Source organism: Pelecanus crispus, chromosome 2, assembly GCF_030463565.1.
Source record: "Pelecanus crispus isolate bPelCri1 chromosome 2, bPelCri1.pri, whole genome shotgun sequence".
Lineage (NCBI taxonomy): Eukaryota > Metazoa > Chordata > Aves > Pelecaniformes > Pelecanidae > Pelecanus > Pelecanus crispus.
Genome location: NC_134644.1, coordinates 10,330,807 through 10,467,673, shown reverse-complemented (window position 1 = coordinate 10,467,673; position 136,867 = coordinate 10,330,807). Strand labels below are relative to the sequence as shown.

The window sequence follows — 136,867 nt, the reverse complement described above, 5'->3', positions numbered from 1 at the left end:
AGAGGGAATTAAATGTCCCATGGCAGCTTGCTGCTGTCAGCAGGAAGACCAAGTGGTTGGTCTTATTTTTCGTTTCTTTGCTGTACTCTAGGCTTATACAGCCTGCTGGGTTTGTGTGTCTGGCCCTGTGTCTTTGTCTGCATCCTCTCCTCCCACCAACTTCAAAATCTGGTGCCAGTTTCAGTCATGTCTGGCAGATGCCTGGAGTTCCCTGAAACACTGAATTTCCCCAAGTTTCATCAAAATAGGTGGCTGGGTAGAGGAAAGAATTTCTCAGCTGAACAGAGTGCTACAAGATGAGCTTAGACCTTAGCAGGCTACACCAGCAAACAAACGAAAGCCAGCACACATGAGCCAGTTTCAGAAAATGGGACAGTCTTGAATCTCCTGTGGGGGCCAAATCCGTAGGATGTCAGGCTTCATTATTTTGTTCTTTGGCGTTGCACCCCTGACCTCTCTTGAATAATGAAGTACTGCACATGATTTCTGTTTTATCTGAAAATTTAATATGGCTTTATTATTCAGAAGATTATTTTTGTCTTTCTATGCATGTTTCCATATTCTCTCATTACATCATATGTCCTAGATGACCCATGCTTCAGAAATCCAGCTTTCTCAAGGCTGATCATAATGAATCTTTCACCCTCAGTGACAAAATATGTTGCACTGATTTGTCAAGGCATTCCTTTTGCTACATTTTAAACTATATATTATGCTATAATTTATTGCTGAGCCGCTCTTTATTCACGCATAGACAGCTCACATGCATTTTGCATCCTATTTATAGATTTATTGATAAGAGTAATCCAGCAGCATGCCAGAATGCTAGATAAATACAGCTGAATATAATTTGAGGAAATATTAGATGCTTTTAAAACTCCAAGATTTGCATCTTCCTTCTGTCTCATCGTGTAATTTGTCATTCAGGGCAGCAGACCTTTCCAATAATGGGAAATTTCATGTATCTTCGAAGAGAGAAAACATCAATATTTGCCTTCTTCAGTACTTCATGTCACAAAGGAAAATGTGGAAAGCATGTATTTTGCTGAACTCCATAATCCCAAATTTGGGTAAAAATGGGCATGCTACTTTTGCAAAAAAAGAACACGAACAGGATTATTATCACTGTTTGTGACGTAAAAATACTTTCTAAGAATTAAAGTGGTGTTTCAGACAAAATATAATCATCAAGAAAATGTAAGACTGAAAGAAATACCCATCTGCTTAATAGACTAATTCAGCATTCAAATCTAGCATGCCATATCTAAACAAATACATTACAACAAATATTTCAGATACTATCCTACAATATTGTGGTGTATTATTTTACATTTACCACTTTGGCTTCAAGTACCTGGTAAATACAGTCTTTTTAAAACCTGAAGTGTGAATAATTAGAAACTCCTGTCAACTACGCTTCCAACTTTCCTGTGTTGTCTAAATAGCAGAAAAGGGGAGAAAAACAGTTTCCATTTTATGATCTTCACATTTAGCTCTCTGCATCATATGCATGTCACTTACCAAATAGGAATTCTGAACTGAGGGAACATTTTGTAATTGTTCTTTGTTTTGACAGTGATCCTGCAGCAGAGAACAAGCTGCAAGGGCAGGTTTCGCATTTAGAATGAAATTGAACATAATGGCATGATTCACTGGAAATGGAAGTTCATATAGAATTGTTGCTTCAGTAAATTTTTGCTTCCTGCTGAGATAATCTTTGTTAACAGATTTCCTTTGCTATTAAATTCTATTCAGAGATTATTTTTTTTTCCCCTCTGCAGAATGAGCAGGATACAATTCCTTTAGCTGTCTGTCTGCTATTGTCTCCTGGTCACCTCCCATGTGCCGTGAAAATGTGATTTAGTGATTATATAACACACATAGGTAGATTCTGGCTCTCTTGTAATTTGCAACTATTGAGAATATTGTGCTATTTATCACCACATGAAATAGCAAAGCAGCACCAGAAAGACTTTTAGACTGAGCTCATAAGGTCATTCTTTGTTCTTGTCAATGGAGAAAACAGCCTGATTCATCTAAGAATATTGCTTTACAGCCAAAGCCTTTTTTGACTATGCAGACTACAAGCTTCGTGCCAGAATAAATTTATTCTAAGCAGTGAGAGCCCCAGAACAGTGCAAGTTGCTTGAAGACTCTGCTGTGAGTCTCTAGCACAGCATCCATCTACTTGAGGTATTGTTTCCCCCCCATGTCGTACTGTCCCCACTGGGATCAGCAGAACTGAAATTTGGTCTGCTGGGAGAGGTTGTCTGTGGAAGGATACTTTTCCTCTGGAAAACGTTTTCCAAAGTTTCAAGGCAGTGCAAAGTTGTTGGCTCTTCAAATGTGCTTTAGTTCCATCTATTTCAGAAGGAATTGGTAGGCGAGGAAAGTGTTTTCCTTAGTGTTTTAAAGATACATCCTGTTGCTCAGAATCTTGTTGTTTTTTGGGTTGGTTCCCCCCCCCCCCCCCCCAAGGGTATGTGCTAAGCAATTTCTGAAAGCTCAGTCCTTAGACAGCTTAAGACAGGCCTGGTGAAAACTGAACTACACAAATCTCTGTCCTGGCACTTACTCCCACAATTTCCACAATCTTTGTACCTGACCTTCATAGAATCATAGAATGCTTTGGGTTGGAAGGGACCTTTAGAGCTCATCCAGCCCAACCCCCTGCAGTGAGCAGGGACAGCTTTAACCAGATCAGGGTGCTCAGAGCCCCGTCCAACCTGACCTTGAATGTTTCTAGGGATGGGGCCTCTACCACCTGTCTGGGCAACCTGTTCCAGTGCTTCACCACCCTCATTGTAAAAAATTTCTTTCTTATGTCTAGTCTAAATCTATTCTTCTTCAGTTTAAATCCATTATTCCTTGTTCTGTCACAACAGGCCTTGCTAAAAAGATTGCCCCCATCTTTCCTATAGGCCCCCTTTAAGTACTGAAAGGCCGCAATAAGGTCTCCTCGCAGCCTTCTCTTCTCCAGGCTGAACAACCCCAACTCTCTCAGCCTGTCCTCGTAGGAGAGGTGCTCCAGCCCTCGCATCATTTTTGTGTCCCTCCTCTGGACCCGCTCCAACAGGTCCATGTCCTTCTTGTGCTGAGGGCCCCAGAGCTGGACGCAGTGCTCCAGGTGGGGTCTCACCAGAGCAGAGCAGAGGGGCAGAATCCCCTCCCTCGACCTGCTGGCCACGCTGCTGGGGATGCAGCCCAGGATACGGTTGGCCTTCTGGGCTGCAAGCGCACATTGCCGGCTCACGTCCAGCTTTTCATCTACCAGTACCCCCAAGTCCTTCTCCGCAGGGCTGCTCTCCATCCCTTCATCCCCCAGCCTGTGCTGATATCGGGGGTTGCCCCGTCCCAGGTGCAGGACCTTGCACTTGGCCTTGTTGAACCTCATGAGGGTCACACAGGCCCACCTCTCCACCTTGGGCTGGTCATTTATCTTCTCCATGCTGTTTTTGTACAAAATGACTTATCTTCCATCATTCTGAGACTAAGGCCATGCAAATACATCCTCCTGTATCTCCAGGTTTGCCTGCTGAAGAAATTACCACCCACAGCACCTTCCCTTGACGGGGCTTAATACTGCCTCTTTTTTGGGGCTGCCCCAACAGATTTGCTGACTGAAAGCTGTTTGCTGAGTTTTTCATATAATTGCTTTCTTTTGGTCACTGAGATCAATGTCCTTTCAGCCAGTGCTGACTGGTGATACTCATTAGAAGAGATCTGCAGCTAGTTAAAGCTAACTTAGGCTGTTTTGATCGAGACAAATTAGGAAGTAACCATATGAGTAGCTCTGCAAGGGGATGTCTGTAGCTCCTCCCCTCCCCAAAAAAGAAGCAGCTGAAAGTGGTAACCTCAGCTGGCAAAACTAGAGTAGGGAGAAGACATGTATTCACTGACTTTAATCATTAATATCTTTTAGTTCACTGGAAGGAAGGAGTGGGTACTAAGGGTTATTATTTAGATAAATGATCCAAAAGACAAGCATAAAAAAGACAGATATGCTGGGTGAAAGCAGAAACCCATTTCCCCAATCCATTAGCATTTTTAGTTTTAAACTATAAGGAGATTATCTAATACGTGACACAAGGATGACTGAAAAAATGTAATCAGATGGCTTTCTTGTTATTGAAAGAAAGAGGTAGGTTGCAACTAAAATGAACTTTTAAATTAGTTCTTTGTGCACATCACAGTTAAAAAAAAAACAATTATAAATCAGAATAGCATCATTGATCAAAGTCCTACATTATGGCACTTTGCATTTCCTATATGAAATTTATATAATCAAAGTTTCTGTGCCAAGAAATGTAAGTCTGTATAAGAGACTTAACTCTATGCTGAACGCTGACCTTATCTAAGGAACACTTGTATTATATTGTCATTTATAAGGTAGCTTTCATCAAAAAAACCCTATAAATATTTAACAAGGGACATTTCCTTTTCCCTCTGTTCTTTTTCCTTTGTTGTTAATTGCTTAGCTTTAACATACCAATTGTAATTCTATTCCCTGAAGATCAGTCTTTATTTTTATTAGCTATTTCTTTAATTCTGACAAGACAACTTTAAAAAAAGACTACTTGGAAGTAGGAGTGACACTTTGGAATAAATACCTACTACTGCGTGAATTCAACAAACAAAACCCCTAAAATTAACAGTTAGTGTTACTTTGTTAAAATCACCTTTTACCTGTTTGCTTATCTATAAAAAGTGAAAACACTGGCAAGAATAAGTATTGTGCTACTGACACAGGAGCAATTGCACCAGTAGTAGCGTGCAGTGTTACTGTTCATCCCACTGCTAACGCTGTCTTTTTTTATATGTGATGTAAGGTAATTGTTTTCAGGGACAATTAATTTCCAGCAGCTTTTTCTAGCTCAGTGGGGTGCTTCTGACTATTAACAAAAGTCTTATCGCATTTTTCCTGAGGCTTTGTTAAACATGCAAAATATGATATGTATCTGAGCCAAACACAAAGAATTTGGAGGTCTTTCCGGGATGACAGCAAACTTTGGATCTGGTAACTTGTACTGTAACAACGGTATCAATTTATAGGTGTTGGTTGCCATGCTACATCTTAATCTCAGTTCCTATAATTTATTATTTATTATAATGTATCTTATTTATGTATATTTATTTAGTAATGTGTTATTTATTATAATGTACAATACCATTTGTAATATAACATTAATTTAATATACAGTTCCTGTTCAGGAACTCTACTTACCTGACCATAACCAGAGTGCAGCAGTGGACTGTACATACCACATCTCTAGTTAAAGACCATTCTCTGAAAGTACTTTGAAATAGCAGCACTGATTGAACCCTGACAGACAAGATAGAGTTGTTCTTCAGTTTAGACATCTACAGCAGAGCCAGTCACCCCGCTCTCTGTTTATAGTCAAATGGAGAGAAATTGTCACTTTTAGAGAAAAGTCTCATCTAATCCATCTTAGGCTTCTGCTTCAGGACGAGATGGACAGTGCCTTAGACTCCATTAACCCAATAGTTAGACCTCCACTGATTTAAAAAGCAGCCTTGCACAACTGGCTTAGATGCAGGTAACTGCATTGTAGATACCTAGTTAGGTGACTTGTATGCAAATGACAAGGCAGCAAACCAAAACGATAGGCACGTGAACTTGAACAGCCTCTTAATGATTCCTGGTTTTTACCTCCATTATAAATAATCCAGCCACCAAGCCAGGAAACCTGAAATTGCTAGTCTGCCCTTAATTGGTTTAGTGGTGGACTTGGTAATGTTAGGTTAATAGTTGGACTGGATGATCTTAAAGGTCTTTTCCAACCTAAACAATTCTATGTTTACACAGTTTGTGTCTGGCACATACCTGACACTAGTAACCACCCTAATCCACTCCTACACCTGCTAACATCTCTTTCAAGCAATCACCAGCTTTCAAGACTGCAGTTTTTCTGCTACTTTTGGACAACCTCAATCTGCCATGCACTTCTCCAGGTAATGCATTTCCTCATCCTTCTTCATGTTAGCACCAGACTTGTGGCATAATCCACCAAATCCAAGATTTGATCCAAATGAAACTAATAAGCTTTTCAATTGGGCTGGATTAATCTTCCGATTCAGCTACAGAAAGAGATAGTAATGGGAAGAGAACGGCACCTTCCAGTGGCAGCACAGGCTAAGATCACCCTAAATCAGTTATGAAACTACACCATTAGCAGATTACAAAAATTACTGTGTCAGAGTAGCCTGCTGGTAGGACAGTTATTTCCCATGCTGCTTTAAAGGAGAATTCATTACTCTAACAACTACAGCTGGTCCTTCTGTTGCCCAATCTGTAAGCATTTGCACTTGTGCCCAATATGAAATAGGTTTTGAAACACAGGTGAAAACAGGAACAATTACAAAAGCTCTTTTTGGGTAATTACATTGTTTATTATGAAAGGGCTTGTCTTTTTTTTTGTTCTGCTGAATAATTTTGTGAAAAATAGCATACTAACAAATAAGGTAACATTAAGAACAAAGCTCTACACAACTGGATATGTATGTGTATGTTTAGGGAGCTGGCTGGTTTTGTACAGCTTGAATTTTCTTTTTCTCAGTGGAAATTTCCTCCTTGCTTACTGGTGGCAAAGGTAAGATACCTATTTTTAGGACAACCCATGTTTGTCTGGATGCACTTTCAGAGTGGTAGTGTTAAGCTTACTGCAGCCCATTCCTGTATATAATCATGGGAAAACACACACTTAAAATGAGGTACATGTTAGGATCATTTAGAATATTATGATTACAGAAATCAACTGAAGAGACAGTTTTATTCTTCATCTTATGATTGCAGTTGTAAATTTTTAACTGCAGGTGCCATATTTTCATTAAGTGTTTAAATAAATCCTCACAATATGGGGCCCTGATCCCTGATGGGGGACTCCTGCAGCACTGTAATGAACAAGAATAAATAACTGTGCCCTTGCTTATAAGCCATGCCAAGATGTTTGTTTGAATTCCTAGCTCTTTAATTAATCCTGAATCCTTCATGTGAGTGGTTCCAGTTCTAAGACCTGTTACCTAGGTGGTGATATTACTGCCTAGTTTTGAGGTCTGCAGGTGAAAGAGTAAGCTTGAAAGGGAGAGAAGCATACCCGCAATTTGACCATGTATTTTTAAATTTTTTTTTTCAGTAGAGAGGATAGTTAAATGTATAGTAATACATGGCAATAATGATGATGTTACCTGTCTGCAGATGAGCTGCCTACATGGAGGAACTCATTTCCTTCTTTGGCATTCACAGAAGCAGAACAACACAGGCTATGTGATCCTACTGTTGCTTTGTAAATTGATCGCAGCTTCTTTCAATTTCGGCATTGAAAGAAGCTTGATCTAATGTGTTCAAACACAGGACCAAAGACCAGATGCAACTGTGTTCCAATCCTGACGCAGTAACATTCTCTTTGTAGCCTTGGGTAAGTCACTTAATCTTTGAATTTTGAAGCTTTGAATTTTGTTATGTAAAATAATTATGAAGATGTTATGGTGTTAAGCTGAGCCATATTAGTGGTGGGAGAACTTTGTTTAGATGTTCTTTGTAAAGGGTGGTGAAAAGGAAGGGTGCTAGGCAAAAAGTGTTATTAGAGATATATCCAAGCAGCAAAATTCACATACTGAACCTAACCTGGGTGTCCCTAAAGATGAAAGAGCATTGGGATTTAGGGTTCAATATTATCCTGATTTTTTTTTTTTATTATTCACAGAAGCAAGCAGTTGACCTGTTTTGTTAGAGATTCAGAATTTCTTATTCTTCCATAACTTTCACATGCCCAAGTTGAATTGCTTTTTCCCATCAGCAGAAAAGGTCATTCTCATTAGGAGACAAATAACGCAAATTGGATGCATCCAATTTGCATATTTGAATATGCATATGATCACACTTCTCATTTTTCTTCCCAAGTACTGACCTCCGAGTCAAATGGAATTTATTCTACTCTAAGCTGAAAGTGAACTTCTATACAATAAAGATGATTGGGTGTCACAGGGCATCTGACATATTTTATCTAATTGTGATTCCAGATATTTGATGGCAGACAGAAAGCCTGTGGCTGGATTTCACAAGAATGAAAAATTAGAAGTCAGCCTCGATTCCAGTTTTTGTGTAGAAACAGAGGTGATTAAGCAAAATTATTAGACCTGTTCAAGGCCAACATCAAAAATTGTTTTAAAGACCAGTGTTTAAGATTGATGTTACCAGCAGCCCCTTGATGCAGACTGGGAAGGTAGCCATGGAACAATCCCAACCTCCAGCAATAAGGAAGCAGAGATTCAAGGTCACTTGCGAGCTGAGATGCTTTATATAGCACATTTCAATGCTTGCTTACATTTTGGACTGACCATAGGTTCTTATAGTACCAAGCATTGTCCTTTTATTAGGTAATCACTATGAGTGATTATCAGATGAGAAAAATCTTGCCATCATTATCCGTGATGGACAATACACTATTATTCTGCAATAGAATTTAAAAACATTGTCGCATTTTATTCTTTAGTAACTAGGCTGAATAAGGGTGTGATCCAATATTACTCTCCAGTTCCTTCAAAAATAATTACATACTACAAATTGTAATACATCAAAAATTTAATTACATTAAAAGTGCTTACTAATGTTTTGTTATTACTCTGTTTAATCTTGGCATCTGCATGCCATCCATTAATTTATTTCAGTAAAAACTATAGGTCACATTGTGAAGTTCTTATTACATTTCTATGTAGTCAAAACTCCCTTTTTTTTTTTTTTTTTTTTCTCCAGAGTGTAGCTTCAGTGAAGACATTGATTTGGGGTACATGGCTTTGTGCATACAGTGATGTATCTAACAGAGGAAGACAACTAAGATAATACTTTAGCTTATGTATATTTCAGATTTGTATATAATAATATTTTTTGAGTTTATATTTAAAATTACTAGTTCTTGTATTTAATTCAAGCAGCCATCTAAATATTTCCTGCATGTTAAAATAAAGTGTTTATTTAAAATTTATTTAAAATAAAGTGTGATAGAGGAGCCAATGGGGAGAGGTGCTACGCCAGACCTCGTTCTCACCAACAAGGAGGGGCTGGTGGGGAATGTGAAGCCAAGTGGCAGCCTTGGCTGCAGTGACCATGAAATGGTGGAGTTCAAGATCCTTAGGGCACCGAGGAGAGCACACAGCAGGCTCACTACCCTGGGCTTTAGGGGAGCAGACTTTGGCCTTTTCAGGGATCTGCTTGGTAGAGTACCATGGGATAAAGCCCCAGAGGGAAGAGGGGCCCAAGAAAGCTAGTTACTATTCAAGGATCACCGCCTCCAAGCTCAGGAGCGATGCATCCCAACAAAGAGAAGTCAGGCAAAAATGCCAGGAGGCCTGCATGGATGAATTAATTTTGGCAAATTAACCAATACAAAAAATATTGTTTCTGTAAAAGCAAGTAAGCTTTGAGGTATCAACACACGGGATGCAAACCAATATGAATGTATCCTATGAAACCTTGTTACTTTATACTATCCTTACAGTTTAAATAAGTGATTAGTCGCAGAATGACATGATTTAGAAACAAAAACCCATCTGTCTCAAACAGATGACATCTTTTTAACCTTATCAGTACTGAAAATAGAAAAACTAGATTGTGCAAGTTTATCAGTAACCAGTTTGTAGGGAATATGCTTCAAAGAAGAATGAATGAATGGTGTACCTGCTTTTACATTGAAGAAACTCCTTGCCTCTGTGCTTCTCTAAAAACTCCGCAGCCTTCAATCTCCCATGTATGATACAGAGCCAGAATATTGTGGTGAGCTAAGGTCATCAGCAGCTCTGAACTTGTCATGTGATGGGCCATATGGAGCTCTATGCTTTTTTTCCTCTATAAGGTGGGACCAGAATTTTGGGAAAGCCTGACTGCAACAGCCATGTCAATGTGGAACATGTGGAAAGTAGGGGCAATTGGCTAGAGGTAATAAAGCCAAAGGACACCTCTAGCAAGGCCAAAGGTATGATTATCTCCTTGGGCCAGGGAGAAGATGCACTCCTATGTCAAGTAGTAGTTATTGCAGGTTGAGCCATGCATGACCACATCTTTGATGAGAAATGGGGTCAGTGACCATTATCATACACTGGAGATGAAAGGATGAATATTGACACTTTCAACCGTATGTGGAGAAGGCTGGGAGTTGTCCCACTCCTCTCATATCAGCCATTAGCAGCACATAGGAGAGCAGGGCACACCTGGGCAGGCAAAGAAGACATCTTAGGCAGTTCAACAAGTTCAAGGTGCAAACTGAAAGCCAGTAATGTAGGCAGACCTTCTCCTCTGCTGCTCCTCTGTTGAAAGACCAGAAGACGTGCCTTTTCTCTGTGTAGGATTCATCTGACAGTGAGAGGGCTTGGGATGACTTCATCCAGGCCGTGGATGAGATTTATTGAGGCAATGGCAAACAGACAGGTCAGGGAATAATGGCATTGTCATGAAGAACTTTTGACCCTGACTGCACACCTCTATTTGGAGCATAGGAAAACCTGAGACAGAGTAAGATGGTGGCATCGCATATCCATGGTGGCATATGCTAAACCCATGTGACCGGGGGAATTGACAGGGTCTGCTTCTATAGTTGACCTATCCTGGATTCAGGTGCCTCCATGCATCCTCCAATGTAGGAAGCAGCCTCAGACATCAGCCTGTTAAGAGGCTTTCAGGTATCAATGCTATTTGCCTAGACAATCCAGGCAGAAGATGGGGCAGACAGAGCATCTGCAACATTTTTAACATAGTTGGTGGCATCCCCAGCTTTATGAGATCAGGGGAAAGGGATACGCCAGGGCATCATAGCAGCATGACTGATGCCCATGCCCCACAACTCTTAAACTGTGATATTGGACTTTTTTTTTTTAATGAGGATGTAGACTGGCATCATTAGAACCAAAGGCCTGGAACAGTAGGCCCCTCATTTAGAGTTACAGTACCTATAGACGTGTATGCACAGGAACTTTTCCACAGGGTTGCCCACAGCTCCAGGTTAACTTCTGAATCCTGGTGGATACTAAGCCCAGCCACAGAGGCAGATCACAGCCCTGAAGGCTTCTGCAACACCCCCATACCCAGAGTAATTCCTGTTCCCCAGCACCTTCAGCAGGGACCAGGCAGGGTTAGGTTTTTTTTTAGTTGGATGTGGCTAATCTCTGCCACCTACCCAGAGGTCAGTGGGTAGATGTGGCGTAGGTGGAGGTTCCTGGTGGAGCTGGTCAGGGGCCTATTGGGACATTCAGGACCCTGACAGCCTGCCCCAGGGAACAGGCTAAGTACGGTCTCTGCTACTTAGTCTGAATGTACTTCGAGAGATTCCAGGTGTTCCAAGGAACACAGGAAGATAGAACTATGTCTTTTGGTGTTTGGTGAGTGTCTGCCTAGTTTAAGCTGGCTTCAGGAAGAAGGGCTGACCTTTATGCGGTATTTTTCTCTTGTGGTTTTTTTAGTCTTCTTTTTAAGTGTGGCCTGGCATTCAAGGCACAGTCCTTGGCAACAACCTCTCTATGACAGTACGAATAGGTGGAAGTGAAGAAAGCGGATGACAGATGAGAAGTGTGTGGACAGCAGTCTCTCGACTTGGATTTGGAGGGTTTGTAGGACAGCTGCATGCTTCACTGTATGTTGTGTAGATTGACCTTTCCTCTTACCGAGGCCAAGGGCTACGGCTCAATAAAATTGAAAAAAACTGAAGCAGGTGCAGCGTGATTGTGACTTTCAAAGGGGTGCCTTATGGAATGGCATGAAGCTGTGTCAGGGGAATTTCAGATTGGACATTAGGAAAAGGTTCTTCACTGAGAGGGTGGTCGGTCACTGGAACAGGCTCCCCAGGGAAGCAGTCACAGCACCAAGCCTGTCAGAGTTCAAGGAGCATCTGGATGATGCTCTTAGTCATATCGTTTAGTTTTAGGTAGTCCTGCAAGGAGCAGGGAGTTGGACTCGATGATCCTTACAGATCTCTTCCAACTCAAGATATTCTATGTGACACACCACATGTAAAATATGGTCAAATAGCATATATGTGCCTTGTAGCATAGACATATATGGAACATTCAGCATAGGGTATCTCTGCAGTTGCAGTCACTGGCAGGGTGGGTATAATTTGAATCTAATGTATGGCTTACAGGACCTAAAATTAGGAAGATGATAATATTTTAAGGAGTTGGATGAATCACAACCTATTCCTTGTTCTATCCTCCCACCTTCAAGACAGTATGAAATCTCTGGAGTCCTCCATTCAAATACCTAGATATACCCAAATGTTTAAAGTCACTAGAGATGGCTTTTGCTTTTATATGAGGGCCAGAGGACTATATATCATCCCAGGAGTTGAGGATCCTGCCATGTTTTCATTACTTGGAGGTGTAATTACTGTAATGTAATATGTACTTGAGAAAGGAAGTTAAACTCTCAAGAACAAATTAGCTAATCTCATGTGATTTTTGTTAAAAGGTCTGCTAGATCTGAGTCCAGTTTCTGAAAATAAGTATTGTCTTATGTTATAAAATAATCTGTTCTCATGATGTCAGCATTTCTGATAGACCACTGGGAGAATGGATGAGTGCTATATGTTCTGTGGATCAAATATTGATCATCAGAGCTCTACTTAGAGTGTAGTCTTTGATGGGATAACTGCATAAAGTTCTCCTGGTCAGGAGATCAGACTTGACAGTTGTAGTGGCCCTTTTTGGCCTCCCAGCCTTTGATGCTAGCAATAAGCTTATACAGCAAAGAGACACTTTAGCGTGGCAACTATCAGATATTGTAAAATTGCATTTTATATATGACTGTTGCATGAAGGAATACCTGCCGAAATTTATTTGCAATGTCCTTGAACAACATTGAATTCTCCATATTAGGTGGTGCCTGTGGAGCAAACCTATTCATTTTGCTAATGAGACAGAGGAGGAAGATAAAGATTTAAAAAATGCCTGGCATCATATTTTATTAGTCACCTAATATAATTATTGACAGGGATCGAGGATGTTAAGTTCCAGAAGAGGACTACTTATTATCTTAACACTCCTGAGATGCATTAAACACATTTGAATTTAATTAGAAAGGAGTATCCATGATTTAAGAATAAATCTTGCACCTATTAATTTTAGAAATTAAGATGATTTATTTCCTTTAAAATTTCTAGCATTTTGGATAAAAGTCCTTCATAAAAGGTGCATGGCTTACTTTCAAAGACTAAATTTATACAATATGATATTGTGAACCAGACTGAAAAACGGTTATAGTTTAATACTGGATAGATTTTTGAAATGCCTTCTGTGTGGTATTTGACAGTACAGTCATCTTAGTCACGATGAGTCAGATACTGAATTTAAGACAGAAAAATAAAATTATTTAACTAATACCAAAAATGTTTTTTTTATTGTTTGATTTGGCAGTGCAACCCATCTTCTCCAAAAATTGTAAAATTTCATTTCTCAAAACTATGTAACTAACAAAAAATAACTTGTGGATAGTTTAGAATGAGCACAGATGGTCCAGCACATTAATGATTTCTTTTTTTTTTTTTTTTAAGGACAATGAGTACAGCCATGTGAAGTAGTCAGGAACTAGTAATATGGGCAGATATTTGCATTTTCATAATTTATAATACAGCTAATGCATGGTCACGTGTTTTAGAATCAATAGTAAATTGGCAGACTAAGATGTCTAATGAAAGATGTTGAATGGCCCACAAATCAAAGGAGAATATTCAAAAAGGAGAGAGGAACAACAGAAGGTAAACAATCAGCAAAACTTGCAGAGAAAGCACAGACATAGTGATGGGTGAGACGCTATAGCCTGTGCAGCATGTTGTGTAGATGTGATGCTATAGTGCTACGTACGCAACAAACCAAAGCGGAGCAGGGGCTGGAGTAATTTTAGGTGGTGCTATGTAAGCACTTCAAGCATGGGAACTAAACATAGGCTGAAGAGAAAGCACAGGAGTGAAGAAAGCATCTGTTCTGTAGGAACATAAAAATTATTTGTGACTCTCTGGTTTCGGAGACATATGCTAGTGCTATTATTCAACCAGTGGTAAAACAACATTAAAGCTTCTAATGGTTATTTGCTAACACAAAAAATATTGGCTTCACTCTCAAATAACTCTTTGGATCCCATTATGATGTTGCCATGGAACCAACCCATGATATTGGCAAGCTCATATTCCATATGGGCAAACATAACACTCGTGACCAGTATTATATGTACTTAGTACATCAGGAAGCTCCCAAAAATGAGGAAAATTATAGGAAAAATTGATTTGGATAAAAAAACGGGGATGGAAATGATTTTTTCTTAAAGGATGTATTTATTCTGGTCGACAAATCACTGCTAATACTACTGGCAGATGACACAAAAAAAGTTGGCAAATACTGGAAATAACAGAGTGGTAAATTAGAAAGATGAGCTAATCATACAGAGCAATCCGAAATGTTTGGGAAGCAGAAAACAGAAGAGGCTTGAATTCAGTCAGATGTCCATGGATGCACCAGGAACAAGGAATCAAGGGCTGGACAGAACCAGGGCTGTATCTGGAGGACAATGATTCAGAATAGAAATCATGGATTGCTGCTGGCTGATATGAACAAAGTTCAGAGGTAGCCGCTATTTTCTACCTCAAGGAAATGATTGCTATAGCATTTGGATTAAAATGTCCCTAAAGCTGGCTTTACTCTATATAAGCAAATAAGTGGACATAGCAACCTGAAACAAAGATAAAAGAGCCATTAATCTTACTTTAGGTCTGCCACAAGGAAGCTTTTACCTACAGCCAGACCTCTGATAGCAGGAAGACAGGAGTAGACACAAGTTTCTTCAATTGCACATCCCATTTGCTGCTGGGAAGTAATTGTGTTTTTCACCTCTGAAGCTGTGTGCTGTTTTCCTCTGTAATGGCTAAAATGATCTGTAATAGCGTAAAATAAGGAGGTGATTTTACATCTGTTCATAAAATTGCTGAAGCCGAGCCTAGAATACTGCTTTCAGTTCTTTTGCCTGTGTTTTAATAACTATGTTAAAAGTTTCATGGTTGGGAAAAATATTTAGAGTAAATTTACTTAGAGTAAATCTTTTTAACTGACTGAAAAGGAGATTTTGAGGTGAATTGTGATTAGCAGGAAATACAAAATATTAAAGTTCTCAGCTGTAGCTGGGAAGGACAGAACCAGAACCATGGTTAGAAGCTGAAGGCAGTAAAAGTCAAATCAGAAATAAGGCATGATTTTTAATACAGATGGTAATTAAGTATTGAACACACCATAAAGAGAAGTAGGGAGTTTTCACTTGTTTGATCCGTCCACTCTAGCTGAACTCTTTTCAGAGGCTGACTGAATCCAACACTAATTTCTGGGCTCAAAACAGACATAGGCTGGTGAAAGGGAGGTGGTTTTTGTTGTGGGTTTTTGTTTGGTTGGTTGGTTTGGTTTGGTTTGGTTTGGTTTGGTTTGGTTTTTGATTCTTCGACTCTGTAACAATACTGACCCTGGCAGGAGTTTAGGAGTTCTACCAGTAAGTACCTACTTGAAGAATCAGCCAAATCAGCCATGGATAGACAGCATGGAGCAGATGTCCCTGGGCTTGTTCATCTCTCTATAGCAGGTGAACTTTGACTTTCACATGCAGCCACATATCCTTGAATATTTCCTTTTATCTCATTCCTAACCAAGTTTAAGCTGCAATGTGGTGGGGGTTTTGTTGTTGTTTTGGTTTTGGCTTTTTTTGTTGTTTTGTTTTGAGGAGTTTTTTGAATCCTCACAGTGGGACATGAAAGACACAGTAAAGGTGAATGGAAGCAAAACAAGCGTTCAGTCACTTCATGCTGCCTAGATACAGAATGGAAACTGTTCTAGCTTCATGACATGACTTACGCTTCCTTTACCTAACACCACCAAGCTCCTGCAGAGTTTATGCCTCTGACTATAAACTCTGCAGAGGTCTTCTGTCTCTAGGCTCCTGTCAGCGACGCACACCTAAGGACTAGGAGGGGTTTTGTTCATCACTGAATCCACTTCCTTGGTTATTGAAAGGAATCTCACTACACTTTTATAAATGGACCCAGCTCTAAGTCAAAAGTAGCGGAGATATTTTACACAAATGTTCATTTCAAAAGCTTGCTCGAAACTATTACTTTGATGATGCATTTTTTCCTTCTGGTTTTGGGGCTATAGATTCATCAATATATTGATGTGTATATATATATAAAATCCAGCACATACCTATGTGGGTCTATACTGAACTAGTTTATATCCATTTTTTTTGTGCCAACATTCTCATTTTTAATTTAAATTTCTTTCCCTTGGCTGTTTCAAAAAATACATATATTATGCCATAATATAGCATTTAGCTGGGGAGTTAGTGTTATTGGGTTGACACAATGAAGATAAAGGCTGGAAACATTTGGAACAAAAAATAATGCTTTTTTATTTTAAAAAAAGCAAACAAATAGAAAATAGAAAGAAGGTATGAATAAAAACGAAGTACCAGTCTGCAATATTTCAAGTTGAATCCAAATCCAAGACTGGTTGATCTGGCTTTCTCAAGTTCTAATGCAATTTTTGCTATGCTTTAGCTTACAAAATATAAGACATTGAAATGACCACCCAATACATAATCTTAATGTACATAATTATGATAGCGTGAAATTTCTTTTATACCATGATCAAGTTATTTTAACTTTTCAGTCTTCTTTTCCCTCTTCCGTAATTGGGTTTTGAGTATGTAAAGTGCTGGGTAACATCTGTGGTGTGTGTTTAGTTTACCCCGAGTTCTCTTTCAAATCAATGGCCACTCTCAGCAACATACTCAATTGAGCTTCAGGCTTCAATCTGGCCAATTCTTAGGCAATACCTTGAATGTAATCATGCAACTAGTCATATTAGCTGAGAGAATAACTTTCTATTTTCTGTTTAGTCCAAGCTGCATTTGGCTGAATGATGACTGGAAAAGAAGGCATCACCTATTCAAATGCTGCTAGATAAATTTAGATTTAAAGGCCTGGTGCCAATTTCACATTTACAGTTAAAGAGGGCGATCTAAAATCCATTAACAAATTTTGTGGGAACCTTCCCAGTGAAACAGTTTGAACTTTAGCAACTTCAATTTTAGCCAATTCAACTGATTTTATTAGCTTGAATATCCCAGTGATTTTTCTGGAGAATCTCAGAGTTAACCCAGTGCACTCCCTGGGAGGAAAACCCTCCTTGGGGATTCAGGATACCAGACACTTACTGGGTTACCCTGAAGCTGAAAAACTGTTCATTTAAAACTAGGCTGAAAAAGAATAAACTGAGCAAAATCTATTAAATCCGCTCAACTTTTACGCGGAGGGGTTAGGCACCACTAAATGTAAGTTTCATAGAGGTCTGTTTCTCATTACTCCCTTTGTTCATGTATATCTGTACATTAGCAACTTGAGAAAATGTGCTATTTACACCTAAATCATGTCTACATTAAATCTCGACCAAGCTCCTTAGGGTTACTGAGGAAGTCCTCAGAATTGCTGAGGACAGCCCCTCCAGCACTGTCTTTGTTATGTCTAAAGTATGGAGGAAAAACATTTAGAGGTCTTTTAACCGCTCTCTGGTGCAAGGTACCTCAGGCTTAATTTTTGAGGTTTTTCTTTTGGTATGCTTCAAAATACCACTTTTGCACTCCCATCAAAAATCAATGGGTTCATCAGTCAGCCTGCTTGCCAGTTTGCAACAGCTGCCTACTGTAGACTGCATTTCCTTCGACATAAATAGATTTTGCTGTGGTGGCTACCGTGACCTTCCTTCATGATGTAGATACCTCAGAACTGAGCAATAACTTCTGCTGAAGAAAGGATTGAAGCTGGGGTTTTTTCCTGTCTTCTTAGCAAATATGAATGTATATCATGTTTCTGATGATTCATCTGCTAGAAATGGAAGAAAGAACTTGCCAGTCTGTAGTATGAGACAAATTATGTATCTACTCCTCAGGTATATTTCAAATTCAGTATATGAAAAAGAGAACATACAGCCCAAGTGGAAGCAGAAGGTTCAATTCTGCTAAATCTTAAACCTAATTTTATTTCTATAATAGCTACAAAAGTACAGCTCATTTTCCTTACAACCTATTTCAGAGCAGTGTTTACTATGTCTGCACATAAAGATAGAAATGTATGAAATCCTTGGCACCTAGATACAACTCTCAGACCTCCTTAATAAAATAAACTTAGTTTCAGATTCAGTGAGCTGTTCTTTAGCAGTGGGTGAATCATTTCCCAGGTAGCTCAGGAACTAAATCTCACCTCAGGCCTAGATTCCTACCCAACTGGCAGTAGGTGTTGGCATTTACTGGCAGAGATTCCCCAAGAGCCTGTAGATTGCCCTGCCCTGAGCTTGGTTCCTTCTCTTGACTCCTAACCGTGTCTTTCACTGTCTCTTCTTCCCCAAACTGCTTCACTCTTCCATCTGCTTGTTTTGGGTCATCCTTGTTGCCTTGATCAACTTGCTGCTTGACTGTGGCCTGAAGTCCAGTCATGGTCCCCCTTTGTCTTGGTATTAATATGTATATTTTAACCTACTGATTGCTGGCCTAATCTCTGATTCTTCCCATTTTCCCCCTTTGACTGGACCTTCTGGTCTCCCCAGTTTTTAGATCTGGTTTGTTCTGGCTACACCACTTCTGTCTTCATCGCAAATCTAGTGAAGGCCTAAATGCTACGTTCCTCACACCCTGGTTATAATACCATTGCAATTCATTGCGTAGGTCTTTTATACAAGATGATGAAAGCTGGGAACCTATCTGTTCTGTACAAACGTTAATCATGACACTTTGTAAGAGCAGGGTTTGTCTTTGAGTCCACTGACATCATTTCTATAGGCAGCTCTGAGAGACTTCGATTTCTCTGGGGACAGGTTCTTGCATACCAAACAGTTGTTTACTTTTTTCCAGTTGTGTTTGTTGTTATAATAAAATATATTAGTTCTACCTATAAACCTCACCTTCAGCTATACTGTTCTCTCTGCACCAGCTCCTGAGAGGGGAACAGCACTAGCCACTCTCACAAGCCAAAGTCTCATGTAATGTTCCTCTTGGCAGCTATGGATGCTTTCACTACTTTCAGCATCCCAAGAAGAAAAGGTGATTGAACGTAAGTGGGAATAGTTGAAGAAAAAACCCAAGTGAGTAACAGTATTGTCTATCAGACACAGCCTAGTGCTGTGCAGGTAATAGCTGTAAAGTAGGACAACTTTTCCCAAGAAGCATCTCAAAGGCTCTGTGCTCCCTGCTCCTTCAGGTCTGATTTTAATGGTCCTCTCCTGTTCCTACAGCCTCAACGAATACCTAGAAAGTCTCCCTCCTCAAGTAGTGGACTTCAGGAGGAGAGAGAGCGGGGACAGTTCTGACCTCTCACACCCATGGTGTGATTCTGCCTGCAAATACCCCGTCTGTATCTTCACGAGCATCAAAAGAACATGGGTGAAACTGTGGCAATACTGAAGCTGAAGGAAGTTCTGCATTCAAAACTGCAAGAAATACATTAGACAGTCAATGATCACTTTTGCTAACTCTAAAATTTAATAAATACTTCACCATCTGCTTTTAAGCAAAAAAATGGGCCGGAGGCTGGGTAGTAAATATAATCTGAATTGTAATTGGCACAGGTATCATGTATAATGTATCAATAGACGTAAGTAGGCAGAAAGTGATGATCCTTATTTTTGAAACTTCCTTGGAATAACGCTACATATTTGGATAGAAGTGTTTGATTTACTACATCACCATCTATAATTTATAGTGTGTCCTAGATTAACAGGGTTTTGTGTATATTTAGACAATTGATCTACTTGCAAACTCAGAACAAAGAAAACTGCCTGGGCGTATAGAGGGAATAGGGAACAACTGGGAGACTGTGCCTTCGTGCTACAGCACTCGGCCAAAAACCGGCACAGCAATGTCAGCAGAAACCAAAGACACAAAGCTGCTCCAGACGAGTGGGACACCAGTTGTAACTGAAGTCTGAAGCACAATCTATCAAACTAGACATTCTGATGCATTTGCAAGGAGGGTCAGCTAGGCCAGAACACCCCCAGGCGCCCTCACGCTGCCCGCGTTCAGTGCGGGTCCGCGGCCAGCCTGCTCCCCGCGCGGGGAGCGCGGCCCCGCTTCGCACCCAGCTCCCGAGGCGCCGCCCGGGGTGGGCCCGCGGTGGGCCCGGCTGAGTCTCGCCGGCGGCCCCAGGACCAGGCCGGCTCTGGCGACTTCCCTCGGCGGAAGCGGGCTCCCCGCCGCCCGCAGCTCTCCCCCTTCCCCGCCGCTCCCCTTCCTTCCCCCGCTGCTCCCAGGCCCCGGCACGCCGCTCCCCAGCCAAACCCGCCCACCCCGCCTCGCGCCTCCAGCCCCGCCCCTTTCTCGCGCCGGCCCGCCCCTCTGGCTCCGCCCCCGCCTCGGCCACGCCCCTTCCCAGCCTCGCTCCCGCCTTCCCTCGCGCCACACCCCTGGGCGCCGGTTCGCCCTCCCTCCGCGTAGCGCTAAACCCCGCCCCTCGCCCCTCCCCCGCCTCGCGGCGGTTTGGCCACGCCCCCTGCCCGTCAGCCCCGCCTCTCCCCCGGGCGATTGGGGGCGGGGCCGTGGTGTGCGCGGGGACGCTGCGTGGTGACGCAGCAGGAGGAGTCGAGGCGGCGCTGTCGCCCTTCCTCCTCCTCCTCCTCCTCCTCCTCCTCCTCCTCCTCCTCCTCCGCGCCCCGCCGGACGCTGACAGAGCGGCGGAGCCAGCCGCCAGCGCCGCCGCCGGGGCCCCTCAGCCGCCGCCGGGGCCCGGGGGAGCAGCCGGCGCTGCCGCTGGCCATGGTGGCCCGCCTGCCGCCGGGGGGGCAGGAGCAGGCGCGGCGGCGGCGGCCGCCATTGCGCGCGGGGGCCGCGGGACTATGAAGGATGGAAGCGGACGAGGTGACGATCCGCGAGCAGAACTTCCACAGCCAAGTGCGGGAGTACACGGTAGGCGACGCCGGCCTGGCACCGCCGGGCCCCCGCGGCCGCCAGCCCTCGCCGCTCCCCGGCTGCGCCGTCGCCCCCGCCGCCTTCCTCCCTGACCTGTCATTGCGGTGCCCCGGAGGCCGCGCTGCCGCGGGACCCCCCGCCCCGCCTTGCTGTACGCCCGGCCCCCGTCGCCGTGGGCTTGTCCCGCTCTTTCCCTCTTTCGTTGCCTGCCCCTCGCCCCAGCCCCCGTGTCCGGGCTGCCTCGGTGGCCCGTCCCGCGTGGGCATAGCTGCGCGTGCATCTCCCGCTCCGGGCTGGGGGGGCGAGGGCCGGCGGGGGAGGGTCCCAGCTCTTACTCCGCTGCGGGGTCTTCCTCCCCGTGTGCCGTCAGCGAGGGGGGAGGTGCACCGCGTAGACCCGCAGGACGTGGCTGTGCCTCTGGACGCGCCCCTGTGCGCGGTGCTGGCTGTTCCACGCCTCGGGCTCCAGGTGCAGCCTTCTTGCTGTAAGGCACGCGTGGCATTTGGGTTACCCCTTGTGACGCTAAGATCCTCCTGCCTTTTGCCGCGCTGTTTGCGACGGATGTGTGCAACCTTCGCGTTTTCCCTGTCCCCTCGTGTCGTTCTCGGCGCTGCTGCGTGCCCCGTGCGGAGCAGCCCAGAGCACCCAAGCGGTGCCTGTGCTCTCCCATCTCCCTCAACCTTCTGTAGCCAAGTGCAACGCTACACCTTACGTGCAGATGGAGAGAGCTGGTGTGGTTTCCTCTCCAACTGCCTCATAATTGTTTTGTGGACTATTCAAAGCCGATGGAGGTGTCGTGATGGCGCTTGTCTCTCTTCTGCTTCAGTTCAAGGAAGGAAATACGCACTGCACATTGGAGACACGCCGTGTTGTCTTCTATGCACATGCTATCCTAACTCAGCTGGGTAATTGCATTCTCTTTGCAGTTAGTGCTGTCTTGATTTCTGGAATAAAAATATGATTTCATAATTTAGCTTTAAATACTTTTCAGTTGTATTGGGAGGCAATATTAAATATCACTGTTAACTGATTTATGTAGGCCTATGGCTAGGTTATTTGATAAGAGACTTGCTTGGAACCCTGGTGTGTTAATTTCTTCTATATTCCAAGAATCCATATGTTAAGACCTTCTTTCTTTTGGTGAAGTATTATATTTCTGGGATATGTTTTTCTGAAGAGTGCAAAACAAGTCCATATGAAGAGAACTGTTACTTTAGGAGATTTTCTGGACCTTCACTTTTCAGTGAGTTGATGTAGCGTATGAGAGCTGTGATCAGTGGAGGGGTGTAAAAAGAAAAATACTCTTTTGTAAAGAAGTCTTTAAGCATTATCTTAATCTTATTTGTGCTGTGAAAACACAGGTGTATGCACAAATTGCGCATCTCTTCTGGCTGCTACCATCAATCTTTTCCCTAGTGTCCATTTTGCTATTTGTATTTCTTTAGGTGCTAATTATCTCCTACTTATGTCCACCAGAGTCTTGTTCTGATACGTCATATGCTATGTATTGTGCTTTTATACCTAGTAGGATGCACAGATTTTGAATCTGAAGGAATGGCTGAGTGCAGCCTCTCCAGGTACTGTTACAAATGGTGAAGGTCTAGTAAGTTCTTAAAGAACTAGCTCATCTGTACTGCTGCTACTTCTCTAAAGCTTTTGCAGCCCCTCTAGAGCAATTCGTAACTCTTCCTATTGGTGTAATCGTGTAAGAAATCACATAAGATGTCAAGAACACATATTTTAGAGGTGCAGTGTTGCTTGTTCAGCCTGGAGAAGAGCAGGCTGTGAGGAGACCTTATTGGGGCCTTTCAGTACTTAAAGGGGGCCTACAGGAAGATGGGGGCAATCTTTCTAGCAAGGCCTGTTGTGACAGGCCAAGGAATAATGGATTTAAACTAAAGTAGAATAGATTTAGACTAGACATAAGGAAGAAATTTTTTACAATGAGGGTAGTCAAGCACTGGAACAGGTTGCCCAGAGAGGTGGTAGAGGCCCCATCCCTGGCAACATTCCAGGTCAGGTTGGACGGGGCTCTGAGCACCCTGATCTGGTTAAAGCTGTCCCTGCTCACTGCAGGGGGTTGGGCTGGATGAGCTCTAAAGGTCCCTTCCAACCCAAAGCATTCTATGATTTGTTTGGACAGTGGAGGCAGAATATTCAGTGAATGACTTCGTGCTCTTGAAACTGATCTTTAATATTGATGACAGGCCATCTATGTTATTGTTTAATCAGCGGGGATAATAATAACAATTTTGCCTTTTAAATCCTGCATTGGTACAGTTGTGATCTTGTCTTTAATTTATGTTGGAAGACCACAGGGTTTTATGAGTGCATAAACTGCTGCCATCCACAGCTGAGTATACAACCTTCTTGTGGCTCTCACATAGCTGCAGAAGCATATTGCAAGTATGATTGCACTTGTGGTTAGTTTAAGCATAACGAAGTACATGGAGTATGTTGCTTACATGTACCATTATGTTACATCCCCTCCTAATCATTCCTGCCCTTGCCCGTCATGAAGTTACATGGTGAATGTAATTTCGTAAAATATGCAAATAGACAGTTGTTGTGTGGGTAGTGGGTATAATCATTGGCCCCTCAGCTGGAGGAGGGAACACAGTCTACCTTCTGACACATGCACGAGACTTTTATTTTTCATTCCAGCTGCAGGTGGGCTGGGGGCAGTGCAGCAGTTAATAGAAGGGTTTTGCGTTTGTTTTGTAATATTACAGTGGAGGAAACCTCTGTATGCCCGTAAGAAGTCAGATTCCATAAATTTGACTGTTAGTATTATCTTTAGAGACCTAGCTGTGTGGCCCGATCTTTACTGGAAGCTAAAATGATACACATTCATGAGAGAAGAGACATCAGAATAAGTTGATGTAGTTGAAAGGAAAACCCTTTTCACTTGTCTTTCTCATTCTCTTAATTTTCTTTGAATAGATACAGAATTTCTAGATTGTGCTTTCTGATGGAGTCCTAAGGGCATGCTAAACTTAACTTCAGTGTAATACTTCATTCCTGTTTCATCTATTCTCTGAACTGGCAAGCTACAAAGTTTTCCATAAAGTTGTGTTACATAACAAAAATTAAAGGCTTGTTATCCTTCTGCTGGGGGTGCCTGTCTCTGTAGGTGCCAACTTGTGCTAATTCCACCTTGAAAAGAGAAATGTTTCTGACACATGTTTATAGATTGAGCAAGGGTAGTAAAAGATTATTTTTTTTAAAAAAAAACCCTTCATCTGCTTTTGAGGTGACTGTCTCTGTGATTTAATGCTTAATTTAATTCGGGCCCATTCAATCTTGACCTCGTTTCGAGTGTCTTTATGGTACCTGTTTTTTTCAAGAGGGTGCCTGTTTGCAAGAAAATAATCTGCCTTGTGTTTTGTTGCTTCATGAGGATGATCTTTTACTCATACGAGGTTAACTCCCTAGTCTTGTTTCGGCATGGCTCTTCAAATGTGAATCTGCTGTGTTGAGGATCTGTTGTTTGGAATAGCTATTGAAAACATCCAGACCATTTCAGACTCGTACGAACTTTAAAATTCAGATTCAGCAAAGTAAGCGTGGAGATTGAGAACTGATGACCCAGTATAAGAGATGTGGCACAGCCATGAGTTTGCTTTAAGTCAGTGAAAGCCTTCAATAACGCTGGAGTTGTACTCGGTTCTAACTGAAAGGGGCGTCTCTCTGAAAAACAGCTTTAGTTGGTTACAAAATACAGAAGACAGTCCGTGTTCTGTACTTGATCAGCATTCCTGTGAAAGAGTTACAAAGGCCAGACAATGTTCTGTGCTGGTCTGATACTACCTGTTAGTTTTGTACACTTAATTAGTTTGCCTTTCTTGATCCTTTAGATTAATTTATAGTTTGCTGAGATCTTGCACATCCGTGGAAGATATTTAAGCTTTTAGGGAACTGCTTTTCCCTTGTGTCCTGTTATGACTGTTTATGTAACATAAAGTGTTGTTTTCCACTAGTACTGTTGTGAAGTGTTTATTTCAAACGTGAATCAAGTGCATGCAATGGTTCAGTCCCTGTGTTCCCCTGGGTCTACTTTTTAGAATACTCTTACGCTCCTTTTTTTTTTTCAGTTTGAGTCTTCTATTCTGCAATATTGGTTTGTATTTTTAAAATTTAGATCTACTTTTTGATGTTATTTTTCCATTTACAAAATGTAGGATTTTGAGTTTGTAAAAATAGACACATACATTTGGTTATGAGATTTCCTTGGCAAAATAAATATACTGTGCTTGCATTTGTAGTGTGGGGAAAACTGTGGAGGAAAACAATTTGGTGACCATAGAATTATTAGTTAGAAAGCTTAAGGATGAACATAGTATATATGGAAATGACTTATTCTACCAGAACTGATATTCATGACTTATTTAATATAAGTTCAAATACAAAAGTGCTGTTATAACTCTGCTTCATGCAAGTCTAGGCGGACGTTGAAACTGGTGTAATATGTAGTTTTATGATTCATGTCAAACGCTTCCATTTGAAGGACTAAATGTTTTCAGGTGTGTAGGCTTCAGATTCTAGGTATTTGGAGAAACATAGTTTCTCTGCTGCTTAATGCAATTCCCTCTACAAGAAGGCTTTTTTTGTTAAGAAAAAACCCCCATACCTCTTTAATATTAAGGTGGATTTTTTTTTTTGTTACAGGTAGTACACTGGTTATTTAGTGTGTGTGTGTAAATCTGAATCTAAAAATCATTTCCAGCAGTTTAGGAAGGCCTTTTTAGGTGGCTGCAACTGTGTCGCTTCTTTGGTGGCTTTTTTTTTGTTTGTTTGTTTGCAACTTCACGCTAATACCACTGCCTTTGGTTTTTTCTCTGGTTTCTTTTTGTACCTTTTGTCCTCTCATGCTATTTTGGGGTAGAAAGGTGTTCAGGATTCTTCTGTATGAACTAGTGCAGTTTGGTTACTGCTGGCATTTGTCCCCTCTAGGGTTGAAAATGAGAAAGCTGATTTGAGCACTGTACTCCTGTGGGTAGTGTGCTCTTGCTCCTGACCAGTTCTGCTTGCTTAAATTTATGCCCCAGACAAAAATTGTAGTCTTCATAGATCCATTTTTATGCCAGAAGTGATGGTACTCTGATAGCGGGCCAGGAAGAAAATGCTGATTAGAAGCGTGGTTGATTTTTAAGCACAAACAGATTACAAATACTGAAATGTTTTTGTTTGAATGTTTATGCAAGTTTATCTTCTATTCAATAAAATTGATGCGTTTCAATTTTTTTATCCATATGCTGAAAACTTGAGGAATAATTTATATCTTGAATGGCTTCTTATATCTCAGGTAACTGCCAAGGTTTCTAAGTATTGCTTCTTTTTTTTTAAAATGCTTTGTAAGAGAATTGCAACTGAATAAAGGAGTATTTGTGGTACTGACATGAGATACAAGGCTGAAAGATTGGTGCACATTTAACGTAATTACATATATAAAATGTTGGCATCATTCTGCCATCTCAAATATAGCTTTACTTGTAAACACGGGTGCTGAACTGAACTTTAAGAAGTGATGAATCATCTTCTGGCTGCTGGTCCTGAGGATCACCACTGGTGGATCCATCTGGAATCAATAGGCATCTCCAAATACTTGGCATAGACAGATGGATAGAGATGCTTATTCCCCAAACAGGAACAACTTCTGGAGAGTTCCACTTTTTGTGTTTACATAAAATAAGCATGAAAGGCTGAAGTGTAAAAGTTGCTCTTAGTTACAGTTCAAAAGAATTCCCTTTGAACACTGATGTGTTTCTTTGTGGTAGCAGTTGACCAAAAGGGCGACACGCTTCATGGAAGGTACGGGCATCTGTTTAAGAAAATTTAGATTAAGGTGCAAATTAGATTTGAGAAAATGTAATGAGAAGTAAAAGAACTGACAGCAAACAAAACCAGTTGCTGATTACAAGACCACAGAAAAGCGTATCCATCTTGGGTTTTGTTTGGATAGCTGGTCATGTAGTAGAGGGACTGGATAAGGTGGCAGGATGTAACTGGGAGATTGTAGACTTGTAGTGAACGTCTCAATCTTTGCCGTGGTGTAGGGATGCTGAGTGTGATTGAATTTATAAGTCCAAGACCCTCTGGAAAGAAGTGTTTTTCAGAGATGTTGAGGGGTGGGTGAAGCAGAGAGCAGAGGAGATGGTTGTAATGTCAGAGTGGAGAGAGAATCTGAAGCATGTTGCCCGTGAAGTTATGATAAGAAAGTGAGAGTTCAGTTCTGGTGATATAGATCGGAATTTGGATTAAGGAAGACTCTCTGAAGAAAACATTTCATTCAATCTAAGCTTATTGCTTTTATTTGAAGGTTATGTAAGGGATAAACTGCGGTGCTTTCTCCTTCTCTGTCTTTTACCCTCCCCTATTTCATTTGGGTTTTACCCTCATTTAGGAGGGCAGCGATAACTCTTGCTGAGGAAGTCTTAACTTCTGCGGTACTCTCTATTTTCTCTATGCCCACCCTCTTACCTCAAAAACCACTGAAGGTTTCCTGTAAACATGTACTTCCCTCAAAAGAGTAGCGACACTGAGTTCTTGGTAACATTAATGTGCAAGAATTGACACAACTTATAACACAGGAACAGGAGAGACGTTGAAAGTCATGACTGTAGTTTATGTATATAATAATTAACAGCCTTGGTTAGAGCGATGCAACAAAAGGTAAGCATACAGCTAGGTAGGGATGAGCTGGAGTAAGTCACTGCTCTAACCCCCTTATTAGTCATTCACATGACAAATGAAATTGTTTCATACTTTCAGCAGCTTTGATCTGTTGCTCTTTGGGGCCCAAATTATTCTCATAAAGATGGTGACAAAACCCACACTGACGTTTCATCAGCTTGGTGTTGAATATGTAATGTAGTGTTGTTGAGCTGCTTCCCACACAGAGGTTTCTAGTTCCTTGATTAACTGAGTATATTAAAAGTTGTTTCTAACTACCATCAGCATGGTTCCAAGAAAGACCTCAGTGCTTTGTAGTGTTTTAATATTTGAGAGTGTTGGTAATAATTTGGCTTTGAAAAATTTAACTGGAAAATATTTTTCTATGGAATTCTGTTTCAGTTCCTCTATTTCTGTATCATGTGTCCTCTCCACAGCAAGTCGTATGTGTATAGATGGCATTGAAGTCTGTGTATGGCTGAGTTTAATATACAGGGGATAGAAGCAGTATATGTGCGTGGTGGTCCCCCCCTTACTCCCCCTTTACCTTCTTGGCTTCCAGTGCTCGGCTCCATGTTTGTCATTGGAACGTGGTGCTTCAGTTTTACTGTTGATTTTAAGTGCCTGTTTATACCTTGAGTATCCCATTTTTCCATTACCTAGTTGTACTTTCTATTTTTAACATATTTAGCTGATGGGAAGAATTGGTGCTGATGAGTTGGTGTTGAATTTGACAATAGCAATGTGTCTAAAATGTTTGCCGAGTTTAAGACTGTCATAACTTATGTCCAGTAGAGAGTCTGCATAATTGGTGAGAATTACGAAAACATAAAAGTATTGCAGTTTAAATACGTCTTTGTTTTGGGAGTGGGGGTGAAAAAGAAAAAAAAAAAAAGATGTGCTACTTAAAAAATCTACAGTATGTATGTGTGAGAAGACAAGAAGATTTTTATGAGTTAGGAGAGAAAATGAATTCTCTCTGTCTTCTAAGATAGTTATGCATATTGCCCTGGAAACTAATATTAGCCAAAGAAGCTGTCTTAACACAAATAAATTGTTTTCCAAGTCTGTATTAATGAGACTTTTGAGTTTATTTTGTCAGAAACAAATTTTTAATGGAATGGCTCTGAAGTTTTGATATAACCAATTATTATAGCCTGGCTGTAAAATGTTGAATAATACCTTCATTCAGTGGCAGAATGTTAGCGTGATCTAGGTTGGTGCTATTGGTGTTAATTCTAGAGGGTGTTTTTAAATCTTCCACTAATTCTGAAAAATATTCTTGAATCCGATTTTAATGGCATTGCTGTAGCCCATACAGGTCAAAGAAAAATGATTTGTAGTCATACTTTGAGTGGTTTTGAGTGTATTACTGGGTATATAATACAGTACCCTGAACAAGGGTATCTTGGGCCTATTACTAAAGGTCGTGGAGTGTCACAACATTCCCCCCCCCCCCTTTACCTAGCAACATAAATACATTCCCATTAAATATATAAAAGGGAATGTAAAAGCTAACATATTCATTGATTTGAACTCCTTTATTAGTTTGAAGTGGGGCTCTGCTGCTGGTGAAGGTAGTTTAACTGAATGACATATGGAACCTACCTTCTGAAGGGCTGTAGAGGCTGGTTTTTTTATCTTCGTCTGAGTAGTATTTCTAGCACAGGGGATATGCTTTTGGATTTTTCATGCTTTCTGTTAGACCCTGGAATTTCTTCCTAGATATGCAAGTCTAGGCACCCAGCCTCTGAAACACATATGACTTCTTCATGACTTAGGAACCAACAAAAAAAAGTGGGTCAGCCTCTTGCACAGGTCCTAAGCTGGGGAGGAGTTCTGAGAAGAGACCATACATGTGGGGGAAATCATAGGTGTGGAGGGCTGTGTTAACGAGTAAAATTAATCTGTAGTAATAAGACGTATTTGACATTTCCTCATAAGCTTGAATTTAGTGTGTCATGCTAAGTATATAAGGCTGGCTGGGTTAGAGTGAACTTAATCTAAGCACAGTGCACAGAGTTTTTAAGAACAAAGAGTTAATGTTTCATTTTGAGAAAAATGACATGTCCAAAGCAGATGATATTATGAATGCCAAGGTCAAACTTGGAGAGGAGCTAAAAATTTTAGTTTTCTTTAGTGTACATAGTTTGTTATAGGCAACTTACTGTTGATACATCCAAACCAGGTGGAAGACCTTGTTTGCCTTTTAGATGTCAGTGGGATAATGGAGTTATTAGAAATAGACTGAGGAGAACTGCTTGTTTCCACCTGTATTTTCTTGCTGTTTGTTCCTGCTATCCTTTCCGTGAGTCAACAAAAGTAGTTGCTAAGTGGGACAGTAGGAGGAAACTTTTTAGTTGTTGTGTGGCATTTTAATCACATTAAAATACTTTTAACAGCATGAGAGCAGTAAAAGGTGGGTGTACAATACTATGTTTGGTTGTTTTCTATTATAGAAATTAAAACCCAGAAGTACAACACTGCTACTTTTCTGTAGATAGTAATCACAGTCAAGCAAAACACTGACAGTTCCGTTTTCAACTCTTAAATGTGTTCTTAGACGTATTCTACAGGGTGGTGTTACCCAGGGTGACTTCTGCCTTCTCTCTTCTGTGTGCTGTTTTTTCTATTTAGGGAAAAGGACATGTTCTGTAAAGTAACGTCAAGGAGTGGAGATACTCTTCGTTATATTCTTCATTATGTCTGTAGCTTTTTTTGCCTATCCTTTGCATAGGAATGCTGGTGGGTGTAATAGCAGTAACTTTTTTGTTTTAATACTGACACAGCCACTTTAAAGCTATTTCCTTCATTCCCTTATTCCTTAGTCTTTTGGAGCTTCTTGATCTTTCATTTCATATGTAGCATAGTAAAATACTGTTCACTTTTTGTCTGTGTTGCTCCTCCAGATTTACTCTCCCCGTTGTAAATGCAGTCAAGTGGGAGGAGATGATCACTTGTCCGCTTTGATGCTTTTCAAATGGAAATCATGAACCTGTGTTTCATGCTTGGAAGTGTGTTAAATCAAAGAACGTTACTAAGGTCTGTGACTTCTTTCTGCAGAGGAGTTCTGTGGTGGTTCCTTACTGCTAAAAGTTGTTGTTCTGTAAGATGTCTGGCTTTTTCATAGTGGGAGGACATCCCTGATGCAGTGCTACAGGGGTTGTGCTTACACTAATACTTCTAAACACATTCATAAATGACCTGGAGAAGGGTGTAAATTATGAGGTGACAAAGTTTCTAATGCTAACTTATGCAGGATAGTAGAAAAGAAGGCTGATTGGACCCCAGCCTCCTGCTCAGAGGAGGGTCAGCTATGACTTCAAACTTGGCTACTTAGGGCTTGAAGACCTCCAGCAATGGAGACTGTACAACCTTGCTGGGCAACTGGTTCCACTGCTTGGCTCTCCTCGTGGAGGGGATATCTCCTTACCCCCAGTCTCATCCTCCCACCGTGCACCACTGTCAAGAGCCCAGCTCTGCCTTCTTGATGACCTCCTCATAGGTACTGGCAAGCTGCTGTCAGGTCCTGCTGAAGCCTTGCTGTCCTCAGGCTGAACAAGCTGAGGTCCTTCAGCCTGTCTGCACCACGCAAGCGTTCCAGCCTCCTCACCATCTTGGTGATCTTCCTTGCTGCAATAACCAATGTCTTTCCTATATTGGAGGCTCAAAACTGGATACAGCAACTACATGTGACCTGATGAATGCTGACTGGAGAGAGATAATTACTTCCCATGATTATTGGCTTTGCTTCTGGTAATACAGCCCAGGATGCTCTTGGGAGGGTTTAGCTGCCAGGGCATGCTGATTGACAGGTATTGAACAATTACTGGATGACGCAGCTGTATGCTTTTTCCTGGTATAAACTACACCTGTTTCCTGTACAACAGTTGGGAAGAATATCATGCTATATAAATATAAGCTGTTGATCTTTCTATACGCAAAAGTTCAGCTTTTAATGCACCCCCCCCATGAATTACAATTGTGAACGATGGTTGTATCTTGTGCATCAGGGGGAAAAAAAAAAGTGAATCATGTGCATTTTGAGCCTATTCTTTCTTAGCATGAAAGTGTAGCTCTAGCACTTGCAATGGAAGATGATGCTTTGCCAATCCAGGGCATGAATTTCAGTGCCAAAGTTTTAAAGATCATCCACCCAGACAAATCATGTCAGCTGATTTTTTGTAACTGTCAGTGGGATAAATACAATGTAATTTGAGTTAGTTCAGACCTTTATTGCTTGTGTTTAATGCTAGACTCTTCAGTGCCAGCCCTTTAGACGCACATAGTTACGAACTAAGACGCATGCAGTTTATCTCCCACTCTGTTCTCACAGGAGCTGAGAGCTGTCTGGTACAGATCCAAAAGTATGACTTGTATCATACTTGGATGACTTTGGATGACAGATCGAAAAGTATGACTCTATGATAAAGAGTTGGATATAAGATACCTAAGAATGTAGTGCAGTGCATCCCCAGAAGTAGCCCCTCTTGGCGGGCATAGTGTGTAGTCTAAGCAGGAGCATAAAGCACTTCCTTTCCCAAATGAAGGTTAAGAACTCTAGAGGAAGACAAGTTTCTTTTGCTTGTCCTACCGGAGGTTGTATTTAGTCCACGCAAAGAGATGTGAATGGATTATATGCTCGAGGTTTGAAGACTTGTTAACATGCCACCTGTTAAAATGGAGCCACTGGATGTAGTGTAGAATCCATGCATTTTGTTTTCAGTTACCGTGTGGAGGGGGGAACACAAAAAACCCATTAAAAATTATTAAGAATTACTTTGCTTGACTCTTTGACTATAAGGATATAAAATTCTCAGGTTCCTCTTAATTTCCTTTACGTTTTGATGCAGCTGGTCAAACATGGACTGGAGTGTGTTTCCCCTATAATGTGAGAACATACCATGGCTGGGTTTAAAGTAGCTTCCCAGGAGCAGTCTAACTATGGCAACAGATCCACAACTACTTTCCCCCTTTGTAAAGTTGGAATGAATTTAAGGAAATAAATTTTAAGATTGGAAGTTATTTATTTGTGTGGATGTGGGTTTTTTTTTTAAGTTGACACTACCGGGGAATGCCAGAAATCCTTATTCATCACAGTTGTATACATTCTCTGCACAGTGTTTTCACTGTCTTCTCAAGTCAAACCTGGAAGAGCTTCCTTTGAGCGCCAGTGAAAAAATCCTTGCAGAGAACTTGGGGATATGAGGAATATAGCTTGTCCTAGATTTGATGCATTTGCAGCATCCTTAACTTTTGTCAGGTCTTACTGTAGAGATGAGTGATGGCATAAGATACTGCTTTTTGGTTGAAAACATGGCTTGCAGTGTGATTTGGATTTACCATTGTATTCCAGTATTGACTCCAGTACTGTCAGATACAACAGTTTTCTGAAGAAAAGATGGAATTTAACGAAAGTAGGCTTTTCTTTCACTGAAGATACCAATGTAGGTTTATGTATGGTGTTCTTTTTTGATTAGTGCCTTATTTCAGTATGACTAGCTATGCTTTTTGATAAGTGATTAGAAATGAAAACTGACAGATGATTTAGGGTACATGTAAATTTGCCCTCTTCTAAGTTTTGGGTTTTAAGTCAAATTAGGAGTTGTTAACAACTGTATTTTCTGAAGCCATGTGAATATTGGCAGGGTGTTTCTTTTGCATATGCCAAGGGCTATATCCAAGAAATGCATTGAGATGTATTTCTTAAACTAGAGTCAGTACGCCTTAGTAGAAGAGCTGTAAAGTGAGTAAGAAACTGGCTGTAGTGTATGTGACAATAGGTGTTGCGTTTTTTTGGGGGGGGGGAAGCTACTATTCAGTTTCCTCAGGTATCAGTATTAAGAGCAACCTTGCTCAACTTAGATGAAAATGAAGTAAAACATTCTGTTAGCACAAAACCAATTCTTCAGGAGATGTCAATACAAAGGAAGGTTAGAATGTGGTGCAGAAAGGACTCAATTTCCCCCAAATAATAGACGTAGTGTGAAATTAAGGTGTGTTTTTTAAAAGGGGGGGGGGAGTCATGGTGATGAACCCTAAAACCAAGTTTCTACTATAACTTGAGAGCTGCTCTGCTGGAAACAACTGGGGAGAACAGTGTGGATGGGTTCAGCAATCAGAGGGTAATGCTGAGTTACTATTGTGATTCTCAGGTGAATGTGTTGAAGTAATTTCAGTACAGACAGGATAATTTCAGTACAGAAAGGAAGGCTTAGTGCTGTTATATTTAGCCATAAGACCTTACCTGGGGTATGGCATACAGGCTCGGTCATTCATAATTGACAAACATGAACTGAAGCTAGAACAAGTACAAACAAGGGCTGTATTTTTTTTTTGGGTACAAAAATATCCTGAAACAATGAACAGTATGAGGAGTAAGAACACAGGATTGCAGTGTGACAGGACAGTGGAGTCTGTTCTTTGGCTATCATGGGCAATGCATTCCTTTTCCTCAACTTAACTGAGTTCAACTCTAAAAATAGTTAGGATGCTGGCTTTTGCTACTCCCTTTAGAAAGCTATTCAGAATACATGGCTAGAAACACTTCAGTATCATAGGTTTCACTAAGTATAAGTTGAGACTGAAGTAATATTTCTGAGTTTGCTTATTGACTTGCTTTGTATGAAGAAATTTAACTTACAAATACTCTTTTGTTAAGATCCTAAAGCTTTTGCTGATTGTAATTTACTCAGTTCTTGTTGATAATTTTAAAATTATGTGTATTTTCAGTAATAACTTTATTAAATATTTCCAAAATTGTTCTCAAATCTGACAGAAGTAGAGTGATAATTGCACTAAGATACGTAGTTACGCCTTATTGCTGACTTGCAAAGTAGCTGTCATCTAAAACTGGAAATACAGCGTTTGACAGTTCATGTTACTGGTCAGCTTTCTCCTGCTGTGCCCTCAAAATACCTCAGTGGTACCTTATAAGAACAGACCCACATTTTCATTGTAACCTTGCTATCACAGATAGAATAAAGGTCATCTGTTTTATTTGAAGTTACAAACAAGATTGCTGTCATTTTTATTCTTGTTTTAAATAAAATTGAACAAAAAATAAGCTTAACTATAGCTCTAAGTTTATTTTACACAGGAGTAGTGTTATTTGGGTCTTACAGACTTTTAAAAAGAATTTTACTGACCTTGTGTATGTGATACCTAATTTTCAAAAGTGGATGCCTAAAATTAGATGTCTCTATCTGTAGCCTTGGTCTAGTTTTCCGAGGAACTGGAAACCTAGAGAAGGACTCTTCTTTCAGCACTGGCATTGCGTTTTCCGATACTGACAGGACAAGCTGTGTCAGAGTACTCTGAAAACCCAAAGGCTGTTCTTGCTTTCTTTTGTTCTTCCTGATTCAAAAATATACCAGCTTTTTTTTTTATTAAATCTTAATAAAATTATTTATTAATAGAATTCTCTATTTAAAGAATTATTCTTTATCAAAACCCTTTCCTCTTTGAAGCATCCTCTGGAAAGTTGGAATGGTGAACTCTGTTCAGACTAAATATTTGAATTCAGAGATCTAGTTAAGAAATCTAATTTTCAGCATCTGTATTTCAGATATCACCGTTGTGTTGTTGCCTGCACAGAAAATGAGCTCAGTTGCCACTTTCAGACCTATGGCACTGTAATACTTGTGGGGGACATCCGTAGGGCAGTTGCAGGCACCCATGTGTCATGCTCAGACACTTGGCTATGCTTTGGGGTTTTTTTGTCTAAAATGTCTGACTACATAAACTGGGAGAGCTATTTCTTTCATTTTTATTAGTATTTCTTAAAGTCTGTCTTTCCTGATTGAGCGATACATTCTTTCCCCCTCTGATTCTGCTGACTTGGATGCAATATGTTTATTTAGAGGTAAATTTTTAAGGGATATCACCACTACCCTAGCTTTCACTTTTTCCTTTCACTTAGGGTACCTTTTCTGCTCCTGGCTTAATCTTGAGACAGTAAGTTCTTAAAGGCAACAAATCGTTAAAAGACTGATTAAAGAAATAGTTCAGCTGTTGCCCAGTGAAGTAATTTTGCAATTTCAGATCACAAAGGAGATTAAAGCTCAGACTGAAGTAGAACACATTTAGGGTGCCAATATTATGAATTACAGATCCAGGCAGGGCCAATTAAACAAAACACCTTGTACAGGTAATAGGGCAAACTCAATTAATGGTAAAAACTGGTACAACAGTTTTGCCTGTTTCAGTTGGTTAACTGCTGTGTGCTAAGGCTTATTTGGTGGCTACTAGTGTTGTGCACAAGCAAAAGAAATCTTAAGTTTGTAGTACTTCAAGTAGCTTCTCAGCCTGTGGCATGTAGGTAATCTGTTTCCTGCAAGCTAATAAAAAGCAAAATACGCTGTGTTGGTGTACAGCACTGTTCACGATGACTGCTCGGGTACTCGTGAAGGCTAAGGGCCACAGCGTCACGGATTGGCATGCTTGGTTCTTGTTTCATTTATGACTGACTCATGGTTTTAATAGGTATCAACAAACAAGATTAAGGAAGCAGTGTTGAGCCACTGATGCCTCATTCAGGAGCAAATAAAGTGGTGGGGTGTTTCTTCTTTCCCACAGAGGTGTGGAGGGTTAACCTTGCTGTTCGATTCCTTTCCTCCAAGATTTCCAACATATTTGTAGGTGTTTTGGTCTTACCTCGTTGTATTGAGATTCTAGGGCTAAATCTTAGAAACAACTTGATGCAAGTCACCCTGGGATCAAGGTACATCTGACCTAAATAAGCTACTTGCCTTATGAGGAGGGAAATTGTGCTGTTGGCTCCTGGCTGTAAAGGAACTGTTGTGTTTGACTAGTTCATGCTTGGCCATCTACTGTAGACAGATGAGTCTCTTGTGTGTATTGTCTTGAATCAGACAAATTCCAGGCGACATGATGGAAATACTAAGTGCAAATGCTTTCTTCTTTCCACATATGCTGACAGCTTACTTGAAAATAGATCTTCAAGAGCCCATCGTATAAAATATGATTACCTTTAGGTTATATGTGAAGGGGATGCAAAACGTGATAACTTTTACAACTCAAGTGGATTCAAACTTTAAAAAAAACAACACAACCCAATCCACCCCACCCACCACTCCCCCAAACAAAAAAATTGCACAGTAAATAAGGCTTTTTTTCTTAATTTTAGAATAAAACTTGCTGGCCATATAATTAATTCAATGCGTGTTACTCTAGTTAAACTGTTCTTATTGGTTCAACTTTCTTTCAATAAGATATAAAACATGAGCGTTGACATGTACATAGAATACACTTTTGTTGATCTGAATTCAATTTTAACTTGTTGATACTGGATTCCCTGTTTATTCTTATTATAATCCAGGCATTTCTTCACAACCTAATAAATGCAATGTTTTTTTTCCCAGATCTGTTTTCTCCTATTTGCTGTTCTCTACATAGTTTCCTACTTCATAATCACAAGATACAAAAGGAAAGCAGGTAAGCATAGACTTTTTAATATATTAAAAAAATAATTTTGTTTTTCAAATGAATAAGTGATTCTTTTTCTCTCCGCCTCCACAAAGAAAGCAGAAGAACCCAATGTCTGACCAAAAGTGTTTCTCAGGCTGCTGGTCTATGGCAGCCTGGACTGCTCTGATTGTACATGCTGCTGTCCTGCCCTCTCTTTGCTCCCTTTTGCCCCTGAGCCACAAGTTTCCTTCCCCTCCCTTGTGCCCGCTCTGGCACTTCTCAAGCCCTTCAACGTGCCTTCTAATGCCGCTAACCGAGGGAGGGAGTGCGCTTGAAGCATCTCAGAAGGGTCAGTGAGTGCTGTAGCTGGCACTCCAAGTGAGAACGGGTGGCTGTTATGAAGGTGGTGTGGATGGCCACAATCAGTTGTTCTGCTGTGGCTCAGTGGCAGCCTAAATTTTAACTGTTTTGAGAGGGAAGAAAGGGGAGAATTTCAAGTAGTTGCTTCTGCCTCCCTTGCCTTTAGATCCTGTTGTTCTCCTTTCATGTCAGCTTTTCCAGAATAAGTATCTCCAGGCTGTGTTCTAGTACCAAAATCGAGTTCAAATCTTTAGCTGCTAAAGTGAAAAGGTTGCCAGTAATACAGAAGGGAAGTAGCGGATTTCTTCTAGAAATCCTGCTTTGCTCAGGTACAGTTATTTTGGTGTTCTTAACCAGTTCCTTATGATATCACCACTGAAATCTTTATTCCTTGAGATAGTCCTGTATTTTTTTTCCTTTAGAAACATTGTCTGAAACAAGTCTGTAGGGACCCCTGTAATTTTCTTCTATATTTCTTCTAAAGACAAATAGCATAAAAATCTGTATAAAATGGCAAAATCTTTGACTCTTGACAGCTTATCTGGGACCTTGGTGCTCAGTCAGTCATGTTGGAGAAGCATTCTTATGCATCATGATCTTGGCACTTTGAACTTTTATTGAGCTTTAGTGACCTGTGTTATGACAGAACTGTTCTGACAGATGGATTGATGTTTAAAAAAAATAAACTCTTCAGGAAATTTAATACCTTTAAAAAAAAAAAAAAGCACCTCTTTAAATACAGAGAATAGTTAAACAAGTGAGTAAGACGGATACTATCTTCTGATCCTGATACGTGTTTTGGATACTACAAAGCTGCTACTGTGTGGAGATACGGAAGACCAGGGAGGGGGAACTGGTTTGGCAAATACTGTTGGATGTAAAGACACTTTCATTACCTTTTTGGCAGTTAATCTCATCAGCTAGTGAGAGGAACTGCTCTGCAGCTGTCTTGACTTTATGAAAGCTTTATGAACATTTAGTTAGGCAAACTTTGTAGCCTGCTAGGATCTTCCTGATGAGACACATTTGAAGATTTAGCACTTCTGGAATTCTTTCAGGACAAATTGTTTGCTGTTTCTACAAGAAGCTCTTTAGCCAAAATGATTCATAAGAGGCCTTGACTTAGTCTCTCAAAACACTATGAGATTCCCATCAAAAACCAGAACAATAACCCAATGTACTTTCACAGAAGAATTTCAAAATAGCATGATGTTAGTGGCTACATGTTTATTTCAAGTGTGTGCATGACTCTTAAGAACTTGAAACATCTGGCTTTATTTATTCTTAGATCTTAAAATGAATTTGAGTTACCTCTCATGGAAAACCCAGGAGAATTAAAAGACGACGACTGACTCGAAAATTATTTCAGATGTAGAAATGCATACCTTTGAATACAGACATGTGTAGAGAAGTATATAAAGAATAAATGAAGGCTATGTTAGTGATTGACCTCTGAGTTAAATGTTGATAATATTTTAAAAAGTTGGAATATTAATTGAGGAATAAGTGAACAGAAAATGCGTAATACCAGAAGGGAAGCCGTGGTATCTTAAATGTAACACAAGCAACAACAACAACAACTCCTCTCCTCCCACTCCATACCCCGCCACCCCAAATCCCCAGGAGTGGCTGGGGAGGGATGAGCAAGGGGAAGTAAGTGTGCGGTCATCACTGCTGTTCTGGGTATGCTTTCATGTCTTAAAAAATACAGCAATACTGAAAATGAAACATCTATTTAGGGATTTATAGTAGTAGTTAGTATGGACCCTAAGACTTTCCTGTAGCTTGCCTGCTCTCTGTAGTTTGAGAGATGCCCAAAGGGACAGTTCCTAGCAGCAGCCGTAGTAGTAGTCTGAAAGCTTGTTTGCTGTAGAGCCCTCTGGAAGATGTTTCCAAGAAGTTCTCATCTGCATATTTAAATAAAATCAAACAACTTCGTTGTTACATTGATTGAAAAGAGTTTAAGGCTAGCAAAAAAAAGGTATTAATTTTTCATAGGAACGTTCTTACAATATCAATGCTAATAAATTGTTTTAGTAATTCTAAATTTCAGTTGTTAATTAAAATTATTCCTATGTGTATACATTTTAGCCTGAGGAAATGTGACTAAGTATTGCATATAACGTGCTGTGATTTAATTTTCAGATGAGCAAGAGGATGAAGATGCCATTGTTAACAGAATATCGTATGTATAGCTCTTTTTTGCAGAACTTTTTTTCCTGAATATGTTGTTAGGATAGGAGTCTTGTATGCTTCCAAATAAATAACAGTCCATTTTATATGTAATGGCATATTGATTACTAGAGGGCAGAGAAAAAAGACTTGATCAAGTGGAGCCTTCTATTGTGAAGGCGTGACAAGAGGCAAGGCAGTTTGGTCTGGGGCTTTTTTCACCTGTGGTTTTCCTGGTAGGCATGAAGCTGCCCAGAATATTGCATGAGGACCTGATGCAAGAGGTAGAATTCAGTGCAAGACCTGCATCTAAGTTTAGGTCTCTAAAATGTAGGCGTTTATATGGGAGGTAGGTGTTTAAGTTCCCACTACAGTCAGTGGAAGTCCTGTCAAGGGAGGCAGTGGATCCTGGAAAGTAAGTCAGCTCACCCTGAAGTAAGACATCTGTATCTGATCATCTTAAAAATGCTTAAAAAAGAATAACAAATGGAAGAAAAACACTTGCCAGACCTGCTGGTCTGCCAGTAACTCTTTCTCTTCTTCCTGTTCCTTTTGTAAAGCTAGATATTAATCTCTCCTATTTAAATATGTCTGAAGATTTACAGAACATCTGTGAGCTGTTGCTGCCCTCTCATTTACGTGATTTGCTAAACTATGTGGTCTTCCTACTTGCTTATTACAATGTTCTTAGCTCTTCCATGGTGGTACTGTCATCCTCGTGGAAGGAGGGCTCACTGAGTATTTTATTGATTTGTCTTGTACCCTGGGAAAGTGCTGCATACACTGCAAGCTGTTCACTTCTAGTTGTGCATTTGTGGCAAGCTTGAAATATGTACATAAGGTGATGTAAGTCTAGGCACGCTTCTCCCAGTAGTGTCTGATACCAATACTTTTTTATGAATTCGAAATGCTTATTTGCCACAAGGTCTACTTCAGATCTAGAGAGAGAAAAATACATACTTTTAAATGCTATGAAGCTCTTCCCTCTCAAGTAGATGAGCATCCCTCCTGTCCTTTTAAGACTACAGCAAAGGCTCTTCTAACAATGAAGGCTCTTCTAGATTGAGTTATTTTCATAGCAGCTGTGGTCTTAGCCTGGTTCTGAGTTTTTCAACATTCAAAGAGTAAAATTCTTGTTAACTGTTACCTCCTCTGCATCTATTTTCTAGTTTAGCTCTAAAATACAACAAATAATGAATTGTGAATACTGTGTTTTTATGCAAAAACAGTGTAAGACAAGATTAGCACTTCCATCAGAGTAATAGCCTTTCACTAAGTGTTGTTATAAATATAAAATGCTTCTTGCTCTTTTAGCCTAGGCTTTCTTGTTCCTTAAGTGTGCATGTCAATTGTGGCTTATAATACTTAAACATCCTTAAATAAAAGAAAGAAGAAGAACCCTCAGAAACCAACAACAAAAACATACAACAATGTATTTTACAAATAAATCTAGTCACCCAGACTTCATTCTGTAAGTTCAGTATTGTGTGAATGAGGAATTTGTAGATTGTTAAGGAAAAGTAAGATCTTCGTAAGCAGCTTAATGATGTTCCTGTTGTAGGAATGATCTATTTAAGTTCATCTTTTGTCATGCAATTTTAAGAATGATTTCTGATTTTATTCTAGCCTTGGATTAGTTCTGTAAGAATGTTTTTGCTGGTCTTTTTTCTTTTTTTGAAGAACACAGTTCTTTCTAATGCCCTCGGATGGCATTTGATATAAGTTGTATTTGGGATCTGAAAATAAGAAGCTTAAACCTTTTAAATAATTCTGACAATTTCTCTGTATTGACGTTACAGCTGTCGGAAAACCCCAAGCTATGAGATGATACTCGAATAACTACTTTGTTAAAGAAAAGCAATATTTTTTCAGTTTGGTGTTAAAATATTTGTTTATGTATAATTATACTCACTTTCCAGACATTAAAAAGCTGCTCTGCTTTTAAAAATTGTAGTAAGAATATAGAAATGGAATTTTTTTCTTTTCATTCTGAGTGTGTATGTGGGAAATGAAAACTAAAATTGGAGACTTACAAAAAGATAATCCACGAACTCTGATTTATCCTGTGTATGACATTGGAATTAAATACATGTAAGTCCCAAGAGGATAATTGTGGTAGCTGGTAAAAACTAATTATTTTTATTTGATTCTGTAAGCTAATTGGTATTTGAAGTTTGCTTTTTGGAAGTGAAATATTGTGGAGATCACAGTTGCTCCTGCCCCTTTGTAAGAATGGGTTGCCTTCAGACACTGAATAATAGGTAGGCTAACTACTTTTTTTTTTTTTCCCCCTGTTCAGAGCATGTTGGTGGTAACAGTGGTACATTTCTTTAAATTTCAGGCTGTTCTTGAGCACCTTCACTCTAGCAGTTTCAGCTGGTGCAGTCCTGCTTCTACCTTTCTCAATAATCAGCAATGAGATCCTGCTTTCTTTTCCACAAAACTACTATATTCAGTGGTTAAATGGCTCACTAATTCATGGTTAGTACTCAGCATAATGTAATTAAAATGGATGTCTTCATTATACGTGCATAGATATGTTCTTATTTTCAAAGTGATAGCTCCATTTTAATTTGAGATGCTAGTTGAATTGTTAATATGTTACTGGCTAGTTGTTTTTGCTGCTGTGTGATATATCACAAAAGTCTGTCTTAACTGTTGTGTTGGATTTTTTAAAGAATTATGCAGACTTGATGGAATTAAACCAAATTCACTGCTTTGAATATTAATGTAGAATAAGAGCTACTAGAAGCTAACTTGAAAACGCACTGTTCAAACTTCTTCCTCATGTCTTAATGCAAGATTCATAAGCCTATCTGTTTATGATGATACATATAAATTTATTCTCAAAATAAAAAGTTTAAGAAACTTGCTAGCTATGAGTAGTTGGGATTAGATAGTGAAATTCAACTGTTAGTGATTTATTTGTAAACAAGGAAAATTAGAGAATATAAGTATATTGAGTGTGGTAAAGAGGCACAATAAAAATGAACTATTTCAAGCAAAACAAGATCTAAGAAAAGAGTATTACTTGTACGTGCAGCGATGATGCCTTGATGTCTGGCAGAGTGAGTTTTGTATGCTTTCCAGTATCGGTTCATATGCTTACAACTATGATGTGTATAACGGATACTAATATTTGGAAATAATTTGGACACTTCTGTGTGTCTAAGGGAAATAACAGGTGGAAACAGGACATTCTTTAGTAGATTTGGCTGGAGAAACAAGGTAGTACCTTCACTATGTGAAAAGATTTATTTAATCTGGAACAAATAATTTACAGTATAACTGTGCTGTCCTTTTTCTCTTCTTGTGAAGAGATAGTAATGGGGCTTTGGAGGATTTTTCTCTGAAAAATGTACTCTTTTTGCTAACTGTCTAATAATACTCACAGGTAGCGAATTCACAAATTCCAGATTCAAATTTTTTTAATAGGTGAAGACAGGATATAGTGCTTATTGTCTGTCATCTTTCTGAAACTAGTTGAGTACGTTTTGTGTTACCTGGACAGTAAAAGAATTTTTTTTAAACCCTTGAATAAAGAGGAGCTGACTGTAGTGTGCTGGTCAATGATGACCCTGACTGTGGTGACAGAGTAGTTCAAGACCTGAGAAAAGTGTGGAAGGAAAATAGTAGAATAAAGACATTAGATTTTACCAGAGTAGACTTTTTACTCTTCAGGAAATGTCTCTGTGGGACCTTACTGGAGAATGCCCTGAAGGCAAAGGAAGCCAGGAGAGATGCTTACTTCCAAGGATAACCTTCAAACACCATATTGTGCCCCTCGGTGTGCAAGAGAATGAGCAGGTGTAATAGGAGTTAATTTGGCTTAATGGGGAACTCCTGAGCTCAAAACCAAAAAAGAAGTGTACAGAAGGTAGAAGTAGGGATGAACTGCCCAAGGAGGGGATTTAGAAATATCACCAGGGTTAATATCCTCGGGTGAAATTAAGAAAGCCAGGGCACGGCTGGAGGGGTTTGTAAAGAACCAGCTGCTTCTCTGGAGCGTGCAATGAGAGGCAACAAGCAATGTTTGCAGGACATAAGGCGACAGTTCTTCACAGTGGGGATGGTTGAACACTGGAAAAGGCTGTCCAGAGAGACCCGGGGATCTAAGTCCTTGGAAGATTTCCAAAACTCAGCTGGCTAAAGCCCTGGGCAACCTGATTGCACCTGCAGTTTAGCTGTTTTAAGCAGCAGATCAGGCTACATGACTTCAGTGTTATTTTCTAGCTGAGTTATTCTGTGATCTGTTTTGTCACGCATCATGGGGGATTGCTAATTTGGTATGTCTCCTACTTAGAACAAAAAACCCAGCTAATTTTCATTTTTCACACTGATTTAGCTGCTCAGGCAGTTTTATATTCTTTACTCCCAAACAAGAAAGAAAAGTACTTAATGGAAAATAATTCTTCCTGCTGTGTCTGAATTGACTTTGGAAAAATGGCAATAAAATATTTCAGAGAGTGAAAATTATGCAGTAATTAATTCAGAAATTTTCCCTCTGTCAGAGTTGCTACGGTACTTGGGAAAAGTTGGGTTAATTAGAAATCTGCTGGAAAAAGTAGCTGTCACATAGGAGGGCCTTTGAATTTTCCACTGACCATCTTCTTTTGATTTTTAATGTGATAATCTTTTGAAAGTACTGCTCTACGCATGTACAGTATAATTTGTATTTTGTAAATCCGATAGTAATGGCTAGCAAGGAAGTAAATTCAGCATCTTGTTGTTTCCAAGTTTGACTGTGCATTGCAAAGCTTATGCTAGGGGTAGACGTGCCAGAACTAAACCACAGTTGGTGTGAAGACTTCAGAAACATCAGTAGATTTTGGATCAGACCACGGGCTTCTGTTAGTGCAACTTGACAAAAGCCACTGTACTTTATGTCAAACCATTGCCTTGGGGAAGGGCTCCCTCTCGTGGTGCTCACTAGGTTTGCACAATAGCATTGCACTGCTCTAAAAACCTATTCTGTGTAGTGGCAATACCTTTTTGAAGTTCGTTATGAAATACCTGTGCGAGTTTTGAGAGCCGATGGTGCTATCACAAGCACTCAAGTTCAGAAAATGTCCATATCTCCTTAACACTCTAGTATGGTATAGCCTTTATGTATGCTTTGCTTACTGCTTTGCAAATGTTATCAAATGGGAAAAATTGTACTAATTTAAAACATTTCGGTTTTACTAGATTTGTCAATTACAGCTATAGTCTGAGGTACTTGGATGTAACATGAAGGGGTTTTGTACTGTAGACTGTTGCATTAGTTGTGGTGCATAGAAAAATAGAAAAGATACGCTTCTAATTTCTGAAACTAGGCAGAAAGCCCATACCTGGATCCAGTATAAACACTCTTACCTAATGCATGTTGAACTAAACCCAGAAATACTGGCAACTGATGTTCCCTTGTGCTGTTGTTGGGTACAGCCACCAGGTGGGGATAAAAGGTAGTGAAACTGCCATGAATAGGAAAGGCAAAAAATTGCTCAGGGTCTAATCTGTTTGCCAAAGACCGAGAGACTTTTAATTTTTATGTTTTATTAACTTGTTTTATGGGGATATTCTTAGGTTGCTACAAATGCAAAAGAAAATTAAAATATTTCAATAGACTGCTTAAAGCTTTTATATATGTTGATATCTGCAGGTGTCTCATGCAGCTTGGTGATGCAGTCAATGTAGTAAGAAATATTTATTTTTCTGAGTCTATTTTAATTTGAATTCTGAACTATCAGATCAGGATAAGAAATACAGTAGGGGAAGAAGAAGGCCCTGTATGTTCCTTACTTTGAGGGAAATGTATATGTATGTCTGCAGCAGTACAGCACTGTCCTTACCTCTCATAACTTTACATGCATGTTGTAGCTCTGTAGTTTAATATTCTGTAAATGTGGTTCCTATCAGCTGCTAATGTGTAAATGTTTGGATTTTAACTTCTTAAAAAATAACCCCAGATGTGCACCACTGCCCTCCCTTAAAATGCTCTGTCCATACTATGCAGCTCCTAAGCACTGTTCTACATTGTAGCTATACATGTTATGGAGCTGCTGAAACCAGGACAACCAGGTATTCAGCTTTACATCACGTAACTGAGTGCACTGCCTGTCTTCAGTTAGAGAAAAAACTCTGAAATAAGACCCCTACCCTGATGTAGTGGTATTTCTACTCTAACACTGGTGTTGTCTTTTTCTGGGAAAAAAAGAGGGGGGGAGGAAAAAAAAAAAGTACACAGACTGCTTGAGTTAATGTACTTCTAGTAAGGGCTGTTAATGACATTCTTGCTGATGTTGCTATGTGTGAATGTTCCTTGAATGGTAACAGGAGCTTCCTGGCTAAGCAAATTCAAAAGGAAAAATCCCCCTCTTTGTTAACTGGAGTTTAGCCACCTTTAGGCGGTCTGTTTTCTTTAGCAATTGAGTATTATATTTCACGCATCTTTTGGAATTTTCTTGTTTTGTTTTCCATAGCTTATTTGGCTAAGTTTGGTTCTTGGTGTCCTGGTGCCATCAATTGCTGAAGAAGTAGATTTCTTGCCCCCCTCCCCCCCCCCCCCCCCCCCGTCTCCCTCCTCCCACCCTGTTATTATTTCTCTTTGAAATTTAATTTCATTTAAAGAAAAGTATATATGGTGAAAGCTTTTTTTTTTTTAAAGGGGGTGTAAGTGACGCTAACTGCTAATTATTTTACATTTGGAACTAAATACAGGAATTTCTCTTAATAATGAAATCCTCAGACATGCAGTAAATGTCTCTTTTCTTCCCTATTCTTTCCAAAATGGAAATTTCAAAGAAGAAAACAAACAAGCCTGTACGTGAGAAGAAAGAGATAAACAAAGCTGTTAGTTCAAATTTTCTTATCATGGGGGATGTTCTTTTTTGGATTTCAGGTGAAATAGTCCTTCAGAATTGTGGAAATGTGTGTGTTTTGGGGAATGTGGGGGACTAAGCCTGTCTTTCTCAACTACAAAATAAAAGCTGTGTTTTCAGGATGCGGAACATGTGATGCTAGTTAAACCTGTTAGCTACACTAGTACTAAATTGGAGGTAAGCTCCTGCTTTTGTAAAGAAGAGACACTGCATCCTGTACAGCTTTTGATAGGATGATGATGGGTTCATGTTTATGCACCAGAAACTGGCTGTTCAGAAAGTGTTCAGCTTAGAAAATCTTAATAGAGCAGATACCCTTAATGGAGATCAGTTATCACAGGTTGTTTTCTAAACCTTTTCCCTTCCTGTGTGTCACATGTGTCTTACAGATGTTCTAGTTTTAGTCAGTTGTTGATTTTTCACCTAGATCACATGGTTGAGGTTGGAAGGGAGCTCTGAAAATCATCTAGTCTGACTCCCCTGCTCAGAGCAGGGTCAGTTAGAGAAGGCTGCTCAAGGCAGTGCCCAGTCGGGTTTTGAATATGTCAAAGGATGGAGATTACAAAACCTCTCTGGACAGCCTGTTGCAGCATTTGACTGCGCTCACAGTAGGAAAAGTGTGGGTTTTTTGGTGAGTGTGGGTTGGGGTTTTTTTCCCCTCTTACATGGAAGTTGGGTTTTTTGTTTTCAATTTGTGCTCATTGCCTCTTCTCCATTCATTGGATGATACCACTGAGAAGAGTTCAACTCCATTTCCCTTTCCCCCTCCTTCATCAGATATTTATATACATTGATGAAGCCCGCTCTTCTCAAGGCCAAACAGTTCCAGCTTTCATAGCCTCTGCTTGTGTGACACATGCTCCAGTCCATTAATCATCTTTGTGGTCCTTTGCTGGACTCGCTCCAGTGTGGCCATGTCTGTCTTGTATGGAGGAGCCCACAGCTGGATGCAGTGCTCCAGATGTGTGCCACCAGTGCCGAGCAGAGAGGAAGGGTCACCTCCCTCAACCTGCTGGCAACACTATTAATGCTGCCCAGGATGCTCTTGGCCTTCTTTGTTGCAGGGACACATTGATGGCTTGTATTTAGCTTGGTGTCCGACAGAACCTCTAAGGCCTTTTTGATAAAGCTGCTTTTGGGACAGTTGGTCCCCAGTGTGCGCTCTGCCCATTTGTCCAGCCTGTTGAGGTTTATCTGAATGACAGGCCACTGCTCCTTCCCATTTTGTGTCACGGGTGAACATGCTCAGGATGCATTCTCTCCCATTATCCAGGTCATTAATGAAGATGTAAACACAATATTAACCCCCTGGGGTGCACCACTGGTGACTGGCTTCCAGCCTGACTTTGTACTGCTGGTCACAACCCTTTGAGCCTGGAAGCTCAGCCAGTTTTCATCAGAGTCCACTTACCTAGCCCATACTTCATTAATTAGTCTGAGGAGATTATGGGAGATGATGTTGAAAGCCTTAATGAAGTTGAGATAAACAACATCCATTGCTTTCCTCTTGCTCACTGATCCTGTCATCTCATTGTGGAAGGTTGCTGTCGCTGTTACCATGGTATTATAGAATCATTTAGGTTGGAAAAGATGTTTAAGATCATTGAGTCCAACCATTAACCTAGCACTACCAAGTCCACCACTAAACCATGTCCCCCAAGCACCACATCTACACATCTTTTAAACACCTCCAGGGTTGGGGACTCTACCCCCTCCCTGGGCAGCCTGTTGCAGTGCTTGATAACGCTTTTGGTGAAGAAATTTTTCCTACTATGCAATCTAAACTTCCCCTTGTACAACTTGAGGCTGTTTCCTCTTGTCCTGTGACTTTTTACTTGGGTGAAGAGACCAACACCCACCTCACTACAACCTCCTTTCAGGCTGTTGTAGAGAGCCATAAGGTCTCCCCTCAGCCTCCTCTTCTCCAGGCTAAACCACCCCAGTTCCCTCAGCCGATCCTTGCCAGACTTGCTCTCCAGACCCTTCACCAGCTTTGTTGCCCTTCTCTGGACATGCTCCAGCACCTCAATGTCTTCCTTGTAGTGAGGGGCCCAAAACTGGACACAGTATTCCAGGTGCGGCCTCACCAGCACCAGGTACGGGGGACGATCACTTCCCTGCTCCTGCTGGCCACACTATTCCTGACACAAGCCAGGATGCTGTTGGCCTTCTTGGCCACCTGGGCACACTGCTAGCTCATTCAGCTGTCTGTCGACCAACACCCCCAGGTCCTTTTCGGCCAGGCAGCTTTCCAGCCACTCTTCCCCAAGCCTAATAGCATTGCATGGGGTGGTTGTGACCAAAATGCAGGACCCAGCACTGAGCCTTGTTGAATGTTATACAGTTGGCCTTGGCCCATTGATCCAGCCTCTCCAGATCCCTCTGCAGAGCCTTCCTACCCTTGAGCAGATCAACACTCCTGCCCAACATGGTGTGGTCTGCAAGCTTACTGAGGGTGCACTTGATCCCCTCATACAAATCATTGATAAAGATATTAAACAGAACTGGCCCCAGTACTGAGCCCTGGGGAACACCACTTGTGACCGGCTGCCAACTGGATTTAACTCCGTTCACCACAACTCTTTGGGCCCGGCCATTCAGAGAGATACTTTCTTTTAATTTGGAGGTGATGATGGTATTTGTGTATTGCTGATGTTAAAATCCATTGTGTTGAAGTTTCTCTTGAGGAAAAAATATGGGAGGAAGTGAGTACACAGAACTGAATTTTGTGAGATTCACTGATGGTAGTAAAATACTCTTGTCCTGAAAATTTTTTAAACAGTTTATCTAAAGAGCCTTGAGTGGGATATTATGGAAGTAGTCCACCTGAGTTTGCAGTCTGTCTTCCAAGATTTCTGACAGTTGCTCCTGTTTAAGTTGGTATCCACTTTTTATTTAAAGATTGTTACACAGAGAAACGGGTGTTTTTCAGCAGTGACCTGTAAATAACTATGTATCCATAAAAATGGGTCTTCTGTTAGCACTTGTGTGTATACTACATTGTTACATGTAAGGGAGGAAAATGTAGCGTCTTTAACTTTTAAAGCTGAGAAACTTAATAATGTAAACTTTTTCTTGTTTGTTGCAGGTTTATGGAATCTTGCTTCTCTTTTCTCAAATTTATGTTTGTTTGTGTTGATGCCCTTTGCCTTTTTCTTCCTGGAATCGGAAGGATTTGCTGGCTTAAAAAAGGTAGGAAAGTGCTGTTAAATACAGAGTAATTACACTATGTGTTCCATTTTCAGCCTTCGTTTCTGATGAAACTGAAATTACAAATTTGGGAGGATTTGGCGCTGGGATGTGTATTCTTATGTGAATATTTATGTACAGATGTGCACTCTTGCACAAGCAGGTGAAGTGAGTATACAGTGTGTGGCTGTGAGTAAGCTTGAGGGGAAAAAAAAGTCCTTGAAAAGCCATGTATGCTGAGATCAAGAAATCTACTTAACTTGTTTTTTTTTTTTCTTTTAATAATGAAATGTTTTAATCGAGATTTTATTTTTTGGAAAATGATTTTGTTGGGATGCTAAAAGGAGAGAAGGTTCAATAACTACACTAGAAATAAAGTAACAAGGGAAAGAAGTACCAGGCTTCTTACTAATGGGAAGGGTGATTAAATAACAGATGACCCAGGGAAAATAAGCTTGATTTCTGAATTTTAAAGATTACAAACATCCCCAAAAAGGTTCAGGTGTGGTCAGTATTAACAATAATATATTAAGAAAACTGTCTTAAATGGGTAGAAAATAACTAAAAATGTTCAACTTAGTTGAATATATTGAAGTTAAAAGGGCTGAATAGTTCAGTGAAGTATGGAATTTGGCAAAGCAATTTCTGAAGAATAAGATGATAATGATCATATTAATATGTGAACTAAAGAAATGTAATGAAAAATTACTATAATGGGAGGCACAGCAAAAGGAATTTCAAATCGTAAATATCAAATTAAACTGGAATGACTGTCTGGGGACCAATTGTAGCACGTTTTCATTAATCTTTATCATCCAAATGATTACACTTTTGTTTTTAATGATACTACACTTGAGGGAATTCTGCGCCCTTTGGATGACAGTTACTAGATAGCAAAGGATCTTGAAAAGTGGTCTGAAATCAGGAAAGTGAAATGCGTTAAAAGATGGATGCAAAAAGACTGAGTCATTGGTGGATTGCATGTAACATAAATCGACATGGGGATGATCGTGGTGGGAAGGAAAACATAATTCCTGGTTGTATTGACACGAATGTGGCATGGAGGCAATGAAGTTGCCATTTTTGTTCTTGGGGAAAACTCAACTGAAGTACTGCATCCAATTTGTGATTTTAGGGTTCATGTAGACACTTAAGAGAAAACAGAGGACAGCAAAGAAAATAAGATACTTGGAAAGTACAGCATGAAGGAAAAATTTAATTCAGAGAGAATAATGTGAAGAAATGGAGATTTTATTCTATAGCTGAAGCTACCGGGAGATTACATAGACGGAGCATTATAGCTGTGTCAAAGGACCTGTGGGACCCAATCAAGACAGTGTGTAAATACTTGTTTGGTGTAGCCTGTTCTGAGCTCATTGATGCTCCTGCAGCGTTACTTTGTATTGACCAAACTGTAGATGCGTCCAAGTCACTTCAGTTACAAGTTTGGATGACCAAGCTAATGAGTTCAACTTCAAAGGAGTTTGGTGATGGGCTAAGTATTGTTCATACTACTATGTTTAACTGTGCTTATCCAACTTGGCTGGAGAACACTCTCCTCCCCTCTTCTTCCTTCACTTCAGGTATCTATAGGGCTAAGAAAACTTTCAGCAGCTCAGTCTGTCCTTTCACTTTTCAGGTGGAGGCCACTCCATTCTCCTTTTGATTCTATAGTATCTAGCCACATATATGTTTTCTTCTAAAAAAGAAATGATAACTGATTTTAGTGGGGTTTGTGTCTCCTGCAGTCCAGCCAAACCCAAGGATTCTCTCCATTAGCGTATCATGTACAGTACTGCTGGTACTTGACTTGTAGAATTGCGTTGGTTCTAACAGAAGCATTATGTATCCTTGCTGCATTGAACTTGCACTTTACATAAAACATTAATAGTTACAGCATAACTTTTAAACTTGGATACTGGCTATCAATAAATCCCATTCAGGATAAATAGGATCACCAGTGCATGTTTACACTTGGAAGCATGTGTAACTCCAGATGATATAGAACCATCATCTGTCTGCAGATGTTAAGAAAAAGATGGTTGTTGGTGCTTTAGAGTAGTTTTGCTTCTTCATGGGAGTAGATGAGATCAGATTTTATTATCAAACCCCACCTATTGAGGGGGGGAACCCAATTTTTGGGATGCTTTGTTACTTTGACTTGTCCTGGGTGTTTTTGGTACATCCCAGAAGCCAAGTGTGATTCCTAGTACAGGTACTGAGTGCCTTTGTCCAATGTCTGTTCTACCTGGCTGATCTATTTAAAAGTATCCAAAATGGATGCAGGCATATATGGAATTGTTTTACTAGCTTTGAGTGAGCCCTAAAGCTATTGGTGAAGATGTAGGAGTTGTAGTCAATTTTTATATGAACATACCTTGTCTTTAGAATTTTCTTAGAAAGTAAGTGGCAAATGTCACTTTTGGACTGAGTTGATAGTTAAAATTGAGTGTGCTGTTCTGTTCAAATTCTGATGCAGATAAATGTTTCTGCTTGCGATAAGTACTCTCTCTGTATAAAAGAATTACATCGCATGATAGGATGATTGGAATCTGGGAAGATTTATGCTTAATTGAACGCAGGATTACATGTGAGCTTTTCAGTTCTAGAATCCATGAAGGGTACTTCCCATCTTTCTTACTTGCCTTAGATTTTGGCACATTGCTTATCTCTTTTCAGAGAAGATTTTGAGACTCTGATCACCTTGTAGAATTCTGGTACTTTAACAAATTATTTTGGTTTTGATTATACTTGTGCAAGTTTAAAAAAAAAAAAGGTCATATTTTGTCATTCATCACATCAGACTAATGGGCCATAGACATAAAACATCGTTCAAATGCTATTACTGTTAACTGGCAAAATCAGATTTTAGTGATCTCAGTTTAAAAGATCATTTCATACATTTGGCAAAACTTGCAGCATTTAAGAGAAGAGCGATCTACTGTAAATGTAAAGACATTGAATAAGGAAGTTTGGCACAGGATATGTAATCTTTAATCTTTCAGCTGGGAGTTGGATACAAGGAGTAGGGAAAGCAGTTGATTCTAGATATCCAGCTCAGCTCAAAACCTGGATAAAAAGACAGTTCCAGTGGAAGCTTTTATGCAGATCATCTTGAATTTGTCATAGATTTATCTTCATTATAATGAATAGATAGGTCACTTAAGATTCAGATGTGCACAGTCAAGATACCTATTTGAAGGTGTTCATGTAAGAATTACATTGATGGATTTAATAGAAGTTCTGAAAATTAATGATTAGAAGAGAATCAGTTCTGAAATTGAATGGATTTTTAAATTTTTTAATGGGTTTCTTTGTTCGTCTTAAATTGCAACAGTAACATTAGTCATTATCACATATGGGTCTAAGCCCCAAAGTTTTTAGCCATCTGTTTGAGTGTTTATTATAGATTATGCCATAAAAGTTGATTTTATCTATTCATTGTAATGTGAACTTTTTGCAAGCTATGATATTTCACTTAGCTCTTAGGTTACTATTACAAGCTTTGGATAACTTTTCTTTCCATGTTCTTGTAAGGAAGTATTGCCCCCTTAACCGTTCAAGTTTCATGAATCAGAATGGGTTTGATTAAACATCTTCCAATTTACTATGGCTTTTTTGCTTAGTTGCTAGTATACTTTCTAAAGGGCACATGGCCCCTCTTATAGACTCTTTTCGATTCCCCAGGGCAACAGTTTAAAAAAACCAAGGACTTGCATATTGTGCAGAGGAGAGAAATACGGAAATTAGGCACTCACCATGGACGGATGCAGTGTTGTACTGAAAATCAAACTGATTCTTTGCCTAGCTTTTAATTAAAACCACTATGTTAATGCAAAAAGAGCATTTTGGGCCTAAGGGGGTTGACCATGCCCTTTTAAAGAGCTTAAGTGCTCTTCCTTGCTATAGTTTATTTCCATTTAATGGCAGTTGCAGACTTCTGTTACCAGGAAAATAATTATAAAAGCAATATTGGAGGTGTATAATATATGTATGTGTATATGTATATCTTTGTGTATATGTGTATACATGCCATATATGTATTTATGCGCACACATGTATTTTCATGCACAGGTGTGAATTAGGTTTTTCAAGACTATTGAAGTAGTTGGAGGTCATTGTGATATATTACACCTCAGCCGGTGCTATTAACTGAGCTGTTGGAGTACCTGAACTAATTTTAATCTCCTGCATAGGTATTAAAAACTTTTTCTTATCTTTCTATATTATTCTTGTCTTCCTTCCTGTAGAGTCTGTGCATAAAGTTACATTTCTTGTTTAGATACTCTTTCCGTTCTTTGTCACTGGCCTTCTCAAATTCTGTAGTACAGTTATGAAACAAAAGTGTCAACCATGTTTCTTAATGTCAGAATTAACCTCATTCTTTATTATTCTCTCCAAAAAATGTAAGTTGTGGTATTTGCAGCTGAGCATCTGTAGTTCACAGTGCTGATGTTTCCCTGTGTGATAACAGCCTGCACAGAAAACTGCATGTGTGCTGCTGTGTGAAGGAGGCAAGCATTTTTGAGGCGGTAATTGCTGTACCTTTTCTTGACCTTTAAAATATGCTTTCTCTTGATGTAACTTCAACTGAAATTTGTATTTGTTTGAAGTTGACAAAGATAAAGATGTTTAGGAGTAATTTCGTTGTAAGAAAATACAAATAGTGCAATTTACCGCCATGAGAAACTGGAATAACTAGGTATTGCGTAATCACGAGTGTAGAGTTTTAAAAAAGCTTTATGAAGTATTTTACCTTAATACTGATCTTTGAACTTGAAGTCATGGCATAAAGTTTAACATGAGCGACAGCAACATCCTGACCAATTATCCAAATTATCCAGACATCCCAAAATGTTCAGAACACAACACACAGAGTCTGTGGATTAAGAGGTTAACTCCTGGAACATCAAAAGAAGTGCATGATAATAAAAACAAATAGTACAAAAATTTGAGGTAACTTCCTTGCTTAATTAATTAGGTAGACCAGGTGGAAGCGAAGAGGCCAGAGCTGGTGCTCAGAATGTCTATAAAGCTGAGCAACATGACAGCACAATGGAGGAGGAACAAAGATTTTTTTAATATACTTCTATCCTGTGTCACAGTTTGAAATTGTCCTGGTTTATGTCCCTTTTGGCAAACTTACATAAAAGTGACCCTGTACTGTATTTTATGACCAGATGACTTTTTTCCCAGTGGCTAATTTGTATCAGACCCCCATCTTAAAGAGACACAGAAATGAGTAGGAAGTCCAAGCCGGTTTGTCTCAATGAGCTTTCATTGCATGCTTTCATTATTTTTGCTCGTTTTTGCCACTGATCATCCATAAATTGTTGGAAATGAGTGATTAAGGAAGTGCTGCTTAGTGTTAGTGGCACATGCACATTCTTGGTATGTTTTTTGTGGGTGAGAGGAAATCGCGTACTGCACAAACAAAAAGGAAAACTCCTGCTGGGAACCTTTCAAGGAAATTTAACTTGCATAATGTTTTGATCTTGGTGTTTATTACAGAAAATAAAAGTAATATTTCACCAGCTATTGTTATGTGTCAGCTAGTCTCTCCATCTGCTTGCCTTTCCTTGATATCTCTTCCCAAATTCTCATTGAGTTTATTTTAATAAAAACACCACTTAAAAATGTAGGAGTTTATTCATACACTTAAGGCAGGTGAGACGGGCCAGTGTTCAGAACAGTTTATTGCGTAGGGCTTGCTACTGTAGAAAGATTCGGCTGTCCTGACTGCGAAGTCCTGTCTGTGTTAGCAGTTGCAGCTTAGCCCGTGAAAGTAAAATCTGGTGTGTGTAAGTTCCCTTCCAAATAGTGAAATACAGTGGTTTCTGCTGTTAAAGGCAGATTTCTTCCCTTCCTCTCTTTCATTGGAGCATGGCATTTAAAAATGTGTTTTGTAAATAAAATTACTTATTTGGGGAGGGAGTGAAACGTTGAAGCTTTGCAAAAATACAGTAACTAGCATTTTTTGAAACTGCTCCCTTTGCTGAAAGGTAAGCTATTGTTACATTGCTGTGCAGCCACAATGTGTACATCTTCCATCTCCTCAATATTTGAGTTGATTTGATACACTCTATACTTATCAATAGCAATGACTTTTCCTAGTCATGGTACTATACAGTAAGACTGAACTAAGCTTAGGTTTCTAATTTATTGCGTTGTAGTGCATTGTATTTGCAGACTCTAGGTAACTGAATGTAGTAATAAACATAAGTGAAAAGTAAACCTGCTGCTTTTTCCATTCTTGGTGGGTATGGAAAGTCTAATTTCTGTATTTTTCCACATAGGAAAGCGGTATTCCCCAGTTTTGCTGTGTGTACCAGTGGAACTCCGGTACCCTATAGATGTAGAGCACTGTAAAATACTTTTTCAAAATGTGATGAAGCTAATGTAGGAAGCATGTTCAAAGTTAGTTTTGAAGTATTTACTTTTAGAAACTTTTTTGCTAATCTGAAGCAGTATTCCATGGAAAGCGATTGTTCCTGTAATACAAAATACTGGGGAAAGTGGCTTGGAAATCCTTTCCAATATGAGATTACCTCTAATTAAAACCAGTCTATTTTCTAAATTTTTCTTGATTCTTCTGGAAAAGTGATTTGGAGAGTGCAAGTCTTGAACCTTGTTTGGAAACAGCATTTGACTTCGTGTGTTATGTTTGCATGTAGCTCCAACAGCAATACCCATGGGCCACTGTGTGTAATGGCTCACCAAATAGTCTTGAGGTACCCTGTTAACAGTGTATGTTTATTCAGCATTTAAGCTCATATTTATTTGTCTATAAAATCATTCAGCATGAACTGAGACTTTAGTGCTCTGATCTCCATGAAATGTTTACTAGTATGTAACTGTATTACTGTACATTATATTACAACCCATTTACTCATTCCATTAGTAATACCAGAGACAAAAGTTGTTTAATCAGTCACATCAAAGGCAGCTGTTTGGGTTTGTATTTTTGACGTAAGCTAACATCTTAAGTTCAGATATGAAATCCAGTTCTTCAGTCATTTAAAATGACACCACTTAAAATTTATTAGACTCTTTTTGTTGTTGTTTAGAAGCAGATCGTGATTATTCTGGGATTCTGATTGGGCAGGTAGCTTGATCAGGGTTATTCCTCCTCCCTATTAAAATAAAAGCATACTTAACTGACAGTTATACAAACCCATAACATAATCTGTAAGATGTAAGGTGGATAGTTAAGGACTATATTTAATGGTAAATCTTGCATTAAGAATGGTGCATGGGTATGCTTCCTGCTTCCAACTGAAATCTCGGAAGTGGAGTGTACACAGCTAATGTAGACCGTGTTTTTATAATGTAGAGGATGGGCACATCTAATATTAAATTTGAGAAGAGCTTATAAAATGGCAGGAAATGGAAGATGAGAAGGTTTAGCGTACTTGTTAGCATGTCACATTGACAAGTGTCTACACTAAAGTCTGAAAACATGTTAAAATTACAGCTTTGTGCTACCAGGTCCTTTATTTGCAGTTCTGCAGAGGTTAAAAAAAAAAAATAAAAAAAACTTACTTTACAGGTATATTTCAGCAAATTAGTTTGAAAAGAGTTATGTGAGTGTATGGCCTGCTTTTGAGGACCTGTGATGGGAATATGTAACTATACTGTAGATTAGTATGAGATGAGAATACCTTTGTAAAAGTATTGCAGGGATGTCTGTTTTTCTGTCCTTTCACAATGACTGTAAGACAAAGCTAAGTTACAGACAGTAAGAATGTGAAAATTACTACAGGTAGGTCAAGAAGAGGTTGGGAATGTTGGTTGTGTTAATTTTTCTATTACAAAGCCTGGGCTTCAGCATGCTTTTTTTTCGGTGTGTGTATTTAGACATTTAGGAACAAAAGCTGTGCAGGATAGGTAAATAGCACAGAGGTGTTCTTCAGCGTAGGGCCGCGTCGCATTTCAATGAGGGCAAGACAAAAATTCAGGAATCAGTGGCTAGGAGAGAGAAACTTGTGACTGTTGAGGATTAATGTCTTAATGTGAATTTGTTTTTGTAGATATAAGAAACATTTTATAAGGTTTTATAACACATCTTGCTTAAGTTAGTTGGGGACGTTATATGTAAAATCTGTCCTTTTTATTTTACCATAAGGAGATCTGTGGTTTGTTGAATATATGTAACAGTTCTGTATCTGCGGACAGCTGAGGGGGAAGTAAGTGGATGTTGGTTGTTGCACACATTGGATCAAGATGTGATGAGATGTGATCTCTGCTCCATTTCATTGAAGTAGTTAAATGTCAGTTGGTTGCTTCCATAAATTAGAATGTACTTCTTTTAAAGAGGCCTCAGTGTAAGTTACAAAAAAAATAGGCTAGGAGGAGATAAGCTAACAGTCGAGTTTATTCGGCATAGCTTTTCTGCACTACCTGCCTCGCTGCGACTTCATTAGCTGAGCAGTGATTCAGCCTTTCTGCAGTAGTTCATGCTGTTGATTATAATTACTTCTTTTTTTGACCAACTCTTTCATGTAGATAGAAAAGCACAATGTGTCAGGTTAGTCTGTGTTCTTGCAACATTTTCATGTATTTGCGCTATGGAAATTAGTAGAGTAACAAGATGAAACAAGGATTGTTAGAAATATTGGGGTAAAAATACTGTGCAAAGAAAATCCCAAACACGCTTAGTGTCATTTCAAAATGTGGTTTTCTGACCATTATTTCTCTAGTATACTGTGAGAAACTGTATTAGATGACTGATCCATTACGAGTAGGTAGAGTCATCTGTAAAATTAATTAGTTTTAGAAGCTAGCACTGGAGCATTAGTTATTCCACCTCATCTGAGCCAGGAACGGAATGTATTGCTGAACTTTTGTGCCTTCCCCACTCCTACGTTGTTCTGAACTTGTTCATTTCCGCTGTATTTAGCGTGCTTATGTTTTGTGGAATTTCCATAGTTCTTTGCTAAAAGCTTTAGCATGTAGCTGGAAGCCTGCAAATGGAATAAGATATGAATTATTTTTCTCTGTTGCTCTCTTAGTGAATAAATTGAGTGGTTTTTTATGTTACAGTTTTTATTTGGTTTTAGGATAACTTATGGAGTTCTGCATGAGTAAAAATAGACATGCTAAATACTTCTACTACTTGTAAAGCGTACAGATGGTACAGCTACCAATAGTAAGCTTGAATCTCTTCATTTATAATTGATGTAAACTGAAGCACTGGGTTCTAAAATACTTTTTTTTTTTTCTTAAGATATTTTATTAGGCAGAAACGAGTAGTTTTCGAATTTTGTTTGGATGGAGCCTTCTTAATGCCCTCTATACACCCTTCTGTTTGTGGTAGATGATAGCTGTATACCTAAAAACCCTGAGATGTATTTCTTAATTTTTTTTTTATTGTCAGTTTATAGTGAAAATCATGTAATTATTTCATTTAAACTAGAAAATGTTGCCATCTTTTGGGAAGGAAGTCAGTATTCACACATGTAGGATCCCTGAAATGGCTCTGATTCAGGGGATCTAGAAGCCCCTTGTATTAGTCAATGGGAAAAGGCAGTTGCCTCTAAGAATTTGGCATGTCTGAGTTAGATGCTTCAAGAAGGCAATGTGAGCACCTTTCCATCTCAGTATTTGGGTTTCTTTTATTAAATGGTAAGAAACATTAAATTAATCTGCTGCTGTCTTTATTCGAGCATGGTGATTTGTATGCATGAGGAATATTTTATTAAGATTTGAATATTTTCACATTAGTCTGTGTTTTCATTTGAGTCTTCATTGATATCAAATAGTCACCTTTCAGGGCAGGCAAAAACCTTGTATCTATTTTAAGTGTCTATGCACTTTTGTTACTTTATATAAAAACTAAAAAAAGTTACAGATATAATAGAAATGCCATTTTAATTCAGAGAGGAAAATTACCATAGGAATTTATTTTGATAGTGGCAAGTTTTAATATAAATTTCTTAATCGTTGAAAGGCATGAAACAACTTTCTAATAAGCTTCCTTTTATTAAATGAGGCTTCACTAGGTAAACACCACTTCTGATTCCCTCTCTAAAAGCCATGTTTTTTTAAATTAATTCTGATAACCAGCAATGTGATATTTAGACCTTTAGTCTATATCACTTATTTAGTATTACTAGAAATACTCAATATTTAAGGATTGCTCTATATTAAAAATTACTTATTCTGAATTGACAATGGAAGGAAGGAGCTACTGCATCTGTAGTGAAGACTTGTAAGGCAGCCAACAACTTTATTTACAAAGGAGGGGAGGAAGAAGGACCAATAAGTTTGTCTCCCATCCCTGGCCTTTTTTTTTTAAACTTTTTTTTTTTGGGATGTAGCTTTTAGAAGGATTTCCCAGCTTATTAAAAGGAACTTCCAGCAGTCTGGTGCTTTGGCCAATTCCTGGAAGTGTGCTTTCTTCTTGATCTTATTCACCATTGCAGGGGCTTAGTAATAGACACTGACACCAAAAAAACTTCAGGTTTCTCTTTATTTTAAAACTTTACTAGTGACCTGTGTGCTTCTATGTGTCATTTGCTTTTGGGAACTGTCTTCATGGTTTCTTTCTGCCAGAAACACAATCACAAATTCCAAGTCTTTCTTTATACTTTCGCGTTACTGATCTTAATCCTCTGCCAAGCTACAAAGAAGTTGGAAAATATCTATCTTCCTATCACTCCAGTCTAGCAGGAAAGATTCTTTCTGATCCAAAAGTAAATGATTAGAGGGAGACTCATAATGTCAGAAATCCCACAGCTCCCATGTTGTTGTTGCAGGTGGCTTTGGAAAGTCTGGGAAACTTGGTAGGTGGAGGGAGTGGAGCATCTAAGAGCTAATTAGTGAGGGCTGGGCTAGCGAATGGAACAACAGAGGAAACTTGGGGGGGAAAGGGGTAGCGCTGGGACGGTCACCATTCTACTGTGTGTATCCTTTCATTTCTTCCTTTCTCCCCAAAAGGTTTGGCTTGTATGCTTTTACTGTAGTGTCAATAGATCTGCATCTGTCCTTCTTAATAAGAGCTTAGACATAATCCTGTTTGGTGTTTTTTCCCTGATAGTTTCTTTCTGCAAAGGAGGGAAAGGGCAGGCTGCAGCAGGGTAGTTGCAAACATCTGACAGCTGTAGGCTGTAATTATTTTATTCCAGCTAGTAGGTGTTTGCATTTTCTCTGATATTCTCTCTAGCTTTTCCTCATTTTAAGAAATTGGTATTTCTCCTGTTACAAAATTTGGAAGGAATGTTTTTCTAATATGCTATTTCTTCCTTAAATATGCAAGAATGATACCTAGATGTGAAAGAGCGGGGTGTATGCTCTTTCCTTAAGTGATTTGAATCCATGTATTTGAAACAATGCCTTAATTGCTAGGCAATAAATGAATCTTGTGTTATCATTCTCACTGGAGTCCATCTTGTATTGAATAATTAAATAGATCCTAGGAAAACAATGAGAACTTTTTTTAACCCCAATTGCAAGGGTGCAAGTGTGTAAGGAGTCCATCTTGGTTCTTAGGCTATTTCAATGAGTTATTTGCATGCAGTGATGTCAACAGGAAAGTTTGACAGATATGGACCCCAAAATATACTATAACACTGTGGTTTGGATGCTCTTCTGGGACACTGGAGAAGAGGACCTAAGTTTTCTTTGGCAGAGAAGTCACTCCAGTGGGTGTACTGCATCCTGGATAGATGTCCTTTTTACCATTCACCAGTCTACTAAAGAAAGACTTTTTTTTTTTTACCTCTAGTTGAGTGATTTTGGTCCTTCATTTCCAATTTGGCAGGCATAGCTCTAATGCTTATTGGTACATGTCTTTAGCCAATACCCAAAGAATTCATCATGTTTTTTTTCCATCAAGTTCCTTTATTTTTTTTCTCTCTCCAGTTCTTAGTTTCTCTTTGAAACTTCTGGATTTTGTTATTTAAACTGTGTAACTATTAAATTCTGTATAGCTAAATGATTTTAGGTGCCTCCTGTTGCTCCATTGACAGAATGGTAACCACTGTGAAATCATTTGGGAAAAGATACTACACAAAAATCAGCTGAAAGTTGCTGGGAATGTTTTGTGACTATGGATTTTTAAGATTTGTATTGTGTGGAAAATAAATATAAAAAATAAATATAAACTTTAAAATGCACTCGTTCTGTTGTGATAAAAAGTATTTATTTTAATCTTAAAAATCCCCACAGGGTGGAAGGATTCTGTGGGGGAAGAGGTGATGTGGGAGAAGACTCAGTCAGCACTCGTTACAGTCTGAAGTCTTTGGTTCTTGCATGGGCAAGGAAACTTTTTTCCCTGATTGCTTGAATCTGATGCCTGAATATATTATTCCTTGATTAAAATTTTTTAGCTTTCCCTGTGAGAGTTCTGAGTCATTGGCTTCTACATTTTTAAAATGAACTGAGTTTTCCTAAAAATACAGCTTCTGGTTTTGACTTAGTAATTTGTGGTAGTCTCCTAAGGTAATGACCCCTTGACTAAATAGCAGTGTGCTAAATGTAGTACGTATTTCCATGTTACCTGATGGAAAATGCATCTCCTTTACTTATTAAAAAAAATTGTTTCTGCACTGCCTTGAATAGGTTAGAATGCGGATAGCTCAATGTACGGTTTCTAACCATGGTTAGAATGCTTGAAGCTGCTCGCTGATGCTCACAAATTGAGAAAGAGGGGGTGTCATGTGCTAAAAAAGTAATTGATGTTAATAATAACATTCCAAACCTCACACCTGCTGTAATTCTTGTTCTTTTTTTAGTGCCTCCATTTATTTTCTGCAGATGTTAGCATGCGTGTTTGTTGCAGTCAGCCTCTCGCTGAACAAATCTTAAGGTTACTAAGACTCCTTTTTGTCACGTGAAAACAATGGGCTTCGTGTGTACTTTAAATGTGCCATGATTGCAGAAATGTTTCCCAGGCTTTCCCTGTGGGTCAGGGCATGGTGTAAAAAGTGATGTTTACCTCCCTTGCAAGAGGTCAAGATGTCCAAGCAGAACTGTGTTCAAATATTCAGCACCATAGAAACTTTGTTAGGACTCTGGTTTTGTGTGTAACACACTGTAATTTTTACTACATTGATAATAGTTGTTTTGATTATTTTTTTCTGCACAATTTGCAACCAAATTAAAATGTAGAATTAACTAGAATTAACAAAAGCCATACCATGTTGTACATTGGTGATGTAGTTCCAAAAATGTCCATCTTACTGGAGCTAATAATGTGTTCATCAAAACCACTATAGCCAGGTAATGTTCCAGCAAAGAGATGCTTTTTCTTGAGATAGGGGTGGGGCTGTAGTTCTTTGGTTTTACCAGCAGTTTTCCATCTTACAGAAAGAGAAAATAACATGTTGCAAGTTACTCCTTCATCAGTATTAAAACACAAGAACTCTTGGTAAATATTACCTGTACCTATACGTTGAAATCCTTATAGCATTAGAAAGCATTAAAAATCATGCTTAAATTGCTGGAAAATAGTATTTGTGTTACTAATCACAACTAGCAGAGCAAAAATTGTTGGAAGATGGCTTGATTGCTTTCATTTATGTAATTATTCTTTCCCAAAAAGTAACATCTTGTGAGTTTCTGGCACAGGGTTGTGTCACTGCTTGGAAGATGACTATCTTCCACAGTGTGTTTCCTGGATATATGGTACGTGTTGTACCTTAGCTTTGCACGAATGGCAGTCGTCAGAGACTTCCTTTTAAGTCTTTCCAGTTTTTCCATGTGACTCTTATTGGAGAGAGGAGCAGTCAGCAGGTTTCTTGCCTATGCACTCTCCTTGTGAGTCGGTGTAGTCAGGAGGGTCCCTGTGCTAACTGCTACTTCTGCAAGACACCTGAAACCTGGTGGGCAGCCAGTGAGCAGAGCATGGTCTTCACTTGCTACCTGTGCTGGCTTAATGGCAAAGCGTTTTGTATTGTTACATTTATATCATTCAAAATAGTTACAGAATTTCAAACGGGGGGGGGGGGGGGGGGGGGGGAAACCCAGCAGTTCTTACTGTCTCCATTTATCAAGAAATCTCCATTTTCCGTATTGAAAAGCTGTAAGAAACTATCACCAAACATATGTTCTCTTACAAAGTAAAAACCAGCCTCTGGGTGTCACGTGTGAACACACATAGTAGGAAAAGCCTTACTATGCAACTAGCATAATAGTCATCCTGCTTAACACAAATGCACTGGGGAGAAGTGGTTTCTTTAGTAATTATACTTTTTGACTTTCTTGTATAACATCCGTCATCCCTTCGGGACTGTTGTTGCCATTTGTACTTCACTGGGCTTTTCAGCTGAAGAATTACCTTTTTTTGACTATGTACTGTTTTTTAATAAGTTTTGGATATTTATCATCCAGGATGACTTATCTGTGTTAATCGTAATAGGAAAGAAACGTGGTAAGATTTTGATGATGCTTTCCAGAGTAGCAAATAAAAATGTGTCAGAACACTTCTAGAATAACTAAAACCTTTCTTGCTAAAATTAGGCTTTTATGGAAACATGAGCCCCTAGGCCTGCTGCTCCAGGCAGCGTAAGTAGCTCAGGATTAAACAATATAAAAACTTCTGAATGTCTCAGCAATTGAATTTTAAAGAAGTAGAAGTCTGAGAGTCAGATATCTCTAAGGCTGTGCAAACCACAAGATCCTTAGAATGTGTTTGTAGGACAGTTTTTTATTTGTAGGCATGCCTTGAGAGCTTCAAATGCTCTTTTTGTTCATCTTTTTATTTTTTGTGTTCTCCTCTCCATTAGTGTACAGAGAAGGTGACGGATATTATTAGGCTTCTGGCAAGTTCCAGGCTGCCTGGATTGATGTGTTAAACATCTTTCCTTTAGAAAAATATTTCACTTGGTTAAGTGCTCACAGTAAAGAACTAGGTGGATTTTGAAAATGTGCTGTGAGTAAAAATGTAGGTGAGCTGTTGAGTCTGAACTGTGAAACTTTGAAGTTTTTTTTTTTTAAAAAAAAGGTGAGGGGTTAGAGGGTATAGTCTGCTGTCTTTTTTCCCCAATTTTCTTGATAAACAGTTCAGTTGTAATTTCTATCAGATTATAGTAATTAGCTTCCAAAAGTTTTAGTTGGCCGTATTTTTTTTTCCATCCTCCACAAGAGACTCCTTTTATGTGTCAAGTTAGCCTGTATGATGCCAAGCTTCTGCTTCCCTGACAATAGGGAACCACGCAGGTAATTCACTTTCAGAAGTCCGTTTTGCCTTTTATGGATAATCTGAAACTCGCTTGAGGAAATTGCAAGCTGTTGGATGTGTTTTGTTTTCCTGTTTAGCAGTTACCAAAGATCATCTTACGTGCTTGTAGTGCTGGAAGCAATGACAGTTGATGTTTTGTTCTAGCTACCTTCATGGAAAAAGGCTTTAAAACTGGGCTACTAAAATCACTGTCCAGTAAGAGAAGTGCCACCTTACTTCAAATTGTGGTTCATGCTTCCCAAAGGATGACCCTAACTGAGTCCATTCCAGGAACAACATTCCTCTCATTTTCGGACTTACAGAGAAATTGATGTACAAATTGAAGACTAAAGATCAGGTCCTTGTTCTCAACACTTCTGCCTTTCTTTTAGCTTGCATTACTGTTGTCCCTTTCCCTTTTGCTTTTTCTGTTTCACTTCCAGTTCATCTCTTTCTCCTTCTTCGTAGTGTTTTATAGCTTTCCCTCTTCTCTGTGTATCCCTGGGGAGTAGGAGCAACTCCAACACCTACAAAAGTGAGGATGCTTTCCAAGCCCTTTCTCTATAATAAAAAAAAAAAATCTGTTCATGTCATGCTTGTTTTTTGAGATCTTCTGGGAGTGTCTGAAGAAGTAACCATGGTCTACACTGCCTCATCCCTTTCCTTTGAGGACTATGTGTCCTGGTTACAGATTCAGATTTTCTGATCTTCCTGACTAGTAACTACAGGCTTTATTCTGGACAACTTTTTTGAAAGGAATATTTTTTCCTAGGTCCTTCTACTTACCTTCCTCACTGTGTCAGTATTCTGGAGGTATCCTTCTGGTGCTTTACTGTGCAATCTATGCTTGGTTTGGAGATAAGTAAGTCCCTCCTCCTTTAAAGCAGGTTAAACTGCAAGTGGAATTGCATTAAAATAATTCATAAGACAGTGAATTAATTGTGGTATATGCATTCCTCTAATGAAAGACACCTTAAGAATGAAGTAGTATTTGTGTTATCAAATGCAGGTTTGAAAGTTGAGACCTAGAACAACTTTCTGAAAAACCTGATGCAAGCTGGCTGGTTGTATAGTGCTTACTTTCCTTGTTCTTACCTGTCAGAACCATTAGGAAAAGACGACTAGATGAAGACTTGGACAACTTAATTTTCCTTCTTGAATACAATATGGAAAGCTAAAAATACAAAGTATTTTCCCATTTCTCTTTCTTATAATCAGTTTAGTTTCCATAGGAATGTTAAGCAGTGATCATAGGAGCTCATGAGGCAATTATTCCCGATTAAACAATTGAACTGAAAAACTCTGATGTAAAAGGTGACTGTTCCCCCCCACTTCTTTCTTTAGCTGCCCCGTGTGTGTACATACATACGTGCATGCACACACACTTAACTTTCTGGGTAGGCCGCCTCCTTCATTTGTGTGGTAAGGGCTTCCTTTGTTTCCAGTTGCACACTGACAATGAAGAGTCAAAGAACTCTTCCAATTGATTCAAATGCAGTCACTTTCTTGACACTAGGATTTAGTGCTGTACAACTGTTTTTCCTTGCCTAGTTAGAATGCGAATTTGAAGTAGTCCTCTGTACCTACACTACATGTTTTTTCGTATTGCACTCATTTGTTAATTCTATAGTCAAGACAGATATGATAGTGTAGGCTGAACAGGAACAATACATGTACTGTTACAAGCTGGCTTGAAATCTCCAGTTTTAGATGGGATTGTTGCTGGTTTTGAAGATGGCAGACCCTAATGCACCTCTTCACACAAAAACATGTGAGGAGTAAATGGATTCGAAAAGTGCAACAAGTATTATGTGAAATAGAAGTGGCAATATCTTCTGTGCCATGAAGATATGCCGTGACACTTGGCTCATCTGAGAAATCTGAGTAATATAATGGGGCTGTGGGAGAGAAATGAAATGACTCAAAGAAGAATTGTTATGCCAAAACCAAAATGTCAGGGAACAGGTTTTTGCTCAAAAAAAAAAAAATACTCGGTGTTGAATTTCAAGGTTTACTTGCATAGTTTTGCTTTCATTGAAATAAAATGAAATGTTGCTTGTATTTACCTGTTTTTTCTCTCTGTTCCCAAAGTCAGGAGTATAGATTTTTGCCCAGCTCTTAAATTAGTGATGTTACTAATGATAATCTTCAAGCTTTACGTTTTTCACCTGAAACAAAACTATCTTCAGCAAAAATAAGAAACAGTAAGGGTGTCTAAGGCTCACTTCTTACTCCTTTTTTTACTGCGAGGGTTCCTGAGCACTGGCACAGGTTGCCCTGGCAGGTTGTGGAGCCTCCATCCTTGGAGGTACCCAAAAGCTGCCTGGATGTGGTCCTGGGCCACTGACTGTAGGTGGCCCTGCTTGAGCAGGGGGGTTGGACCAGATGACCTCCAGAGGTGCCTGCCAACCTCAGACATTGTGTGATTCTGTGATTCTCCAGAAGTTTTCTCTGTGTGTGTGCACGTCGGGGGAAATTCTGTACCTTGCATCCTTACAAATAGCAGCTATTTGACAGGTACACTAAGGTATGTAAGTATGAACTAATGCGCCTGGAACATTAATGTTTTAATAGGGCACAGTCGTATGGGTGCCTAATTAAGATTAAGTATTTACCTATGTGCTTTAAGCATCTTAATTTTTTTTTTTTATCCTGGACTGTTACCAGGTATTCATTAGTGCCTATGACAGAATGTTTCTATCTAGTCACTTCACTGAAGTTCTTCAAAATATCACTATTTTACTATTTTTAAATGATCATCAGTGTGTGAATCCTATTGTGTGTGTGCTGTGTAATATAAAAATTATTCTGCCCTTGGAGTGAACTGTCAGTCCTGCTTTTCAATACGTACATGAAACTGCAGTATTGTTGATGCATTATAGGTGCGGAGGTAGGTGCAAGTAGTGAGAACAGAAGGAGATGATCCAGTTTTCGGAGAATCAAAGATTATTCAAACTAGCATGGAAACAAAAAAAACAGGGAAGGCTCATTAGGCTGCTAACTGGCTTTTTCTAGAGTTTGTGCCAGTGGTACTTTTGGCCAAAAGCAATGGTTACCTCTGAGTACTTGCTGTGGTCATCTCTCTTTTTTTGAGAGCAAGTGTTACTTGTCTTGTCCTAATCTTACCTGTCTTCAGAGAACACTTGCAGTAAATATGAAAAAATGTTATTTAAAGTTACTGTCTCCATTACAGTGTATTTCTTGTTTATCTGTTTTGACAACTGTGCTACTCCATCCAAGGGAGGAGGATTTGGTGTTCAGGTCGCCATGTAAAAGGAAATATTTTCCAGGTTTGTCCAGAAGAATCTGTTGCTGTGAAACGTTGAGTCCAAGAGGCTGATATTTGTGCATGTGTCTCATAGTAGGGAAGTAAGGAATCCACTGTCTGTGGCTAAAGGCTTTCAGAAACCCAGAAGGTAGCTTTCTATTTTCTTCTGCCTAGGAGAGGAAAGGAGTCTTGAAGGTTTTTGGAAAGCTTGAAGCAGTTCTCTGTGCATGTATCCTTGAATGTTTTGGGTTTTCTCCTAATTCTGTGACTTTCTTCTGTTGTAAAGTGAAGGCTCTATATAAGTCCTCAGTACTTAGACTGTAATCTGTTTCCTGGTAACTTATTGATCAAGTTCAAACCTTAAATAATAAACATGTGGCTATTTAATCTTCAAATACATAGATTTGGCTTAGATGCTTATCTTCAAAATAACCCATGGAAGACTGAAAGCTAGTTTCTGAGCACTACAAAAATAACATTGTAATAACTTTTAACAACCTTAAAGCTACTTTTATTATGCACAATATAAATTCTAGGAGTAAATCCATATCCTATGCGTACTACCTTTAATTTGAAATTTGGTGTTTGAGATCCCTTATGGAGTTGGACTTAATCTGCTCACTTAAGCCTTAAGGGGAATTTTGTGAAGGTTTCTTTTCGTCTGGTTTTTCCTTCATGCTACCTTAGCTGTTCTGGAGAGGAATTGGTGTGCTAGAAGAGATGAGTGCTCACGGTTAGGATGCCTGAGGTCGTCATTCATGGCTGGATGCAGTGGTTACGTAGAGAGTGTAATTTTCAGGGTAAATAGGATGTGAAGATTACTGTCTTGTGTTAAGCAAGAGGGAAGAGGTGATAAAAGTAGATGAACAATAAAGTAAAACAAACTTTCTGCTATTAACTGTAGAGTAGACTTTTCAGTGGAATATGCCCAAGTTGGGATGAACCTGTGTGAGAAACAAGAGGTTGGGTTTGCTTGTGGAGATGTATACTGGCAAATGAAGGAAAATAAAAGTAAGATTGTTATGTGAACAGTGATCTGACAGTCCCTTAATGGCAAGGATGTCTGAAGAAAGTGTCCCAATAGCTCTACTGCTTGAAGTTTAGCAAAATCAGTGTTAAAAACACCAGTGTAAGAAAAACAAACCAACCAACCCAAAAAACCCCAACAAAAACAAACCAAAGGAAAAAAAAAAATCAAAATCCAAGCCCCTAAATATGATTTTGTCTATTATTTGGTATATTTCCATTTGCAAATCTAACACTCGGCTACTAGAGCGTTGTTACCTTTTTAGACTCAAGAGCAAATGCTATGGCACAAGCTTGCAGACCTGCAATTTGTGTGTGTGTAAGCGGGATGCAGGTGTTTCATGCAGCGCAGAGCAGGCAAAGCTGGGAGGTAATGGCTGCAGCAGCAGCAGTGCGCAGGCTAAGAGCGAGCAGTACTGCGACGGTACGCTTGAGGGCTCTGAAGACTGTGAGGAATGGTGCAGAAGCAATTGCAGTTGAAGAATGTATTTTAACTAAATTAGTACGTTGTACCTGCGCAGGGTTTAATGCTTGCTGGGCCATTTGGCTATTTGCCATAATTGGCTTTCCATTCCCTTGATTGGAATCATAGATAAAAATTTGCTAATCCACTTTCTTTGCTGAAAGTATTAGAAAAGTAATCCATCTTTCAAAAATGCTCGAACAAAATCATATGGTATAAAGAATACTTTATGGAATAATGAGATTAATGAGAACTGTAAGGCATACACAATTTAAAACATTTTTCTATGGTTTTAAGGGGAAAAACGCAATCTGGGCACTATAAAGCCATAAGTACTTCCTTTTTTATGCACTGCCTTCTAAATGTGCATTACGTATTATGCTTTTGTCTACATGGTAAAATGTGAGTATATATTTAGGAAGAAGGAACATTTATTTATATATTTCTTATGTTTCAAAATACCTGATTCAAAGTTCTTGGCTGTGTTTTCCTCCCTCTCCCCTCTTCTGCCCACAGGGCATCAGAGCACGCATTTTGGAAACCCTTGTAATGCTTATTCTTCTGGCACTGCTTATCCTTGGAATCGTATGGGTGGCTTCAGCACTCATAGACAATGATGCTGCCAGTATGGAGTCTTTGTATGGTACGGAATTTAAAAAAACCACCACACTAGTTTAATTTTAATTATGGAAATAGATGTTTTCAAATAAATGTATTTCCAGTAAATGCTGTGTGAGTATTGCACAGGTTGTGAAGCAGCTGTATTAATTTAGTCAATACCATTTTTCTGTTAAATCCGGTTTTAGCATGCTGAGAAGGTCCATGCTCATGTGGACACGAGGTATGTTAAAAACAAGTGACTTCAGTGGTAAAACCTGAAGATACTTTTCAAGCTAAAGTACTTGGGGATTTAGTTGCCTGCAGGATTATTAACTGACTAATTCTCAGTTTATACTTGCAAATACAATTGTTCAATCCTGAACGCTTAAGAAAAGAAGTTAATTCAGTTGTGTTTGTGACATAAGTAGCCTATTTGTAATAAGCTAAGGCTGTACTAAATATTTTCTTTACAGACCTCTGGGAATTCTACCTCCCGTATTTATATTCCTGTATATCGCTGATGGGATGCTTGTTACTTCTGTGTAAGTATTTTCCTGATTATTCCAAAAAACAAATGATTTTTTTTTTTTAAGATTAAAGGAAACTGGTTTTCATTGTGAAAGTTAAGAGTGTAAAAAACATTTTTTTGGTGGGTTTTTTTATTCTTCAAATTTACATCTAGATGTAAATTTGTTAGGTTTGGGTTCTGAAGTTTGTGAACAAATACTACCTTACACTTTCAGGTTTTGAGGACCTTTACACCTCACCCAGAATAATTTTAATTTTTAACTTTTTAAAGCAGGTATTTGAAAAACAAGGACTGCATTCTGCAAAGGAAAGCACAATTTTTGTTAATAAAAAATGTCTGCAGGAGGTCAGTAGTATGGAGAGAAAGTTATTTTAGAACACTTAGTTTGTCCTATATTCACTAAACGATCCTGCTTTCTTTTTTAATTGGAAATCTTCCTGTATAGACAGAAGTTGGAACACAGTGCAATTAGCTTTCATAATCACAAAACTGGTATTTGGCCAGCCTGGAGGTCAGTTGTACAGCTGCATATAAAACAAATGCAGTAAAAACCCCTCCCCAACCTCATACTAACTGGTCCTAGCCAGAATTCAGTCACCCATGTTTAGGGGAGCAAGAAAGATGATGGAAGGCTCCAAAGTTAAAATTTCAGTGGGCCCCTGGGCCCTCCCCAAATAATTTCTAGAAAATTGCTAAGAGGGTAACAGAACATCTCCCTTTCTAGATTGTCATGGTTTCACCTGTTCTCCAGGCTTTATAGGTTTACAGCTCACACTTAGAGGGCTGTCACTGTGAAAAGGGGGGGAATGACAATTTGAAACTTCCTTAAAACTAAGCAGATCTGTCTCTGAAAGGTGTTGCTCGCAGAGACCTCGGTGGGTCTCCTTACATTCTCTGTATGTGGAGATTCTTAAATCCACTTTAATGGAGGGAGAGGGGGAAGCAGGAAAAAAAACCAAACCCCAAACCAAACCCCCATGGTTCTGAATGTCTCATGTAGGCTGTTCAAGAGTGAGATTCACAACAGTTGCTGAATGTTTTAATGGGGAAGTTGGCTTACAAACTTCCTACATCTCTCTTGCAGTTTGTTTCAGCAGAGCTGAAAACACAGAGTGTGTTCTGGGGCTATTGTGAACCAGTTCACCAAAATAATTGGGGTTAAATGCCAATTTCTGGAAAAGTTATTTGTAATTTATACAACCAAATCACTGAAGTTATTTAAGGCGCTCCAAGCTGTTATATCTGTGTAGCTGAAAGGGCAGCATACAGCAGTGGGAAAGTGGTAGGTGCTGGGGTAGAGCTTCATTAGATCTTCAGCTGGCTTAATTGCTGAAGCAGTGTATGAGTAAGGCTTATTGCAGTGGGGATTCAGAGCATTTCTTCCTTTCTCTGTTCTCCTTTTCCTGCAGACTTCCTCTGCAGTGAAGGAAGACTAGCTTAAGTTAGCCTTTTTTGAATACTCTTGGTTTTTTTCCCTTTAATACATAGTAGTCATAGTGAAACACTAGTTAATAAAAATAAATGTAATACTATAAAATCTTGTGTACTACTTTTTTTGACAACACGGTTTTATTATAATGGAAATTCTAAATGTATATCCTCATCCATACTGTTAAGAATTCCTTCCATCTCTTTCCATCTCCTACACACTTCAGTATTTGAAGGCTGTTTTCCCTAAACTATTGATTTTTTACTAATAATTTTCTATTATCATGGTTTGAGCCTTTCTCCCAACAAACGTACATGCACCATACCTGGAAACCATCACAGGCTATGATCAAAAAGGGCCAATTGTTATTTCATAGAAAAGTAGCTTAAAATCTGGTAGGCGAGCCTACTGCCAACTGAAGTTGCAGTATAATGCTCAGAACAAAGCAGCTTCATGATCTCTTTGACCGTACGGCTACACCTGTGCTAATAGATTAAATGTGCTTGAGATGTTCCCCAGTGCTGTGGCCAACTAGTGTCGTTCCATCCATGATACTGCAGTTTGCAGAAGGGGGCCGTGTATGTATTGCCTCATGATAATGGTTCCTGGACTGCATGCTCTCCAGAACTGCACCTGGGAATTGTTTGGGAAAGTGCTAACTGGCCCAGGGCAAATCATGCCAGGGATAGTTCTAGTAATTTACTGGTGTAGACAATCAAGTCTTAATGCCCAGGAATGTATCCTGGCGCTGCTGAATTTACTAGTGTAGACATAGCCTCTGGTGCCACATGCTTTGAATAAATAATTACTTGAGCAAGTTTAAGATATCTGATTATATGGTGTTCCTTGTTGACAAAAAAATCACAGTTATGCTCTTGGAGGGGAGAGATGCTTGTCTTGTTCATAATTCATATGATAGCAATGGGTTTTAAAGTTTGTACTGGAGTTTGAAGCTCTTGCAGTTCTCTTCAAAACCATACTTGGTTATATGTGGAACAGCACATTGAACATCCAAATAAAAATTGGTCTTTGACTTACAAATCACTGTTTTGCATAACCTTTCTTCCTCTCCAGTATGCACGCCAGTGGGACTTTCACGGATGTTTACAGTAATGGGTCAGTTGCTGGTGAAGCCAACAGTAAGTGTTACAGAAATCTGTCCTTGCGTGCTATCTGTTAGAAGGTAGAATGGCATTAGGGTACTTTCTTCTAGAATGGTTGGCACTTCTACGTAATTCTTTCTTCAGTTCATCAGAGTTTCTATAGTCAACATTTATCTATTATTTTATTTATTTTATTCTACAGTCAATATTTATCTTTAAAATTTTTTGTATAGCACAAAAGCCTGTTTTTTTTCCACAGAAAAAAAATTAATAGTATAGTCTTCTCCTGATTTTCCAATTTATGTAGCTGCTACTAGTATTAATATTTATTGCCAGTATTGCCTACTATGTCTGTTTTGCAAATGCCTGAAAAGTGTGGGCTTGTTCTGAGTTCAGGAGCAAAGGATACAAGACCAAATCAAGGCTGGATGACAAGAAGGGTACCTGGGGGTACACTTAGGTGGGTGAAATGTAGGTAGTAGGCATCTGTAAGGACTTGTTATAGATAGATACTCTACTGTTCTTGTACCAAGTCCTGTGAGGGAGGGGAGAAGTTTGTACTGTGTGCAGGTGCTCTAGTGACTTTGTCATGTTTCCTAGTTTGTATTTACTGAAATTTGGATGCACTTAGGTCTTGCATTCCTTTTCAGTAGTCAGTTCAACCCTGAAAATACAAAGCAAATATATAGTGTTTTGCTATCTGTAAGCTCTAAACTCAAAGCAGCTGATAGTAAGGTAGATGGACTTCATTGATTTGGTTTTAGCTTCCAATAGGAATTTATATTTCCTTGAAATATTGGCTTAGGTGAAAAGTCACTTTTTAATGCACTTTTTCAAAATCTGCAGTTATTTTTGTTTAAATCACATTGAGTGTGAAGGTTGATAGGTTGTTAATTTTTTCCCTAGGAATGATTTGAATGATTTGAATATAGGTCAGAGGTACTGTCCCTTCCCCTGTTCCCTAAGTCTCTTTACATTGAAAATGAACATAAGAGCTTTAACCTGAAATGAAAACTTAACAGAAAGTTTGCTTACAGTAAAGAAATAGATCTGTAACAATGGAATGATCTTTCATGGAGTTCATATATTTAAAATACAGGTTACTAGAACAAAACAAACCTGCCTAGATTGGTGCAGTCAGAAAAACAAGTGACGCTGATACTCAGTTAGTTCATGTTTCTGTTTCCAAATACAGATCCTTGAAGACCTAGATGAGCAGATGTATATCATCACTTTAGAGGAAGAAGCAATTCAGAGGAGGCTTAATGGTATGCTTGTTCTGATACTGCTTCAGATACAGTATTTAGAGTAGAGTGGTTCTGGCCATGAGTATTGATCTCACTGTTATGTAGCCTCTTCTCTTAAAATAGAAAATTTCAGCATCTTAGTATGTAACAAGAATTACAGGCTTACATTTCATTGCTCACTGTGTTGTTCAAGATTGGTGCGTGCATGTGTGTGTGGTTTACTTGGATTTGGTTTTTAACATGTTCATCAGCTCTAATATGTGAGTAATCTGAGACGGAGAAAGCAAACTGGTTGACCAGACCCACCACCCTTACTGCAAAATAGTTTGGATTGGTAAATGACTGTATTTTAGCCTTGTATGAAGAACAATGAGCCTATATTAGCAAGAAGCTCAACTTCCTGCATTATGAGTTTTGTTTCTTATATGGAGGATTTTTTCTGTTTCAGTTCATTATTATTTAGAATCTTAGGTAATAATTCATTAAATATTAGAGTAGGCTTATATTCGAGGAGCTATTTGGTGAATTTAATAATTTTAATAATTCTATTAATGAATAACTACAGTGAATAATTATACAAATGTTTTAGACTTCTTGTATTTACTATTACAACTTTGCACTTCTTGATAAGGTGTTTCTGTTTTGAAGTATTTCAAAAGCAGTATGAAGCTTTGGCTTCTAAGAGTAAGAGTATTGTAGCATGGCAGGCACCAATTACAGAAAATATATCAATTTCCTAAACCTGGAAATCCTGTTGTACAAATTCTCATCTGAATTGCTTTTAACTGCATGAATAAGCCATCCATCCACAATTTATACAATTGCTTCAGGTTGAAAAACCAAAGAATATTCATGTCATGACACATCCATTGCTGTGTTGTCTTACGACTTATTTTAGCCTTAATTTTCTTCATTTCTTGCCTTTCTCTTACTCTTCAGTCTTCTGTCATGCATCTCAATCTCTTCTTCTTTCAAGTCTCAGTAAGTCTCCTTTCGAAGTTGCGTGGTCAGGGAAAGTACCTTTGATAACAGTAGATCGTGGTGGTCGTCTTTATTCCAGCTTTTAAAATTTGTGGAGAAGTAGTGACTTCTTTGTGCTAAAATCAGCCATGGTTTCAGTTTAAAAGTAACATTCACCTTTGCTGTTTTGGAAGCTTAGGTTTTTATGCTGACATGCGTATATATACGCATACAGACATGGAAAAAGTTGCATGCAGTGAATGTCTTTTGAAGCTGTGACGGGCTAATTATAATTGGTCTGTGTGTTTGATGCTAGCTAGCAACTGTGTAATATTTGTTGCTGAATATTTTATGTTGTCATGGTGATTGTGCTTATGTACAAGAAAAGCAATACAGAAAAATGACCTGACAATTATTCAAGTAGCTATTAGAAGTAGCGTAGAGTGGTTTCCACTACTGGGGTGGAGAATGTGGTTGATTAGGTGATGATTGTCTGCTGTTTTTCTGCATAGAAGTCTATGCAACAGTTGTTTACATTACAATTTAGTAATACCACTCGTGAGGTGGACCTAGTCTGTTTGTAGGCATCTATTAATTGGATCTGGATTTAGGACATGGGCTGGCCTAACCACTAGCTGAAAGACTGGGTTCTGTTTCAGCGAATCGGTTAGTATTCAACATAAAGTGGAACTGCAACCCAGCCATGTTCCACAGAGCTCTTGCCAGCCTGCTCTTGCGATGTGAAAGATGTGGGGCTTAAATGTCCTTTTGACAAGCGAGGGAACTGAATTCTTCTGTTTCACATGCTGAGGGAATGGTATTGGCACCCCCATGTGAAGGAATGCTTGAAAACCCATAGTTTGGTGTACAGAGAAAGTTAATGGACTTAAGCTGAAAAGTAAATAAAAATCTAAACTTGGATAGAGCATGTAGATGGAGGGCAGTTTGTTATATGCACAAGAATATACTCTGCAAGATTTCTGTGAGTAATTATTTAAGTAATTTTAGGTATGGTTCTCATTTATGTGGCAAGCATGGAACGCTTCATCTTCTCTGCCAGCAGTCTTTCTAATACATACGAATTATGCCAGAAAAAGAGATACCATTTTTGCCAGAACTATGAAGACTCACGCTTATAATGTTTGTTGCATTTTTAAAAAACACGTACAAACGGAGGTGCGGTGCTAATTGCATTAGCAAGAGTAGTGCTGTGATGTTAGAAGCCATAATCTGTGATTTAACACACAGATTGTGTAAGCGTTTTTGTTGCTGTATCAGAGCAGATATATTAGGCTGCGTACTTCCTGTGCCTTGGCTATTGCAACTCTTCTGCAGTTGTGGTAGTGGAAATATATGTGCTTAAGTAACCCTGCTGGACAGTTCTGCAGTAAAGTGTTCTGAAATATGTACTCCATTTATATTTATAACCAGAGAGTTGAATTTTTATTAAAACTGAAGAGGACCAGAGCACAGGCTTAAGCAAGACTTGGCGATTGTCAATGCTGATTTTTCTTTTTTCTTGGTGGAATAATTGCTATCACGCTCCTAGCACTGCTTTGCCCTGTCCTTCTTAATGTTTCCTCAGACAATGCCTGGTCGTAGGAAGGGTGTAGCATAATCACTGTTCCCACTGAATAGGCTGGGTAAAGCCTCTGTTTTCAGAGGAGGGAAAAAGTTTAGCTGTGTCAGCTGGTGCCCTTCTTGATTCATATAGATGTAACTATTGCGGCAGTGATGCCATTGATAGAGTATTCTGTAAAGCTCTTCATATTTGAAAATGAATCTAACTGTGAAACTCCATATCTTCTTTGCGGAAACTAATTTTCTTCCTTCTCAGGTGTCTACAGTGTATAACTGAAAATCTGAGGAGGAGAGAGGGGAAAGTTTGATCGTGTTATCTACCCTAGTATTTTTATCTATTGAAGAGATACTGGGCTTTGGGAAAATGTTTGTTTCCAGTGTATTATATTTCAGTACCCACATCACTCCTACAGTCGAAGACTAAAGCTGGGACTTTTTTATATTAAAAGAAAAAAGTTGCCTTCAGCTATTAGTTTTCCTGAATCCAAAGAGACGGGTGGGGTAGGATCAAAAATACTTACTTGATCAAAGTTATTGGCTCTGAAGGTATCCTTACATAGGTAAGAAAGATGAAAGGTGTTGTTTTTATTGCACGCTAGTAACAGTGTAATTTTGAACTAATTGGTGTTGAACTGCCAATCACCTAGGGGGAATGCAAATAGATACTCTTACAATTTCCTTTGAGGTACTGAAATCTTATGTCTGGGCTGGAAGAAAAACAGAATAATACCGTTAAATTGACCTTAAATGAGCTGCTTTGTGGCTTTCTTGGAGAATCCCTTCTAACTTTTCATTGCTAGTCCAAACAAGTCTTGTCTACCAATTTGATTTATTGGCTAGACAGCGCTGACATTGAACTTTGTGCGTGTTTGAAATAAAGCTAATGTTATAGAGCTTTTAAGAATTTAGCTGCATCCTTTTCAAATACTCTTTTGACTGATCTGAAACTTTGCCTTCCCCTCTCGTAAAATATCCTTTTGTATAGCAACCTGTTGTTTGCTACTATTTTTAAGGAGGAACTACAACAGCACTTAAATATGATTTGGAATTTCTACTGAAGTGTCTCTTAGGGACTTAATGTGATCACACTGACTTTGCTGGAAAGACTCCCATGAATATCAGTGTTTTGAGCTCTGGGTTTTTATATTGAGGGGAGGAAAAAACATAAATCTGGAATAAAGCTTTTTCTCACAGACCCCTAAATCAATTATGGAGAAGAAAATGTCAGACACTAACTTGAGTTTTCTTACTTTTTCAACTGCTTCTATTAAAGTTCTTGAGACTTTTTCCACTGAGATCTATAGCTATCCTTTTTCTCAACTCATAGTAACTAGTCATTCCATAAAACGGATGTTTTAGACTTTTTTCAGAGGGAATGCATCAGCACAAAAGCTTATTTTTATACTGATAGTGAGATTTGTTTTGTTTTTTTTTTTTTTTAAAGAAACTTTTTCTAAAAAAATCCCCGTAGTATGCTTACTTATTTAAAACTGAGACACTGACAAATTAAACTGACATTCCTATTGCAGGTACTTCAGGTGAGTAGAAGTTGTTACAAAACAGCATTTGTAGGTTTTACTGGTTATTCCTGGGATTCAAGATACTTATATATTTGAAGCCACCGTAAATATTACCACATACACATTATATTACTGATAGTCAAAGATAAATGTTTAGGCATAGCACAGAGGTTATGTGCTATATGCAAAAATGTGTGTGAAAGAAGCAGGTAATTAAACATTTGAAAACTAATTTTTGAAACAGTTGGATGCCCCATTGATAATTTGACTGCATTGAACAAATCAGTATTACTACTCTGAAATAAAAAGAGTAACAGTTTAAAAAAAAAAAAAAGTCCAAGAAACACTCTTGTGTATCTTGGTTTTCAGGTAGGACCTCACTGTGCTGGAATATGGAGAATGTGGGGGCTGGATGGGATGAGAAATTTACCTTCTTATCTTGTACTGAGATTGCTGGACGGATGAGCAGACAACAGAAAATAAGGAAATAATGGGACTGGACTATAAAGTAGTGTGAGTGTGCCAGCAACCTAAGTGCTATTTAGTTTTTGTAGGCAAATGATCAAGATATGAGATAAAAGCCTGGACAAGACTATTAATCTCATAGAAATTTATTAGAGAGTGTTTAAATAAAGTATCTGGAGCATGGTGCTATTACAGCTTAGCCTGCAATCAAAGGTGAGGCTGAGGGTAGGGAATGGCCAACAGGTGAAGAGTGTCAATGTATATCGAGAAAGAAGATAACAGAGAGGACTTAAGGTGTATTAAGAACTTGAACTGTCACTGCCATAGAGTGAGATTGGCCTGGAACAGGCCTTACAGGGAAAATATGAGCCCTCTCAACTTATCTTCAGGTGAGATTATTCAGAAATAAAAGGGATGAACGTGGGGCAAAGATGAGTGGGGAGTGTTTCTAAGTTATCTTGGGAAGAATATTTCCAGTTTGTGTTTGCAAAGAGCAAAAGCTAAAGTAGAAACAGTGAGATCAGAACTGAAATAGATCTCTAGTCAGCATTTCAGAGCTGTATCGTTGCTTGAACACTGGGCAGTGTTTGTAGAGGAACTGGAATCAAGGAGAGAAACCACAGTGTGCTTGCACTGGAAAAGTTGGGTGGTTGGAACAGAATGGGAGGTTGAAGAGAAAAAGGATGGAGAAGGAGAATGGGCTGGGTTTCCTAGAGACCATGAAGGGATAGGAGGAAATGTTGCTGAGCAACTTTTAGGCAGAAAATTAGCAAGGGAGAGCGGAATTAATATTACGGTTGTCAGTTTTCAGCTGGTGTAGAGGAGAGCATTTGAGGAGTTGCACAGCAGTGACGTGCACATGCTGTCAACTGTAAAAAGGAAAGTGAACAAATACGGTCTCATGGGTGGTCATGAGGAAGATCTGATCGTGGTTGTTGGAGGGAGCTCTGTGGCACAGAGACACTGACCAAATCAGCCAAACTGGTATGAGCAGAAGATACGTCAACAAGCAGGTCAGCAGTATGGAAACTGAGCGTGCTGGGTGAAAAGGGCTGGGAAGGGGAGCGAGGGGCAGAAGCTGTAAGTGGAGGTCCAGCCACCAGCTTGCTTAGTTTGAAGGCAAAGGTCCGCTTTGTCTTTAAGTTGCTAGATAATAATGCCCGTGAAGGTATTCTTTACACCTTAATATACGAATTGTATAGAGATACAAGAATGAGGCATTTGAGACATCCTGTGTCAGGCTGCCACACCATAACTGGTTTTTGGACCTGTGCAACAGTTCAGCAGTAGCTCTTAGCTCTTGCAGCAGCTGGTCAACAGAACAGGCAGGGATCACAGAAGGTCACACTGTGAAACCTCTGATGTGTTGAACTCTTCTGCTTAGACGGAATTAGAGGATTCTTAACTAAACCGCTGTTTTTTGAAAAGTAGTTGAAGAGTCTCAAAGAAACACCTGCAGTTTAAAGCCACAAGTGTTAATGCGATGCTTCTTAAATCTGAATTGTCACAGGGTGTCTTACAGTACTATAGTTAGTCTCATCCAAAAGCAAATACCGTCTTCTGTTTTAAAAGGTATATCTTCCATGGTGGAATACCAGACAGTAGAGTTGGAACGGGAGCTTGAAAAAGTGAAAAGCAAGAAAACTAATCTAGGTAATAAACTTTTTTCTACTGTTTCATGTGGATTGCAGTTTAATGAACGGCCTTAAGATGCTGTGTTCAGCTTGTAGCAGTCACTTGATTGATTCCAGTTTGTTCTTAACCAAATTTGTGCGTTTGCAGTCCTTTCAAATTGTCATAGCTCCTACAAATACGTTACATGGAATCATTGTGCCCCTCTAACAAATTTAAGTAGGGAGTCTGATTTGGATCTTATTTTTAACCTAATTTCAGAGAAATTGTAACACTCTTGACTTCCTTGTATGGAGCTCAGTAGCAAGTCTTTTCATATATAATGATAAGCTTATGATTGTTTGGGATAATCTAAGACAGTACTTTCCTCTCTGTTTTTGAATTATTTCTATAGAAGTCAAATTGTGTTTAAGAACAGTAAAATAATTCTTAGCAGGTTTGTGTCTTTTAAAAATGAAAAGTGATGCTTCTGGTAATGGCAGCCATTCAACAGGAATCTCCTTACTTATTCAGAGGCTTGCAGGATTTTGCATTTATCAGTGTGTTATGTGCAAAACTAAGATTGTGGTAAGAAAAAGCTGTTGGGTTTTCTTTTTAGACATACTAGTGATGTCCAATGAGTTAGTCTTGTCTTTCTTGCCTTATGTTATAAGAGGAAAATACTGTTTAAATATTTGAAATTCCCTTCTGTCCCTTTAGGTTGTACTAAAATATACATGTAAACAGCATATTTTTAAATTCAGTATATTTTAAACTTTGCAGAAGTGCTGTATGCCAGGGAAAAAAATGTTATGGTGAAACATGCCTGTAAACAAGAAAGAAAAATCTGCTTCTCTCTGTCTCCCCAGCCTTTCTCTAAAGAGGCTTCATATTTGGGATTGCTTCATACAGCTCTTCAGGGTGGATATTTTTATGAACTGGTTGGTGTAGGTTCAAGATAAGATTACTTTTGTTACCTACAGTTATAACAAGAGCTTAGAGATAGCTGAATGATTTTTACGTGTTTTATTCTAAGGTGATCTACGGTGTTAAGCTTCTGTTTTTCTCTTCTGAACAGAACGGCGGAAAAAAGCTTCTGCTTGGGAAAGGAATTTAGTCTATCCAGCTGTTATGATATTGCTACTGATTGAGACGGTAAGAATTTTGTTCTTTCTTCCCCCTTCCCTTCCCCCCAACAAAAAGTATGAAGAATTGTTGGGTCATTTGGGGGAATAGTTTTAAAATTTTTGAGTGACGTGTGTTTAAGCAACAAAATTGATATTCTTTTCTTGACCATTTTAAAAGAACTTAACATTATGAAATCTGATGAGGATACATGTATACATTTTAAAAATGTGGAATACTTTTAAATAACAAGACTGTTTCTACTTCTTTGTAGGCCATCTCGGTCTTCTTAGTTGCTCTCAACATTCTTTACCTGTTGGTTGATGAGACTGCAATGCCAAAGGGATCAGGGGTAAAGTAAAATTCTCTTATGATTTTTATAACTTTAGTGAAGCTTTGGAGCCGTTACAGAAGTGCAAGTGAGAACTTCTGCTTTAATAACATTGAAACTAATGAGCCTCAACCTTGACTTTGCTTCTAGGTTTTGGTCCTGTGCACACATAAACATTTATTACATGTCATGTTGTAGTGAGTTCTTAGTAAAACTAGTCCAGAATCTTTATGAAGATACATGGATTCAGTAAAGTAAATCAGTAATCTGGAGTTTGCATTTTACTCACGTCGCCTACTTTTATATGGACTAGACATCTTCAACTTAAGAAACTCTGTTAAAAACCAATACGAAAAACCTGTCTTGGTTTGTGTTCCTCTTAGAAAGCATGATGTTTTTTCCTCCTTTATTACAAAAATACTTCAAGAAAGTAAAGAGCAGCACATGGAGTAGTAGCGTCTTTAATCATGAGGGGTTTTTTTATTAACTTGGTAATGCTTTCCCCCACATATAGCTGTATACAAGCTTGCAAAGCTGTAAAAGGTGTTTAGCGGTGATGGCCACTCTGCCTGTGCAATTGTGAACAACTAGAAGTGTCATCTTTTGAGACCCCTTATTTTAGTTTCCAAAGTAATGGAGTGCATATAAAAGGCAGCATGGCGGGTAGATGCCGCGTGCATAAAATGTGAATCATTGTACCTTCGGTCTTAGTAATACGTTTCACTCAAGTTTGAAAGCTAGCTGATGCAATTGCATAGGATGGGAGACTTGCAGGTTAGAACATTAGAATGCTCCTTAAATACTGAACTGAAAAAAGGCTGTATTTCATGTAACTTGTTAGGGGTTTTGGTGCTGGTAGAAGTTAACTTCATGAACGGTTGCATGTATGTTATTCAATTATGCAAAGTATTTTTCTCCTTGTAGGGGCCTGGAATAGGAAATGCCTCCCTATCCACCTTTGGTTTTGTGGGAGCAGCACTTGAAATCATTTTGATTTTGTATCCTTTCTTAAAGAATTCTGTCTGTTAACAAGTATTCTGTCTAGTTTTCTGGGACACTGGTAATTTACTAAGACACTTGCCTGGAAAGAAGAAAGAGACAGGTCAGTCCTTCTCAAGCACTCGAAGTGTTTTTGTTTTTTTTCTTTGGTTCTTAAGACTTTTAGGAGACTGCTGAGAACTTGAGTGAAACTTGCATTCCTTGGAGATTCCTTTTTCCTTGATTCTCACAGCTATCTTATGGTATCCTCTGTCGTCGGCTTCTACAGTCTTCGTTTTTTTGAAAATTTCACTCCCAGGAAGGATGACACGACTATGACAAAGGTAAGGTAAAGTCTGTGATGGGGATGGCCCCCTCCTCTCTTTCTTGCCACCCAAGACAAACTGACTCTTTTAGTTAGTAATTGCCCTGAATGGCTCATTTGCAGTGATCAGTATTTGTTTGTAAGCTGCGTAAACACAAACTGGAAGATTTTCGAAATGCTGAATGAGTGGGAAAAAGGATGTGCTCTGTTTAGTTTGGATGGCATCCATTCACTTGTAAAAAGCCGGGAATAGCAGAGCTTGTTAACTAGCTATAGAAAAGCTAGTGAAAGAACTTTTTTCAAAGGAAACGTATTGCTAATGAGTAACTTTGATTGTGCTAACTGTACTTCAGGGAGCTTGTTTGAAATCTGAAGAACTTGGTTGCTAGAAGTAATACAAAGTAATTCAAATTTGAATAATTAAACTAAGACTGAGGAGGTCTATTCAGCAACATTTTGCAGTCTGAGGCTAATTTGACTTTCTACAATTTAGCACTGGCTTCAGAATAACAAATGCTGTTACCTAATGCAGAGGAACATGCTTTGTTTTTTTGGCAAAATATTCCCACAGCTGACAAGGGGAGGTGATCAGTAACTGAGGAACAGATGTTGAATTTAATTATTTTTTTCAATGTGTTTCATTGTTTGTGGTGGTTTTTTTTTAAGTAATGGATAAAGACATTTTTACCATAAATTGTTGGGAGTGAGAAAGTAGGTAAACACACAGAATGGTTATAGTAGATAGGTAGTAGGGAGTTGGAATGTTCTTAATGTTTTCTGTTGATTACAGTACACCAGGAACAGTGAATGCACAAATGTCTACCTACTTTCAAGAAGTTTTCTGGGTTTTTTTCTTTTGGATTCTGATAGAATTAGAGCTGAAGAAAGTGATCCCTTGTGAGAAAAAGTTTCAATTACTCTTTATAAAGGCTTCACAAAAACTAGAGTAAAATCTAACAGCTGTGAATTTTTTCATACTATTTAAAGTAGTCAACAGGCATTCAATTGAAAGGAAGCTCTTTGTTGTAATTTTTTAAATAATGCTAATCCTGCAAGCAGTTACATACAAAGCTTAAGCTGATGTATCAGTCATCTATGCTAAGCCCATGGAACGGTTCTTTTAGAAAAAGTTTGCAGGAATTAAGTAAACAGTAGACGCTTTGCAACATGGTAGTTTTGAATTATTTTGAATCTAAGCATGCGTAACACTGATTAAAAGCAAATGATTACATATTTGATTTTTTTTTAAACTTGGATCATCTTCATCTTGTGTAGTCCCATGTGGAGAAGTGTGACAGGAGTAAGCAAGAGTAACAATATGTTATTGTAAATTGCTTTAGGTTCAGTTGGAAGAATGTAACTTTTAAGAATTATTCTTTTTCATCTTGACCGCTGTTTTTCTTCTCTTTTTTTTTTTCTTTTCCCTTCAGCAATCCTATTTATAATTGAAATGCTGTTTGTCATTTTCAAACAGATCATTGGAAACTGTGTGTCAATCTTGGTGCTGAGCTCTGCTTTGCCAGTGATGTCAAGGACACTGGGTAAGTGAAATGGAAGTATAAAACATTGTAATAAAGAATATTTAATTGAGTTTAAAAAAAAACAAAAGGAAAAAAGAACAGCCTGTAGCTGTACCTTTCATAGTATGTATTTAATTTGCCATCACTTTCAATAGAAAGAGCATGTCTATGTGGCCTTCTTCTCTACACCAACATGAGCTGTTGAACGTACATTCTACATACATGTACTGCAGAACATACATTCTAAAAAAAGATGCTAAGCATTTTCTAGAGAATATATTCTTTTAAAAAGGCAGGTCAGATTTTAAACTTCTTAAAACAAGATGGTGAGAATAGATATAGAGACTGCTTGTTCAGGGCAGTATAAAATAGTTTCATGTTCACTGTGAAATTACAGTGCTCAGGTTTTGTGAAAAATACATTTGGGAATTTCAGGTATAAAATTTAAGATAACGTTGAGTGCAAATATATTTTTAAAAACAGTTAAGGACTTTTCATTTATTTTTTTTTTATCAGCAATGATACCAGGCTACTTTCATTTTCCCTAAAATAATCTGCTTGTGTTCTTTGTTACTTCGGTTTTCAAATATAAAAATTTGGAATCCAGCATAGTGGAACTGAAGAAGTTCTGATTTTATTGTTAAGAACTGGCAGTAGCATTTGAAGCGGAACAGTTGGAACTACAAGATGTTTTGTGTCTTCACTTTGTTTAATTAGGTAATCTGCAACTTGAATTCTTGAAGTTAGATTGCAAGGCTATCACATATTTAAGTAGTGCAGGATACTTGCAGCTAATGTGCATTTCACTGGGAACATTAAATGGAACAAAACAAAAATCTTCACCTTGGGCTGTACGAATCTTAAGTACAAGCTTCAGAGTTTAAGCTCAGGCCTGCAGACCAGTAAGGTGTACCCAATACTGTTGTAGCTGGTTTTCTTTTCAACCAGGATACTGTCAAATCAAGAGTAGTTATTACTTTCCGGTAAACTATACTGTATATTTTCATGCGGTGTATATCTACAGATGATGAGTTTCATTAGATTTACTAGATCATTTCTGTAACAAACCAAAAGACCCTGTAATGCATTTTGGAGGGTTGAATCTTAAAATACACCTTCTGGAGCTCATGTTTTAAAAATCTGTGATAAAACTGCACAAAAATGCAAAAGAATAATTCAGGTATTTACAGTAGTGCAGTTTTAACATATAGCTAGTACAATAAAGATCTAAGTAGTGAAACAGTTCTAGCACTTAGAGCAAGATGTTATGTTGAAAAATTAGTGTTTTAGAATAGAATTTTAACATTAGTATTGTGTCCACTAATTTACTGCATTCATCATTTGTTTAAAAAAAAAAAATCATTGTTAATGATCTATGAGATTAACAGGTGATAATAAACGGATTCTGTGGAAGTAAGTATACATGCTGGGTGCATTGTTGTCTCACAGGAAACAGATTAATGGTAAAACTCAGTTTAAAAAAAAAAAAAGACTAACAAATGAAATTCCTGAATAGTTTGCCATAGAGATAAAAAAAAGAAGAAAAAAGATGGAACAATTAACACACAGCTAACAAATGCACAGTCACAGCTGTCCAAACAGGATTAATAGAGTGTATTAGAGTACAGTGAGTCATGTGGTGCTTTGCAAAAATATCAACATGTGCTGCACTACATGCTACTGCCCTGCGGCACTGAATAGATGAAAAGAAATAAATGTTAAGCAGATTCATAGTCTTCTCACTTTATTAAAAAAGCGAGTTTCTAGACTATTTAGAGAGGAGACTAGACTTTATCATTATGGGAAAGGTAAAAAGCAAAAGTTATCTAATACATGTACTGACCTTCACGTTTTAAAAATGGAAATAGGAGAAATTTTTTGTTTCCTAGCATTCCCATTAAATATCTAGGTGGTGGATGTCTCTAATCTGTCATTCTTTTAGAACTCCAGGAAAGTTTTTACTAAAATAAGGGGTTTTTTTTACTAAAATAAGTTAACTTATCTTTTCCAGAACGTTTCAGCCTTTTAGTAGTCCTTCTTGAAAAAAAGTTTCCCACCAGCACCATATTGCTAACCACTGTGAAACAAATTGGGAACAGAGAACTTAATAGCCAGGAATATAGAAACAAGGAACTACAAACAAAATTGAGTTTTCTAATGTACAACAGCATTCCTAGAATTCTTCTCTGGATTATTATGGTTAAGTTAATAGTGATTTAAAACTTATTTGTATGTACAGACTAAGAACATAGTATTTTTTTTTTTTTAACCTGAACAATTCTTTAATATTTTGTTTGGTAAATTGTCACCAACTTTATTGGATATATATTTGTGTCCACTAGAGATGTAGCTTTCTGTTCAGTTACTGAGTAGTCTTTCAAATTGCAGTCTTGGGAATTTTCTTCTGTGGGCTGAGTAGATACTTCTCTAAAAGTCAGCAAAAGCTGTTTAATCCTTTTCTACCACAAACTTACAAAATGATACTGTGTCAGATGTTTTTTTTTCTGATGAGCATCAACTTTTTTTTATTCATATGAGGAAAATGAATGTAACTTGTGGACAATATTTTTTCCCACCTGCTCGAACAGCACTGTCAGGCTTCATTTTTGTTTGTCCTCCATTGCTAGCTATTCTTCTGAACCCCTTTGTGTCAAGGAATATTTTTGCTTTTTCAAAGAACTCTTTACTCAGTGCTCTACCTGTTTTGTTTCTTTTCCTTTAAAGGTCTGAAAACCTATATGTTCAAACTCAACTTTCTCAGTTTTCTTGTAGCTCTGCAGTCTGACTAAAACACTCTGCTTCTTTGGAAGTATTCTTAAGGACACTGTCTGCTTTGGCTTTGTGTGAAAGCAACTCTGTGTTTATTATCCTTCACCTGTTTACCAGCTGATTCAGTCAGCCAGTTTCTTCTTCTTGTGCTAAGACCTTCTGTGCTTTTTTGATATTTCTCCCTGCCTCTTTTGCTATTTTGATGAGCTTCAGTCTTTTTTTGGCTTTATTCTTTGAAAATTCTCCTTCTTTTAATTGTCTCCATTTTGGCATGTTTTTCTTAGATACTAAATTTGATTCCCCTATTTTTTTTTATTGACTGATGCTGAGTACCAGAAGCATGCGTATCTTTTAACATTGTGATAGCCAGCTCTAAGTCTTGGATATTGAGGTACAATGAGATTCGTAAGTGCCAGGTTTACCCTTGAAGGGAAGGTAACTGACCCTTAATTCTGCCTCTCTTCATTTATTATCGCTGTTGAAGTCACAGTTCTTAAAAGCCCCCAAACCCTTTCAAAATAAGATGATAGAAGACTCGCTTCCAGGAACTTCAGAGCCAGGGTTATTTTCTGATTGCCTAGTTTGCTGCTGCCATTTCAGTTGGGGGCGAGGTAAGCTTCCTTCCTTCGCACTGTTGGTCTCAACTGTGAGAGCGCACATCAGTGTGGCATCATCTGTGTCAAAAGTTTTTGGGAATATAATGGCTCTTCAATCCTAGACAACTGTTATTTGGGTATCATCTCAGTATTTTGCCCTTTATTTGGTGCAGTCCTTGATGTAGACCTGGCAAAGGAACAACCTATGGTCCTTCCTCTTCTGCCTTCTGGGATGGACCCTATGGCTCGTAGACGCTTCCACATTTCGGAAAAATTTTGCTCACTTAGCTTTAGTGATTGACTAGCCTTTGATCAGCACAAAGCCCAAGTGTCAGTGTTGTGAGGTCCACTGTGAAGACAACCTGTCAGCACTATCTTTCAGCCAAACTCTTTTCATTCTGTGCAAATGCTCTGTGGCTGTAGTGGCGGGTAGATCCAGGCATAAAACGGCAGCTGGAAAGATGTCTTTAAACTTTGGTTTCAAAAGAGTGGCTCAAAAGTTACAAAGGCTTAGTGTTTACTGTAAGATGTTGTGGCTTTAGTGGAAAGGCTTTTTGCTACCTGTATTTTTTAATAAGAAAGCCCATGGTGCATTTCATCCTTCTCTGGAATAGAAACGTTTCACAGGAACGGAGATTTCAAGCAGTTTTCATAGTAATACTGATTTTTTTCCTAGTTATATTTATCAAAATCATAAAAGCAGAATTCTTATCTAAAATAGACAATTTACTTCAACTCACATTATTCAAGCATTTTACTAGGAAACTTAAGAAACATTTTGATTGATAAATGTGTCTTACAGTTTTATAGTGGTCAGTGAAGGGGAAAAAGACCTTGAGAACATTGTCTTGTGTGTTTAACCGTGTGTCTTATAGTGTGTTGTCTGAAAGAATTTTGCTTCCATGTATAGAAAGGAATAGAATTAAATTTTTGTGTTTCCTAAAAAATGTAGTCAAGATTTTGATGTAAATCTTAAATGCAATTTTAACAGGAATCACCAGATTTGATCTGCTTGGAGACTTCGGAAGGTTTAACTGGCTGGGAAACTTCTATATTGTATTGTCTTACAACTTCCTCTTTGCTATCATGACAACATTATGTCTGGTCAGAAAGTTCACTTCCGCTGTGCGAGAAGAGCTCCTGAAGGCATTAGGTAATATAGCACTGAAAATTTAGTTTGTACTCAAATGTTTCCTTTCTCCAGCATCAATACCCGATGTGCTGCTGTTAAAGTTCTGTTACAACTCACAGAAAGCTTTTTTTTTTTCGTGGAAGTTTCTGTAAGTTAAGGTGAGAATGCATAGCTCTGTGTTACTTTTTTGAAGAGTTGAGAGCTAAGGTACAGTGTTGATCTTAACGATACATCTGTGTACTTAATGATCCGCAGTTAGATTTTCAGCCTTTAGAGAGCACAGAAACATTCTGATTGCTACTGAGCAATTATTCCAAAATAAAACTGCAACTTGTGTGTGGGTTGGCTTTTTTCTTTTTTGTTTAAAGCAACTCATTAATTCCCTAAAAGTAGTTTAGTGGAAGTCTTAGCTGCTTTGTTGTGATCCTTTTTTTTTTTGAGCACTACATGTTCAGAAAATCTTTGTACAAAATATACAGATTCTTAGTAACTGGCTGAGTAAAACCTGTAGTTGATATAATCAAAATTTTGACCAAACTCTGCATTCATGTTTCTTGGCCATAGAAGAAAGGTTTGAAACATATTTGATACTAAGAGGATAAAATGTACATATTTAGTAATTGTGTTGTCACTACATCTTATCTTTACTAATTAATGAAGCTCCTACTGCTTTAGAACCCTAGAGTAGTATTTGCTTAAATTGAGAGGACTAATGGTGAAACTTCAGTGTTTGTTTGTAACTGCAGATTCAGTTTGCAGTCTACTAAAAGGTACTTAACGTTAGTTTTCACCGGTTACTGCTTTCCGCAGTTGTCACCCTGGTAAACAAAATCCAAGCACCTCCTAGAGTGCAACTCCACTGGTGGCAATTAAGTTAAAATCAGACCTACTAGGTAGCGGAAATACAAAATGACTGACAGGGTAGGATTAAAACAAGCCATTCTGTGATTTTTGATGTTGAGTTTTGAAGTGCCAGGGGAACAGATTGGTGGGCCTGGAGTGTGTAAATCTGTCCATTGATTTTTAAATATTTTCAGAGAAGTTCCATTGTTGATTGGGACGGATACATGATGCGAGTATGATGTATTTGACATTATCCCCCAGCTTTTAGTTAAGGTCATTTTATGAGAAGACCTTGATTCATCTCTTTCAGTTGACTTGCATAATGCTGTTCTTTTTGTGCAACCATTTTGACTGTAAAGGGATTACTTTGTATAATGTAATGGCTGTTGCAGCGCTCTGAAGAAATAAATTATCATCAGTCAGCATGGGCTTATAGCAACAGGTCTGGTAAAACTTTAAAGTTTCTGTCTTAAAGTAAATTATGTAAAAATTTGTCTTAATTCATGGCACTTCACTGTATTAAACATGGTGTTTAATAAAAAATTATATATGTTGAAAGCAGATTAACAAGCTTCAAAATGCAGGCATAGTAGGATGGTCATTGGATGGCATCATTCTAGAGGATTTTTTATGGATTTTTTTCAGTCTAGTGCTATCACGTCTTGTGTGATTTTGTGTAAATATTTCAACACTATGCATAACAAACAGTGTCTGTTAAAAACTGTCACATGGAATTCAGAGAATGAGAACCAGAATTTGTGTGCTCATTTTTCCCCTGTGCTGAAAACTGTGACACTAAGAACCTAGAGGTTGGTGGGGCATCATGGCTAATTAGTGGAAGGTAAAGTCCTGCCGCAGGCCTGTGACGAAAAGAATTTATGTCATATTGGGACTTAGAAATAATACAATATTGAGTAGATGTTTTTTTAGTAGTGCAGTCAATTTTGGAATTCCAGTGATGTAAGAAAATTAACCTGGTACATCATGGAACTTCAGTAAAATCTTCAATATAGTCTACGCTAAATGAATAAGAAGATCTTTCAATTTTTGATCCTTAATTTTAGAGGCTTGATAGGACACTTCAGAGAGAAACTGTAGCAAGCAAGGAAGGACTGGCACCATGCCTCTTGTGAATAAAATACGGTTAAATTTACCATCCTTCTACACCTCCCCCAAAAAAGTGGTTTAACTACTTGCCTGGGACAGGATGGGAGACTTTAATTAGTGCTCATGGTAGAGAACTGTGCAATAAGAACAAATGGCTGGAAATGCAGGTAAACAGATTAGTAATAACGTAGGCCTAAAAATATTATTAGACATATAAACAGTTTAGAGAGGTGATGTGGTCATCACCAATGATCTTAAGATCAGCGATGGATGCTTTTCAGAAAGGTGCTATAGTTTAAAGGAAATATTTTGGTTAATTATTTTGGTCTTTGTAGGTTGACAGAGTAAAGGATTGCAAGTCTTCCTCTGTTCTTAATATCTAAGTCTGTGATTTAAGCAATGTGAAGCAAGGCTTCTCTTGCTTCCACGCTTGTCCATTGTAGTGGACTTGTCTCGCATGAAACACAACTGAGGGAATTTCCCAGAAGTAGTTCTTACCTGAGCTAGAATGTCAATTCTGGTCTGCAGCAAATGCCAAAGTGCATAATCACAAAGTAGAATTTGGTTTGTATGTATTCTTTTGAATAGCTGTGTGCATGAAACGTGTGGGTGAATCTCAGTTTTTCCTTACTGTGTAATGTTTTGCAGGGTTAGATAAACTTCATCTGTCAAACAATCCAAGAGACTCAGAGACAAAGCCGTCTGCAAATGGACATCAGAAAACACTGTGATTAACAATCACCTGCAATCAACAGAGCTGAAAACATCAACCTCATGACATTCCTGTCATCTCAGCAGCATTTTTATGTCGATTTTATTTGTTGATAATTTGGGTCCAACCTTGTCTCATTTTTTGATGCTGTGAGCTTCTGAGGAAGTCGGGTATATCAGATTCTTCTCTTTCCAGCGAACTTTTGGTCTGCTTGTTTATTTCCCAGTAAGTTAATGCAGGAGGTGCCTTGAAGACTGGAAGCTGAAGAGAATAATGCATTCCTTTTTATTTGTTGACAGTCTCATATCTTTAGATAGAAACCTGCTACCATTTGAATGCACAGTACCTCCTGTGTTATATAGACACAGCTACAAGGAATAACTTTGGGATTTGGTTTTAAAAAAAAAAAAAAATACACTTGAAGCCCTATATGACCCTTACTGGAAATGTAAACTACCTGGAGTAGGTATCCTTGACAGTAGATAAACAGTTCCACTAAGAATGTGTTAAAAATGAAGTAACTGGTAGAGATCACAGTTCCTTTCATGCCGGATACAGTAGGCTGTTCATAGTCTAAAGTCACGGAGCTTTCTTGGAAGGCCAGCGTTTTCAGCTTTCTGTTCTTAGCTATAAATGCCAGGTTGCTTTACTGGTAGTCAGACAATGTCTTACCGAATAGAGTGAAGTGCAAGATGAAGATTAACTTCAGCGTTAAATCTGAGCCTAGTATGCTTTGTAAAAAGCTGTGTAGACCCCCTGTCACAGCTCTTACAGTTCTGTAAGCTATTGTGCCAAGGCGGTCACTTACCCTACCAAGTACATCCCTGTAAAATTCTTTATGAACTACTGTGTATAAGCAGTACTTGTAATCAATGCAAGTAGCACAAGCCTAGGAGGCTGCAATTGCAGTTTTTTACAGTCTTCTTTAATTTGAAGTAAATTATTTCTCTGAATTTGTACTATAGGTACTAGGATTTCTGTTCAGTGGCATAATCCAGTATCTTTCACTAGCCTGTTTTTTAATGTACACATGAACATGTATATAGGCCTGTATGTGTAGATACCGTAAATTAAATTCTAAGCTTATAGAGATGACATAGATGGCTTGGTAAGTAAAACTTCTGCGTGTTCAATCGTAGTAGTAGGATTTTCTGCGGTGTTACAGTTTAACTGCTGAGAGGCCTTAGATGCAGGATGGCATCGGTGGGTGGTAACGTCCTTTTTCTTAGCATTACTGCAGCCTTAGGAATCCTTTAAGCAGTTTAAAGAAAAAACCCACCAACCAAAACCTGAGTAAGTATTCCAAATCTGGTTGCACTTTTGTCCTGCTCTGCCACAATAGATTGGAATGGGGACATCTTCAGCGTGTGCCCATTATGTAGTGGGACAGATAATGTTCCTGTTTATTTCCCATTTTGTAAAACAAGTATGTCTGTCTGTAGTTTGAGGTCTTATACACCGTGATCAAGCGGTGACAACTAGCTCTCCAGTGTGGCTCCAAAGTAAGATAAACCTTGTGTCAGAAACTCTTCGGCTGCTCTCCTGAGATAACTGCTCTGGGCTGTAGATCTTACTGCTCTGTGTGTGAATGTGCACTGCCTTTTTTTCTTTTTTTCTTTTCCTTCTCTCCTAGAGTGCTTAAAAATTCGAGCTCCAGTATACATGAAGATTTCTCAGTTTTTTTGCAGCTGCCTTTTCTGACTTGAACTGGGGCATAATGTAAATATTGCTGTAGTGAATATAATGCTAGAGTTACTTTTTTTTTTGTGTGATTAGTATAAATTCAAGGCTTATTAAACTGACTATTGATGTGTTGTACTGAGTCTTGGAAGACAAAGTAAAATTGCTTGATTTCACCAAGATTTACAAGCATCTTTTCTGTTGTTTGAGTTTAATGCTGACATTTTAGGGAGAAATCTTTATCCGAGTCAAAGTTCTGCAACCAAGAACAGGGAGCTGTAATTAAAAGTTGTTTTAAAATGTGTTTACATTTAAAAATACCGGGAGATTTATTATTAGGTGTGTCATTCAGGTATTCTCAGAGCTTATAGCCTTAGGCATTAGCATTACAGTTAAAAATAACTGAAATGTATCCACTTGTTCATGCAAGTGATTGTGTGACCAAAATTGTCCTCGTGTCTTAATGGGGCTGGTGAATAGTGGTGTGTGAGGCTAGTTAGCTTTATTAAAGTATTTCTATTACAACTTTAAGACAGTTATTTAAATACACTCTGTAAAACGGAAGAAATTAATATAAGGAATAAATCTAGGGAGTGTGAGCCAGAATAGGACTTGCTGTTCATGCTTTTGGAGAGATGTTTGTCCTGGCATCAGTGACCCAAGAACAGAGGAAAAAGATGGGATTATAATGTGCGCGTGGTTTCTGAAAGCAAGTTGGGCAATTACTTAAATTGAGCAGAGACAGTTCCTGCTGAGAAGCACACAAGTTTCAGGCAAGACTTGAAAACTCTCTTTCAGCACGGATGTTACAGCCTTGCCTGTTCCCACCCCTTCTGCTGGATTCTGCAGTCAGAGAGGTTCTGAGTTAAGGCTACGTTAGTGAAGATTTTACACTGAAATGTGGAGGATGGTTAAGATGCTGTGTGGTTTCCAAGGTAGATGAGAAATTCAGAACTACCCTGTGCAACTGCTGACAGTGTTTTGTTTTAAAACCAGCTGTTTATATTGTGACACTGTCCACATTAAAATATGCCTCTGGCCTTGAACATGGCATGCTTATGCAAAACTTCTTTACAGATACAATGCTACAAATATACTACGTGTAAGATACAGGTCACTATATACTTTTCACAGAAGCATATGGTCACTTAAATACAAGCAACTGGTAATTCATTAATGGATATTGACGATACATTCCTAGTATTTTGACTCATGTAGAGTCAGGTGGTCTATACCTTCAAGGTATATACAGCTGATCTTAGTAACATTAACATCTGCCTCACTTCTTATGAGGCAAAAAGCACATAAATGCTTCCATCTTCAACTAGATACCACACAAGACCAAAAAATAGATGTAAACTAAGTGTGTTAAGCTAGCTGTTTCTTGGCTTTATTCCGTGTCGGTAGCACAATATTAAATGCAGTGGCAGAACTGTAATATTGTGGGATTTCTAAGCGTAAAGCACACATACTTATCACTTCAAGCTAAAAATAATAGTATTGGTTACTGTACAAGTAAGTTTTTGCATTCATAGGAAGCTTTGTTTACTGTCTGTAATGTGATGTTTATCTTTGGCCCTGTTCCTCTGAGACCTTTTACCCTGTCGACTGTTTTAGCGTCATAGAAATTAAAGGATTTGACACGTCGTTTTCCTTGTCTGGCTCCAAAGTAGCACCTCGAGTACCGCCGAGGCAGGGCTGCGCGCTGCAGTCGGGTCTGTGCGGCCCAGAGCTCGTGCAGCCGTGTGCTAACGGGACGAAGACGTGAGCGGGCGCTGCAGAGCGAGGCGTCCTCCGGTGTGGCAGCAGGGGTGACGGCTGCAGCGCTCTCCTGCTCGCCCGTATCGCTCTGCAGCAGCTGAGGCTACGTCAGGTGCTCACATGTGCCCACCGCTGTGTAGTAAAGGCAAGACGGCCCTTTTCTTAAAGAATTTACAGCCTGAATTAGAAAGGAGTAAGGTAGAAACAAAGAGCAATCGGCTTCTTCATGCATGCGACTTTCCTTGAATTTTCTGAGAATGTTCTAGGTTCTTTTCCTTTCTCTTTCTTTTCCTCCTCTTCCGGAAGCGGGATGGGCTCAGGCAGTGTACATACAGCAGCTGAACCTTACGCTTCGTGGACTAGCATCTACAATTTTGAAATACCAAATACAGGAAGACGGCTAAATCCTGTTGTTTTACATATACTCTGGTTTTTGAAATAGCAAATTTTTTAATCTAGGTAAAGTCATTTCAGCAGAGACAGTACACTAAGGCCACATTAATAACCTCTTTAAAAAGAAATGTGCTTAGTTTTGTTTAAAAAAGTGTCGATGTGAGCTGCGAACCTTTAAATGCTTTAAGAAAATAAGATACCTACCCCCTAGTGTTAGCATTTTTGTTGTTATTTTAGTGCTGACTTGAGACAATATTGCATACACTGACTTCCCTCCCCATCCCGTATATTTTAGGAGCTGAAATCTTGAGCTCCTGAATATTGAATTTGCTATTGGTAAAGTGGCAAGTTATTTTAGTCGCATCAACAGCATTTGAACTTTACAAAAATGCTGCTTTTGAATTCATCCCATTTGGGGAGAGCAATCGAAGCCGTCACCCATCACCCAGGTGGTGGTAACCTCTGCCACCTTGTCCTACCTCGCCCAGCGCCCTTACCTGAGGCGAGCGGTCCGCGATGCTGTCCTAAGAAGCCGTGATGCTCCCTGTCTGTTCAAGGTGCGAGATCAGCCCGTGGTTTGTCCGTCTGCCACTCCCAGTTCTAGGTGCTGAACTGGGTCACTGCTGATTGAGACTGCAGGCTCTCGGCATTCCCAGGCGATAGCTGTGCGTGCTCTTGAACTGTAGCTTTTCACTTTCGGCTCTCTGTTGCTGGGACTGAGAAGTCATTCAGGATTCTCCGGTGGCATGTTTCTGGGCAGGCCGGTCTGTGTTTGAATGGCTGCTTTGCTCTCTCAAGAAATGCATCCAAATGGAACCGTGTCCCCCCCAGACCACATCCAGAGACGATCTCCTACAAGCTTCATTTTAACAATTAAAGCTTGACAATATTGGTCAGAATCTTAGGAAGGAGAACACATCTGGTGGGGTATTAACACTAAATGTGACTTCCAGAGTCCCCACTGAGCCCAATAATTGGGGAGAGGTGGGGCAGGGGAAATGACATGGAGCAGCTCACCTGTGCAGACAGTCTGTTTTCCATTCTTTTTCTAGTCAATCTTTAAAATTCTGTATTGCTAAAAATGTATTTAAAATCCTTAGATTCATGAAATTCAGGGGCTGATGAATTTTTTTTCTAAATCTGGCCGTAATTCTTGAAGACGTCTAACATCTTGGCTTGCTTTCCTTTTTCATGTTTTAAAGTCATTCACTGTCTTAGTGTCTTATTCTGCATTGATGTTAATAACAGGTCCTCTTCTTGATGTAGACAATACGTGAAGTAACAGAACAAGAAGAATCTACATAGATCTGATGTATGATCTGTAAGGATATATACCGGCAGGAAACTTGGCTGGGAAGGTCTTTTGGAAATGTTTCACAATTGAAGCACCTCAAACTCTTCTTTCAAAGAGAAAGAAACAGGAGTATCGTTAGTCTATGAAAGATAATTGTATGTTCTCTAAATACGCCAGGAATTCACTAGCACTGAAAAGAACTTCATAAATTCTTAAAATCTGTTTTGTGATTCACAGTGCAACAGTATCCTTGACTTTAAATTTATAGAAGCCTGTGAACTTTTGAAGGTAGCTCTGTTGTGGCAACAGAAGACCTGAGGAGGCTTGCTAGTTCTGTATTAATTAGTGTATTTTTCTAAGTAACTTTTTCAGTTTCATTTATTGCTCATAGATTATTTTTTTAAATATTTACATAACATTAAATGTTTTAACAAATCTAGAAGGTGACTCCAAACAGTCAAAGGGATAGTGTCAGAAATATCCTGTAAATGTTGACAATCCTGACATATCTAATTCCAAGCTATTTAAAAGCTGTATCTGTATGAAGGCCTCGCATGAACATAGAAATTAGGAAATCCCAATTCTTAAAGGCTTTAGGTATCTGGCTATCGATTTGTACCTACATGAGCACTCTGGGATACCGCTTCTAAACTGCTTCTAAATGTTCGTTGTGTATTAACCTCAAGTGTTGCTGTTGGTTCCCCCACCCTGCCTTTCGTTAAGTTTTATAGTCGGCATCACTGGATGAAGCTCCTTTCATGAACAGGGCTTTATTTTGCATTCCTCGTATATTCAGTGCTTCCATAGATACCAGCTATTGAAGTATCCGGGCACTTGCTCTGATTTTAATGTATTTCTTTTCCCACATAGTCTATACAGAGACGTTCCCTAGTTAGAAATGTTCTTCCGTTATGAAAATGTTAGTATTTATTCGTTTGTGCTTGATCTGTTTTTACCACTAGATTCCATTACAACCATCCTGTCATTAGAATGGGTCCTCTAACAAATTACCAAGAGCTCATGTAAATTTGAATTAGGAGTGAGATAAAAATGGTTTAGTCATTGCATATATACGTGCTTTTAACTTTCAGTCGTGTGAGGCAACCGGCCCACTTCTTGGAGAGTAGTGTGCTTGTACAGCCAATTTGAGGCCATGCCGACGGCAGTGACTCCAGAGGAGCTGACATTCTGTGGAACTGCTCCTTGCTTATCTTCCTTGTAATTTGTGGAGTAAGACGACAGCTCTCGATGTGCCTTGCTGCCTTACTCGATTGGAGATCGAGACGCATCGTTCCGGTGTGTCGGCAGTGTGTAGCTCTTCCATGTTTTGATCAAAGTCAAACTTTGCATGGTGCCGAGGTGAGACTCTTCGTGTGTTTTGTGTGCCTTTTGCATTTCATGCGTATGAGCGTGTTTTGGACCTTCTCTCTCCATGTAAAATGATTATTCAGAAAAGCGGCATGGTGGCAGTATCCATATTGTGAATACGATGGATGTGTTTAAATGCTTAAGGAGAAAATTAACTGGTGCATGACTTTGGTTTTTCCCCTAACTGTAAGTTTTCCCAGTCTGGGCCAAAATACCTAGTCGCAAAACCTGTGCGAGTAACTTTCTCCTCCCTGGCTTTCTGTAAGAAAACAAAGTTGAGCCACTTCTCATTTTTTAAAAGTAGGTTTCAAAGTATTTTTGTCTTATTTGGTCTGACTTCTATTGCTTTAAAAACAAATGGATAGGAAATGAAGATACATTTGGGTCATGGATTTGAAATCTTAAAGTGTATGAAACACATACTTGTACACAAAAAATACAGCTAGATTTCCGTTACTTTCTTGTGGGGTTAGGAACGCAGCCCTGTGTTACCGGAATAGAAAACGTTCTTTGCTTTTGTCTTTACAAAGCTTTGTCTCCAAAATTCCCACTGAGGAGACTGAGAATATTCTCAGCGCTGTTGGCCATCTCATCACACGGGATCGGCTTCATGTGGACTTGGGTGACAGGACCATAAAAACCCAGCTCTGAACTAGCGTTTCTGTGGGTGTTGCTACTGCTGGTGCTGTAACAATGGCAGCAGGTGTCTTCCGTCATGCACTTTCAGGTTTTTCACTGCAGTGTTGCTGGTTAAGATTTCAGTTTACCAAAAACAAAACAAAACAAAACCCCGCACAATCTTAACGGTGTGTGAGGCTGAGAGATGTTGAATGGAATCCGCGGTCCCCTCCTGGTCCCATTTGTGCTTAAGGCTTTGTAAACTCTGTGGTCTTGAGCAGCTGATGTTTCTTTCATATGGATGTCTCTTGGAACAAGGTAAAATATAGCTGAAAAATCCTGCTTTTTGTGTTACTTTAATCAGAACAATTTTCTGTGTACATACCTTCTCCCCACCAAACCCTTCCTGGTTTATTTTAGGTCACCCAGAAATATGTTTTATAATGTTCTCACTTGTGGATACTTTGCTATGTTACAAAACTAAATGAAAATACTTGCCGCCTTATCCAGGTTGAATTTTTTGTGAAAAGCAGTGGTAATGTCTTTTTCTGTTGTTTGAAATGTTACACTGAATGTTTTGTAGGACGATTTTTTTTAACTGTGTTTTCAATAAAGTTAAAGTGTGATTCATAGTGGCGTTTTGCTTAATTTTATTTTAATCAATGGAAAAAAAAAATCTCTGTGGCATTCTAAATTACCCTGTCAGTAGTTGGTATGAATAGTTGCAATCCTCTCTCTTCTTCCTTCCTCCCCCCAATTTAACATGCTTTTGAGAGTCTCAGATGGTCAGGTTTTTAAAATACGCGATGTATGGTGTGTGATGGAGACTCCCGTACATTGCGAGGCATTACAGCCCTGTCTGAGACAGGTGCACAACTAAGTTGAACCCTCTACTTCAGGCAAGTGGGCTTTGCTTATGGAAGAGTATGCTGATTATGTAATGTGTAATTTTCAGTAGCTTAATAGTTTGACTGAAGGGCAACTTTTATGTCTTAAAAACCTGACCACCATGTTTCCTAAACTGTTTGAAACTCAAACAGCTTCAGACTTTCCTTTCCATTTCACGGGAGGGTTTTAGGCTGTTTTTAAAGTTCAGGAATCATGTGGCTGGAAGGGACCTGGAGATACCTGATCAGTTCAGCTGCGCAGGATCACACACACCTGTGTTATTCCTGGTATTTAACCAGCCTGGCAGGGACTGTCTGCAGTGTGATTCCTGTGCTGTCTCCAGGCAATATGGGCCAGTGTTTAATTGTCCAAGGCTTCCTAAATGTCAAGTGTGAACAGCCCTTGCCATGCTTTAAGCTTTACTTTGGTTCTCAAACATTTGTAGTAAGGCAAGTCGTTCTGCTTGTGCCAGCTTTTTCCACACCTGAAAGGTTATGTTTCCCTTTATCTTCTACACAAGAAGTGACCCCCCAGTTCCCTCAGCTCTTTTATGTAGGCCTCTCGGCATCCTTTTTCCTGCCTGTGCAGACCCTCGTGTTTCTAGAAATGCCGAGCTCAGAACTGGACACAGAAAACTCCAGGCTTGAGCCCTTACACTACATCATGTCTTCTGTACTATTTTTTTTGGGGGGTGGTCTTTTTTTGCAACATTATTCATTCATACTGAACTTGTGTTCTCAAATACATTTCTGGATGTTTTTCTACAGAAAATCTCTATATTGCTACATATATAAGATGTGAGCAGTCTCATACATGGGGTTATTCCTACGTAAGTGTATATTTTGCACTTGTTGTGAGACTGTTTTCCGCTTCATCTGCAGGACTGTATCCTCTTACAGAAATGAACTGAATTGGTTTGATAGGATTCTCTTCCTGGCAAATCCCATGTCAAATACTAGTTCTTTTTAAGTAGTTTGTACCAGTGTTTTTCTTGGAAATTAAGTGAAACTAATGTCTGCATTTCCCTAGGATTTCTTCCTTCCTTCCTGGTGTCAAGATGGGTTTATCAATTCCGAGTCCTTCGGAGTGTCACATGTTCTCCACAAGTTCTCACAGCCAGCCAACTCTGAAAGCCCTGTAGACAGCCGCCTGGCTGCCCAAATGCAGTCGGTCAGCAACCGATCTGTAAAACGCTTTTTCCCTCAGGATTCTCTGACATGGCCTTTCCCACTTCCGGCTTAAGCCTGTGAACCCGTACAGCTGGTAATGTGGCGACCACCTCACTTGATGCGTGACACAATTTGATCTTGTCAGCATTATTTGGAAGCTCTCTATCATTTGTGTAGTTGATCGGTTATTGCCTTTTTATGCAAAATTAATTTCCTTGTTACCTTGGTATGTTGTTATTTCATTTTGGTTTAGCTTCTGACTTTTGTCTTTATGTGCTCATACTTTTTGTACAAATTATCTGCGGCAAACTGTCTTAGTTTCAGCAATGCATAGCTGAAAAGTCATAATTATGTTTTTATTTCTCTTGAAAGTGGTCAGTACTTACTGTGGTTCTGGGTTCTCTGAAGTTCTGAAATGATCCCGCATCCTTGAGGGCCACTTTTGTCTCCCTGCAGCTCTCTGGAGCTGGTTAGTCATTCAAGCAGAAGGAGCAGCCAGGGTTCTAGTTAGTAAATGTGGCTGAAGGAAAAAAAAAGTGTTTCTTGCTACAACTACCAGTTGCAGTAGTTGTGGTCCTTGTGAGTGGGAACCTGTGCTGCAACAAAACAGGTGAGGGATAAAGTGGGGTGTTGCTGAATGAACACAATGCCTGAAACAGCTGTGGCTCATCTTTGGGAAAGGGAAATAAAAGTGGAGAAAGGTGGGAGTGACAGAGGGAGGAAGAATAAAAATGCTGGAAGACCAAAGGTGAAACTGAGTCTAAAAGGGAAGCAACAGCACCCTTCTAACTTTTATTTCTCTAAATACAAGGTGAGTACCTTTGTCCATACAAAATCATTTGTTCTTGGAAGATCTGGCTCTGAAAAGGCTCCAGAGTTAGAAGTACATGTGTTGTCAGCTACGATCTACGAGGTAGTTCATGATGAGCTATACGTATCAACATTTGAGGATTTTCTTTTGATAATATGAGCGACATAAAGGGCAAATATGTCGCTCTCCCAAGGAAAACTCTTCAAATGCTTGAAGACAGGTATGATGAAACAAATGCGAACAAGAAAGCAGAACAGTCCGTCGTGAAAACTGATTGCTGTTGCCAGAAGAGAGACAGGCAGGATGAACTGCAGGACTGAGTGGCATGATACAGATAGGACAGTCGAATATCTCTTGCCGAAATGCCTGAATAAAAACAAACCAACCAACCTGTTGTGAAACAGTGGAAGGTGAATGTATCAGCAATATGCTAATTCAAATATTCAAATTTTATGATTTGTAATGTATTTTGAGGAACTTAACATTTTGATTCTCAGTTTTGTCTACAGCCTCTTTGGGTTCTTTAACTGAGTAGAAGAGAGATGCTGCTGAGGTAAATCTCTGAACTGTAAAAACTTTCTAGTATTTCTGATTTGGAACAGATGGACCAAAATTTAAGAAAACAGAAAACACTCAGTTGTGCTGAAAAGACCATCATGCCTCAAAAGAATGCAGAACTACTTCAAAAAAAAAAAGGGGGGGGGGGGGGGGGAATAGCCAACCAACCTGCATCTGGATCTTCTCCCAGTCAGTTTCACTTATTAATATTTCTTTTCCTTCCAACTGCTGAAACACATCTCGACTTGCAGCTATAGAAGAATCTATCTCAGAAAAAAAATCATCTAGGTTGATGTCGTAAGAACTCAACAGTCGATTGCTGATCTGTTGAACCTGAAAATAAAAATTGACTGTGGTTAGATTTGGAATTACTTGTAGGTAGTCCATATGTGGAAGAACTGTGAGTGACTGGACGAGTGGGCCTGATGAGTTGCATGATCTGTGGAATCTTGTTCCCATTTGCAGCTGGTGTCCAGTGCTGATTTACAGGTCAAAAGCATCAGGCCCCCAGACTCCACTGATGGACCATTATCCTTCAGAGAAAACACAGGATTTTCATCACTGAACTTTCCCAAGATAGATGTGCTATTCTTAACCCATATGGTGCAGCACAGAGGGTACAGCTGTGTTACAGAAAGAAGTACAGAACTTTGCTGAGCATTGGTTATTTGATAGGAAACCTGTGCATCTTGCTGTGGGCTTAGTTCAAGGCATGATAACCAATAAGGGAAGAGGCATCTTGGGTGTTGTCCTTGGTGTAGACTTTTATGACCTACTGCCATAAATGTGTTTCTGCATATTGCACATAGGCCTAAGCAATCTGGTCATCATAGCTGAAGATGCTCCCATCGGTGCTCAGCAAAATAAATACCTAAAAGCAAGGAACGCTGTTCTCAAACTTAATCATCTCCTTGAGTGCAATGCCAGCTCACTGCGGCAACTTTCTCTTGTTGCTACCACAGTATCTGAAAGTTCTGTAGTGAGTCACACAGGTCTTAGATTTGTCTTTTGTGACTCTGCTCGTAAAAGCTTTCAGCAGTTTTAAGGAACACTTCAACACCTGTACCGTGACCATGCACTGTGAGCTTGTCTCTCCATGCATCTCCTGTGAGTGAAAACTTGACAGGAAAACAGGGCGCCATCGCTTCAGGGAGGATGGGATGGGAAGTGGGAGGTGAGGTGGCAGAAGGGTTGTTGTCAAGGTCAGACAGACACTTTCCTATTCTTTAACTTTTTTTTTTTTTTAGTAGCTTTTCTCTACTGGGACATGTGCTCCCTTACAACTGCTAAAGTGACCCTTCATAGCATAGATCAGAATATCCAAAGTGAACTTTTCTAGACCCAAAGGAATCAAGAGCCCAAATCCCACAACCACCCCACAAAACTATCTGAAAAGCTCACTTAGCATTCTAAGATTTCATTTAAACTTTGAATTTCCTAAATTTCCTTCTAAAATGATGAAAAAACTCATAATTTTTTTTTTAACTATGTCCATATCGTCTTCCAGTGAAACCTTTTATGTTTCTCAATAAAGACTTTAGAGACAAACATTAGAAGCAGCCAGGTAAGGGAAACAGTGAAAAACACCACTTAAGGCAAGCTGTTTGCTTCTTGACATTAGATTTGATCCTGTGTATTCTTTTTATTTTATGGTCTGATTCACTGCTAACTGAGACCCATTATGACGTACTGTATTTCCAAATAATCCTTAACACAACAGTATATTGAAAGGATGTATCCATTTATCAGTCCAAATCAGTTTTAGTTACCTTGTTAATTAATGCTGATGTATCAACATAACTTAAAAAAAAAAGGAAAAAAAATATACCAAGACCCCTTGTATAGTGTATGTATTTAAATTGCAATGTGATAGAAAAAGCAGCAGCCCCTTCTGTACTCTGTGAGAGAATTCTATGCCTAGCAAAGAGCACAATGGGTAATCTTGTGCTCCCCTCATGACTGTTCACTGACAAGAAAGGAAAAAAATCTGATTCTATCCCATGCAAACATATGCACTGACCTTCAGTGGTATGTGTAAAACAAAAAAACCAAACAAACAAGAATCCCGCTGCAGGCCTCCTTCAATATTTACACTTTGTGGTCTCCAAACAATCCCAAACGATGACACTGTGGGCTTCCTGAATGACATGGGAAATACTATTGCACTACACTTCAATCAGGTTATGTCTTTAGTATTTTAATGTAATTATATATTTACTTAAGCAATAACAGTCCTAGTAAGTTTTATCTGAACTGTTGTTACCTAGGTTCTAGAACTGATTCTACTCCACGTTGCAATTTTAACTGCTCTTACTGATTTCATTTTAAAATCTGACTTCAGGAAGAACAGGGTAAGATTACACCTAAACCTTGTATGATGCATGGTGTCTGTTCAGCATCAAGTAAAGGTTGATCCATTTGAAAACACTTTTGGTCCTGATTTATGCTTGATCTTTGTTTATATTGGTATCAGACTTGAACAGACCTGATCTGTCTTCTTAAGCTAGGGGGAGGTAATAGAAAGCTAGAGCAGCATGACGATGCTCTAAGAGCTTCTCGGGACCCAAAATTTGAGGAAAAGCAACTACATTTTAACTCTGCCCTTATCCAGTGTCTAGTTCTGACAACGTGAGAGCAACACAGACAGTACGTGGTCAGTTCCAGGACGTGGCCTGTCTTTCTGAGCTACAGGCAGGCTGCTGAGGACGACGAACCACCACGAGAGCTGGAAGCAGGGGGCAGCGAGGGGCTGGGGTTGCATTAAGCAAGCAGTGCCCCCGCTCTGTCCGTGCCTGTGCTGCTGGGTCCCTTTTCCCTCAGCAGGGAGAAGCCCCACATTTCTTCCCTGAGCTTGCACTTGTTATTTCTCTTCCCCATTTCACTAAGTGATCCTGAAAGTCCTCTCGTGAGCCTCCCTGAGCAGAAACTGTAAAAATAGAGAACGTTTCTCTTGCCCAAGACAGTAATCTGTTAAGTTCCCCTGCTGCTGAGATACTATCTGCTTTGAGCTACTCCTGTATTTTCTGCAGTATGACCTGACCCAACCCATATCCATCAATCAGCAAATAAAGTCTCAGGCTGGGAAGAAAAAAAAAAAAAAAAAGCGTAACTGAAATTTAACCCCAAATTTTTGCTAACCGGCAAATCGGTGCAAATTAGCAATGTGAACAGAAAGGAAATAAACACTTTGTGTAATTTGTTAGTGCTAGCATGTTCTAGGATTTAAATATTAAATCCTGCTGTGTTTTAATGCACAATACTGAACAACCCTTTTTTCAGAACAACAGAAATGAATCAATTGAATTTATTTCTGAAAACACCACACCTCTATATTTTATGTCTGTGACTTCTTAAAACTTGAAAAGAATGGCATAAACTGAGTATTTGAAATACTCCATCGGTATGCAAAACTACATCAGTCATCTGTACAGCAGCACAAGACTATGATAAAATAAAACGATAAAACAAAGCACCGAGGTGAACTTTGTCCACAGGGAAGCCTTTTTAAGTGATCCAATGTCAGCAAATTGCTTACTAATGTGTTGACTTATGGCAACCCTCAAAAGTAAAATGAAAAGGCTGGAATTTACAGCATATCAATGAATCAGTTGATAAGCTTCTACTGGTTTAATATCCTCCTAGTTTTGCTGCTTGGAGCCACTTCAAGTTAGCAACAGAATGTTTACCATCTCCATGTGATAAAGGAAGTCAAACGACTAAACAAATTCCAGGACCATTATACTGTTTGGTGAGATTTAAATTAAAATCTTTGGGAGAAATCATGTGGAAGGGGGAGGAAGAAACTAAAGTCAACTACATCATTTCACAATGACTTAACCTCACCTCCTAAACAATGGCAAGATTTTTAGCAAAGCTGGAGATAATGTAATGCACTTGAAAAGATTTAATTGCACCAATAAAAGACTATACCACAATTAAATGACATACAGAAGTGACATTTATAGGTAGGATCAAAGAAATCACTACCTAACATGCTGAAGCAACACCCTGCTTTCTGTGTATAGTAGTGCTAAAAAGTAGCCTACTTTGGTTTCAGTGACCTTTCTTATCTCCTTTGATCTAGATTATTAAAAATTTTAATGATAGGTGTAATAAGGGCTACTGTAGCACCCTGAAACAAGTAATATGTGTCCTTCCTACTACTAATATTTCAGACATTGTTTTTTATTTTGTGATATTTATTTAAGCGTATGAAACTTGACGTTTAACCTTTATGATCCTTCCAGAGGAGGTAGGATTATTAAAAATTAGATTATTTTTCCCCCCCCAACTGTGATGCCATTTGATTATGCTAATGTTTAGGGAGTGACATTTTAAAAGCACAGCACAAGTTTGAGAGGCAAAATTTATTTTAAAAAAGCTTTTTAGCATCCGGAAATGGATAGCTCCTTGTGAAAAATTTCTTTAGTGTTTTCATTAACCAACACTTAAAAGTATAAGAGCGAACAGCAGGAAAACTCATCTACAATTCCCACCTGAAAGCCACTAAGAAAATTAAGTATATATCCTTTAATCACAATTGGTACTGAATTCATTTAAACCTGGCTAATCCATATAAGAAGACTTTATAAATTTGTTCTTAATAGAAGGTGAAAATGTAGTGCCTATTTTGTTCCCTGCAAAATCCTGAAGTGTTCCATATGTGAATGATTTCCTCATGGTGTGGACTATACATGGAAACTATGTTACATGAAGACCTTCCCATGGCTTATAATCATGTGATGAAATGTGGGCAGTCTATCAGGCTGTTTCTCCTTAAAACAGGTATCTAAGATAGGGGCCCTAAAAGCTAGCCCACTGTAGGTAGCTTGGTAGACTGCTGCTGTAGCCTTCTGCAGTTCAGTGAGAGAAATTTTAACAAATGACACTCAGCTGCAACTTTCAGCATATTTAGAAGCCTTCTTCAACTTCCCCTTACTGAGACCCTGCTTATAGCTAAGCATGGTATCCTGAACCCACAGAAAATTGACAACCTTGTTGGGAAAGAAGCATATGACTGTTTCCCCAGTCTTCCATGCAAAAAAAGTGTGTGTGTTTCTGTTGTCTGTTCTCATCATGCTACTCAAGGACAGTCACAATCCACCAAAGGATTCCCTTCTTGCAAACTTAAGTGTTTGAGCACTTTCAAGTGTAACGTTAGCTTTCTTCAGTTACCTCCATATTCATTTTCTCTGTTACAGGGAAGGACTTTGCATTGATTACAAAGGCAGCACAGCAACCAGCAAGCTGTCTCTGTACTAAGGCTGAGAGCAGTACTTCCTGACTCTCCCCTGCCGCTGTTGCCACACAGGCAGAACAGTGGTACCAATTTTGTTGCAACAGCCTACAAGATCCCCTTGAGGGTAACTAACTCACTATCATACATAACTCCATAATATAGCAAGAGAGGGTCTTTGCCTCCAAAGCTCTCCTCCAACAGGATACAACCAAGCAAGTGTGAGAAATAATGACAGACAGTAACAAGCCTTTTTCTGCAAGCCCTCTTCTGTTTAACTAAAGCAGTGATTTAAAAAAAAAACCCCAAACAACCGACTTAAGTATTGGTTTAAACCTACCACTGATTTAGCTTGCAACTTGGGTAAGAGTATTTCCCTAGCTGCACACGCTAGCTACCTTTAAATGGCTGTCTTGTGTGGCTTTGTTCATCTCTGTTAACCAGGCGGTTTGGTAATGTGGACTGGAAGATGGCTTCTCTCGCTCCCTGAGGGATGGCTTGGTAATCGCTGAGGATGTGTCAGAGCAGCTTTTGTTACTGAAAAGCTGGGCTAGGGCCGTTCAGTACTGAACTGGGGAAGACTGGAAGTTGGCAAAGGAGGACTTGGGGCTCGCACAGCAGCTGTGTGCTTAAAGGCAAGCAGGGTCATTGCAAAATGCTTGCACCTGATCTGGCCTCATTTGTACGGGGTCAGGACCCTAATTTGTTACAGTCTGACTTGCATCTGAGCAGAAGTTAGAGAAGGGCAAAGCTATGGAATGCAACTCTCCAGTGTCCAGTGCGGGAACAATGACAGTGAAAAGAAGTTATGATTGTTTATGGATTTGTTTTTCCCCTTACTATACCCCCTTCATATAATTCTATAGGAAAACAGATTACTGTGATTTATCAAAAAGAGAAGGGAAATACAGAGCCTCACAAAAAGCCCACTATTGTTGGCCTAGGCAAAAGGCAGGCCTTAAAATTAAGTATTTAAATTATTTTCCTTACTTCTACATTGTAAAGAGGATGGAATGAACTGACTAACAAAACAACCGAGTGCCTCCAGTGCTGCCTGTTTGATATGAATAAGAAGGAACAAATGAAGAGATAGAGAGCTGATATTCAGGAGTTTTGATTTAAGGGAGCTGAATCAGACCAAGGAAACAGACCAAAGAAGCAAATGCAACATACCTTTTTCTCAAAGAATTGCTTTCTTAATTTGCTATCTTTAGGAGGCACTGTTTTTCTCAAGTTCTTATACCATTTTCTAACAATATATCCCCTCCAGGAAGCTTGAATTCTGTAAGACACAATTTTGCTCAAGAAGAGGAAACTCAAATTTATATAATTTTATTATTTATATGAAACAATCATTTTATGCAGTTTTTAAAAAACTTTGACTTTTGTAGTGCATTCATTCTGTCTAGTTTCTTATTATATTAAAGTTTTAACACATTTGGAACATTATTGGGAAATAAATATTATCCAGTGACAACACCTGTAGCAGAAGTAAGGCTTACCTAATAGCGCACTTTATTTTAAACAAGCGTGCCCCATCATGTATTACTCTGGTCTGATACTGCTCTTTTCTACACATAGGACAAGACTTTTTACCTGTAAATTTTTCAAAGGCTTTCAGGCATGCCTAAAAAAAGAAGTGCAATTACTTACAGTATATTTCATATCATTGGAACAGATGAAACAGGATAGATTACAGAATGTAAAAACAGTTTATTCATCAATCTGTGAACACTCTACAAGATGCATATTTTTATCATTAAACTGTTGAGAATTTTGTAAATCTGCATATATTCGCATGAAATTTCATGAATTGAATTGTTCCCGCTTAGTATACAAATGTATAGCTCAGTTGCAAACTATGTTTTCCCATATGGTTTTAAAAAAGGTAATAAAATGGAATGAAGTGCTTCATCATAAACTAGCCTTAAATTATATTTCTTACCATAAAAATCTGGAATCAAAATTACTTTTCAAGATGATTACATTTAATTCATTAAGATATTCACTTAAGTAGTTTAATTAAATTACTCATGTATTATGTGCTTCAATAGTTATATAACAATGTACTCACTTTATGGAATACATGGGAACATGAAAGCAGCACCTGTTTTTCAAAGGGAAAAAAAAAAAAAACCAACTGACTTTAAACCATTCTAAAAGCTGAAAAGCAAAAAATATGCTGACAAGAAAAAATCTGACTGCCTGAAAGGTCATCAGTTTCTTTCTGTTACTACTGCAGTCTTTCTGGTGAAAATAGAATTAGTCTTCTATAAAAATTGCTTAATATATTACATCTTAAACCAATATGTGAATTTTGTGCTAACAACACATGGAGTGGCAGAAAGCAAGAAATGCCAACTGCTTCTGACTGGAGGAAAAGACTATAAAACAAGTACTTAAAATGAAAGCTGATTAATTTTTTCCCTTTTCTCCACAGAAACGTTAAATTTCAAGAAGTGATATACATCAAATGCAGCATTTCACACATACAAAAAAACAAAGGAGAAAGCATGTTCACAGGCTACAAGAAAACTTCACCTTTATCTGACCTAAATTCCCACCAAATGCTGATGATCTCGATCCTGACAAAAGATACAGAGTTGGACAAAAAAGGCAGTTGGCTCTTAGAGGAAGGAAAAACTGGGAAAGGAGTGAAAACCAGAACAAGTACTGTGCACTATTGAGCTGGCAAACACAAAAGGATTAATGGCTAGCAGCCAGCTGAAGGGAAAGCTTTCAGATACAGTGGCTTTTTTCCCTTGAGGGAGGAAAGCTAACGAAAAACTGAGGACAAAAAGAATTCCAGAGGCATTTCCCTTTTTGTGCCAAATCTGAAGTAACCTTTTTAATGAGTGCTGTCTTTTGCTCTCTCTTGTCAAGCTTTAGACCTTCAGGGTAGCCAGAAATTGGCAGAATGGTCTTTCACCAGACCCATCCCACCTGTCTGTGGACAACTGTACACCTTCAGTTAATGTTGCTGTAAAAGGAAGCAAAAGCCCTGTATCTAAGGTTATGGAAAGATCTTGATTCACGTAACAGACTTGGTTGTAAAAAGTCTTCAAGAAAAATTAAAAGGGGGGGAACAGGCAGAAAAAACCCACCCTAAAATGCACTGTGGAAAGAAACTTGCAAGCAGTTGGAATAATTGTTCTAATTACCATCATCACCCCTCTGAAGCAGCACTCCTCTTCAGTCAGTCACTTGTCCCTTTTGCTTAATATTTTCAAGATGATAGATGAAAGAATCTAATAAAGCATGATGTATTTATGCTTATGCTGCACACATGCACCGAATAAAGCCATCAAAGTAAAATGCAAGCATTTCTTCAGATAACCTAAGGAAGTGACTGACTGGTATTAGGAGTACGCCTACCTCCATTTTCCAAACAGAAATAACTATTGAACTAAACTGCAATTAACAAAACTTGTGAGAAAACAAAATATATCTTAAATTGTATAATTAGTGAATAATTGTCATTCTGATGAATGAAAGCTAGGATCATATCTAACAGGAGTTTAAATGAAGCAAAAAATAACCTATACCCGCTTTGCAAGAACAGATAAAAAGGCTGATTACCTTCTCCTCCACCGTCGTAACTTCACAAGCAGACAAGCACTACCAACCTTTCTCTACCACGTCACGTCCAAAATACTTTCAGAGCTGGCCACTGATAGCTGGGTCCAGCTATTAAATGATAAATGGTGTCTTAAAGTAGAATCTTTCATTCTTTCGTTTCTTCCTCCAGCTAATGATTTTTAGCAGTAACTCTGGAAAAAAATTTTTAAATACAGTTGTGTAGTCCACACAATTATACACGTACCTGAGGTTTAAGTGCAAATTCTTCCCTGCATATTGCACAAGGCTGTATGGAGTCGCCATGCTGTATGGATCTCCGCTTTATTTTTACCCATTCTTCAGCAGTTAGTGGCAAGGAAGGAGGCTCAACTAGGCCTAATTTCTGAGCTGTAGACAATAACAACAATAAATCACTGAATAAGACCCACTGGCAGGTGCAGACAATGGATTTTCTTCATGTGAAATTCATCGATGATGCACTTACTTAAAAATACTTTATACAGATACTTCATACAAATCTATCATCAGACAAACCACTGGCTAGCAACATACTTCTTGCTATTAGTTAGCTATTCAGTAATTGTCAGAACCTCTTTTACATACAGAATTTATACAGGAAGTTTTTAAATGTAAACTTTTATTTGCTGAGAAATTTCAATTTATTTTGATACCTTTCCACAGCCATTACGATGGGGAATATTAACTAGACAATGTAACAATGCACAATAACGTAATTTTGTTTGTACAAACAAAATCTCTGTTAGAATTCATTTGTGAACGTTTCTTCAACATCACATTTTTGTATTCTCAAAAATAAAAATGAACAAAGTGGTATAATAAAAAACTGTTGCTGGTGCAAAATGCTGAAGTGTAATGAGACTGTGATGGATGCAACAGAAATAAAGAGCATAAAGAAACAAAGCCATGGTTACAAGACACCAGTGATAGCGTCACTGTGATAGCTGAGCTTGTTGATCTCCAAGGATAACTGTGAGGTGCCTTGCTGCGTGTCCATGTGAAATCTCTGCCTTCTCAAAGAAGGAATCAGTGAAAATACTTACAGTATTCCCCCCCAACCCCACAAATGGCAGATAAAGTCCAGTGTCAGTATCTCTGTAGTAAAAAAAGATGCTAAAAGAAGCCAGTAACATGAGTCCATGAGGCCTCAATGGTATTTGCTAAAATCAGAAAGGAAGAGGGACACAGAATAGTTAGGATGCAAGTTGATGACACATAGATGAGAGTTTTAGTTCTAAATGGGAAGGAAAGGGTCAACTCTTTAATTCATACCAAAATCTTTGCATAAACCAGACATTAATAAGCAGCACTTATTTGTTCTGTATAAGCTTTCAAAACCCCATCAGACATTGTATGCAAACCCATTACACTGGTTAGTCGTGAAGAGAAAAGGAATCCTAACAAACCAAAGAGTGGGGTTCTGGTGATCCACTTGCTCAAGTACCTGTTTATTCTAGGATAGGATTTGTTAATTTTTGAGAAAAAAATTCTGCTCCTGAGCTCATCCATCTACAGATGTATATCATTAATCATTTAAAAGTTGCACAAAACTGTCTTTGATCTTTTTAAAGAACTTTTCTGAGGTACTAAAGGAATTATAAGGAATACTTTCTTGCCTCTAGTTGAACTATCTGCCTAACCTACTTCCTTGTGAGCTCACGACATCCTTCAAACATAAATCAATTTGATTCCATAACTTAGAACAACGGGATGGCTTTGAGATTTCAAGCTGGGTCAGTTTACGCTTTTGGAACTACGTGGAAAGTGCTTTCTCTACATACGGTTTGGTTCATATACACCCCACCTTGTTACTTTTGTTACTGTTGTAAAGGTATCAAGTCAAAGGTAAGCAATGCATATAACACCTAAGTATCAAAAGAAAATTTGAATCAAAGAATGCCGTGGATGACATCGGCGGTCATATATGAGTTGTCTTAGAGGCACACTGTTTCCGTTCCTGGACAACTCAATACCCAGACACAAATACAACACCTCCACACGTGCAGGAGCTCACAGCTCTGCCTGCAGGCTATGGGCTAGAATTCAAACCACTCCGTGTCAAGCAGCAAAGCTCATACATATGTATTTACAGCATCATAATTTCAGATTGTAAAATATACGCTGTATTAACATAAAATAGTGTTGTCCATCAATTTTTGGTGCAGTGAAATGCTTTTATCTGGTGCTCGATGGTGAAAAATAATATGAGCTTTAAGGGGAACATGAAAGATCCTGCAAACATTCTAGAGTCTAAAAACTAGTTCAGAACATGCAGTTTGCTTAAAGCTTATGCATCAATTGCTCAAATTGGCAGCTGAGTGACAAAGAAGTTTTCCTAATCACAAGTGCTTTTCCCTCTTGACCATTCAAGCCTTGAAGAGCATGTATTGCACAGAACAGTGTTTCTGCTACAAAAGAAGAATCAAATTATAAAACACGATATATGCTTTTACTGAAACATTTATCAAGTTTCACCTGACAGTAATACCTAAGAGTATCAGTGAATGAGTAAGGAAACAAGATCCCATTTTGATAGTCCAATATACACAAGCGATGGTCTTTATGATGAGAAAATCTGGATACACAGAGAGCGAACAAGATAGCAAACCAGTCACAGTGTGAAAGACAGTATCACAACATAAAAAATGCCTACCCTCAATTTTCTTCAAGCACTGTGGTCAGAGACTGTTTTAAGGAAGACAATGAGATGGCTTTGTGGAAAGCTTTTTGTATACCCCCAGGGTAAGAAAAAATGCTTATTTAAAACTTTCACAAATGGATGACTAAAGCTGCCAAATAGGAAGAGATTGGCGGCAAAACCTAACTTCTAAATAATATAAACCAGATGGGATATTTGTGAGGGACAGGTTATACAGGTGTTTAGGAGGAAAGCTTTTATACAACATAGTCAATGAAGGAAAACTGGCAGCAGGACACACAAGAAGGGATATGGTTGAAGCACAAGGCTCTATGAAGATACTCTCCAAGCAGCACTTTGAATAAATACAAGCAATGAAAGCCTAGCTTTATCACAGCTCAAGACATCCAGGAATTTCTATCCTTATGCATCAAGTTTACAAGCCCAACTCATTTACTGGCACACCCATTTACAACCAAGTGAGTTATTTATCCTAAAATGAACATTAGCAAAGTGATTACATACACTAACCTTTAAATTATTATTATTTGATTTTAGGACTCAAGTCCCTTTTGAGAAAAATTTAATGATAGAGGCCTGTGAGATTTTGTCTGATTACCCACAAACTCAAGAAGAAAAAGGGCATTAAATTACGTTTTAAAAATTGTTTCACAGCTGTAAGGTGTGAAAAAAAATATTATCTTCTAAGAAGAGAAAGCTCGACACAAGCATTTTAAAATGAGAGACTACAGGTGAGAATACTAATAAGCAAAACCCAGAAACAATTGCAATTTTTAAAAATCTTTCAGCACATTCTTTCTAATCACTTGCACAAGCATTCATATGGGACGTTTCAGTCAATGCTGTGATTTAAAGAGAAAATACTTCGTCTTTCTTATAATTGCAGAGAACATGCTCACACTTGGGCTGCATTTTTTCACCACAACCTTTAGCTTCCATAATCACTCATTATTTATATTTGCATTAACCCCAGTACCTCTGTGCTGTTTTCTCCCCCCACTATCCTTTCTTCTTTCAAATTCCTCTTCAAAACGAACCAAAGAAAAAACCCTCCCATCTTTAGAACTATAACCATGTAAACATAGTAATAATCACCTTGCCTTACTACCTTTGTCCTATCGCTTATTACACTCACTTCTTGTGTATTATCTTAAGTTACCCTCTTAACCTTCAGCCGATTCCAAAAGGCAGATGCCTGTGCTTGTATGGAGCCTCATTGATTTACATGGTTCTCTTTAGAGCTGGGACTACTGTGACAGTTACTATAGCAAAGGCAACATGATCTTCAGAGAGGCCTAAGGGCATTTTTATGAAAAAGAATAAATAAAACAACTATTAATGATGATGAAAGTTTATTATGCTTAAAACTGCAAATTGTGGAGCTGGAAGGTGCTTTAAGAAATGCCTAATCAAGACAACTGAAAGGATGGAGACAAAAAGATGTTCATGGCAAGAATACCATAGAAACCCTTAGAAAAGAGAAATACAAGACTGAAACAGATAGGCAGGAAGCCCATTTGGACTCCTGGTCTGTTAAGATGCTCCCTGGCTTTGTTTTTTTAAGCAATATTGCCTGTCGCTGCTGTACAACTGTATTATTATCATACTATTTAGAAGTCAGTTTTCTCACCAGGCATCATTCCAAGCCCTCACATCTGTGACTTTTATCTTGTTGCATGTTTGCTTCTAAATTTGAAAAAGGTATTTAACTACAGGTGTTAATTCTTCCTGGGTTTAGCCCCAGGACCATTGTAAAAACCAACCTTTTTAACTTTGAGTAAAGGTGGGTATATGTTAACAAAGAATACATTTAATGCAGCACTAGTAAATGTCTTTTTACTGAATAAGGAATAAACCAAACCATTCCAAATAGACTCAAAAAAAATCTTAATACTAAAATATTCCCCCAAATAAATACAATATCAAAATCACTGATGTTTCCTTGAGAATATAAGGTAAAGAAAGTTATGACAGGCAATATACAAAACATATTAAAAAAAGTGTAAAAGACTTCCCACCTCTTAATGAAGAATTCTTCTTCATCAAGATGCACTAGCTTCTTCATTTTTACCTTCATTGTCACAAGAATAATATTTTTTAATACATTTCAGATATGAAAAGACACATTCAAACCACTGACAGCAATTCCAGTGTTTACCTGATGGCCTAAACTGCTGAAGTTTGACAAATTTTAAAACAAGATTTTATGCTGTTTAGCATTAAATTATCTTATTGAACAGAAAGCTTAGCTTCCTCATTTTAGATTTTTTTTTGAATTAAAACAAAAATCCACAAATCAGAACATAATAGTTTACCTAACGTTAGCTGTGGAGGACTGGGATCAAGAACATACTCCTTTTCTGCATCTTCCTTGTTTTTGTGGTGAGTGCTCTTTTTTCTTAGTCCAGTATCTACTACTGCTCTAACCATTTCTTTGTTCACGGGTTTGTAAATGATCTTGGTATTCCCTGTTCTTGACTTAAAAGGATCTGCTAATGAAAGATCTTGGAGCTGATGAGTGTGTATTATATGATCCTGTAAAGCAACTGCAGACACTGCTATCGTCTCTGGTTTGGAGAGGCGGCCCTAAAAAGAAAAAAAAAAAAAAACAAACCTCGAATCATTATTGTTATAAATGATTATAAAACATCTATGTTATACTAAATTAAAAGCAATTCTGCTCTTAGCCAATATTTTTGACTTGTCAAAGGCTTTTATACACATGCAATTCCTATACTTGAAGCCTAGCATACAATTACCATAATATGAAATTTAAGACTGATGTTTCTGACACATCCTAGTTTTAACTTATAAAAAGTCAAATGAAATCTTTGATTTATCATTTATATTAAATAAAATAGCAGTAATTTTAAAGTTTTAATTACTGAGCCCATAATTATTATATGCAATAAACTCATTATGGACTATAAAAGTTTGGCATGCCCAAACACATTTTTACTTCAAGATAATTAAAAACAATCCCAAAGGCTAACCCTGCCTTCCAGAACACTGAGTATAAACAAGAATGTATTATTTTTATACAGGGAATGGGCTTATCTATGTATTCCTTCATTTCTCCCCACCCTTCTGCCTTATTTTAAAAGATGTGAAATCATACCTTGTAAAAATCATGATGCTCCATTGATAATCTTTAGCTGATTTTACAAGAGTCGCACGGCTCTACAAACAGACACGTACAAGAACGTGGATAGTATTTCTCAGCAGAAACACCCACATCAACAGCAGAAGAGAAACCTACGATTTCACTTGTTTTCTCCTAGGCCTATCATGGGAGACAGCTTAACATGTATTCCAGGTTCAGAAGTTAACTCTGGATCCATAAACCACCAACTGTGCCCCTCTCCTGTCAGGCTCATCTCACCCCCAGTGGACCGCCCATAATGCACGCAGAATAGCTTCAAAACGAATGGCAGTAATCACGAATTTCAAGCTGAACCGAGGACAAAATATGGCCGTACCAATAAACCCCATGAACCGTTCTACTAAAGTAGTTTACTGTAGACACGGAAGCCTGTGATAGATACATAGAGCAAGGGTGATGCCAGCAACCCCTTTGGGGCTGAAGCTGCTCTGCTGCGATCCCAACATCCGCATGGGTACAGCAGAAAAAGGGTACGGCAGAAAAACCTGCGGCACGGCTCGGCTGCGAAGAGGAGGCTGGCAGAGGGTGAGCTGACACCCTTTAAAGTTGGCTGCGGCAAAGGGGAGCCCCCGCTTAGGAGGCTGTTCTGTCTCGGTGTGTAGTTGTCCTCCTGCTACCACAGCCGTCCCTGTGCTCCCCGCCTTACGGCTCCCGGGTTACTGCCCCTGGGTTACCGCCCCTGGGTGACCAGCGCGGCGGCGGTCACGGCCCCGGCCCCTCACACGGGGCAGCCGGCTCCCGGGGCGGGGTGAGGGCGTCGCGCCCCGGGGGCGGCGGTCACGGCCCAGGCTCCTCACACGGGGCAGCCGGCTCCCGGGGCGGGGTGAAGGCGTCGCCCCTCACACGGGGCAGCCGGCTCCCGGGGCGGGGTGAGGGCGTCGCGCCCCGGGGGCGGCGGTCACGGCCCAGGCCCCTCACACGGGGCAGCCGGCTCCCGGGGCGGGGTGAGGGCGTCGCGCCCCGGGGGCGGCGGTCACGGCCCAGGCCCCTCACACGGGGCAGCCGCCTCCCGGGGCGGGGTGAGGGCGTCGCGCCCCGCCAGCCAGGCCACGCGGCCGGGCCACCTCACGGCGCTGCCGAGCCCGCTCCTGGCCTCGCACCAGCCCCCCACCCGTGACCTCGTTGCTCTTTTTCCCTTCTCGCACCTTTTTTACCTCACAGCCCTCGCCCCGTCCCTGCCCACCGCCCCGCGCTCACTGCCACTGCCGCCGCCGCCGCCACCTCCCCGCCTCTGGCGGCAGCGCGCGCGTTGCCGGGCAACGCAGCTCCCCGGCGTGGCAACGGCCGCCGCGCAGGCGCGGTGCGAGGGGGAGCGGGCGGGAAGGGCGATGGGCGGGGCCGCCGCTCTCCCTTCTCCTTCCTCTTCTTTTTCTTCTTCTCCGCCTCAGGGGCTGCTGGCTGTCGCCTCTCCTGGCTCGGCCTCAGCGGCTGCCCCGCCAATGGCTCCTTGATGATTTCCCCCAGCAGCGGAGCCGCACGCTTGCCCGTATGGTCCTCGCTGGTTAGCGTTTTCCACTTTAGGTCCTGTGTCTGGTATAACGGAGGTTTTTGTGTTCAAAAAACGGGTAGATGTGGCACTTGGGGACATGGTTTAGTCCAGTCTACCCTTGATTGGCTTAGAGTAGACTTGGTAGTGTAGGTTAATGGTTGGACTGGATGATCTTAAAGGTCTTTTCCAACCTAAATGATTCTGTGATTCTATGAGGGGTTGGTAGTGCGCAGGAATGGGAGCCGGCCATGCGCATTTTGACCTGAAGGCTATTCTTCACTTCGCGTTTTTCAATTTTTGATGTGTGTTTTTAACCTGAGAGCCGTTTTTAACCTGGCTGGTGGTAAGGTGAGAGGGAGGCCCTGCGGTTATCCCACGTAGAAGGAGTCCCTCCAGCAGTGGCCCTTTAGCAGAGCTCTCCAGCTCCTTGGAAGCAGCCGGCGGTGGTGGCGGGGGTGCGCAGCCTTGGCCCTTTGCTCCAGCGGGCCCCTGGTTGGCGAGGGGCACTGAGTCGCTGCTTCTGCCGCCTTAGCGCCCGCTGGCTGTTGCTCTGCGATCCCCTGGGGATCGGTTCAGTCATGGGTGGCTCTGGTGTCAGAACCACCCTTAAGGTGATTATTTCGGGAGTCGTGACTGCACCTCTTCCTAAGCATGGCTGGGTTACATGTTCCTTTCCATTTAGCAAAGTCAGGGTGGCCCACTCGAAGTTACGCACCGGTGGCTTTATGTTTTAAGGGAAGCTACATCACTGCCGTTCTGGGTGACCTGTGTTTTAGGCAACTCTCTAGAGTCGCCATTTAAAAAAAAAAGTTCCATACAAAGAGAACTGATGAGTGGTATCTATATGGATCAGGCCAAACATCTTTGTCACCTGGTGTCCCATCTCTGTCCATGGCAAAAAGCAGACGGCTCGGGCTCGGGGAGACTGTAAGGCCAGGATCAGTGTACGGCGGCAGCTCCTTCAGGGACTTCCCACGCTTCAGAGCGTGGCTTCCTGAGCCAGAAGCCCTGCCCTTGCCCTTGTTTTTACTAACTGCTGATGTGTTTCCTTCAGATCTAGAACTGTGCAAAGGTACTCTCAGCCCCTAGTAGAGCGTAGGCTTCCTCTGGCCGTTTTCCTGGTTGTTCTCACTTGGCAGCCCTTTATTTCGCAAGAGGAGGACAGGTACAGATGCTGCCTCAAGTCCAGGTGTGCCATTTCTTTAATCTTTTGGGTTTAAATTGTTGTCAGAGGCCTTCTCAGCTGCTACTGACTTGAGAGATTTGTTTTCTTGTGGAACTGATATTTTCCAAGCAAAAGCAGTGAGGCTGTCCTGAGAGGAATCCTTCGAGCAGTGTATAAATAAAGTGATTAATCCACTGGATGCACTTCTCTGTAATTACAAGTAATTACTTTAAAGTGAAATCTGCAAATGAGGATACCTCTGTGTACTGTAGGGGAAGACGTAAAAAGCAACTGAAGTGGCTATCTTTAAAATTACATTGAGTCACTGATTGTTTCTAAAGACAGGAATAAAAAGATAAAATAATGTTTTTTTAAAGTGAACTTGCAAGTTAGCCTGATGCCAAACCTGACTCCAATACTATAAAGGGATATTTTACAATATCAATTTTTAAAGATTTTTAGTAGTAAATTTTCATTAGCAAATAAAGTAGAAAATTTGATTTGCTTTTGTCTAAAATTTAAATGAAAGTGTAAATGCTGTAGTATTTGCAAAAATAAACCCATTGATGTATAGAAAAAATCATTCCTATGTATCAATTTGCATACAAAGATACTGAAAAATACCTGTCTTGTACCTATTTTGGTTTCACTGTTTTATGCTTGAACTTGGTCCAGCATTCTTGTGTCTTTTTAGTATTGCATTTTTTCTTTCTTTTTTTTTGTTTTTTTAAGGAATCCTTGACTGAGTCTCTTAGAGTTGCTAATAAGCTTCTTTTAAAATAAAGTTTGCCTTCTCTTCTATTTCTGTCATACCTCATTAAGGTGATCCTATACACATGTATGCTTAATTAAGGCTTTTCATTAAAATAAGCCTTTAATCCAGAGGTGCTGGGCCTTAATTGAAACTCAGAGAAGATTAGTGTTGTCTCTTACTTTGGTTTTCACTTTTACAGTCCTTCCTACTGCATCTAAACTAAAATGTGTGTATTAGCCTTAGATGATACATGGTCAGGAAGAAATTAAAATTCATACTGCTGCCTTGTGGAGAGTAGCATGCCTCAGTAATTGCCATTTCTTATTAAGTGCCACCTTTTACCAAGAGCCTCCACTTCAAATGCAAAAGGTTGCTTTAAACACTCCAAGGACATTAACATAATAAACACGCTGCCTGTTTTGAAGGTGACTAATAAGTGACTAATGATACCTGGTTTTATCCATGTGTATAATTTTAAAATGTTAATTGTGTGTTTAAATAGTGCTGAAATCATGGATCTGTCTAGAATGGTTGAGTTTTACAGAATTCTTTTTAAGAAGATTTAGGAAAAATGAGAATTTTAGACACAGATTAGCAGCACTCATCTGAGGTACCACACAGTGTAGTAAGTTTTAAAGCCTTTTTGAAGAAGTAAGACACAGATTCAACAGTTTCTGTTCTTCTAGAACAAAATGCACTAGCCAAAGAGCCAATTCGTTTTCTTCTTGTAGAGTTGCAACCGAGCATGGTATGGCTAATTAGCAGAGGCAGGTGGCCTGCTGCCATCAATGGGATGAGAGTAACTTTTCAGGAAGAGCTGATAAATTGTGTGGGTTGAATAAATTTGATACAGAAACAGCAATGCTAGGGCAAAGGTTTGAAGTAAACTTTCTAGTATAGTGACTGTAATGAGCTTCACTGGTCTTCATACCACGATATTGTCTGTAATATGTTTTTACACTTCACCATGTTAAGGAGTGTAATAAAATTATTAATATATTTGAAAGGAATGTAGTACTTTTATGGAGGTTACTTCAAATTGATCAGTGTTTGAATGGCAGTTTTAAAAGAACATGTTATAAAAATGTTTATTGACAAGATAAATAAAGCCTGTGTTGTAAACAGCAAGAATGGTGAGTGCTATACCTTTTGTAAGCTTGTCCCTGGAAGGGTTGTTCCATAGTATTCTTACAGTGATGTCGGACTGTCTTACTGTCTCCAAACCAAGCTCCAGGGTGTGGACAGTGAATAGGATGGGGAATGGCCTTTACATGTATAAAGATACAGATTTTTTTTTTTTTTTCCACTGGAAATAAGGACATTTCTGCTTATGAAAGTGTACAAGCCAATAGTTCTTCTAAGAATCAAGTGCACTGCTGTCATAAATGATGAGAGCTGAGTCTGAATGCATTAACGAGGAATTCCAGCTTGAAATACTTCTGCTGGCTGAGGAAGGCAGGTTTTGGCAAATCTGCACATGTGAGCCATGCCTTTGACTCAGCAAGGAACACCGTGTCGCAGGGCTTTGTAGTTGCCCAGTTAAAGGTTTTTTTTTAAGAGAACTGAGTCAGATGTCCTTAATTATAAAAATACAGTGTGTGCTCTTTCTTCTCAGGAGTTTGAAAATGTTTTACCTCGTTTACTATTCATTCATGTATATGTTAAATATATCTATTTGTTTATACGTATGGGTACATGGACATACTAGCTATTTTTCATTGTTGTGCTATTTATTTACTGTTCACATTTTCTGTTGGTTTCTGCTAACTTTCAGGCATGTGCTTCCAACTCAGCAGGAAAGCTGCATAGTTTTAGTTTGTAAGGGTAGTAGAGATGTTATTAGGTCCCATTTAAAGCCCTTTCAAGTCAGTGAAAAAGCTGTCACTGGTTTATAGTTGAATTCAAAATCTGTTCTGTTAAGCAAATATTATTTCCTTCTCAGGGAGGAAAAACTTAATTTAAGGGGAAATATGTATATGTACACTTTCAGAACAAATTAGATTCGAAGCCAAATGTGATTTCATGCATGACCATTGATTTTTATTGAGCATATGTCATAGTGATTTTTTTTTCTCCAATAATGCACATATTAATAGGGATTTATAGATCTGAAGTGCTTTATATTTGTAAAAACTTTCAAATATTTAGAAGAATGCATTGGAAATTACTTAGGTAATGCTACTGTAAAAAGAACAACACGAAAACATCTGGTTTGCAATATTTCTGATGCCCATGTTTTAACTGTTTATGGTACTAGGTTGTGTAATGCTATAGATATATGAATGTTTAGTTCTGTGTGTATCTGTGAAGTGCTGCGTATGTTCTAATCTGTAATTTCCGGTTAGATGAATATTTGCTTAATGGAGACATTTGCCACTTTGCGGGAAATCCGTTTAATTATGTAAAGGGTGAATTTTCTACAAACGTGTACTGTAGAGCACAAGCCTTGAATTCATACCATTGTCAGCATTTAATGCACCGATATTGTTTCTTCCTCTCTGTTTGTCTTTGGAGAGGTCCTCATTCCTTGAGGATGAAGTAAAGCTCTGGTTCCATCACTGTGGTCTTCAGAATTAGCACTGAAAACACAGGATTCTTTTCCTGGGTTGATGAAAGTAATTTCTTGTTTGCTGTGTCAAACAAAGCATGCTATTTGTCACATTGTGGTTTGTGTATCTTTTAAGAAGCTTTCAACTTTGATCTGAGTCAAGGTACACTCAGTAGCACAGATGACAGAAGTAACAAACCAGTGATGTGCATTGTCATTCATACAAACTCTTTAAGTCAACAAATACTGAGACTTAGATGTAGAAAACCATATTGCTTTTGAGGGGGCTTGTGCATTCTTGTGAGAAAATGCAGACCTTTGCTTTTCTTGTTTCAGACAAAGGTGTGGAACAATTTATTAGTTAAGGATTCAGTTCAGTGTCTGCAATCAAAAGGTGCCTCTTCTAGTCCAGATTCTGGCCCTTGCTTATATTTTCTAGGTAAACAGTTGCATTTAAAAGACATTGTAGAGCTGGGCTCAGCAGCACATAAAAGCTGCTTTCTTCAAACTGTCATCACAGAGGTTTTCAGAGCGTGCTTTTAATACTTCCAGCGCTGGCGTTTCTGTCTCTTTCTCCCCTCCGCCCCCCTCCCTGTTAAATGCTATTTGAAGCAGGGGTGGTTTTTTAAATGCAACTTTCACCTGCTTTTTACCTCATCTGTCTGTAGGGAAATTAACCTTTTGTGTAACAAGCCAGAGGGTTAGAAAACGGTTTCACAAAATTACTATTTTAGGAGAATTCAAAAAAGACAATTACAACGAACAAGCAGTTGTTCTGAATGGTTGTGTGATTCTGAAAGTTATGTCTTGCCACATGTTAAAACTTTCAGGTTTGAGGCACAATTTGGTCATCCAGTCTGACCTTCTAAGATTGTGCAAGGAATGTTACGCAGTTAGCAAAGCTTAGAACTTACACCATTTGTTTAAATCATATCTTTCAGAAAGCCATTCAGTTTTCATCTAAAAATTTCGTAACTTGGGGGAGGGTGTTTGTTCAAGTGGTTAATTATCGTGACTGTTACTCTTTATTATATCTCATTTGAATTTGTCTGGCATCAGCTTCTAGCCATTTGCTCTTTTTATGCCTTTCTCAGCTAGGCTAAAGAGCTCTTTATTAACTGGTATTTTCTCCTTGAAAAGATACATTAACAATGTCATCAAGTCATCCCTCAATTTTTGTTGCTAATCTGAATAGATTGGGTTTGTCAGACCACTCTTGAGACATTTGCCTAGGCCCAGAATATTTTCCTGTCTTTCTTCCACCCTGTGTATTATACACAATTTCAACTTTAAAAAAATTAAGATACCTGAACAATATAGTATTCTGTTCTTTGTTTCATCAACAACTTATACAAAGCAAATATATTTCTTATTCTTGCTTAGTACTATACGTTTCCTGATAGAACAAAAGGGTATGCAGCAAAAAACATTCTTCACAAGAAAGAGTATTTTTCCATAATTTTACTTTTTTTCCTCTTGGTATTTTCAGATGAAAATGTCCCATTTCTCATGTGCTATTCAGACCTCTCATCTTTGCAAAATATATCCAAGAATAGGAGATACAGTAAGCAACTGCAGCTGTGGTGCAGCAAAGGTGAAAAGACACCTCTAAGGAGGAACATTTCAATAAAATAATAAAACTTGCAAGTACTGATATAAGAAGCTTAAAGGAAACTCTGGGTAGGGCTTAATGTCTGGCATCAAGATAATATAGGTATAATTTATTACTTGTGAAATACGGCGCTCATGAAAAAAATCCATGAACTGCAATAATTCATTTCTGTATACTGCGTAGGAAAGACAGATTAGGATGTGGAAGTGGGAGGCTGTTCTATAAATCCCATAGGTTTTTTTCAGGCAAGAAAAGTGAAGAGTGTATGGGACCATGAGAGAATATCTGGGCTAAATGCTACCTTGAATAAGTTAAGCGTGACAGTAAAGAGCACAAAGCAAAGGCTGTTTTCTCCAATGGGATTTTAAGGAGAATGTGAGTAGAGGTGGATGACATCATTCAATGTCATGTCAAAATGTGATATACAACGTAATATAAACTAAACACCTTATAAACCTGAGGGCTGTAACACATCTCAAACTTGCAATATGACTTCTGGTGTGTATTTTAAATAATAGTTTTTTATTATTATTTCAAAGCCACATCCCTGTAATACAAGTGTAATTAATCTCAAATAAGTTAGAGGAAATCTGAAGAATGTTTAGAGTTATAGTGATAAGGTGCTGGAAATGCATGAGGAATCACCAGGGCACAAAGGGAACAAACTGAAAAGACAAAGAGTTTATGCAGAAACAAAGTATTTTGGTTGCTTAGAACTTCAGCAGAGCAGATCATAAGAAAGTACCTGCCTTAGTGTTTGCTATTTATGAACAGCAAGTGTTGCCAAAAGCAGTGATGTATATATACAGGGTTTGCAACAACCCGTGGAATTAAATGACAGTGAAAGTCGGAACATGTGGCATGCATCCAAGGAATCTGAAGGAGCTGAAAATTGCTACCTGAATTCCTATTAAAACTTAGGTAATTAATCAGCAAAATATGATACAATAGAGGAAAACTGAAGGTAGCCAGCTTCATACAGAACTGTTTTGGGGGAAATGGTTCTGAGAATGTTTCCAGGAATTAGAATGGTGAACCTTTCTTTGGTGTCAGGAAATTTAATTGGTAAAATCATTAAAGATAAAAAAAAAAAAAAAACTATAAAGAACCTGGATGGAGTATAATTTGAAGGAGAAATAACTCTGACTGTTGCAACAGTATATCTTGCTGCTGCAGCCTTGTAGTATATTTTAAAGGTTAACAATTTAATGGAGAAGGTTGGCAATACAAGTACATATATAGTTTTATCAAAAAGATGTGAGTTCCACAAAAAAATACTAGATGAGGCTTTTAGACGGTAGCTAGTAACACAGCTAATAATAAAAAAAGAACTTGATAATTAAGGTGACACAAATAAAGCCAACATGGGGGAAGAAGTAGGTTGGTGGTAGAAAGCAAAAGATTTAATCAGAAAAAGCGATCGGTCAGCGGAATGTCCAAGGATTGCTGTGGATGCATTTAAACTGCCATCGAGATGACGCACGTGCCACCCCGTGTTCTGACGCAGCGCAGTAAGCAGGTCTTGCTACCTGAGACGCCGTGCAAGCTGCGCTACGTGCTTCCCTTCCTGCACCGTGCCGAACCATGGAGGTACAGCCGCCTGGGACAGCACGGTTGCAGAGCTTTTTGTGCTGCGCCCTGTTGTGAATCTGTGCTTGGAGGGGAGGCTAGAAGTGGTGACTAATGACATCCCAATTTGCTGATGAAACAAAATAAAGCATTTTATCACTACGTTTCTAAGATAAAAACCCAACCTCAAACACAGGAAGGGTCAAGGGGGAAAATAGAAATGATTAGAGGCATGTGGGGAGCTTCTTTACAAGTAAATTAACAAGAATGGTCTAGATTTGCAGCTGATGAAAACTGGCATGGTTCCACTAGAATCACTGGCACTGTGCCAATTTACACCAGCAGAGAATCTACCCCGATGCTTTTTTTAATATGAAAAACCAGGGCGATTATAGCAGAGACCTACCAATTATAGCAGAGACCTACAGTTGAAGACCAACATAATTACAAAAGCAAGGCTGCGAAGGCTAGGAAGTGCCAGAATTGACACTACGTGCGTCTTTAGAGATGCGTTCTTTTTTGAGTGCTGGTTAGGCTCAGTTTTTACAGTCAATGCAAAGGTGCTTCCTATTTTTTGCTGTAGAATGCAGGTTTATTCTGTCTTATCCCAGTCTGCTCCAGCCTAGCCCTTTCTTCTACCTTCTCCCAGTTCCTATTCTGTACTCTGTTGGCATCAGGGAGGTTTTTTTAACTGTTCTGCTTAGGCACCACAAAGTGAAAAGGGGAGCAGCTGAGAGCACAGGAGGCAGCTTGAATGCCCATACTGCTGCCAAGATGTGCCTGCTCATCTGCTGTCATACCCAAATTAGCTTTAAGATGGGGAACTCGCCGCCTGCCTCTAAGGCTCTGCAACATACAGTTTAGCGGGAGCTGTAAAATCTTTCTGGAAAACTGAGTTAACGCTTCAGTGGTTGGCCCACACTGAGCTTAAGGTGGACTTGGCTGTGGTGTTGAACTGCCCGGGTTGTATCGCCCAGGCGTGTATCCACACATCTTGGGCTGCAGTGCAAGACTAAAAGCCATAGCTTTTCTGGTCTTCGTCCCTCTGCTGCTTACAGTGGTATCCTCTGGTTGCAGAAAAAGTCTTGCACAGACATTTAGGACAAGGATAGAGAACAGCCAGCCACTGGGGTTAAAATATGGTCAATGTGGTTTTATTTTCAGAGCTCTGGGAGGGCGGAACACGTTAGCAGTAGACAGAGGCTTTAAATCTGCCGACACTAACAAGACTCCCTTGAGCATATGTAGAAGGACATGCGCAAATTTTATCTTTTCTGCAATTGTCACACCAACAATATCAGTGAAAGGCACAAGTTTTTGAATGTTGACAAAACAGTTTTTCCACTCACATAGAAGGTTTTTACAGAAACTTTCCAGAAAATTTTCTTCCTGAGACAGAAACCTGGCATGGAAAACAAAGTTTGGCAAGGTTGTAAGCAACTGAAAAGACGTAATAAAGCGGTGTTAAACCACTGAATTAGAAACATAGTTACCAACTAAATAATTTGCATAGTGAAGATGTGCTTGATGCAGTTAATTGCACTTCCTGATACTACCTGAAATAAAAGGTGAATTAATGAGAGGGAAACGCAAAGATAGTGAGAGTTAAAAAGATAGAAGAAAACGTGCATGTAGATAAATCCACACGGGGGAGAGAGAGAGGGAATCCACGTCGCTCCTGTAAGGCAAGCTACTGCACAGAGTAGTAATTCCTTCTAGAATTCAGTTTTTCCCTGTAAGATTTCAATTTGTTTTACCAATCACCATTGCTTTATAAACTCTCATCACAATCTTTCTTGCTCATCTTCTCATTTGCCCTTGCCTCCTCACATTCCTATTATTTTTTTTGTTTTGACCTGAGTGGAAAGTTGTTCAAGGAGTCAATGTGGTCATCTCAGAGAGGAGAGGGATACCTTAGACCTTGTCTATGCATTTGCTTGGCATTGTTTATGGCTGTCATCACCTTGTGTGCGTATCCAGCTTGACAGGGTATAAGCCGTTTTGGGGGGAAAGGTGTTACTGAAGAACAGTTTCAGATGAGATCGTTAGTACCCCAAACGATGTGTTTCTAGTAATAGTAACTATGTCTGCTATACAAGTTCAGATAAGACCAAGATTTTTCCCTTGGCACTGTATTGCACAATAATAGATCTTTTAAAGGCATTGTTTCTTCTTCTAAAACAGAATTCACTTAATGTTTTAGAGACTGGTCGCTGGGCTATTGGTGCATTCTGATCCCCTAGTATTTCTAATTTAAAATTAATCTTTCCCCCTATTAATTTTTAATAGAAATTTTAAATTTATGTTTTAAATGCCTATGAAATGCCTATTTAATTTCTATTTCAGTTTCTTATTAAAAGAGAGTTAAAAGATAGTAAATCTGCATTTTCATCCTCCCTTTAAAATTTCCTAATGACCCTGATATTTCTAATTAGAGTTTATCTCAAAGGTGGAAGAACCAGTAAAAGATTTGTTGATTGGAGGCACAAATACAGTTGCTAATAATGTGGTAGTGTTGTAGCTATTGTGCCTGGCTGTGTGGCTTATGTGCCTGAGAGAAAATAAATATTTATTCCAAGTATATCTGTTAATCTAACAAATGTTATTAAGCCTCTTTACACATACCATCTCTCCTAAGTAGAGCTTTGCATATTTTTTTCCTAAAGGTTATACTTCAGATTTAGAAGAATGAGTAAAATCAGGCATTCTGTCAAAAAAGCGTGCTAACATTTATGGTAGTCCATACAATTAAAAAAAGTAATTCACAATTTAGGCTTAGCCTTTACGCTGTCAATACTGGTGGAAAGGTAGCTGAGTAGTTCTTGTTGAATGAGATTTTCTCTAATGTTTAAGCCACCAATAAAACCCCCAGTTAAGCCCTTCATAGGAAACTTAAGAATTGACTGATGGGAGTCACATGGTTAAATCAGTGCTTGTTATTCATAATTTATTCAATGGTTGATGGAAAAAAATTGTCCAATTATTTGACAAATACTGCTTGGCAAGATGATTTACAGAGAATAATGCAAGTATTTGTTGAAGAATTTAAAGTGACAAAAAATGCCAAAATTACGGCCTTTATTCTCAATGCAGTGATTAGAGCTGATTGAATGATATTCAGACAGTTTGACTAATTTTGAATAGTCCTTACACAGGCAATATTCCCATTGACTTCAGCTGGAATTTTGCCAGAGTAAGGACTACAGGATTGGGCCTTTGAGTATAAATGTCTTGAAAGGGTCCCTTTATAAAGCAGCAGCTTAAATTCTGAACTGCAATGAAAACCCATTTTCACTTTTCTCTGCTACTTTGCCTGTTCTGTGGAATTGCTCTGTATGAATGTTAATCCCATTCCCTCTTTATCAGTAGAGGGTGCTATGGGAGTTTTGTGCTCTCCAGTAGCCTTTTGTTTATGCACAGTTCAATCTAATTTAAGTTGAACTGACCATTTCAATGGGAGTCAAGTATGTATTTAAATGGTGTGTGGGAGAGCCATAACTTAATGGCAAACCATTTCCTTAATTGATTCAAGTTAAAGAAGGGAGACATTTTAAAGTGGATAGTTTCAGATTCCTGGCCTCTACCCCCATACCCTCCTAAATGGGTCACTGAACGTGGTCTTATACCCTTATGTGATAAATGATAGCATTTTCACGTATTTTTGAAAGGCAGGTTCAGTATTCCAAGTTACTAGAAATGTATAATGAAATAATATTTTTGAATATAAAGTTCAGTGACTTTTTAAAGTTCCAGATATTTTAAATATTAGTAGGACTTTAATGCAAAAAGGTGTTTACAAATCCCTGATATTGAAACACTCAAAAGTGGAAAGATGGTTTTTGGTAAGCCAGTATATCATATGCTTTGTTACAAGAGTGTTAAGGTTGTAAAGTCAAGTGTAGAGAAAACAGAAAATACATAGGCAATCTTAATTCTGGTAATTTTTTCGATTGTTCATCCACATCCTGACAGGGATATTAAATTACATGATTGCATAGCTACTTTTTTCTATGAGACGTCTGCGCCTTTAACATATACAATAGACATCACTGAATAGGAGCTTTATGAAATGTTTCTTTTTATCTGAATTGCTCAGTGTATGCCACTGAGTTATTTGCTGCACACCATTCTGTCCAGCATTGAATGCATGATTACCGACTTCCTCAAGTACCTTCCTGTAGTGCTACCATAAGAGGGCAGTTTATTAATCCTTTGATTAATCACTGTTTAATGTATTTTTGCTATTTAACACACAGGGACAGAAGAAATGGTGAGGTGCGATGTAGGAGTGATCACTAATTTTATCAATCCAATTTGAGATTCCTTAAACCTGATACATTTCAGAATACTTTGCACTTCTTGTAGGGAAAGCAGATGTGTAGCTGACTTCTCCTGCAGTTCTGAATTCTCAGCCCTTTCATAAATCAGATTCTGTGATCTCAGAAAATCTGGATCTTCAGCTAGCAAGGGCCAGACAGCCAGAGTTCAGCAGTGGGAAGTTCAGGATTATCTTTTCAGCATCATATAGGTTGTGGTCAAAGCTGAGCAGACTCCAATACTTGAGGGTGACATTTTTTAACGTTAAGACCATGTTTTTTCCTTTCCTCGTGCACTGCCTGTCTTTCAGCTCCTGCTGTAAATGAGAGAGGATCTTAAAGATGGCAGCCTCATTTCCTGCATAGCTGTGATGGGTTCCCAGGCTATTGGCCTCTTGGTACACTGAATGAAATGGCTTCATGTGGGTGAACATCTAATAGTTAAAAACTACCGAGGTGCTGAAGTAAAGTTATGGAGGGATTCCAGAGTGTTGAGTTGGTTTGGTTTCCCCTCCCCGCCCCCCCCCCCCCCCCGCCTTAATATTTATAATGTCATCCTGTGGAGGGAAATAAAACTTCAGAATTGTTGGAAAGGTGGTTGTAAAGCTGCACCTAGTAACATACTGATTGCCTGAGACACTGCCAAAACCCTTGGACGCACTGGACGGTCTGCTGCCATTTGTTGTTCTTCATTATGTGGCCCAGCTTCTGCTGTGTACTTTGTAATTGAGCTGCTTTATCCAATCATCCCCAAACTTAGAATCGTTTAGAATCATTTAGGTTGGAAAAGACCTTTAAGATCATCCAGTCCAACCATTAACCTACACTACCAAGTCTACTCTAAGCCAATCAATGGTAGACTAGACTAAACCATGTCCCCAAGTGCCACATCTACCCGTTTTTTGAACACTTCCAGGGATGGGGACTCCACCACCTCTCTGGGCAGCCTCTTCCAATTCTTGACCACCCTTTCCGTAAAGAAATTTTTCCTAATTTCCAACCTAAACCTCCCCTGGCGCAGCTTGAGCCCATTTCCCCTCGTCCTATCACTAACTACTTGGGAGAAGAGACCAACACCCACCTCGCTACAACCTCCTTTCAGGTAGTTGTAGAGAGCGATAAGGTCTCCCCTCAGCCTCCTCTTCTCAAGGCTAAACAATCCCAGTTCCCTCAGCCGCTCCTCATAAGGCCTGTGCTCCAGACCCTTCACCAGCCTTGTTGCCCTTCTGCCCTTTTCTGCCTGATCCTCATTCCACTGTAATAATTTGCAATTTTCCTTTCAAACCATGACTGAGGAGAGGAAGGATAATAGACAGAGGCAATAAAAAGCACAGGGGGGAGAAAATTTACCGCTTTCATTCCTAGGCAGTGGGCCTGGTGGCTGCACATGGGCAGAAAGGCTTGCAAAGCTCTGCCAGGGCATGGACCTGCAATTTGGAAGGATGTGGCACGCACACACCAGCTGGCCCAACAAGTTCAAGTGGGAGGAGCTTGCTTATTATTGTCTACTATATAGTCAAAATTTCCACTCGGTCTGTGTGGGCAGATTTGTAGAAGCTCATAACTTGGCTGAATTTGTGGACATTTTCTCAAGAACAACAGAATATTGACACTATGGCAACTGCTATGCCGTGTTTCCAAATCCTGATCAGAGTCATGCAGGGAGCTGTAGCACCTCCACCAAACAGCTGTAAAAGGTGTTTTTTATTTAAAAAAAAAGGTGGGGGGGAAGGGAATGGGGGAAGCAATGTATTCATCTTATGATCCCTGAGAAAGAGCGGATTTGTTTTAGGTCAACGTTTCGCAAAAACTTCAGCCTTAGTCAGAGCTATTTTCAAAACTTTCAGCCCAAACCGTTACAGTTTGAGGAAGCTGTGAACTCCTGGAAAGATGGTCTTTTAATGGAAAGTCTGAGACAGCCCTGTTTAAGAACAGTGTCCTCTGCAGACAGTGCATTTTCTACTGTAAACGGTAATCTTCTGGCAGTGAGAAAGTTTTGTTCATTACTTTTGTAGTGCCTCCTAACCCCCTTAAAGATACATATTTTGATTTACTCCAGTCCTTGTTCTCCTCCACATGCAAATTTGGTTTCCTCTGGCATCATCAAAAGCCTTTTTATGTTTGGGTTCTTTTTAAATAGCAGTTCGAAATCCAAAGGTGACTTCTGTGTTGTTTGAGGCTACTGCTAGAACACGTGTAAGATGATGAGTTCCCCAAAATGCTTGTAATAATATAAAAAAATGTTGGCTTTCTAAATTGAAGACTATCCATCTTTTTTGTTTGACACTGTAATAAATCCGTGTGCTTCTCTTCCAGTATTTAACTGAAAATTTTGCTTATTGCTCATTTTCACAGTTGTATTCTTAGTGCTTCCAATAATAGAATTTTCTTGTAGGTCAAGTTAATGTCATTCTTGCTTACTGGTATCTAGAAGGTCATCTTCATTTCCAGCTACTAAGGAATAAGGATGTTATTAAGGATATTATTACTGTGACATGGCTTTTAAGTACAGAAGTGAAGAATCTCTGTATTTAGGTACATATATAGGAAAAGTGGTATAATACTCTTCTTAAATTGAGTGTTAGAGGAAAAGATTTGGCTTGTTTATTTGCTTATATTCAGTGAGTTGGAAGAGGATTTTAAGTGGTGATCTGTACTAGAACAAAGCAGATGCAGAGAAAGTAAGTGAAAGAATTGAACCTTAGATTTCCTAGCAAATCTCTCTCTTTTACCCTGTTAGATTGTTCATCCTGAAGGGACTAGTAAAATGCCGTCAGTAACCAAGCCCATCATCATTTGAGTAGAAAACAAAGCAGTTCAAATCGTGTCTGTATTCCTACTTCAATTGTGGAAGAGAGCGTGGTCAGATTTGGTTATGCTAAAACTCTTCTTAGGGCCTGTCCTGTGCTTTTAGTTTGCTTAAAACTGACATTTCCTATGTAATGAGGGCATTGTCACTCAGGACCTCATCTGACAAAATGCTTGAGCATGTGCTGAACTGCCAGCCTGTTCATTTAACGTATACTTCAACGTCTGAATGTAGGTAAAATTCACTTCCAGGTTTGACCCTGTGGCGTCTTGACAGGTCACCTGCAATGAGAGTGAGTTAGGGAGGTCGGTGTCTGAGGTATATTGCTTGCATAGTCTTTGCTAGGAGCTTTCAGTGGTGGGCTGTGACAGTTTACTCAGTGTTACATCTTTAGAGATGATCCAACTGAAGCTTGTAGGCATCCCAAATAATTTTATTATTCAAATATTGTATATGTTTTTCTGTTTCTGAAGCCTCTGAATGAAACCTCAGCTTCTCAAAGCATTTTTTAATTAGTAATTCTAAGAGGAGGTGTTATCTATAGCTAGATATTTTCAGATAAGTGATAACTTTTTGTTGATAAGGCCCATGAAATTTTTTATGAATAAAGGACTGGTCCCTGCACCAGCAAAGGCAATGTTATCTTGTAATTTGCTTTTGTATACCAAGACCATTTTGTAGACCATTTTTCTTATACCCATTGAGAAGGTTAAGTGAACATGGAGATTTTTCATGGCATGTAAGTATTAGGATGTGTATATGTTTTTACTACTGCTATAATTCTCTTTAAGAGTTGCTGAACACTAAAACATAAGCAGTCAGGAGAGAATAAACTGATAAAACTGTACTTGCTCATCAGGAGGAGCTTTCTTGCAAAGTTCCATAGCATAGAAAATTTTTTATTTTATTAATTTTTACTGTTGTAAAGTCTCTTTAACCTGCATTTCTGTAGGTTGCAATAAGGAAGGCAACCATTTTCCCATATGCTTCCCTAGTTTGTTCAGATCACTTGCAAAATTATTGGCACCAAACTTAATACTGCTCCGTCGTTTTCTTTATTGTAATTATTGCTAAGCTATTCTGCCACACTGTGTGTTCTTATTTTATGTTATATCCAGTGTGAACAGAAACTGTCCTCATATTGATCCTTGTAGTGACCTGCTAATCACTTCCCTTTGCCCTACACTTTTCCATTCACAAGGGCCTTCTTTCTCTGATATCCTCCCAGTCCAATAAACAGCTCCTTCCCAGTGTTGGGGATGTTTAACTTCTAGATTAGGGTATCTATAAGGCCTTCTTAAATCTCAGGCGAATTATATCCAAATCTGTTTAATATCAATGTTTATCAGATCCACACTGACTATAGTCATCTGTTTTTCCCATTCTGTGTCTCAGTTATTTCTGATTGCATCCCACTGATTTTGTTTCTTTTTCAGCCCACCAGTAAATAAGATCCCCTATTTTCAATAATTTTGGTTATTTTTATGGTATATTCTTGCATTGAAAGCATTTGAGCATTCTTTCCAAGAAGGATAGGAAAAGGAGGCACTACAGAAGGAAAAACCTACATGGATGAAGGAAGTGGAAGAGTGAAAGAAGAAAAGAGAAAGCAGAGAAGTCTAGTTATTGCTCTCCCACACAGATATGGTTTATAATTAGAAGTCAGAGCTCCACGTGGAAGGAATCTATTTGTTCCTCCACTACATTATAAACACAATGTAATATCCTTTTGCCAGGGCAATGTACAGTATCTAAAGTATACCTGTAAAGTATTTATTAGGTATCAGTGCATTTGGATTTTGGCTTGAACAACGAGGTGACCTAGAATATTTTGTTCATGATGATCCAAAACCTGCAGGGGGGCAGATCTTTCCAGTCTGAGTCACTTAGATAACACGACAAAATCAGAAGGCCTGGATGTTCAGAGGGCAGAGCACTGACAGCGTAAATTGGGAAAAGAGCAAAGGGGGTGCTCACCTTCTGATAAATCTTTATGAATAAACACTTTGCAAACAAAACAAAAAAAATTGGAAAAACAATTTGGAAAAACAAATTGGAAAAAAATGTGTAAGGGCTTTCTTCATATGGTTTAGTGTGTTTGTTCACTAGTTACCTTGCCAGCTTCTGTCAGGAGGAACCAGGCAAAAGAGGACTCCTTGCATATATATGCTAGACACATGCTAGTGTGATTGTTCCTTATTTTGCAGTAAAGCCTTATAAGGAACTGGGACTTACAATTCCAAATCCCACCGATCTGCTGTTTCGTTGATGCTTAATACAGACTGATTGGGAAGTACCAAAATATGCCCCCATTCGATAAACAGTGTAGGAAATTCCAGTTTCTCCTGCTTATGGAAGCTTAGGCTTAGTCTAATGGCCACCTGAGGTCATTATGTATTGCATTATCTCCCAGTGCCTTTATCCTGGGAATTCCAGGAAGTCATTTGTCTCATGATACAATAGCCTTTGGTCAACAGCTCGTACCCTTTGTACAAAGAGTGGATAATGGCCAGTACTAACAATATTGTCCTGGGAGTATGGGTTGTAAATCCCTCCCAGGAAGGCTGGCAAATACTTGGGTATTTGACATGAGTATTTGAGCTAACTTCATTGAGGGCAGCTTGTGTATGCCTTTGTGCGTGGCAGTGACAGTGGTGTAGATACTGTGCCAATGCACATAAAGTTTGAGTAGAAGTTTGCCAGCTTAAACTCCACTCATTAAATTGCTGACCACATTTCTGTAATGTGGAAAAGTGTGGTGGAGAAAATTGTCCACAGTACACTAGCAATTCCATTACTGTTCTTGAATATTAATCAAGGATAGCTGACGCTGTCATTGTGAATAGTATTTCATAATGCTGATGTTATCAGGTCGCTGCTTAATTCCTCATCTGTCACCTTCGACCTTATCCTAGTGCTGGCTGAATAAATACCCACCCTTCCTTTGAAGGACTTTTTAGAACAGTCGAAGAATTTTCTTTATTTCAGTTTTTCTATCTGTAGTTACCCACTATCATTCTTTAAAGATCCTGCTGATGGCACATTTGTATCATCGATGTAAGTGAAAGAACATAGCTGAAGTTTGAAGTACAGAAGCATGGAGTGTTTTGATGTTCACTTTTCCCTGTTCTACTGCATTTAAAAAAAACCAGAACAATTCAGCTTCTGTTACCTTTTTATTTAGTGCTTGGAGAACCCTTGGGAATTACTTTCCTGGAGATTGATATCTTGTTCAGTCTCAGCTGAATGAGTAATATTGGCACAGGTAGGGGAAGCAAACGCTATGTGTTACACTGTATTATCCCTTCCCTCTTCCTCCAAGACTGTGTGTTAAAACCAGAA

At 39.1% G+C, this 136,867-nt stretch overlaps 2 protein-coding genes across 5 annotated transcripts; one reads left to right on the top strand and one right to left on the bottom strand.

Moving 5' to 3' along the window:
- Positions 1 to 20,890: 20,890 nt before the first annotated feature.
- Positions 20,891 to 93,886, top strand: LMBR1 (limb development membrane protein 1). 4 transcript variants are annotated; one of them, XM_075704662.1, is made up of 17 exons: positions 20,891 to 20,983; positions 37,042 to 37,114; positions 39,593 to 39,632; positions 41,961 to 42,100; positions 49,568 to 49,671; positions 70,102 to 70,228; positions 70,659 to 70,727; positions 73,218 to 73,282; positions 74,442 to 74,514; positions 80,592 to 80,672; positions 81,709 to 81,785; positions 82,030 to 82,107; positions 83,011 to 83,084; positions 83,354 to 83,408; positions 84,864 to 84,930; positions 89,266 to 89,427; positions 92,005 to 93,886. In XM_075704662.1, exons 1-17 carry the CDS (start codon positions 20,921 to 20,923, stop codon positions 92,085 to 92,087), a joined length of 1,431 nt encoding a protein of 476 aa, XP_075560777.1. In that variant the 5' UTR covers positions 20,891 to 20,920; the 3' UTR covers positions 92,088 to 93,886. The 4 variants fall into 4 exon arrangements, with proteins under 4 accessions (XP_075560777.1, XP_075560776.1, XP_075560778.1 ...); XM_075704661.1 differs by having other exon boundaries at positions 83,318 to 83,408; XM_075704663.1 differs by lacking the exons at positions 39,593 to 39,632; positions 41,961 to 42,100 and having other exon boundaries at positions 83,318 to 83,408.
- Positions 93,887 to 102,176: 8,290 nt separating this feature from the next.
- RNF32 (ring finger protein 32) lies at positions 102,177 to 117,242 on the bottom strand. Its single transcript, XM_009478802.1, has 8 exons — positions 117,219 to 117,242; positions 116,416 to 116,686; positions 111,668 to 111,810; positions 109,919 to 109,951; positions 109,347 to 109,471; positions 109,018 to 109,126; positions 102,777 to 102,941; positions 102,177 to 102,416 (listed from the first exon to the last, which is right to left on the bottom strand). The coding sequence occupies exons 1-8, from the start codon at positions 117,240 to 117,242 to the stop codon at positions 102,177 to 102,179; spliced, it is 1,110 nt and encodes a 369-aa protein (XP_009477077.1).
- Positions 117,243 to 136,867: the final 19,625 nt, after the last annotated feature.

Coding starts and splice junctions, on each gene's coding strand:
- RNF32 (XM_009478802.1), bottom strand. CDS start 117,242: ATGGAGCATCATGATTTTTACAAG. Junction 109,472..109,918: donor GTTCCCATGTATTCCATAAA/GTGAGTACATTG, acceptor TTCTTTTTTTAG/GCATGCCTGAAAGCCTTTGA. Junction 102,942..109,017: donor AGCAATTCTTTGAGAAAAAG/GTATGTTGCATT, acceptor TTTTATTTTCAG/GTTCAACAGATCAGCAATCG.
- LMBR1 (XM_075704661.1), top strand. CDS start 20,921: ATGGAAGCGGACGAGGTGACGATCCGCGAGCAGAACTTCCACAGCCAA. Junction 37,115..39,592: donor AAGATACAAAAGGAAAGCAG/GTAAGCATAGAC, acceptor TTTAATTTTCAG/ATGAGCAAGAGGATGAAGAT. Junction 39,633..41,960: donor GCCATTGTTAACAGAATATC/GTATGTATAGCT, acceptor TTTAAATTTCAG/GCTGTTCTTGAGCACCTTCA.